The following is a 144,179-nucleotide window of genomic DNA, read 5'->3' on the forward strand; positions in this document are numbered from 1 at the left end:
ACATTAATGTGACTGTCAAATTTCAAACGCCTCCCTCCCATCATTCCTAAAATATAGTTTGCATAACATAGCATTAGGGTGTCCTAAAAACAAAAAGTTGCAAGTTTTCATAATTAAACTATTTTAGAAAAAATTTAGATTGCTTCTTATGTGTAATTTCAGCACTTGTTTTGCATCTGCTACCTACCACACACGTTTCAAAGGTGTGAACTTTTGTTTTAGCTTAGTAAACTTTTATAAGTTTGATTTAAAAATTCTACACCTACGTTTGCTCCAATTTCTGATATGATCTCGGCATCCAGTGTTGCTAAAGTATTTATATTTTTACGAATTAAAAAAAAAAAAAAGAAACGAGGTGACCGACTTGAATGTCAGTGGTGTAACGAAAGATATACAAATTTATTTAAAAACTTCTGCCCACCATATTTGTAAGTATGCAGAGTGACACATTTTCAGGAAAATCTTACAACAAGAACCATGCACCCTAGGCCTAAGCCTAAAACTTTTTCAGCTTATGAATAAATAGAAATAAATGCATACTTTTTTGACGTGTAAGTGGTGTAACTGATCTTTTATGTGCTATTTTTCATATGTTGTTGAGAAACATCTTGTAGTTTCAAAACAGACATACATTCTTGTGGTGTTAAAAATAATAAATTCGAACTGCAAGTTTTTTGCTTTTTTAACAAATAAATATGCTTGAATTGTTAGTAATATAACGGTCATTTGTATAATGGTCGCATGCCGCCTCCCCCCCCCCCCCCCCCCCCCACACACACACACACAAAAATGTTTCGTATTCAAACATTTGACTGAAAAACCCGAGACGGGGACGAGAAGGGACGGACAAACACAGTCTCAAAAGAGACTGTGTTTGTCCGTCCCAGTTTCGGAGTTTTCAGTCAAATGTTTAACCCTCACCAGCTCGCTTGCACCCCTACGTTTTGTTCACAGCTTTGGTAGGCGGAAAATGTTTTTACTGTATAATGTTTGTGTAATAAATTTATTTTTCGGTGTGTGTAAAAATGATCTCCAGTTGATCAAAAAGTGCACATGTTCCTAAATAAAAAATATATGCTTTAAAATCTCTTTAATCACTTTTCGAACAAACCAGGGGGCACATTTCAAGAAGCCTTTGCAGAAGAAACAGCCCTCACAATAATATTTTCTAATCTAGAAATAATTTTAGCCTACTATGTTTTATGTATGTCATTGTAATATTGAAAAATGAAAACGAAATACATTCTGATAAGCACAAAATAACAATAAAGCTGCAGAATAACTATGGCTTTTTTTTTTTTTAGTACGTTTTGCAATTTTTGTTGTTATTGATATAAATAAACATCTGGGAGGCAGCTTGGCTGTTTTCTATGAAAATAACAAATGAATAACCTATTGATCAACATAAGATGGTAAACTAAAATCAATGCTGCCAAATTAACTTTGATGAACCTAAATGTTTAATCTTCGAAGACAAAAACAAAATCTGCTTTCGCCATATCCACAACCCATGAGGCACCAATGCATCGCGTATCAGACATAAAACATAATGCATTTATTCATTTTTCAGTGAAAAAATCAATACAATTTTTTAATAATTTTTATAATCATGCTTTATAGTAGCAAGTACTCCTAAATAATTTTACGTAAAAATAAAAAGGCATGCATTGTAGGGTTAAGAAAAAAAATAAGTCCCTGACAAGATAGGTGGGAAAAAGCATAATGTAAACTGGCAGGCAAGCCAACGAATACCTTATTTTTTTTAATATAGCGCACGCGTTCTTTGCCGGCACAACCCTTTAGAGTCAGATAGTGAAAACAGGCTGGCCTTCAATCTTCAGCCGAATTTCTTATACCATCGTGCCAACCGCGATGCTCGTATTGCTGTTCCACCTAACACGCCGGTGTAAAGCAGTGAAGCTTGACGCGCGTGCGCCCATGCGAAGCGGTGGAGCTTGACGCAAGAGCTGTGCGAAGCAGTGAAGCTTTTTGCGACGAATTTTACGGAGAGAGAGAGAGAGAGAATGAACTTTATTTGTACGTAGGAAACCCTGGTCAAGGTCTCTTAGGGGTGGGGGGATGGGGTCAGGACCTCGTATTCTGGAGCACTTGTGCCGAGACAGTCTTGGCATGAGCAGCGAGGGCTTGAAGAGCCTGCTCGGCGATGTCCAAGGGTGTCGGAGGGGGAAAAAAAAAAGGGGAAGAGGTTATGAGGGGAGTAAAGGGGGCACGCCCAATATGAGTGACGCGGCCAGGGGTAGGTGTCAGAACATTGACAATGGGGGTGGCTGGGTCGCTGGTAAATTTTTGTGTAGGACGGTGTGATGGCAGTGAATGCCTCTGCGCCCGCTGGATGGGTGCGGCATCTGGGCGGCTGAGATGGGAGGGAGGAGGGGGCAGGTGTTTGACGGTTCCCACAGTATTCTTGCAAAAGTGTGCGGCGGTTGTGTTTATCGAGGGCTCGCTGTGTTTTGGGAGAGTATGGGCTAGGCCCGCCAATGGAGGGTCCGGGAACTGGAACTTTGGTCAGCGCATTGGCTCTTGAATTGCCCTCCATTGAAGCATGGCCTGGTACCCGCACTAAACGAAATCGATGGTAGGGGTGTTGATGCAATATGAGGGCGAGGAATTTGCGAGTGCAAACATTGACTTTGTTTTGAAGGTAACTGCGAAGTGCATCTTGTGAGTCTGAAAATATGAAGGTTGGGTGGTGTGTGCGGGGTTCGGTTCAAGCACGCTCAATTGCCATGGCAGTGGCGTGTTCCTCTAAGGCATCGATGGTGGGTGGGTTAGTGTATTGTAAAGCATGTTCGTGGTGTTCGGAGTGGTAGGTAATCGTTCCGGTGTTGGTGTCGGTTTGAAGGCTCGCATATCTGTGAAGTAAACGCGAGCTCCTTCTTGTTTTACCGTGAGTACTCGCTGTCGTAAGAGCTCGTGCTCAGAGTTCTCGGCGCTTTTTGTTTCTGTCGGGGTCCATGTTTCGTGGGATAGGCTCTGCCTGAATGTTGGGGACGATGTTCCACGGGAGTGGTTCTGGGGGTATACGTCTGGGGGGTGGAGGTATCGTAGTTGATGAGGGACGGTATGTGTCTGCCCTGCTTGGACGTTTTCAGGCGTTGTAACTGGGAGGGCTGCGGTATGAGCTCGTCTTAGTTTGCGGAGAATTCTGAAGACATTCGAAATTTTCGAATATTCGGAAAAATTCACATAATTCCAACGGTACAAGTGCGCCGTGAATTGACTAGAATCGGAAACACTGTTTCAAGTTTCGGATAGTTGCGCACCTCTACACATTTCAGTCATTTCTATACACCGACTCGCCGTGACTTGGCAAATGGTGAAGGCTACGGTCCCAAAGGGACAATCAGTACGTTGTAGCGGAACACGCGACTACATATTCTATCTCACTGATAGTGACACGCAAGGCTGTCGAAGCCACGGGTGGCAGAGAGCGAGGAAGGCCGTTTTTGTTCGAATGTTTGAAAGGGCTAATCTTCCAGGGGGGGTGAGAAAAGCAAGGTCTGGGGGACACACGAAAGAAGGTCCGCGGGCTGTCGCATCTACCTCAAATGCATAGGTTACGCTCTCCGCTCTGTGCCCTTAGCTATCACGTGCTTCGCCATAGTATAACTTGGCCATAGCGTTCACTCCTTGCCAAGTTACGGTGGCGGGCACCTTTTCAAAGGGGCCCATCCAACCAGAGGGAATTTATCTGGGCATTTTAATCTGCCACCGTGTCATAAGACCTACGGGAAAAATACAACTCTCTCTCTCTCCCCCCCCCCCCCCCCCCCAATTCTGCGGCATTAAACACATGGCACTCCCTGCCTAACCATCTTCGATGTTCACATTAGTTTGCCCAAGCATTAAAACACTACCTTTCTGTTTTCTTAAATCACCTACACCCTCATAACCATTCTCCTGGTTTAGTGAAATTAGTACTACGATTACATAAGTCTTACTGTACAGTTTTTTTGTTTTGTATTATTTCTGTCTAGTTTCTTAATAACCTGTGTTGCTCGCCCGCCTCAGATGCCTTCATTTAATGGACCCAAACTACAGCCAACTGGCTGTGGGTTCATCTGCTTTTTCAGACAGATGTAGGTGCACCTTAGTGATGATAAAATGAATTTAATTGAAACGAAGTATAGTAAACAATTCCAGAAAAATGGAAGAGAAATCTAGTACATCGAACAAAGAGGCCAATAAGGGTTCCTGTATTTTACCGATAGGAACATATTCTGGATGTCTGGTGGCGGGTTGGCAGGCAGATTGTGGCGTTAAAATAAAACTCCGCCCACCACACATACAGGCAGATTTCACACAGTTTGAAGCTGCGTACGCTCAGTGTACATGCGTTTTCAACTCGTGCCTTAAACTTGGTTTAATACTTAGCGTCAAGCGCCGTCAGAGTTGCTGGCGTGAGCACGAGAAATTCACCTAGCGTCTCACTTGCGCCTATATCCCGTGCATAGGAATCGCAAGAGCGAGCCACACGCTCGCACGCCAGCATCTTTCGCAGCATTGTGCGTACACTAAGTATGAAACTGAGTATATGGAGGGCAACTAAAAGGAGAGAAGGAGATGAGAGCCCGGCGCTTCTTGCGCAGAGCGTGCGCATGATGTCAGAGCGCCCAGCTATAATTCGAAGGAATAGTGGGTAGACGGAAAGGCTAGCTGGCTTTGCCTATACCCTCTGTATCCCTCCAATCAAAGCGAATAAGACCGTCGTCTGCTGTTCGAGCAGAGGGAGCAGTGGCCTCAGGGACTGGCGTTCAAACGGCCAAAGTCGGCGTCGTCTGCTCGTCGCTGCCTTGCTTTTTCTGCTCCTTTAAAAAATCAAACTTTTTTGTTTTGCCAACGGTGCGGTTTACAAGTTGAAAAGAAATTTACTTCAAAGGGTATGTTGTTTTTCTTGACTGACAACTACTAGACCTGTTCCAACGGACGAGGAACCCACGGCCGAGATGTCTTCTGCTCTCCGGACCGAGGAGCGGCTGCGAGGGCGGAGCTTCGTCTCACGCGTGACCACTGCCCCTCACCGCGCCTCATCTCCCCTCCCGCAGTTGCGCTAGCCACCATAGTTGCGCTCCGTATAGATGGTTTTACCGCGGGCAGCGCCATCTTGGATGCCATAGCACCACATCTCTCGGGCGTTAGGCTCAACAGGCGCGCTGAACCGTGGCTTCCGAGATCCCGAAGCGCGCGCTTCGGGATCTCGGAGGCCCTGGATGAACTGGGTGAAGGCATTCCTTTGGGCGCCGCTGATGTATTCATTAGGTGCGGTAAAACTGTAGTTAAATATTTGCCGCAGGGTGGGGCTTGTATTGTTCTTGGATCGGTTCATGTTTCTGAACACTCTGACTGTTTCGTGCTCGGTAATATGGTTTTCGCCGGTGCGGCGACGCCTGCAACACCGGCAGCGAACGCGCCACTCAAGACTGCTGCATCAGTTAGCAGCGACTATATTTTCGGTTCCTTTGAGGTTTCTCATGGCTGTAGGTGCTGTACACGGAAAAAGATTTTGTCGTTCCGTGTTTACCTCAACAAGGAAACGAATACGCCCAAAATAAGAGCATCGCTGAAACGATCGTAGACAGCTTCGGCCTGCTAGGCACTGCTGTTTATATGAGTAATATATATAACTGAGGATCTCGTGTCGACGGGTGCGTCGACACGGGATATTCTTCAGTCAGTGTGAGAGTTCTTCTCCAGTGTTGCCAGATGGTTTCACCAAAAAACCGCCAAACGACTGGGAGGTATAGCCCAAATATAGCCAAAGCCGTAAAACAAATATAGCCCAAAATAGCCAAGACTAAAAAAATGAATTTTAAACTTTATATTGACGATTTCTCACGCTCATACAATACATGTTACAATCTCAATCTCTGTTTCAACCCTGAGATGCACCACCTTTTGTGTACAATGTGTTACTTGTGAAATTTTCAAGAAAAGCTTCGGAAGGATGAATATCCGTACAAACTGGCCCTTCCTTCGTAGGTTTTCAGCAAAACACACAGAGACAGCTTTATGGTGAAGCCCGGGAGATATAATCATACAATAAAAGAACAAAATACAGAAAGAGAACAGTCATGACACTGGGTGTTTCAAACCAGAACCCCAATATCCCAGGTTTTTACTATAATATCCCCCCGTCTCTTTTTCTTTGTGAAGAATAGTAGTGTCACCCATTCATGTTCACGCTATTTCTGATTGTGTTGTCCTTTCTTGGGGTGAGCAACGACTGGAACGTAGTCAATTGCTTAGCGGTTAAACTGCGGACTTCTCATTTTTACAAACCTGGGCGCCTAAAGACTCTCGCAATGGGCACCAAAGCAGCATTTGGAAAGTTCTGTCTACGTCCGGGCAGAGCCATATGCGTCCGGGTTGAAGGCGCGCTACCGGGCCTGTGGTAATTGTGCAACCTGTTTGGTTTGCTCCACTGCGCTGTAGGGAGACCGCTTAAACTCTGCAAGCATTGCTTCACTGCGTAATGCGAAAACCCCAAGGTTTGTAGAAGTTTAAAGCCTTTTTCCACTCTCTCCCTCCTCTCGACTAGCCAAAAGAGAACCTTTTATTTCAAAACTGATTAAAAGTTCGAAAATCAACTAGCCGAACCTCAAATTCGGCGTCGAACCTGAGGTTCGACAAAAGTTCGCCGCATTCTTAGAAATAGCCCAAAATAGCCACATAGCAAACCACGAAATTTTGACGCCAACGAGAAAAAAATGTAGCCCAATTTGGCTATATATAGCCCAATCTGGCAACATCTTCTCTCAATTTCCCATTCGCCGTCGTTTACTGGAGGGTGACGATGCCGCCCCCCCCCCCCCCCCCCCCCCCTTTTTCATGACGGCACCTTTTCGTGAAACGACAAACCTTCCTTGCCGGGAAAGGGGGGGGGGGGGGGGGGGCTCAACTCGCCCCTCAATGGGGGAGGGGGGCCGGGAGAGGGCTCTGGCGAGGAGGGCTTTTACCGTCCCTGGGGAATATTTTGCAGGTCGGGCTTTAAGATTGTATTTACATTTTTCGAACTTTGTGATTGTTTGTTTCCCGGTTGTTTGTTCCCTGGTTTGTTATTGTTTGGTTTCCTGGGGGTCGACCAGCAGACGCTCCCGCGTACGGGCGTTCGCCTTTCTGCTTCGCCTCGCACGTCCCCCAAAACACAGCCCAATCTTTGTGCAAATAGATTATTATTATTGTTGTTGTTGTCGTCTGTCGAAAAAAAAAAAAAAAAAACTGAATAGAGCAACGTCGAGATAGGTGCATTGCAAGCGTGGGTCTATAAGCGGTTCAGCTTTCCACGGCCTTTCGAAATTTATGTGTTTTTTTTTCACCTATACGTTGCGCATTCATCTGTAGAATACCAAGCTTAAAGTCCTGTTTTTTGTGTGTTTTTTTTTTATTTACAGAAAAAAAACCTGCAGCGCCGAAAAACTTCGGCATTATAGCAGGTACAGCCCATGGATGAATACGCTCAATAAAATAAAAACAGAACACTTGAATATAGAACGTGGGCTGTCATTAAAGAAAATACATAAACATTGAACATAAACATTAAAAATCAAGACCATTTTCTGAGATAAATGGTCCCACGTCGTCACGAATAAAAAAACACTTTGGTAACAAGTTCCACTGAGCGATTGTGCGCGGAAAAAATGAAAACTTCTTATAATCTGTTCTACAAGAAATTTACCTTATTTTTCTGGTATGATCCAGACGATTTGAAATGTAGTTAGGTAATTTTATGTACTTGCTTTTATCAATACCAGTCATATTATTAAAAATTGCAAGCAAGAACCTCAATCAAAAATCTTTGCGCCTTGACAATAAAGTTTCCCAACCAAGTACATTTTTAGTCTCTGTTACGCTATTGTTCCTGCTATAATTTCCTGTTACGAATCTCGCCGCACGGTTTTGAAGTTTTTCTAACTTATCTGCAAGGTACTTTTGATGCGGATACCACAAAACACATGCGTATTCCAGAGTAGGTCTCACCAAACAACAATAGGAAGTCTCTTTTAGTTTCTGTGGAGCACCGCGTAAATTTCGAATAAGAAAATTTAAAGTGCGGCTGGCTTTCTTAGCAGTTTCAGTGACATGAACATTAAAAGAAAGGGTGCTTGACAAGGAAATCCCCAAATATTTAACATCAGTGTTATTACTTAATCTATGATCATTAATAAAATAGCATGATGAAACAGGGTTACGTTTCCTCCCAAAAGTGATTTGCACACACTTTTCCAAATTTAAGCCCAACTCCCAAATTCTGCACCAATCCGATATTTTATCTCGGTCCGACTGCAAAAAAGCTGAATCACCAACACTGTCTACCCTACTGTACAAAACACAATCGTCCGCAAACAGTCTTATGGGCGAGGTAATAGTCGATGTTATATCATTAATAAATACAAGAAATAAAAAGGGGTCCCAGCAGTGAACCCTGTGGCACGCCAGAAGTCACATCGACAAAATCTGAGCTGGCACCATTTATGACGACACACTGCTTTCTCCCAGAAAGGTAATTTTCAATCCAACGGTATATGTTTTCATCAAGGCTAAGGGAGCTCAATTTGTGTAGCAGTAAAGGGTGAGACACTTTATCGAAAGCCTTGCGTAAATAAAAAAAAGATGGCGTGCATTTCTCTTCCCTCCTCAGTAGTTGAAACCAAGTCATGATAAAGTTCTACGAACTGTGTGGCGCATGAGAGGCCCTTTCTAAAACCATGTTGAGTAGAAGAGAAATATCTATTTGTATTGAAATGCCTCACAACATTACTATAAACAATATGCTCTAAAACGTTACAACATATGCAGCTCAGCGATACGGGGCGATAATTCTCTACATTGTGTTTTGATCCGTGCTTATGGATTGGCGTAACACACGTCATCTTCCATTGACCCGGGAGTACACTTTGTTCTAGCGATTTACAAAAAATAATCTCTGAATAGCGAGACTCGACAAATGAGCATAATTTTAAAACTCTCGGTGACAAACCATCAGGACCTACAGGCTTTTTAATATCGAGCTCATCTAAGCACTTCTTTATCCCTTCTACACTGACGACGACCGGAGGCATTTGATTCACAATTTGTTCATTGAGAGGAGGGTAAGAATGAGTTCTGACGCTGGAGGTAAAAATAGACTGGAAGTATGTATTGACACAGCTTGGTTTTTTTTTGTAACTTTCTTCAATTACTTCCCCAAGGTATAATATATTTGAAATTCCCATGTTCTCCTTACGCGTCTTTCTGAGGTATTTCCAAAATTCCTTGCTACTAAGTCGCATGCCATCGGAAAGTTTATCAAAATGCTCGCGATTTGCAGTGGTAATAGCTTCCTTATAGAATACATTCAGTTTCTCTAGCTCTGCGGCTGCCGATATGCATAAATGTAATTTATAATTTTTATACCCACGTCTCCGCTTTTTTATCACCTCTTTGACGGCAGCTGTCATCCAGGGCTTATCATTCGTTGCTTTTGCACGTATTATTTCAACAGGAACGTATTTTCCTATTAATTCCAACAAACGATTTTTGAAAAATTCCCATGCAGCGTCTACACGGTTTTCTAGAGCGAAAAGCTCGAAATCTTCTAAAGATTCAGTCAGCCCCTTCTCTATAGCTTCAAAATTACCTTAATTACCTTTATCATACATAAAGACTTTTCTGTCGTTATCCTGGGCACGGAAAAGCTGAGGGAACGTCAAGCTGGCAGTGACTATCTTGTGGTCGCTAATTCCTGGTAGGACGGCTACATCATGAACTATTTCACTATTACACAACAGTAGGTCCAGTATATGTTTGCCTCTAGTTGGGACCTGGACAAATTGCTCGAAACCATAAGTTGTCAAAATATCATCAAATTCAGCATAAACAGCCCCACTTGGCACAGTGGTGTCATCACCATGCCATTTTAGCTCTGGGAGATAAAAATCTCCCAGAGCTAAAATGTTCTATTTAAAATATTCTATTTTAAATAGTAGAAATCATTTTGCAGCAAGCTCGGGCCGGATAGAGTAGTCGGTTGACCCCAAGAGCTCTCTGCGACCTGGCCGTAGGGTAATCATGTTCATATTTTTCACAGAAACAGAGCTACGCTTCGAATATAATGCAATAGAGCACACCATTAAAATACACCTTTGGTGATAATTTCAGCTAGCTACGTGTTCCAAATTAATTTACAGGCTACCACTCATGCCATCATATACATGTTCGGGAGGTCTTTGGGTCGTCATGTCACCAGCGTGAGTTTTCCACCTTCGATAACACAATAACACCCCATGACTTCACGCTCTTGTTATCTTTAGCATGCGTTCCAAAAGCTGGGCATCCGAATGACCCTGACCTGAAAGCAACGATGAGGGTGCATGCTAGCTCGTGAATATTGAGCAGACTCGCCAATCCGAGACGGGTGAAGGGCCAGGAAGGAAACCAGCTCAAACAGGCAAGTCTTAACAGACTTCTCGACAAGATCTGTTGGTTTGTGTTTTCGTTCGTAGTATGACGAAAACCACAGTAGGGTGCCTTAGTGTGTTTGCGTCTGCTTTAGTGTGGTGACATCAAACCATTTTGTTCACCTTAATTATCGAGTTGAGGCTCACTGGACAATTCTGTGGCAATGAAATGTAAGCCATGGTCATGATCAGTTTGCCAGCCTTGCACTACCACTTAGGCCATTATGATGTTAAACTTGATTATAAAATTGTGCAGGGAAATGCCACACACACAAATAAATTCAATTTTATTATAAACCTTTTGGACAGATTTTTTTTTAGTTTTCTGCAATCTTTCTAGAGTACATTTTGAACATTTGTTTCAAACACGCCAGTCACAAGCATTAGAGCGGTCTTTGTTTGTATAAAAATAAAAATGTTTGAACAAGAAAATCAACATTGAACTATTCTAAGTTTGGTATCTTTGTGTATCTTTGACCAGTCTCTGTGTGATGTGGTGATGTGTCACATTTCGTCACATTAGGCCAACATCGCTGCAAAACATTGCCCGTATGTCAGGATGGAAATGTTACCAAGAGGTTATTTCTAAACGTTGCTCCAATGTTGCTTCTCTAACATTCCTGGAACGTTTGCCTATGTGCTGTAACGTTACATGACGTTCAGTGACAGTCAAACAATGTTGCAGGAGAACGTTCCTGTTACGTTAGTTTTAAAACGTTGCTATAACATACCCAAATGAGCCCCAACGTTACATTACATTTGTGACATTCCAGTAACGTTATGGCAACATATGGTGCTACTAGGGAAGGGTCGCGACACCGGTTCCAGGGGGACGGTAGAAGACCCCAATAGCCATATCTCCTTTATTAGGGGTTCGTATCCGGCACCAGATCGTTTCAAGCTGTTCTGTTCCCACATCAATCATCACGCTGTTTAGAGACTTGCTAACTTGTGACAGTTAACATAATGTAACGGTTTTCTCCTCTTGCGCAGGAGATAAGGAAACTGGTAAGGAAACCTACGCTCGGTAACGGGAATGAGCCCTCAGCTATTATCGCAAATTATGCTCATGGTTGGCGGCGGACCGTAGTTTGTTCATTGCAAACGTCACCGCGGTAGTGCGACCTGCAAACAATACCAAAAGAAACTTCACAAACTTAAACAACGAATCTCGAAGGAAGTTGCACCTACCTGGCGATCGTAACCCCTCGTTGAACGACGGTACAACATCAAACTCGGAGTGCGCTCCTGTCACGAAATGTTGCGAGCACACTCGAGAATTTGGAAGAGGGGTAAAGTCTTTTTTTTTTGTTGTTGTTTATTGAAGCCACCCACTGCCGTCGGAGGTCCTGGTCATCTAGGAAGCGGTGAAACTTGAAAGCATTGCAGCGGCACTCGCCTTGCCGGACTCCGTAGGTGGTAAAAAGGTCCCCTGACATTAGGGAGTTTTCGTAGATCGTTTTCGCCGTCCCGCAACGATCTCCGCAACCCGCTTTGATACTCGGAACTCTACAGTGAAGGCCATCGGCGCGCAGGCGCAGCAGTGGCTTCTTCGTTGCGGAGGGCTTAGCGGAGGGGGAAACGCGGTCTACGACAACTCCCTATTAGGGACTTTTAGCTAACCGTTACCGTACTGCCGCCTGCGTGCCGATCGCCTTGGCTGTAGAGTTCCGGGTAGCGGAAACACGGTCTACTAAAACTCCCTATTAAGGACTTTTAGCAAACCGTTACCGTACTGCCGTTACCGTGAGCCGGACAGCGCACGCGCGACTGGTATCGTCACGCGCCTGAAACGCGATACGGTGGTCGTCTTCCCGTGATACCCCGGCTCTGTGTTCAACATGGCGGCGTCCATGGTACGCCACTGCAAGCGTTGACGACACACTTACTGTTTCAGAATGCCGGAGGATACTGTTTCTGCTGCTGATGTGATCGCGGCTTTCTCGGTGGCTCTGTTCTGTTTAAAGCATTTTACAGTCAGTGCCTTCATCACGCGCTGTCTTTCGCTGCGCTTTGGCTGCGTGAGAACTTCTTCTCTTCGCTTGTCACTGCGACAGTAGTGTTTGTTTTGTGCGCCATAAAAAGAGCAAGGCGCGTTATCATAATTTAATAAACGCCTATAAACGAAACAAAATTATAGCACAACACTTGCCATTATTTTGACGACAGGGAGCGAGATACTCGTGTTGGGTAGAGTTGTGTCTAACCGCTGTTCGTGGCCGCAAACGATGGTGAGCTTAACTGCGGTTAAGGCTGCCCGTGTAGCGGGCATTACACTCGTGCAGAAAGTCAAGCTGATTCCATTTTTAATTTCTTTTCAGTGGCGAGCAGGTTACCGGTGCTCCCAACTCGGGTGCAGCTTTTCATGGCGTATCAGAAGAAATAATGAAGGCACGCTCATAGATTGGATCGGTGCCCAGGGCGCACCCATTTGGGTGTTTCCTTATTCTCACACTCTTTCAGTGGAACAGTGTATACAGAGGTGTTGACATAGCTTGCACTGACGTCACGTGGTCTGACATAATAGAGGAAAGGGCACGTAAGGGCACTGAGGGGTAGGGGCAACAGGTGTTGGTAGGGGGTAGCTTCCGCTGCGTCAACGATGCGCTTCCGGCTACCAGAAAGAAGGGCGAACGGATGGCACGTGCAGGCCATCTAAAGGTTAAAAGGCACGAACTGAAACAGGACAAAAAAAAGACACACGTACGACACGGACAAGCGCCAACTTCCAACTGATTTAATGAAACACGAAACATCGTCAAACTGTCGACCCTCATCACCTATACACATCCCCAAGCAACAAGATAAAAGTTCCTATCACTCATTTAACGCCATCCATTAAGAAACACGACCTCTTTGTTCAGCAAATAAAGGGAAGGCATGCTTACGTATTCTTCCCTTTATCTGTATACAAAAAGAAGCTGACAGAAGCGTAAGCATACCTTCCCTTTATCTGCTGAACAAAGAAGTTGTTTCTTGACGGCTGCGCGTGATGAGTGATAGGAACCTTTATCTTCTTACTTGGGAGTTTGTATAGGTGATGAGGATCGACAGTTGACGATGTTTGGTGTTACATTAAATCAGTTGGAAGTTGGCGCTTGCCCGTGTCAGACGTGTGTCTTTTTTCGTCCTGTATCAGTGCGCGCCTTTTTAACCTTTTAATTGCTTTGTACAATCTACCTCCAACCAAAGTTTTATTCCACGCACAGGAATTGCAGAAAGCCGCAGCGATTCTGTCTTCCGCGCCTTACATTTTGTAGAGTTGCATAGAAGCAGAACAGTATCGGGAAATTTCTTCTATTACAAAAAGTAAAAACCCTGGAAGTTTTAACACAAATTAATTGAAATAAAACACTCAATACTATTGTACGAAAATTAATAAAAACAGTGAACGCGGCGTTGTTTCAACATATTTATTTCTAACAATGCCACGAACTTCAACAGATGCAGGACTTTCAACGTTGTTGTATATCGTACAATCCGAACAGGCGAGATCCAACAGCGTTCTCTGCTCGCAGCGAGCAAAACATAGACACTCCCCGAAAAAAGCTTTTCGGTGGCCTCAGCAGAGGCCTCGGACGTTTGGCACGGCAGCACATTTTTGTCTCCCCCATTGATGTTAGGCGAACGAAAGAACGAAACACAGAACACGGCTACAAAGTGTGAAGGGTACATTTTGTTTTTTCTTCGGAGGATACTCGGATTCCTATCAGAGGCTGTCTGCATAGCGCACAAAGTTGTCGCGTGCGAAGTAATGCAAACGAAAAAAAACAACAACAACAAAAAAACATAGTGAACAAATGCTCGGTTTTAATTTATGAGACAAAGACAGGCTCTTTGTTTTTCTATACAACCTTCACCATATTTTACCGCAAATTCTAAATAGGGATCAAACGTGAGCAGTCAACGTGCACGTCGGTGCATATGGCACTTTCGATTTTATTAGCGTTGAATTAACGAATTAATATATTTTCTTGCGAAACATACAAGAAAAAAATTGGTCTTGTAGGTAATAGATTTAGAAGAACATTTTTTTTTTCAGAGGTGGCAAATCCAAACGCAACAAACAGAGTAGAATAAACCCCATTTGTTTATATTTACTGTATAATCCGAGCCGTACAAAGAAGAAAAAAAAAAGAGAAAAAAATATGTTTTATAAGATCGGCAAAACGTTTTTATTTTTTTAACTGTCTTTAGAAATAATTGTTTAAGATTTTCTGTCGTAAATTGCGTAAGTGCTGAAAGGCTGGTTTTGGCGTCCGTGCTTTGCTCTACCAATTCTTTTGAATTCGAGCATGCACGGAATCTAAACTGCGGTGTGCAAACAGCCCCAACTACGAAGGGAAGGCTTTGAGTGACTGCAGGCGTGGATATACAAGGGGGAAAAAAGGCTAATCCTCTACGTCTAAACATGTACCGCGATGTTCCACCGTCAGAGAACAGCGTTCGAGACGAGAACACACGGGAGCATTTTGATCAGTGTTGGCTCGAGATGGGCGTTATGACACGCCATCTATGTCGTTGGCTATACAACAACCGCGATGGTTTCACCAGCTGCTGGTGAAACCACGTAAGACGCTGCAACTACCGGCCTATTGTAGCAAAATACGGCATTACGAGCGAAAGATGCGGCGGCGGCAGCAGCGGCTAGTTTAGAGCGAGCCTATAAAACTATAAACAGTCTGTGCGTGTGTAAATGTCTGTATGCAAAATGCTACGACAATACGGCGAGCACTGCGGCAGAAAGCGTGAACAGGGGGATGGCAAGACACATAGGCTCTGTGGCGTTCACTGGCAACCTGGTAAACATCAAGATGTCACCCATGCCTGTTTCGCTTTAAATTAATGGCGTTACTTGTTTTATCTAGATTGTCACGTATGTTTAGCTCTAGAGAACTTATGTCACAACACTAAATCTCGTCTGCTAAAGAGAGACCGGTGGTGTGAGCATTTAATGGACCTTTTTGACGTACGGACGATAGCAAGCGGCTAAAACTCGAACTAGGATTGGCTTCCGCAAGGGGAGTTGCGGCACCTCACCCTCCTTCTCCGCGACTCAACTAAGTCGCAGAGAAGGTAGCGAAGGTAACGCAACCCACCTTCCGGACGCCAACCGTAGTTCGAGCTTTCGCCGCTGAATGAGGAGGGCATGCACATGCGTACAACTGTTATTCTAAAAGGTCCATTAGAGTGGCTGAGAATACGGTAGAATAACTAGCTTTTCTTTTGAGCTTTTACTTCTCACTTAATTTTCTGTGTAAGTCTCAAACCTAGTTAAGTGTCAGGGGATAGTTTAAGACAAGCGGACTCCACTTCCCGTTAAGCCTTTTATCGAGGCTATAGAGAGCTTAGTGAACCTAAAATACTATTGGCACCTAGCCATCCCCCTGGCGGCGAAACACACAAGCGCGGCGCCTGAAAGCGGTGAAAAAGCTGAACATTCAAAGCACTTGGAAAAAAGCGTCTGCGAAGCGTTAACAGTCGATGCAACATGGCGGCGTGATTGACCTCTTCGTCCTTTCGTAATTTTTGTTAAGCTCCTCTCTTCGTGTGAGCCTGTTTTGAACAAGCTAAAGAGTTATATTAGATGATGGTGACGGTGGCGACGTTAAGAGCCGGCGTGTAGTGAGGCAGCGTGCGAACGCTGCAGGGAGTGGCATCACTTTGGCTGATTTGGCTGTAAGGTACCCAGTCTTACCACTTCCGAAAGACCGTGCAGTTCACTTGGCACTTTTTTGCTTTGAGCCTCGATTGACTTAGGGTTACAGGCTGTTGTAGTGCGTTATTTAGTCGTGAAAACAACAACAACAACAAAAAACGTATAAATAAGCCAATGAAATGAGTTTTAGCGAAACCCTTCCGCAAAGGTGTCTTTAAGTGGCGCATTTATCATGCTCAAATATAGCAAGTACAAATCCCCCCTTTTTTCAAAAAAAAAAAATTGTTGATTATATTCACAGGGAGAGGGAGAGAGAGAAAAAAGGGAAAGAAGTTTACAACTTCCTGTAACGCCCGTTTAGAGCGCAGCTTTTGAGAAGGAGAGGGGACGGTACTAAGGGGAGGGTATGCCCTTCCTCCTCATCCGTACTCTTTTCTCCTCCTCCCCTTCTCCTATTACGCGCGAAACGCGCGTCGTCACGCGACGTTTCGGCGCGGTGCATTATGGGACGCTTCCCATAGTGCACCGCGCGGTTGCGCCGACGGCGACGGCGACGCCGAAGTGGACGCCGCTCAAGCCGGAAACGGGCGTCTAAGAGCTGCGCTCTAAAAAAATATAGAAACAAACTTTGCGGTCGGCGCTGCTGCGCACAGATGGGACCATATGGAAGAAAAACGGAAGTGTATTCGAGATAAACGCCCAAACCAGATCGAGTTGGTCCGGGCGTGTGTGGTCTACCATTTTGGAGAAGCAGCGTGTACCAGACCTTTTTGTTTTCGTTTGTGTACCTGTACATAGAAATAACATTTTGGCTTCTATTGCATTCTTTCCCCAGATATTTCCAGTCACAAAATTTGAGCACGATAAACGCGCCACCTAGACATCTTTGGGAAAAGCTTCCTTGCACTCCGTTCATTGTCTTACGAACACGGGCTTTTTTTACGACCTAAAACCACTTGAGAGCAGTCTATAGGTAACAGGTATACATACTTCGTTAGTGAAACGACCACAGAATGTGACTGAAAGTTTAAACGACAGTGCAGTTAATGACACGGTAAAACGGGATTCGTCAGAACGCCAATTAATGGCATGGTTAACTAGACCGGTGCACTGCCAGTGGTGTTGACAGAATAGAATGAGATTTTGCTCTAAGACGGAAATCGTGGACACAATTAGCAGGGTGCACTTTCAGTGGTGGTGGAAAGACGGATCATTTTGGCATATGCACTTGAGAAGTTGCAAAGGAAACGGACGAGTGAAAAAACAACAACGAAAAAACAAAAACAACAGTAGAGCCGACAACACACGAAGAACATCTCACAAGTAGTATAGATTGGTGTAGCTGTTTCCATAGAAACAGTCATGACCGCGAGCGACGAATTTTGTTTTGAATTCTAGCACGCCATCACCGAACGGAACTTAACAAAAAAAGTACACATAAAAAAAAAAAGTAGCTCACACGTAAAGATTTTTTTTTTTCCGATGGAGACAATAATAAACTCGAAACTCCGAAAACGTAATCTAAGTTTATCGAGTGACAACACAAAACATGATTTTCAAATTGCCCAAGGATGACAATTGTAAAAATGAATAGCTGTGCATGCTTTGATTTCTCGGTAGCGAATTCATATAGCTTTGTAGAGTTGGGCCAGGTATGCAGGCCATATTTTAAACTGTAAAATGTAGTAACCTATTAGTCACGGCTGATGGACCAAATTACTAAGCTGTTTCGTGTGTGCCTGACAATATTTTATTTGTGCCTTTAATCATAAATTTATTTCGATTTTTTTTTCTAAAATTTTGTTCAGTCGTCATTAAACGTTGATTAGACTTTCGAACGCTCCAACCCAAACAAGGTAAAAAACGAAGAAATAAAAACTCGCACAAAACAATTATTGTTTTGTTTTTACAATATTTTCAAGAGCACGTCACACCGGTTGCTTATGTATAGCAGAGGCCTCAGCAAAGACTTTGTAACGCCACAAAAACACTTCTAGATGCGAGGATCACACATCGCATGCAGACAATGGCACGACTCGCGCATAAGCAGCAGCAAAACGTTTGGATCTCAGGTCGAAAAAGGCAAGCAAGCGTCTATTGCTAGAAACCCCGAGATCTCAGCAGCTAAGAAAGAACATGGCCGCAAAAGGCGCAACGTTTCACGGGTCGACGTTGTTTACTAAAAAAAAACGCAACCTTGTCTTGTTCCTACATACGGTTGCCACGAACCACGGGGATTGCTATTTGAGCTCCGCAAAAACCTGCTGGCAACCCGGACAAACGCGAAAAACGCGAAAAAAAAAAAAAAAAAATGCCGACACACTGTTTTTTTTTTTTTTTCAGACATTTCTACCTAATCCTAGTCATAATTAATGCTATGGATTCACTACGCCAGGTATACCGAAGCACCCAATATGGCCGCTATTTTGACCCCGTGTTAAAAATGACGTATTGGGAGGCGACAGTAAGCGAAATCCATTAAGAGGCAACTGCGAGGAAAAGAGAAGCCTTTCACAGAATTCTCTGGGAGTTCGGGACTTTCGATTTGACAGAGTTAGACTTTCCATTAGGATATTCGATCAATATTTTTACAATTTGAAGGCGACGGCACGAAACACGAAGTGAACTATTCTGACGTGGGATACAATAACTTTCATTCGAATTACGCAGTTTTTTTTTTCTTGCGATTTTAGAAATTGGTTGTTTTATTTATGTTGGGACAGGATGATGAACCCTATGAACCACTGTAACCAAGTAGTAAACCAAATTCCTTTCCGAATTTAGAAATATTTGCGTGAAGAGCCCGTTATATCTTTTCAAGCAAATTCGCTTCTGTGCTTTCAAACGCATGTTCTGAACCGCTCCCAATTTTATCTAGAAACCTTTATATTTCAAAGATAAATTTAGACTACATTCACAGGCAGTTGAATTAGCTCAAAGCCTGCGCGGCAAAAACCCATTCAATGAGCATTTTTAATCTATTATAATTTATTTCCTCACAAATCGAACTTAATCATGTTTAAATTTCGAGGGGATCTAGAACTGGACCTATGTAGCGAAATAAAGCCTAATCGTCGTCATATTTATTATATATGAATTTGAGAATTTCTCTTACACCTGTAAAACATCAAGAACATTAATGGAAGTCCGGCAACTATCTACTTTCTTTTTAAAGATTCACCTGCATTCTTTTAGAAATGTAATTAAATTATTAGGGGGGAATTGGATTTAAATTTTTTTATTGAGTTTTACTCTTTTTGATTTTGTTTTTGGATTCTATATATATATATATATATATATATATATATATATATATATATATATATATATATATATATATATATAGATAGATATATACACACACATCGTGAAGGACATACCGTAGCTATCATGCCGGATATGTTATAAATCGAACAACTTTCTTACTGCTTAGGATAACGTCATTTGTAAGATGCTTTGCAACTCATATTCGAAATAAGATATGAAGAATAGAAAAGATAGCGGGTATTTTAATAATTAAACAAGAAAACGACTTTACGCTGTTTTTGATCGTAGAAGATTCCGCGTATTTGGTTTCGCTTTTGTTCGCAGAGAAAATATGCAGCTAATAAACTGGCGCACACAGAATAAGTTACACAAAAGCTGTAGCTGCACTAAAGCTTTAGCAAGCGACACGGTTTAGAACATATTTCCGAGCCTGTTGACTCAGGAAGTTACTTTCGTTGCATTGTCATGATCAAAGGAGGGACCGAACGACCAGGACCACCCACGTGAAGAAAAATGAGGTCCATTAAATTTCTTATTATCGGCGAGAATAATTTGACATTAAACTCACTGTATTTGCTGTGAATACGTGCAAATATTTCAGACGCGAGCGATAAAGCACAATGTACAGCTACGAAATTTGCGAAGTACGTTCAAATGACGTCCATAAGAAATGCTCAATTTGGTCAAGCCAGGTTCCATACTCCTGGATTGCTTTTCATGAGAGTTTAATGAAGGGCGTTTGTAGTTTTATTAAGGAAATAGGGCAAGTAGAGAGCACGACACACGTAGCAATTAAATCGGAAGAAGAAAAAGAATATCGAAAATAATCTTTAAAAAAATTTCATGCCGCGGTATTTTGCTGAGACATAGTCAAGGAAGTAAATCTTTAAAAGAAAACACCCGTTATTTCCCAGAAGAATTTTTTAAGAGTTTAGTGAGCCTTGCAATACATATTTCGGTTTTCGGAAACTATAGTTTCCCAACCTAGTGTACGATTTTCGCAGATCCGGTACAGCTTCAAATTCGTGAACATAGATTTTGCTTTACCTCTATTTACTTCAATGTGCGGAAACTGAGTTTTGGAGACCGACAAACGGTTCCAATACAGTTCCTGTTACTGTAATATTTTTCCAGCGTTAACCTAGCTTAGCCAGTCTGAAGTTTCCCCTTCCTGTTACAAATCCAGTGTAGCCGATCTGAGAATCATATTTTAAGTTAAGTTTCAGATTTGTAAAATGGACTCCGAATTTTTAGTGAAGTTCCAGTTTGAAAAAAATCATACTAAATTTTTCGGTTGAGTGAACACTCGGCCACTGATAAATTTTGATTTTTCCGAACGATTAGAAACGCGCCGCTGGATGCATCTGCATTGTAGAACTATCGGACTGAAGTGTACGGCTTGATGTTCGTCGGTAATCCATACAACTAAATGAAAAAAAAAAAAAGAATCCCGACTGTCGCCTTCAGTCTAACGCCGTGTCGCGCAGTACATTTTATGTATTTCAAAATTGCGGACGAATTAATCGACATAAATACTAACGAACGTAACGCCCAAAAAGTGCTTCGTTGCATGCTCATCAAAACTGGGTGTTTAACGCCCATCTCATGGCTTTGTCCCTTGAAAAAAGAACAACACTAAGAGCGAATTAAAAAAAAGCACGCTCTAGTCAAATATACGCATAAATCCTGACGTCATTGCAACGTATCGCATTCAAAAGGCACGGCGCTCCGTCATTGTCATGTCACGACCAAGAAACACACACGACAGGTGAGCGCTCGAACACAATCGCCTCAAGCAAACCTGAAAACACAGAAGCCTGGCAGCAGCAACAGCAGCAGCAGCAGCGACGCGGCGCACAAGGGCAACACAATGATTAACTTTCCCGGTACAAACAACTGATGTGAGCAAAAGGGGGCGACACCACAAACAAAGACACTGAGCGCGCGGCGTACTGCACTACGGAATGCTCGGCAGTAAAAGAACAGCGACGACTTGGGACAGCGTGAGATCAACATACGAATGTACAAAAAGTGTTCCTAGATATCGCCGGGCATTTTGTCATTTACTTATTCGTACGCCTCTGCGCAGGCTCAACTATTGAACTGTTGGCGCCGGCACAGTCTTGCAGCAAAGACAGCAGGCAGAAGACGCGTCATGCCGTGCGGTGGCGCTGCTGCCTGCACGGCGCATGCGCAAAAGCGTCACCTCACACGACCCTGGTTTCGGCGCACGCGCAATGCCCGGGCCTTGGTGTGGACGAACGCGGACTTGTTTGCAAACATCAGGTTTGCCTATTTATGGTGAAGCAGGCTGCGGTGACCATCGTTCCAGTGGTTGTTTAAGCCCTGGTGTATGTTTGCGCCATTCTGAGGTAGGCCGGACAGCGTTAATGGTACAGCTGACGGAGCAACAAGCTGGACACCACGGTGTCGCATCGTCGGGAAAAGAGTGGGAGTGTGTTGACCTTTTCTATAGATGACCAAGACCTACAGTTTGCTTCGGCAAAGCGACGGCTGCTACAACCTGGTTAACGGGCGTCATTTAAAAGTGTACTCTCTAAGAGTTATAAAGCTACCTAATTACCACAGCTCGAAGATACTCGTATCTGCAATATAGAGTGGCATCTAAGACATGAGCACCGCGCCACGGATATGACTAGGTTTCAAACGGGATTACTGGTTTGAAGTATCTGTGTAGAGTCTGTAGACAATGGTGAAAGACAAATATAAACCCTACTGCTAAAGGTAGCCCAAGTCCCTCCACATTGTCCAGAAATCAACATCTTATGCATTGCTTGAAGTATAATCTTATACATAAAATTTATTTTTTTGAATGGAGGTCGACAATTAATTGGCGCCAGAGATATCATCATTCTTGGGATAACCTAATCTGAAGAACTGCTCCTTCAAGGTAATGTTTCTCTACAAACATATAAATATGAAAGATTCGGCTTACGTTGTTTAGCAGTAGGGATCCCTTACGGCTTTCATTTGCAGCCTTGTCAAGCTATCTGGTAAAGCAAATTTGGAGACATATGTAGATAAACTTGGTCGTGTTACCCTTGTAATGGCAACACCTAAGCAAACAATTATTTTTTGCTTCGTTGTTTTTATTTAAAACGAGGAACACTCCTTTATCCAAGAGGAAACGAATAAGTCCTTACACGATTAAAATCTATGTAATGGCTGCAATTCAAAGCCAGGCGGACCTAAATTATACAACGTCAATTTACAAACTGCAGTCACTAGACATGCGGGTTCGATCTTCTATTTAAATAAGCAAGGTATTACCATGAGCTTCACATTTTCTACCCACCGCTAGGTTCTCACTCTACGAGATATACAAAGAAATTTCACATCCCCGAAACGACGCTTTTTGACTGCGGTGTACCAAAATGACAAGGTGTTTTTTTGTTTTTTTTGCCGCCCCGTGGAGTGGTTCAGGGGGGGGGAGGTGGGAGATCACACACACCCAGCCAACACCAGCTAGGCATTAGGCCGTCCTGCTGAATGTATTTCGTCATTTACCGAGTGCCAGCGCGTGGCACCTGTTGGACACGTCAGCGATTAGTCAGAGAGAACAAGTCCCTGCAGCCGAATGTTTTCCGAGCGCTCGTGTCCGACCTGTGGCAAGCTGTGGCATTCCGTCAGACATTCGGCGCCCTACCTACGGCCTTGAGTTGTTGCCTCAGCTCGCGGAACCTGGTAGTGGCCGCGCCTCAGACGGTGATATCGTAGAGGTCCGAGTCTCCGCGTAGGAGGTAGCGGACGTGGCCCGCCGTACGCATGCGGAGGGCTGCTGGAGACGAGGCAGGTGGGGGCGGGGGCGGGGGCAGGTAGAAGCCCGCGGGGGGATCATGGGGGGACCTCCTCGCTTGCGGTGACTCGAGCAGCCCCAGCATGCCCCTCTCGGTGGTAAAGGGCTCCCGGCCGTTCACCTTCACCCGCCGACTCTGCAGCTGCATCGTCGAGCGCAGGGTCTTACGCTTCTGGAAGCGAGGCAAGAAGGCAAGGGACACGCACGCCCCGGCGTTGCATCGCTTGGCCGGGAGGGCATGAGTGCGAGACCGGAAGGACGGCCAACACTCTGCGGCGCCTGGAACGTATCTCGGACTGGTGTGTTTTAGCGTCCTATGGGCCTTCAATACTAAAGGTTTGTGATACAAGGCAACCGCCTCGATAGTACAAAATAATATCGAGAGATGGGCCTAGCTCGCATGAAACGAACGGCGGTGTGGCCTGGTTTCTTTACGGTACTTGGGGCGCTGTAAGGTGGTGGGCTTTTTACCACTCTAAAGGCCGGTTCAGACACTTGCGTTTGAGTGCGTTTGACTGCGTTGCGTCGGGAACCGAATGCGATTCACCGGCACATCGGTGCTTTGTATGAAGCGTGGAATCCAATTCAAGGAATCATCTTGGCACGCGATATAAGCAGCAGGGATGTCCTGGTTTCTCGCGCCCGCAACGCAGTCAAACGCAACTGTATGAACCAGGCTTAAGAGTGCAACGAGATGACGGTAGACGGCGCTGTCATACAAGGGGGGGGGGGGGGGGGGAGGTTGTTGGGGGTGGCTCTGCCTAGTGGACGGGTTCACCACGACTGATATTCCGCTGTAGAGAGCTACCAGCGCATGCTCAGAACACTTTTTACAGCCCGATAGACAAAGATGGCAGCGTGCAGGAGGCGACTCTTGCCGTTTGGTCTATACCGCGCGCCACTACATCAAAAGTGGTCCTGAAGTGGGAACAAATGACGTTACAGGAGCTGACGTTTCATGTTGTCGAATGTCGCGATCCTGGTGGCTGGTGGTACAGATTCCGGCGCAAAGTGCGAGCGAACGCGACTGTCGCTGTCGTCGCGGCACCCCAACTCGTAGCTGACTGCTGAAGCTTCGGTGGACGATCAAAACGCAGAGCGACCTGCAGCAGGACAGGCGTCTGCCGCATCCAGCTACGCCGATATGCCGCCGCCTTGATCGTTGCAGGCGACATAGTGATACTTCTGCAACGAGGTTTTTGTTACTGTTTTCAGGCTAGGTGGCGCAAGCTACCGCCAGTTACAAAAGGTACAGCCGTTATCCTCCATCTATCCATCCGTCATCAGGCGGAAATCCAGGGACCGCATTTGAGGACGCGTTAGACACACCAGTCGTAGACGCGTTTCAGGAACCATACCGGTTGTCAGTCGGATACTTTTGGGTGTTCAGTGGTATTGGAATCTCGAAGTCACAAGCTTTACCAATTCCAAGAATATACATAAAAAGAATAACACAAAATTCAAAATATGGAAGGAACGAAAGACGCAAATGGCACGCATGAAAGTGCTCAATCAAAATTAAAAAAAAAAAGGCGTCTCATCCCTTTTTTTTTTACCGTCGATGTAATGTATTGATTGCCTAGGTAAAAAGCCAGTGCGCTTCTGTTAAAGCATAGCCTACTTTATACTGAGAAAGCCTAGCAGATCGCCACGAGACGCGGCCGCCGAAAGTGTAAAGGTAGTGCAGCAGACAACGGCTGAGAGGAGAGGCATGTAACGGGCGCTCCGCTGCGGCGAGACGCCAAAAAACACTTGTCCCGAGCGGTGGAATGTCCGCTCGTGCTCCTCGCGTTCCTCGCGCACCGCTTCTTTTCTCGTCCGGTTCGAAAACCATGTTTTGGGTCCTCGCCGCTGCAGAAGCTGTAAGCTGAATATCAGAAATGCTCTCTGCTATGAGATCCTCGCGCTCCAAATCTGCGATTGGGCACTCTATTTCTCCATCGTCGAACTGCCAGGCTTTGTGGGTATAGAGGAGGCTATGGTTAAAGGTAGCTCGAACATCTAAATTGACTGTACAGAAAAGCTCTTAGTTTGCATCACTGTGAAAAGTCATAGAAATAAGTGTTTCTCGCGAGGCTAAGGTCAAAATAGCGATATAAAATGCCTTTTGCACCTTTCTTTGTGCGCAAATGCCTTCCAGATAAACTAAATCATATTGTGATGAAGGGGTGGCGTAAACAACGGGCGCGTAATTAGGGGCGAGGAGGTCGCTTTTTACTTGAAATAATGCACTTGCCCTCCATGGAGCTTAATCTTAAGCTATCGTAATTTTTGTGTAAAAACCACCGGAGCTTAATTTTAAGTACAATTATTAGGTAAAAGGGAAAGGGGAATATTTTGTTTTAGTTCTATTTGTTGTAAAAAAAAGGACCCGAAAAAGAACTTGATGTATTTGTGCACTGGCACCTCTAATTCTGACACGGACGGGAAAATAACTAAGAATAAATTTGGAGTTGAATAAAGGGAGGTTTGAATATTTCCAATTACCTCTCTGCGCGCTGTGAGATCTTCTCTAAACACTGATACTCAATAGCATAATATCTGCGTCATCCTGATCACAAGACTTTAATTTAGGCGCGTAATGAGGCCATTTAAAAAAAAATATCTAGAACGGTGCGTGGTACCAAATGCGTGCATCAAGATCAAAAGAGTACAACGTATTCAAATACTACGTACAAAAGCAAGCGGAGGGTGTGACGGGAAACCAGAGAAATGAGGAATCTGATGACATGCCCTATAAAAAGAGGCAAACCATGGGACGATATTGAATAAAAAAAAACAACGAGGAGTGCTAGCTAGTGGAACTAGAGGATTGTGCACACATCGGCGTTTGACTGTGATCTAGTGTGTCGTATCATCTTGTAACCGCCAAGCACTAGGGAGGATCAAGTGAGGGTGGATGCAACTGCTAGATCGAGGATCACGAAATATGGACACCATTTAATTGCTAAATTTTGCTGGGAGTCTATGGGACTAATGGTCGTTTTACTTCCTAACTCAGGTCCTCAGAGTCTATGAATGTGCTTATATAATTTACGCAAGGTATAAATGATTACTTTTCCCTAGCTACCAGTTTTGTTCCGATAGGTTAAGTATTTGTTTAACGCAAAAAAATAATAAATTCCGCCATCTTGGACGTTGTAGCTTGTCTGGCAACCCTGTTTTCTCCTCTCGACGTTTAGAATTCCCGGAGTGAAAAGGAAGCGAGAAAGGCTGCGCCAAGGCGTTCGTTGCTTGCAATGGGAGGCGAGAGTACGAAGTGCGCATGGAGGAACAAAGTTGCAACAGAGCAGGCGTCTGCTCTCGTGCAGCCAACATTGGCGCATATTCGTTCCCAAACTGTGCCCAAACCTCTCCCTCAGGCGCCGCCATTGAATTGCAAACGCTCTCCAGGTTTTGAGTTGCACCCATGGACCCACACTTGAGCCTCCCTACCAAGCACACTGGTCCACTGGCGCCATCTGTCGAGTTAAGCAACTTGCGAATAACTAGACTGCATGGAGATTTCTGTGCATTATCTAGGAGATATAGTCACTTCGAACCTTATCAGAATTATTTCAAGCTCGCGTTGAAAGAATGGCGAGTAATAGTGTAATATATATATATATATATATATGTTTATCCGAAGTGTTTCACGTCTATCGGATAGATGGCGCTCGCGTGCCAGTGTGTTAAGCGGTTACGAGAGATCAAAACGCAGTCGGTCAGAGTCAAACGCAAGTGTGTGCACCAGCCTTACGACTATGCGCCTATGGCCTACGGAGGTCAGGCACCAGGCCAAAGAAGCATACGGTCTTACCATTGCACGCGCAAGAAGCGGCGGCCAATGATTGGTCAATGCTCTATGCGGTCCGCCCGTCACACCCTCTGCCGTAAACGTTTGGCGGCTTGCGAAGTACCGAATCGCTGTCTCATCTAATGACGAAAGCGTGGAGGCACTGGTTAGGAGAAGTCAGGGGACGGCTTTGTCTGTCAGTACTCTGGAAAAATGCCTGCACTTGGCGATCTGGGCAGCGCCGAGGAACGCCGTGGACAACTCGATAGCCTCTCGTATGCTTGGACATAAAGCAGCATTGCTTGCTCCAAAGATGTTTATTTTTTTATTTTTTTCAGTAATAAATAATAAAAAAAAAATAAAAGCCTGGGCGATATGTCGTTGTGAAACCTTCTGGGTTTTTGCATCGACTGAAACCCGGAAACCTATAGACGTTTCGGTGCGGCATTCACCACGGAAACAATAGGTGAGTTTGAAGTTGTCCATTGGAAAGTGCTGATTGTAACTATTTCTGTGGCGTAAATTTGACTAGACGGCCATTGTTTGTAGTTTTGGTTGTAAGGCCGTCAAGTGTTTTAGCGTGATATATTTCACGTTCCCATCAATTTTGAGTGGCTTTCGACGAAGCGGGAAGGATAAAAAAGGAAAGACTATACTGTTTCATTAGAAGTCCGACCGTCGGCGACGCTACAAGACAATGCAGCCAATCAAGCAGCATCAAAAGTCCATTTATTTTGTGCGCCATTGATTTAGCCAGCGACAGCAAAGCCGGAAAGACAAATAGCGTTGGGAGGATGCACGTACTGCTTGATTGGCTATGCGAGTCGAAGCTTGAAGTGGAGCATAGACATGTTTCTTTCCACAAATCGTGGGAAGTTTCTAATCCGATAAGGAAAACCTAGCTCCGAGGGACAAAGAAAAACTTAATTTGAACGTTCATAAAATAAGTAAAATATCTTTGAAATACATCGCTTACTTTACACGCGTTCAAAGTTCGCTTCCCTCCGTCCCTTAGAAGCTATGTTTATAAGAAATTTCCCACGATTCGGCAACACGGCAAGTTTCTGGATCCCTGCACACGGGAACACGCCGTTTCAAGCGACTTCGGTTTCGCTCGATGTAGCTATTGTTCACACTTTAAGGTCAACGGACCTTGGATATACCAACTCCAGTGTTTATTTTGGATGTGACCATATTACTTTAAGAATATAACTATTATTTTCGCGATCAAAGAGCTCTAATATTAATTCCTCTCGTGTTTTTTTGTTTGTTTTCACTGCACTTGCCTCGAACATGTAGGTAATAGGCATAAACTTTATAATGTGTTCGCATGTAATAATTCAATGTTTAAGGCACTTCCAACACAAAAAAAAAACAAGAAAAAAAAAAAGACAGAAAGGCACGCCAGAACATTGCGCCAGCTCTAGACTTACCTCGAATACGCGTTGAATCACTAGAGAAGTTTTGACTCTGACCGGGACGGGGACATCTATACGTCAATGCAAAACAAACGAGAAAGGAAAATAAAACAAAAAGAACATACCAAACAAATAAACAAAACGGCACATTTAACCAAAGAACACAAACTGAATGTGCAATACCGAAATTCCATGTTTTTTATATATGCATAAAGAGGGGGGGGGGGGGGGGGGAAGAAACTAGATGAAACTAGTACCGGTTATTCTAGAAGTAGAGAGAATAAAATTTTAAAATTTGAATTTAAACCGCAAGAATGGACATACACATGTGTTCTACAGCTTCTTGGCAGACGTTTTCTTAAACTTACGCTGCTGCTTCTGAAAGTGTCTAGACACATTAAAATGTCGAGAAAGAAAAAAAAGACATCTCCAGAACCGAGTGCTGTTATAAGGCATAGTTGTCCTACACCTCTCTAGGGCTTTATTGAAGTGAGGCTCTTATCAAAATTGTTTTTGGGCAGCTAAGCCGGGCTCCATTTCTAGGTTGTTGCGCCAATCAGACACCTTTTGTTAGCAGACGGCTGCCGTAGTTAGTGAATTCACGCTAGTTATACGCTAATAAATGTTTTACACTTTCATTTTTATGCAATTTTGATACACAAGCTTCAGCCACCTCTGTACAAAATCTTGCCACGATACGTTCAAAAACCTATATATGCAGTCCCTTCTAAGGGCCAATGATGCATTGGACTCGCTCGGTACATATCTAGGTTTCATGTACATTGTACGACCTTTCAGTTACGGCATCTCACCTTGTGACTACTACTCTTCGAAGCACCAGAGGCTCTTTTCACGTTGTCCAGAGTGTGCGAAGGAACTTTCCCCTCACAAGAGTCACTCGAGTCTGTACCACAGCTTGGCGGACTGTCCTTATTAACGAACCGGCTCCGGCGGCGTCTCTTCTTCTTCTTTGCCTTTGGAATGTCCGAGACCGGAGGGTCCGTGTTGGTACCCACGCTCCTGGTGCGGAGGGGAGTGGGCCACGCGAGCTTCCGTCCCTTCTCAACCGTCGCGCCCCCTGCCGGAGCGGTTGCTATGTGCTCGCGGGACACGGAGCGGTCGGGCCGGGGGCTCAGGTCGTAGCAGAACTTCATAGAGCGCAAGGGAAAAAAGCAAAAGATAACGCATGCAAACAAAAAAGAACACAAAAGAGAACAAAGTCCAACAGAAAATGAAACGTCGAAAAAACAGAAGACAAGACAACGATAGTCTGCATGATCACTGGGTGGGTGTATAACTACCATACTGTCCGGGTGGTTTCTATTATGTGTGTGGACAGCTGCGGAACCTAACGATCCCGGGCTCACTCCCCATTCCCTACCCGTTTCGATCTGTATGAGCATTGAAGCGGCGTGCGGTCGTGTATTACTACTGAGGGACGCACGTCATAAACCCCAGGCTTGCAGTGGAACATTACTGGCTACATTTCTCATCTATAACAGACAGACCATCGCCCATTTGGGCTAACTGCCCGACGTCCAAGCAGGAGCAGAACACAATTACTTGTGTGGACACAAAAAAATGTCGTTGCTAAATGAAAGAGTGTAAGCGTCCGTGTACCTCTCTAATGTTTTCAATCTTTCGCTTCTAAGTATTCCTTATGACAGCGCGCTCGAATTAAGTAGTACTGCTGAACGCCTGGAATGTTGGAGTTTTGATGTGGTTGAAGGACTAACACCCTTTGTGTCACTTACACGCCCCAATTTCTCCTATTTTATAGCCCCTGCATCTTCAAGATGAACCGCTTTTGAGGTATCATTTTTGCTCTATATTACGTTGTACTCGAGGTTAGCATCCAGTGGAGAAGGAAGTTTCAGGGCAAAGCCTGTCTTGTTTCCCTCGAATCGCTCCTGGAGGATATTTGTACAGCCTACCCAAAAGCCTGTACTGCCCCCCATACACTTGTTCTTAAAAACTCCCAATAACATGTAACATGGTACGTTTGGTACCTTACACAAGTTGAGATCACAAAGGAGGGTTCAGGTGAATACAGCGCACAGAAAGACGAAGATGGAGAGCTCTCGTTCTGTGTTCTTCTCTCTGTCTTCGTCTTTCTGTGCGTTGTATTTACCGAAACTAGTCACATTTAATACGTCTCGAAGGCTCGTGGTTAAAAGAATAGACCTCTTGCAAAACGCGCGAAACCCTCCGGGGCGCCGAAAGGATTGCTGGGAACATCCTGTATAGAAGCGGCTGTAAGAGACGACGGAGGCGACGTAGGGTACGGAGGCAAGCGGGAAAGGGCAGGTGGCTAAATGCGCTACCCCCCTCTCTCCGTCACCTTCTTTAGGACGACCATACAGGGCTTTCCCATGATTCGTCGCTCGCTTCGCACGCGGCCTTTTAAGATTTTTGCGAAAGGTCTATTGTGGGCTGGAGAGACGTCTAGTGTTCTTAATTTCCCGTTTCAGGAATAAGAGCAAGCGTTTCTTGTGACGAGCAATATTGAGCGACGTACGGGGGTGCGAAACATGGACTCACCTCAACAGCCCCACGCCATTTGTCGGCGGCGTGCCTGGCGAGCTCGAGCCTCCGTTGCTTCCGTGTCTGGTGCTTCTTGTACACGATTTCTATCACAATGAGCCCTATACCACCCACGATGCCGGCTCCGACGAGGATGAACACGCCTGCGAAGATGAACAGGCCAAGCCATGCGCGGGGCAACACACTGAACAGTCCGCTTTTAAGCGACACGGACCGCTAAAATTCTCGCGGCGTCAATAAAAAGTATTCAAACTTTGTTTGTTTATGATGTGCTAGAAGATACCAAGGACACCGCTTCGTAACATCGCTCATTGCACTCACTGACTGAATAAAGCAAGGACGTTAGGATTGAAATTACTTATTACGGTTCCTGCAATGCATCTTCAATTGGTGTGTTTAGCTTCTTGCTAACATCGCTCATGCATCGAAAATGGTCTCGAAGTTGCACAAAATTACGTCAAGGGAGCCGGCGTATCATGTAGTCGGATATGTCGCGATTCTGGCGGTTCATCCCAAAAGTTCCCCCCCCCCCCCCCCTGCGGCCAAAAAAAGAGCGCGAGCGAACTTAAGTGTTGTGGTCACAGCGTCCCGAATCCTGGCTGCTAAACGTCCTTGGACTGTCAAGCTGGAGACTATCTATGTGGAGAGCAAGTCGTCTGCTTCTTGCGCAAGAGGTGCGCTGACGTCCGAAAGACGCTGAGCTGCGATTGGCTCTGATTGAGGGATAGTGGTATAGACCTCAAAGCAAGCTGCTTTGAGGTCTATCCACTATCTTTCATTCAGAACCAATCACAGCTCGGCGTTCTGAAGTCACCACAACCTCAGCAAAAGAAGCAGACGAACTTGCGGTCCGCATAAGGCTGATGCTGTGATACCGCTATGATCGCGGCAGGTGACACCTGTATTGCCTGATGACGCCACACGTGTGGCGTCATAGCGTCAGAAATGGAGAGATCAAGAAGGGAGACCGCGATAAAGAAACCAGTCAGAGACGCGCTCCAGGCAACACCATACACACGAAGACAACGCCTGGGGTATATAAAAGCATTTTCGATTACCGTTGTCATAATTTGCGGTTCTTGACGTTTCCAATTTCAGACACATTCGCTGTCTTTTTGAAAAGACAGCGACCCAGGGCAGATTTATAGAAGGGCGTTGATATGTACTCAACTCGAACGGTGGTGGGTAAGCCGACTTGTCGTCTGTGAATATCCACAGCTTCGACAGTGCGAAATGAACTTGGTGAAATTTATAGTTCTTTGACAGCTTAAGAAACGGGAGCGTGCGTGACGCCTCCCGAATGTCTTATTGTTTGAACGTTTTACGTCGTTCCGCGTTTTCATCGAACTCAGCTGGCCGATACGAACGCCACAGAACGATTCACGAAGCAGCATAAGTGTGAACGTATATGTGCAATGCAGCCGCAGGGCTTGTGCTTCATAAGAAATGAGGCCAGAAGCATCTCCGGTCACGCCACAAGCATGCTCGAAGCAAGTTTGCGTCTTACATGCTCCGTACATCTCTGAAGACAGTTCCTTATACGACCAACGTCATACAAGGAAGAAACGCGCCTTGGAGAGTGTCTGCATTCCGTCTTTTGTTCGATGCACAAAGGGTCCGACCGTGGCTTAAGAGAAACACGCACAACTATGGCGGCCAGTGAACACCTCCAATACCTCCCAACGAGTATGTTGTTTTCTCTCTCTTTGGCTCTTAATATGCTCGCCGTAAATGTACATTTGATAATTGCGCGCTTGCCCCAAAATACGAGTGAACAACGAATACTGGTTACTATTAAGAAAGAACGGCGTACGTACCCGCCATGTTGGTAAGCCCCAGTGTCGCTGGAGTGCGTTCGTTTTTTGTTTCACATTTTTCTCCACCCCGGATGATCCATTTGCTGTCCAGTTGTTCCATGTAACCACCTGCGCTCAAAAGTGCGACGTGAGGGACGAGGAAGCAAACTGGCTCTACAAGCACAAACAAGTGTGTAATAAAAATAAAATCAACTTGTCGCTGTCTACGTAGAAAATAGCTTGCTACAGCAAAACATGAATTCTTCCCATGCAGCACATGAAAGGGGCCCCGCGTGGGCCCCACGTGGGTAAAATGGGTTGGGGCAGCCCCTGGAAATACCTGCGTGGGTCCCACCTCGGCTATGCAAGAACAGAGTTAGCGTAATTGTCGGCAAAGCGAGGGCATGCCCAACTTGGGCTGCTCATGCAAATCACCCTGAATCCCACTGCGGCTATACGGGTGCAAGGTTGGAATAAATGAGAGCTCCAAGGGCGCAAAGCGTTGGCATGCCCAACTTGGACTACCTGTGCAACTCTCAATATGGCACTTTCCGCTGATATTGAGAATATATTTACTGCACGTTCCGGAAATTCGACATAGAAGATATACAAAACCTGATATCGTGGATACCATATCACCGATATGGTATCCAAAACTTTATTACTAACTTACTACTTTGCGCGTATGTTAAGAAGGTCGTTTTACGCGGGGTGGAATTTTTTTACGCAGAGTAATAAATTTGAGGGGCGAAACACGCTCGTCAGAGTTTCGTATCTTTTCTAAAATTTGGTTTCTGTAGAGGGCTTAAGCTGGTTATGTATCCCGATTACTTGCCCAATAAGATCTTATATGGAGATGTGCATAATTCTTTTTATCAATTTCGTAGAGTTGAAATGCCCAATTTTTCATGGTCTTGCTCAAGACGTTTGATTGATCTATCAAAATGGTAATATTTCCACTAGGCACACGGGGAAAGTGCGGCGCGCTCAATTTGGTATGCACTTCAATACCCCGTACCGTAGGAAAATTGTGAACTGATCCGAACGAAATTAGGTTCTCGGGCCACTGCTTGTGAGCTGCCCAAGTAGACCCACTGTGGGTCCCCCGAAGGTAGACCATGTAAGCTGCCAAGTCAGCACCTTGTGGGTCCCCCGAAGCTGCCGAGGTGGGCTGCCCAAGCGGGTTCCATTAGGGGCCCAAATCGCAAAACCAACGTGGGACTCAGTTAGGCTGCTCAAGTGGTACGCACGTTGGCTCCCTTTTCAGAGCCCGCTTTGTGCTACTTGGGTGAGTTTATTTTATATTTTTCTTCTCAAAATAGGTATTAGACAGTATTGCTTTGTCACAAGCAACTTTTACACTTACAAAGGAGCACCAAAGCGAGATCACTGTGAGAGTAAGGATGAAAAAGCAGTCAGGTTTGGTCATTCCCGACAAAATTCTTATACGTAGAATACTTTACAGGGTCGTTGATGTCGGCCTGATTGTGTTTATATCACGATTTGTCAACTAGTGATGCATCACGTGACGTGATCACGTGATGCGTCACGCGGCTCAAGACAAGATGTTACGTCTTTATACTCTGCTCGCATACATAGTAAAACTATCAATGTCGGTATCAATAAACAATACACGGGAGCTTTAGCTACGTCAAGTTCTGTGGTCACATGACACTGGGGACGTCACTTCTGTGCTGTTTTTTTGTGTCAATTTTTCGTGTACTCTCTTGTGTCTATCTTTTCCAACGTATCCTCCCCCTGACGCGATCTTACGATAATAAATGAAACAGAAAGTGGCGACTCACTTTCGTGCATCTCGAGTAGCGTGAGGGTGACCTTGTCGACCCAGAAGGAATTCCTTTGGAGGCCTATGCCGTACCCCGAACGTCCAAACTGTTCTCCGGCGGTGACCAGCTCGCAGTGCTGAGCAGCCTCAAATTCCAGCCGAGACGAGTCCCAGATGAAAGCATCCAGTTGGCTGCACAACAGTCAAGGCCCGTTCACACACTTGCGTTCGGAGCGACCACTATGCTTACGAACGAATGCAACCGCTGCGACTTCAACAACAACTGTGCGCGACGTGTACACACACATGCAACCATACGAAGCAACAGCCAACGAGAAACGAGCTTCAACTCTTGCTCCTACCCAATAGTATGCAACCCAGCTACGCTTACAAACATGGCGGACGGTTTCCTGCCCGACGCGAGGTCCTCAGACTCCTCACCGGAGCAGCCGGAGGTTTGCGCTACGGCGGACAGTCACGAAGATCTGCTGTGCGCTACAATAGCTGTGTAAAGGCTGGTTCTGACATCTGCAACGAACTCGTTATCCACGACTGCGTCTGTTGTGACCAGAGCGACGGGAACGACCGCTCTGCGCCGCGCGTACGCTCCTGCAACCACTGTCCCAAGCGCAGCGGGTCGGCAGCACGGCGACCGCCTCTCCGCCGCCGTCAGCTGTTTCAGCGGTGCCTCTAAAAAGAAGGGGACGCTCTGCCACTCTCTTGCGTAACAGAAAATAGACAGACCGTCTTTTATGACCTAAACTTTATTTATTTATTTTTTCAGGATACGCTCGCAGGGTAGCGCATTAAAAAAAAAAATAAAAAGAAACGATGCAGTACGCCGTCTTGCACGATCATGACTTTAATACACGACTTTGTCAACAGTACAAATCTCGCCACTCGCCTTTTCAACGATCACAAAAGACGATGTAATTTTAGCAGCGATATAGCAACGCAGAAATATAATTTCGTGATCAGATAGGCGTTGCGAGCGTTCAGAATTGTTAACACTAATCACCTTTCTCGGGTGATGAAAACGAGTGAAAACTTCGCATCCTTTATACGGTACGCACCAGTAATACCTTGAACTTGAGCACACGCATGAAATGCGCCAAAAAAGAAATCCGGGTGATGTTCGAGGACACAAATGCTAAGAAAGCACCACTGTAGTCGAAGTAAACAAACACGACGGCACGAACGTTTCTGCTGTCTTGAGAGTGCCGCCACGAGATCGCAGCACGAGTAGGTGGATCTTCCCTTCTAGTACGTGCTGGGTTATCATAACGACACACGACTAAAATTCACAGTCAAGGATAGCGCTTTTACTGGGAGCGATGAACGTTCACCGCGCCGTCCATGTTGACGATCACCACCGACGCCATGTTTGCAAATAGAAGGAGCCTGGCACGACCGGCATGCAACGCGCGCGACCGAGCTCTCCTTGACCTGTGATTGGTCTGTCGCTCCCGTCGTTCCCGAACGTAACGAAAAAGTTCAGCCCGGCTCAACTCCTTGCGTTGCGAACGAACACGAACGAAACGACCGTTTGGCGCTTCGTTGCTATGGTAACTCGTCGTTCCAACCGGTTGCATTCGTTCGTAAGCGTAGTGGTTGCTCCGAACGCAACTGTGTGAACGGGCCTTCAGTCTTGTTACACTGAAGAACAACGTCTACGCTTGGCTTATTTTGAAATCGAAAGCTTACAGAAACTACAAGAGAGGAAGAGAGAGGACGAGAAAGAGAGACAGAGAGAGGAGAAAGAGAAAAATAAAGAGAAAGAGAAAAAAGGAGAAAGAGAGGAAGAGAGGGAGCTCTGGGCTTTCAGCGTCCCTGCCAAGTACACGCGCACTCGTGAAGTGCAAGCGTCATTCAGGGCAACAGCTTTGGCTTTTATCGCAGGTAAAGTGAAACAAGCTATGGAACCAGTTCAACTTTTCTCTCTTACTTATAACCTGCTATCCCGTACCTATATAAAAAAAAAACGTACCTATATATATATATAAAAAAAGTTAATGTCCACTGCAGCTTGTTTTTTTTTTAAATTCGCGATTAATCATACTGAATCATATAATTTGCTCATTTCTTATTTACAAAAAGAGCGTTGACCACGATGCACTGACCTGAAATGGCTCTATCAATAGTCAATCGTGATCAGTATGAAATATAAAAGATTGGAGCATAAGGCATTGCAAAATTTACATTACAGCATTACTAAATCACTTTGACTTATATACGTATGCAGAGGTTGCAAACTTGTAGACAAATTAACCAACAAAAATGCAGCGGTCGTGCTGGCGAGCTGGTGAATTATGAGATACTTCGTAAAAGAAGACGAAAAAAAGAACGCCTCAATATCTATCCTGTGTCCTCTCTTTTTTTGTGTCTTCTTTCTTCTAGTAAGTTTTTTTTTCTCAATTTTTACCATAGTCTCAGGTAATTTTCAACACAATCAAAGTAACCAAATTAAGTATAGTAAGCGATAAAGTTACCATATTCTTCAGTGACATTCCATGTACACCATACAACGAGTTGGATGTAAAAGCAGTGGTGTAAAGGGAAGCCATGTAAACATTTCTGCTATTGTCGAAACCGGTTATAACGAAGTCGGTTATAACGAAATTACGGCTACAGCGAAGCGATCACGATTTCCCATTCCCTTTCGCACTTTGTTAACCGAAGTCGGTTATAACGAAATAGCGGATATAGTACACACAAACTGTCCTACTATCTACGAAACAAAAGGCTGTAAATGGGCACCCACTTGTTCTTCAGGGCCTCTATGCCTTCTTCCACCGAATCGTAGTTCTTCCCTTCCATGATCCGGTACATGTTCGAGAGTTCCACTTGTCTCCGAAAGTACATGTCAACCGCACTTCCTTTCACCGTGGCGTAGGTAAAATTTTCAGACGGGTTCCGCAACTGTTGGGGAACACAAGATGAAGTCAAAAGCCCGTGCCAAATGATCAGAAATTGCATAGAGAAGAGCGGCGGACGCGCTGTGCAATGTTAACACCTCGGACACCTTAAACGAGGTTGGAAAGTAGTATCGTGGCTGAAAGAGTAAAGTCGATAGATACATCTAGAAAAAAAATAAGGGATTATATTTTCTAGCATAAATAATATATTACATAAAAATGTGTAGACAACCTTGTGTTTTTTTGTGTGCTTGCCTTGCATCTGTTGTGCCGCTCTGAAACTTCTATGGGGAACGGGACCTTGGTCAAGTGCTATGAACTACCTTATGCCCTGCAACCCCACTTCAAAATGACTAATAAGTGAAATGAAATGAAATGAAAACACAGCTATGTGCATTTTGCATGCTTACTAACCTGAATACCTTCTTTTGCCATACTTTGAAGACTACTTATTTTGCTCGATAACACTCGATGGAAGCGCCTCTTTTCTCGTATGAAGTTTTGCCCTTGCCCATATTGATTTATATAGAAAAATGAATTTTTACGCAAATCCCATCTACGCTAGTACATTGTGTATTAATAACAAGAGTGACAGACAGACTATATTTTACAATACGTCACAAAGAAACAGTGATCATGCACTACAGCATGCCAGGTATACGTATTCAGTACCAGGCTCCTAACTTTAGGCTGTTATTTTTGGAGCAATTAAGGAGGCAGACGAAACCATTTTTGTTCGAACCGCACCTTTATGGCATGGGCAAATGCTTTGAGAATACTGAACATATACAAAAGCTCTAGACGTAACATGCTTTTTTGTTTTGACACCACGTTGAGAGATAGCTCAAGTTTTAGGACGCGGCGGTAACCTGGATTCAATGAAGGCTTTGCAGACAGGAAAAGTGTTGATTATTCAACGTGTTTTATGTCTGCTGACGCCAATTACGACAGATCATTGACAATATTGGGCGCACCACCCGAACTGAAACTTTCTGTATGCGGCAGGATCCTTGTCGCGGAAGCTAGCGCCATCTCTCGCTGTGGCCTCCCTCTAGTAGTTTCGTCTCCAGCACACGAGACGAGTGTCCAGTATTCCCCTTATTAAACTATTTGGTACAAGCGTGAGCAAAAAACACGCCACCGACCCTAGGATCGTTGATGCCTGAGAGAGACGACTCCGGTTTTTCCAACACGAGGAATGCCGCCAGGTTGGCAGTGTAAGATGCGACCACAATCATGGCGAATCCTGCCCACACCATGCCTAGAACGCGGCCACTAAAGCTCCGAGGAGTTCCTGAAAAACAAAAGACACAATCAAACACGAGGTCCCGAGTCACAAACAGCGCAAGAGAAAAACGAATTCGTGGGCTGGGCCGTCAAACACGTGACGGCTATTGCACGTGTTCATATTTTTTGTCAGTATTGGCGACGTGCGCGACCGAAAGCGTCGCTGTGGTCGGCCTTCCACGGTTGGCCGAACGCTTACTATGACGTCAGAAAAGGATTTATCATCGACGGAAATAAGAGGAATGAAAGAACTTTAATTTTGACGGTGTTGGCAGTGTTACTTTGAGAGCGCAATGATTTCAAGCTTCCACCATGCTATTTACAAACACCATCGTACCTGTTGCTTGCAAGGTAATGACGTCACAAAGGGGAACCGTAGGAGGTCGCCACTAAAACATCTCGCCACTAATATCTCGGCAGCGGGCGGACGCTTCAAACCCCAGAGGGCCGATGAGAGCGGTGGCGCAAAGAACGTGACAGTTATCCAAAGGAAGATATCAGGTATGCGAGTTTTACGTGCAAAAGCAACGAAGGGCAGCTGGCACGCACCAGTGGAAAACTGAGGACTAATTTCGGTCTCTTTTGACATTGGGCAACCGAAATCTCGGTTACAGGGCACCTTCTTCGATATAGGCCTCCGTTAGGCTGCGGGTACCTCGGCCGGGATTAGAACCTGCCACTTGGAAACCCCTAGGCCGAAACTTCGACTCGGAGCCACTATGGAGCGCGGCTCCACATGAAGAGTGCATGCCGATACTCTCCATTGTTCCCTGCGCTGTTCTGACGATCTGATTAGCTCCCTTGGACCTTTGCTTGTGGAGTTTGCAGGAATGGGGTATAGCACAGTAAAATTAAGTCATTTCTAAAAAGAAAGAGGTACACAGAACGGTAATACTTCAATAAAACTCCCGAAGGCTAGACACCGGAATGTATAGTAAGAAGACCGATTGATTCTCATTCAAAAACAAGTGAAACGGCAAAAGGAAAGTCTGGGAAAGCGGCTACGTGGCGGCCATTTTTTTTTTTTTTTCTACTTGGACCCTTTTAGTCGAGTTGAGAGTAGTGATGTGTCGCCGTTCTCGAGTGTCAAGCTGTAATAGATACACGAATACCGGACACAAGCTCACCAGACAAACGCTCACCGGCCAAAGCCTCACCGGACAAAAACTCCACGAACATTCTTCTGGCCCGGAGAAAGGCTTGCCCATTTTTACTCGTTATCCTATTTTTGCCTAGAGCGAAGAAATAGGATCCTTTTTCCCATGGGGGAATGATGTGAGCGGCTTCAAGCGCCATAACGAACAGCGTGTAAACATGTTTTTTATAGACATACCCTTCACAACGGCCATTGGTGCGCTTCACTGAAGCTCCCAAAACAGGCGAAGATTGCACAATCTAAACTCAATTCAATTCAATTCAATTCAATGTTGACATACAACTCACCCAAGAGCACCCGGCAAAGCCTAAAAGTAAGTCCTTTTAGCCCAATAAAATTGCCACTAAAGTACGCTTTACCATGCCAGGTAAGAGCCTTCCAAGACTTTGGCCTTCTGTCTACAGCATTTGCTATGCTCCATGTTTTGGAAGGGGGATATGGCTTCGCTTTCCCCTTCAACTCGCCTGACGGTCAGATATCGGAAGCCAATATCTACGGGACTTATTTATTTTAAGTAAATTATCACTGGAGTTATGCCATTTTATCTGAACCATGTATTCACTCGCGTTTGGATGCTTCGAGAGAGCATAATCGAAGCTGTCATTCTGAACCAATTGTGTTTTCTTTTTAATCGTATCTCAACTGATTGATGCCGTGCGATAACCTCCTGTGGAAACCGCGGCGTTTTGAAGACAAGAGGCTTACAGCCCGAGTGTCAGTGAAGGAGGGTACTGACCTTCAGCAATGCCGCTGTTGAGCAGTACGCCCCACGCAAACCAGATGGCGCTCGAAAGGTTTAGGGCGTCTTCTTCGGTGGCGTCACTGTTGGGCAGTTTGTAACGGCCGAAAGGGCTGAACCTGTCCAGCAAGTAAAGAGCCAGGGCCACCACGTGCACTGACACCATCACCAGAATCCACAGGGTCTTCTGGAACGGCTGGAGGAAAGACGCCAGGGTGGAACTCTTGTCTTGCTGCAGCGGGGAACATGCGGAGAGAGAGAGAGAGAAACAGAGAAAGAAAACGCTCGTTACATCACCATAGGGTAACAAAAATCATTTTTTGTTTCAATAAATCTAGTTTATTTGATTTAAATCAGATTTATGTGATTTAAATTAATTTGATTTAAATCACTGTAGCTAGGAAAGAGTGATTTTTTAGAGCGCAGCTTTCAGGCGCCCGTTTCCAGATTGAGCGGCGTCGCCGTCGGCGTAACCACGCGTTGCATTATAGGACGTATCCCATAATAACGTCACTCGCAACCGCTCGTTGCGTTATGGGACGTTTCCCATAGAAAGTCACGAAGGTCACGAGTGAAGGTCACGAAGGTCACGAGTGAAAGTCACGAAGGTCATGAGTGAAGGTCACGAAGGTCACGAGTGAAGGTCACGACGAAAATCACGACCTTCACGTAACCATCACTTGTGAAGGTCCCGACCTTAACGAGTGACGTCATGAGGGTCACTAGTGACGTCACGAGAAGTTTGCGTGGCGCCCCCTTACGGCGAACCAGGGTGACGTCACGGCGAGGACATAATTTTTTTCCTGACTCGCCCCACTCGCCCTGTGCAGGCTGTTACGAAATTAGCTGTCGGCGCGCTCGTTTCTATTTAATTTTGTTTGTTCGCGTCTTTTGTATCAAGTGTGTATTTTCATATATGGCTTTATTGAGGTATTGAGACAGGCGGCGCATGACTAGCAGCACGTATATGAAAACGAATAAATATGACAACAACTGCAGGAGCATCGTTATAGGTTTACATCTCATGCAATCAATGCTGCTTATGGTCTGAATGAATCGGCAATTATGTATACTGTATTTCGTGTTTTTATTTTGTATCTCTGTTTTGAAACAAAAACGCCGAAGCAGAAAAGCTGCATGCTGCTCGAGCAACATGTTAAATATAGTCTGGGCCATGGAAAGAGAATCACAAGTGAGACAGCCCAAGTACAGGGACAACGTAAAGAAAGAAAGAACACTTGCATATACCGGTTATTTGATTATATCCAGGGGCGGATTTAGAAGGGGTCCGGATGTCCTGACCCCCCTCTTGATTTCTGCATGTGAAAAATTTAGGGCGTGCAACGAGGGAGAGGGGGTTTCTAAACATATGGTACAATAACCAACACCTGACCACCTTCCCCCTCCCCCTCAGGAAATTCCTGCATCCGCCCCTGATTATATCGGTTTATACTACTCCATTTGGTCTTTGCTAGATTCGGATTGCATTTTGATGAACTCCAGTGGTAGTATTTGTTTAATTGTTTATAATATCAATCACATAATGTACAAAAAAAAACTTAAGTGAAGGTGTCTAGTTCGTTATTAGTCCATTCTCGACAATTTACGTTTTACAGGCTCTAAAAGTGAGATGTTAGCTAAATCAAATTGTCCTCAAGCTAAAACACCTTAAGATTTTTTCACGCATACAGTAGCACTTTACAGGTTCCACATTTTTCTGCAACCGGTGCAGCATCTTCCACGGGACTACCGTTTGAATGCTTGCTGTTCCTCCTTTTTTCCTCTGTTGTCAGAAAGTCCAGCTGTAAGGAGTTTAAAGGCCGAGAAGCTTTTGGGGACCTGCAGCAGTGTGTCTTTTACCTTGAACTGACAATTCAAACTAAACGGTGTATTTTCCGAACACACAGGGTTGGAATAAAAGAAGAAATAGGAAAACGTATAAACATTCCAGATTACGGTACTATTGCTGTGCATATTTTGGGTAGTTCAATACCTCATACAGGAAACTGGGGGCAATTCGGCCGTTTTTCCTGCTACCTTACAAACTAATTTCCAGTAATTGTTCGTATTCTAAATATAAAGCGTGCCTCCATACGTGTACAAACTATATCATTAATTCCCGAAGAAGCTACATTGATGTAAAACAACCCTGTTCCACGAGCATTTCAAATGCCTTCATACCCATGTCCTTTGCAACATCTGCAAACCAGCACATGCGGAATGGGGCGCGCAGAGTCCGGGTCGCGAGCTAATTTGTCGACCACCCAAAGTCCTTTCATATAAATGTCATTCGAAAGGCCTGCAAAGCACGATGAAATATTCTCCTAGCTCAAGAACGTGCAAGGAACAGAATTCCAGCGTCTGAAACACTTACGCCGCCGTTTCACCGACCCCTCGCACGATCGCCCTGTGTAGTGTGGACGGACGGAGAAATTCATCGGCGGAACTGCTTCCGCCGATAACTTTTGGTACTTGTAACCTAATTATAAAGGTAAAAGTGACTAACACGCTTAGAAAAGGTACGAAAGCACGTCGGTATCGGCCTAGCCCAGGCTCTTGTACACCCGGAAAACGAGGTCCCGCTCCTCGAAGTGTTTGCGGCATACAACGGCCGACGTTGGCGGTGCCTTTCCTATTCTTAATTTGATTGTTCATGCTCTCTTTAACCCCTCTATGTTCGGGTGGGGAAAGCAGATACCGGCTTCTTTCCGGGATTTGCATTGCGCCACTAAACAGTAGGTCAGCATGATGGCAAACCAGGAAACGGGGGCAGGGAAGCGTACCGGATGCGGGGGTCGCAAAGCGGAGTCCATCCCCTGACGTCACGGCACACCTCAACCAATCAGGGCGCGGCGACCGCAGCGACGCTTGTGTTCGCTTTCGGGGCCAATACGTCACGAGTGACGTCACGAGGGGGAGAGAGGGAGAGGGGAGGAGGAAGGGAGGCAGAGGGGGTGTTATGTATCCCGGGCGAAGCTCAAGCCACGACACCGAGGAGCGTCCAGATGTGCTTTTAATGGCGCCTGGAATTGCAATGCCCGAGCGCCCGTCCCGTGCCCAGGTCCGTGCTCTTGAAAAGCGCGGGATAAGCGCGTGTGCCCGGTGACGCCATCTCTTGGCCGCCAGCGGATACATGACAGGGGGATGGATGAGGAGGAAGGAGGAAGATGGGGAGACGGAGAGTGTACGGATAAGGAGGGCCCTTCCCTCCTCTCCGTGCCCTCCGCTCCTCCTTCTCAAGAGCTGCGTTCTAATTCGGCATTACGGGGTGTTGTAAACGTGTTTCATTTTTTTTTATCGCTGTATGTATTTTTAACCATGACATACTGATTGATTGATCAATTCCTTTGATAACTGAAAATATAAGGGAAGACATGACTGCTGTACATGTAAACGTTTTAGGTACCGTTTCATTCACAACTTTTGATTGATGTAAACCCGTCATACGAGAATCAAAGCAGCTTATTTTTAGTTAGTGAAAACGCTGTGTTTGCTTTTTCTTTTACGTTGTGATTGGCTTGCAAGAAGAAATTGCTTTTCTTGTTTTGGGTTTCTTTATTTCGGGCTTTGATTTGCTCGCAGTAGCTACATTACGTAGCTGATATACAATCTGAAACGTACAAAGAAGACCTTTATGATTTCCTCACAAGAGTTGTTCCCGTTCAACCTGTTTTAAATCTTTCTTGCCTGATGATTCTTTGATTGAAATACAAAACAAAGCGTTCAACCTGTTTTAAATATTTCTTGCCTGATGATTCTTTGATTGAAATACAAAACAATTGTTTTGTATTTCAATCAAAGAATCATCAGGCAAGAAAGATTTAAAACAGGTTGAACACGAACAACTCTTGTTGTTTTGTATTTCAATCAAAGAATCATCAGGCAAGAAATATTTAAAACAGGTTGAACGCGAACAACTCTTGTGAGGAAATCATAAAGGTCTTCTTTGTACGTTTCAGATTGTATATCAGCTACGTAATGTAGCTACTGCGAGCAAATCAAAGCCCGAAATAAAGAAACCCAAAACAAGAAAAGCAATTTCTTCTTGCAAGCCAATCACAACGTAAGTGAAAAAGCAAACACAGCGTTTTCACTAACTAAAAATAAGCTGCTTTTATTCTCGTATGACGGGTTTACATCAATCAAAAGTTAAGTGCGCAAAGAAAGCATCAAGTGATAGACAAGCAGTAAATAAAAAGTGTTATGGCGATTATTTTTCTCGGGAAAGGTTTGATTTAAATCTTGATAGTAAAACCGGGGTGACATAAATCAAGATTAAATTCATCTTAAGTTTTATTCTCCACCCTGCTTCATCGTAATCATCAGCAACACGTGACTCAGGGAAAAAGATAAGACACACTGCGGTGGCGATTTTCATCCTTTCTTGCGCCATTTGACCGTTTTGTTTTGTATATGCAGGTGGCAAAAATACCCTATTCTTTTGGGGCCATATTGAAAACCAGAAGCTGGTAACAGATAAAAAAAAAACGGACAAACACACACACCGTCTCAAAGCAAACACACAGTCTCAAAACATCATGAAGTTAGTTTACCAGCTGGCCTGCGTTTTTTTCACTTTCATTATGTGAACCACTCTTTTCAGCGATACCCTTTAAATATATTATATTGTGCTTACTTAATGCACGTATCCAGAGTGTTTTGGCTTCAGAACTAGTAATTTTAATATTTTAGCACAGAAAGAAGAACGGTATTTTTAATGAGAAACGCAGCCGACCCCTCGCCGTATATTTTTACTTCCTGTTTCTTGCGGAGGATTGCGTGAGGCGATGCATCATTACCCGATAATAAAATTTGTAGTAAAACAAGAACCCCGAAAGTGGCGGCTAGTGCCGGCCAAGCAAGAACAGGCGTAAATAAACTATTAAAGTGATTTTAAAAAACAGTGCTGCATCACAGTGCATACATTAAAAAATAGGACACGTACTAAACATGAATTTAAAAAAAAATCATGGTATTGTTAATTTAAGTAAATCATATTTATTCGATTTAAACCAGAATATAATTTAAATCAATTCAGCTAAATAATGACTCTCTATATTATACTTTGATTTCAGTACACTATTTGTTTAAATATTTTTTGCGCGAATGGTGTGATTCACATAATCATAGCAAAAAGTGATTTTATTGAAATCATCTTGACTTTTTATTTTCCACCCTGTCCTGAACCGGTAACGCACGATCTGCGTCACGAGTTCGAGGTCGTTTGGTTCGCGAAGCCTGGAAATCCACAGACTTGCCTTTTTCGCCAGGATGGTGATTCCTTGGTACTTGAAGGGTTTGGTGAACTCGATCTCCATGGACCTCTCCGGGGTGATGGTAAGGGGTGCGATGATCATGTCTGCGACTCCGCGCACGAGGTCTCCCACCATGCCAGACCAGCGCTTGTGCGTTGAGCCGTTTACCTTGGGAAAAGATAACCTACGCATTCACAGCAGTTCAAAGAACCAACGCGCAAAACTGCCACTTATGCGAGTGGAAAAGCATAATGATTATGGCGATAATGATGATGATGAATGGAATGGATGAAAATGCCTTATAGTGATGATGATGATGATGAATGAACTAATAAAAAGACATGCTAATGATGATGGTGATTAATGGACAAATAAAAAAGCAGGATGATAATAATTTTGAATGAACAAATGAAATTTATGATGATGAGTGTAAGGAAGAAAAGGTCAATGCTAATATTCTGTTAGATCGATTGCGCTTTTCTATTTCTTTTCCGAAAATATTATTATGTGAAACGACCGTTAGTGCGTTAGGCGTGATGGTTCCTATAAATAAACACAAAAAAAAGCACACCGGGATAAGTTCTAACAGAAAAAGATACTTTCTTTGACAGATGTTTGGAGAATTCTCTTCACGAAGCGTTTGGCAAATGAAGCATATGTTGGTATTTGTATTTCTTTTAAGGTTCATAACTTTCTTTTTGAAGATTGATAAGTACATTGAGTCTGAGCAATAAGTCAGACTGGTAATGCTTGTCATAGACAGATGATGTTATGATGCTTAGATGAAAAGCTTTGTTAAAAAGAGCGGGAAGTTCTCAAACTGATGCTGCCTTTTTGGCTGGTGGGTTTGAACAGGGAACAAGGAATAGCAGATGTAACTCCTTCATCGAATTTTTGTTTCCTGACTGTCAGGTCATTCCTCACATATATCTTTTCTTTCAATAAAAGAAATACAGTTAACACGAACATTTTGAGGTTTTCAGATAGTAAAAAACTACTTACGAAATCGAAGGTTCCGTATTGTCCATCTTGAACTTGATATAACGTATAAGTGAAGTTGAGCTTCTGAGAGAGACTTTGCAGGAGATCCATGCAGTAGCCCTCGCAGCAGAACGGGTAGGCGATTCCTGGCGAAAGGTGCGGGCGGCACAAGAGTTTGTGCGTGTCCTTGACAGTAGGGAGTTTTAGTAGATCGTTCCAATGACTCCGATAACAATGCCCGGTACTCCTACACCGCATTTGCACACGTATCGAATCGTTATTGGGTATTGTTATCGGCGGTATCGGATGTATCGGAAAGATCTACTAAAACTATCTAGCATTAAATGCCCGTCTGAAGTTCCGACTATGACATTTTATTAAAACTGTGGCTCGGCACCAAATGTGGATATACTTTGTTTCACCTAATGATAGGCCACAATTAACGTTACCAGCCATTCGAGCCAATCCAGCGCTGTGAACATTATACGTGACAACGCGCAACGCGCGTAGGTTCTCCCCAATCGAAGATCACGTGACACTAACGCTGGCATGGGATTGGCTTCGATGACTCGTAGCTTTGCCTGCGGTTCGCCGTAAGGTGAAACGTAGTAGCATAGGCATCGAGAAAACCAATACCGTATTGGGGTGCCAACATGCAAGGAACCCCAACTGGCCCTATTTTGTCTAGGTCCTTGGAGGCGTTATTGAATACGATTGTTTTACCATTATTGCGTTATATATTGGATATAATTTAATTAACCCGTACTTCGGTTAAATGTTTAATTAGAGATGACTGACTAGCTATTACCGTCGTTTTTAATCGTTATTTTAAAATTTTTACTTGAAGAAAACTTTTATTGTGCACTCCGATGTGAAGAGTTATGTACCATGAGACCAAGAACAGAAGGTGTTCAAGTGTTTACAGTCTTGTAGCTTCAAGGAAATAGAACGGTCTATTTATATATATAAAAAGAGTTTAGTTTTAAAAGTACTTCATAAAAAATAACGACCACATGAACCAGCCGCTAGGTATTACAGTACGCAATACAAATAACGTCATATAGTCGTCCTATGCTAGCATACCACAACTATAAAGTGAGAACGTAAAGTAAAAGGCAACTATATCCTTTGTTTGCCGGAATAATATTGAGATATTGAGTGAGGGTCTAACCGTATGATACTCTCTCCCCCACCCCCCATTTGTTCCCAAGATTCACTTTACCGCATTGATTACAAGGAGATTCCGCAGGCAGGTCGAACACCGAGTTCATGTGCGTGCGTATGGAGATTCGCAGCGCCAATCTGCCATACGGGGGGCGTATCGGTGACCGGAACTTCTATACCGCAGGATAACGGGGTTGTTGGCAGCTCCAAAGAAGGTGACGCCCTCCGGCGACAATGGCGTGACTCTTTGAAACGGGCAGCCTGCGCCTGCCAAAATGTGCAGCGAAAACTTGCGCGGCCTAGCGGCAAAAATGTGAAACAGCGGAGTGGTGATTAATTTTCCAACCTTAAAGTGGTGCAACTCCAGTGCCCTCAGATTCGAGTGTTTCCAAGTGCTCGATTAAGGTTACGTGATTTATGGGCAGCGGTTTTACAATATAAGGTGCGAGGAGGGAGGAGGTATCGAAGATATCGGAATGATTTACTAAAACTATCTGGTATCGCTTGCGAGCGTCTCTAGGCTTTTGCTCAGCCTCTCTGCCCCGTTATCCTCCTAGCCGCCCACGGAAGCACGCGCGTGAGCAACAACTCTGTGCAAGAGGTGTGCACACGTCATTAAATTGCAAACGCTGGCCAGGGTTTGAGCTGCGCTGCCTTACTTAAACATCGGTTCTCTACGCAACTCCAGAGGCTACGACGCAATACAGCGACAGAAACGTGATATAGTTTTGTAACGAGAAAGTCGCACCTTGTGAAATGAGCAGAAAAATTTCTTGGCCTGGCGGCGAAGATGTCAAACAAAAGAACGGCAAAAAAGATGCAAATAGGTGAGGCAATGCCCCCCAGACGCCAAGACGCGATTTTCAGAAACGGGGATCGAGCTCGCGTCCGTGTAAATGTGCAGTGAAAACGTCCGCTGCCCCGCGACGAAAATGTGAAACAGCAGAACGGCCATTATATGCACACAGTTTAAGCCAGAACTTCAGAGAAGCCGACACCACCCATCGACAACGACGGGATTGTTACAAACGAAGAGCTGGCGCCTGCCGCAATGTGCAGCGAAAACATCCGCGGCCTGGCGGGGAAAATGTGAACTAGCGAAACGGGGAACAGATCCACACAGTTGGGAGTTGCGATTGGCACTGACCGTCCGAGCTGTTGGTCCAGGGACAGAATATCTCGGAGGGCAGGCAGTCGGACTCGTCCGCGACGGGCCTGACCCAGACGAAGGGGCGTTCGGCGATCGTGGCCACCTTGAGGTGCTTCGGGATAACGTAACCCAGAGGCGTCTCCGTCCGGTTGCCAGGCCACACCACTCGGTCCAGCTCCAGGTCCAACTCCATGCTCATGGACCACTGTGGATATGTAGACATGCCCGAGACTTGATCTCTATGGTAAAGCTAAGGAGCGTAGAATGGGAGGTGAAGATGTTTTGTGCTTGGTACGGTTTTCATTATTATTTAAGTTCAAGTATTCTTCCGAATTACGCGACTAGAAGAATATATAGCCAACACCTCCTAGATAAGAAAGCCATTGCACTGGGCAGGACTACAGCATCAGCATTCGGCCAACACCTACTAGAAACTGAAGCCTGCGCGTTCGCTCCCTGACGTCGCTGTATGTAGACCAGCGAGCGGAAAAGCGACAGTCGGCTGGGCGCTGGGCTTCGTTCGGCCGACGCGCTGACGGGGCGGCCTGTACCTTTGATTGGAAATATTGTATAAATGTCACATACCTGTGCGCAAGGTTTAGAAGATTCTCTAACAATCTCAACTTCTCCGGTTCGAATATTAAGTTACGACGACTGAAAACACTAATGATAAATAATATCACTACACCCTTTTCATTATTTGTTCACTTAATGTCCTTCGTAAAACCAAAGCGCTGCTCTGCAATCGCATCTATTGTAATTTGAAACATATTTTGACGGTCAGGCTTACCACACAACTGGAAAATATGTTAAATGGTATTTTACGCCTAGCGCCTTTCAAGTAGTTTCCTGAAAGATGAAAGGAACAGTACGTTCTCGACCTCCCAACATAGGTTGTATAGAACATTTGTATTTAAAATGTACAAAAAATAAGTGACAGCTCGCTAAATAAGAAGTCAATTGTTTTATTAAAAAAAGTAGTTTTAATAGAGTGAAACCAGCAAATGCAACACGAAATGTCACTGACTGACTGCGTGTCAGAAGGCCATCATATAATAAATGAACGTGCCACAATGTAGAGTTTATCTCATGACACAGCTTCTTTTTTTTTTGCCTCCGTTTCGGGTTTTAGTGTGTTGGTCTAGAGAGATAGAGTGGTTCCTGGACACCTTATTATTAAAACAACGGTAACTTTTTGGGAGAACACACAGTTGCTTTTTGACTAGAGCAGACCTTGCATCCTGCCTAAGGCATCATTTTTCAATTTGCAGACATTATTGAGAAGAATGTTTGTCAACTGCCTTGCACAAGTGTCCAATTCTTCGAACTCTGACAGCATAGCCGCTGTCAGGTCCCTGACCAATTTTCGTTGAACACGTAACCTCAAGAATTGAGCGATGTGCTGGGACGACATAAGCTTATTCACAACAACTTCAACACGCATCACCACACTGACGACATATCGTGTTAAAATGTGCCGTCCACATCAATTTTGAAGCATCTGTCAAATGATGAACCACTACATACATCGTAAGAAAGTGTCCTCTTCCAAAACCGTATGTAATCTGCGGTATTTGCAATTGAAAGTTTTCACAGTCACAGAGGCTAAGTATCCATCTACGTAGGTCAGAATCAAGGTCTTGGACGACAGCGCTGCTAAATCATAGTCAATGATGTCAAATGAAAAAGCTAGAACACAACGCAAAATACTCTGCGTATGCGACTCGCATGCTAAAACCAACAAAATATTTCAAAACAGCTGGGAGGGTTTAACCTTTCTTATTACTCGACTTAACATTGCTACAGTTCAGATGATACAAGTACGACTACAACTGCAATTTATGATTACCATTTTGATTTGTTATTATTGCTCCAATCGATCTATAATGAACTCAGTTGACAGTAATATTCCTCTGTTGATTACCTCGGGTTACTTTTGACCAATTAGCCGTAAATTCCAATTAAATGTCATTGTGATGACTCTTCATTACTTTTAGCTAATCTTGAACGAATTGAATTTTTATATGATGATTAATGACATTATGATTACTCTTTTGATTACTTTGAGTTACTCTCAATTCAATTGACTTTAATTCGGCCTAAGTGACATTTGGCAACTCGTGTTTACTTTGCGTAATTATAGTGCTAATTTATCGGTTGTGAGCTCAATCATACATTATTATTAGTCTTCAATACCTCGGGTTACTTTCGATCCAAAGGACCTTAATTCAACCTCAATGATATTGCAATCACTGTTTTAATTTTTGGGGGCTAATATTTAACAAACGTGTTTATTATTAGCTCAATTGACGTCACAATTACTTGTTTGATTTTTTTAGTTACTATTGATCAAATAGACTTTAATTCGACCTAATTGACATTTTGGCTAATCATTTGATTACTTCGTGTTATTATACCTCCAATTAATGTATAATGAGCTCAGTTGACATTAATCTTACTCTGATTACTTCGAGTCACCTTTAACCCAGTGGACTTGAATTGGACCGAAATGACATTGGGATGACTCTTTTGATTACTTTGAGCTTATCTTCATACAAACTTATTTAATATAAGCCTAATGTATATTATGATTACTCTTCTGATTACTTTGAGTTACCTTGACCCAATGGATTTGTCCTATTTCACAGTTTGGTAACTCTTCTGATTACTTTGAGGTCACATTCAACCAATTGGTCTTTTAAGAGCTCGATTCACATTTTTATTACTCTTTTGTCCCAATTAATCCTAGTTCGGCTTAACCGACATTGTAATGAGACTTGATTATTTTCCGCTAATTTTCAACCAATTGATTTATTGTGCGCCTAATTGACATGATAATTAATATTTTTTATTTACTATGAACTCAATGGGCTTTAAATCCGCCTATTTAACATATTGGTGACAAGTTTAAGTACTTGGAGTTATCGCGCCACCAATTTCTCTATCATGAGCTCAATTTTCATTGCAACTACTCTTGATTATTTCGAGTTACTATTGACCCAACGAACATTATTTCGGCTTAATTGACAGGTGGATGATTCTTGATTACTTTGAGCTAATATTGAACTAATTGCGTTCTTATGAGCTAAATTTACCTTATGATTACCCTTTAAAATGGTTAGAGCTGCTATTGACCTAGTATTTTGATTACTTTAAGTCATTATATAGCTAATTTAATATTTATTAACTATTATGATGATTTGATTACTTTTTCAATTACTTATAGTTACTTTAGAGTTACTTTATACTTCACTTCAATTACCCCCGGACACCAGAGGGCAGCGTCGGACCAGAAGTCCTTCTAGTGAGCCCTTCTCCTCGTCCGACGGCTCCCTTTGGTGCCCGCGGTACTTCCGAGGTAAACGATTTTTAATTCCGATATTAATGGAAAAAATGTAGAGCCCTTTCACTTCACGTGAAAATCACCAGCGAAGCTATTTTAACGTCTAGGACGATGCCTAGAGGACGACGTCTAGGACGACCTCAATGACGACTTCTAGGACGACCTCGAACACCGCCTAAAGGACAACGTTTAGGATGATCTGAGGGACGGCGTCTAGGACGACCTCAAGGACGACTTCTTGAACAACCTCAAGGACGACGCCTAAAAGGTGACGTCTAGGACGACCTCAAGGACGACGTCCAGGACGACCCTCAGAACGACGCCTATGACGATCTCAAGGGCGCTGTCTAGGACGACCTCAAGGACAACCTCAAGCAGGACGCCTAGGACGATTTCAAAAACGACATCGAGGAGGACCTTAAGGACGACCTTGAGGACGACGTTTAGAACAACCTCATGGACGACGTCTAGGATGACCTCAAGAACAACCTCGAGTACGACGCCTAGGACGACGTCTAGGACAATTTTAAGGACGAACTCAAGGACGACCTTTAGGACAACTTTAGGGAAGCCGTCTAGGACGACCTCAAGGACAGAGTGTAGGACAACTTCAAGAACGACCACAAGGACGACGCCTATGACGATCTAAAGGGCGATGTCTAGGACGACCTCAAGAACAACCTCAAGCAGGACGCCTAGGACGATTTCAAAAACAACATCGAGGAGGACCTTAAGGACGACCTTGAGGACGACGTTTAGAACAACCTCATGGACGACGTCTAGGATGACCTCAAGAACAACCTCGAGTACGACGCCTAGGACGACGTCTAGGACAATTTTAAGGACGAACTCAAGGACGACCTTTAGGACAACTTTAGGGAAGCCGTCTAGGACGACCTCAAGGACAGAGTGTAGGACAACTTCAAGAACGACCACAAGGACGACGCCTATGACGATCTAAAGGGCGATGTCTAGGACGACCTCAAGGACAACCTCAAGCAGGACGCCTAGGACGATTTCAAAAACGACATCGAGGAGGACCTTAAGGACGACCTTGAGGACGACGTTTAGAACAACCTCATGGACGACGTCTAGGATGACCTCAAGAACAACCTCGAGTACGACGCCTAGGACGACGTCTAGGACAATTCTAAGGACGAACTCAAGGACGACCTTTAGGACAACTTTCGGGAAGCCGTCTAGGACGACCTCAAGGACAGAGTGTAGGACAACTTCAAGAACGACCACAAGGACGACGCCTATGACGATCTAAAGGGCGATGTCTAGGACGACCTCAAGAACAACCTCAAGCAGGACGCCTAGGACGATTTCAAAAACAACATCGAGGAGGACCTTAAGGACGACCTTGAGGACGACGTTTAGAACAACCTCATGGACGACGTCTAGGATGACCTCAAGAACAACCTCGAGTACGACGCCTAGGACGACGTCTAGGACAATTTTAAGGACGAACTCAAGGACGACCTTTAGGACAACTTTAGGGAAGCCGTCTAGGACGACCTCAAGGACAGAGTGTAGGACAACTTCAAGAACGACCACAAGGACGACGCCTATGACGATCTAAAGGGCGATGTCTAGGACGACCTCAAGGACAACCTCAAGCAGGACGCCTAGGACGATTTCAAAAACGACATCGAGGAGGACCTTAAGGACGACCTTGAGGACGACGTTTAGAACAACCTCATGGACGACGTCTAGGATGACCTCAAGAACAACCTCGAGTACGACGCCTAGGACGACGTCTAGGACAATTTTAAGGACGAACTCAAGGACGACCTTTAGGACAACTTTAGGGAAGCCGTCTAGGACGACCTCAAGGACAGAGTGTAGGACAACTTCAAGAACGACCACAAGGACGACGCCTATGACGACGTATAGGACAACCTGTAGGACGACCTCACGAAGAACGTCTAGTACAACCTCAAGGGCGACCTCGAGGACAACGCTAAGACGACCTCAGGGATGACATCTAGGACGACATCAAGAACGACGTCTAGGGCGACTTTTAAAACAGCCTTAAGAACAACACCTAGAAGACGTCGTTCTCTAGGCGTCGTCCTCGAGGTTGTTTTAGAAGTTGACCTTGAGATCGTCCTAGACGTCGTCGCTGAGGTCGTCGTAGACGTCGTTCTTGAGGTCGTCCGAGTGGTTGTCCTCGAGGTCGTCCCAAACGCATCCTTGAGATCGTCGTACACGTCGTCCTCAAGGTCGTCCTCCAGTCGTCCTAGAAATCGTCCTTCAGGTCGTCCCAGCCATTGTTCACAAGGTCGTCGTAGACCCCGTCATTGAGGTCGTCCTAAACGTCGTCTTCGAGGTCGTCCTAAAAGCCGTCCTTGAGGTCGTCCTTGACGTCGTCCTAAACGTCGTCTACGAGGTCGTCCTAAAAGCCGTCCTTGAGGTCGTCCTTGACGTCGTCCTCCGGGATTCATCCTTGAGGCCGTTCCAGAAGACAATAAGTGCATATACATATTGTGGATTAAACTGACTGACCCCGGGATTAAAGTGGGTAGCGCAAGGATTAAATTATGTGGCGCTTGGATTAAATTGGGTGGCACTCGGATTAAACTTTCCGTCGCTTGGATTAAAATGAGCGGCAAAACCTGTAGTTAAAACGGAGGTTTGGGCGAGATGGTCGCTCATAATGTAGTACAAGGGTAACAGCGCACCCGTAAAACAGTTAGTCATTCGAGTTCACATGCACAAAAGAAAGACACTAACGCAGCGCTGACTAACAACTCTTTGATATATTTACACGTTTGCCTTCGTCTTCTTTTTGGTATTATGGACATAGAGATTTTTTTTTTGTTCAAGGGGAAGCTAAACATAAACCCAAAACTAAAATTGAAATTAATGTGAGGCTATGCAGTCTAGTTTTTTTTTTTTTTTGGTAAGGCTTAAGTCGGAAGTCTAAACTAACACATCTATCGACATGCTTTGCGACATTCTCTGCCTCGATTTCTCTTGTTAGCTGGCTGTGATGCTTACCGAGCACGGGTGCGCCGTTCCCTCCGTACATCATCTGCCAAACCAACATACCTTCGAAGAGCTCGCAACTTGAACTACTTTCTCCAGAATTGCCTAGTCTATTGAAAACGACGTTGCTCGTCAATTGAGAAGGAGAATATGTAAACCTTCGATCCATGGGCATAATTTTTCCACCACGGCACACAACACATATAAAGCATTGATCGTCCCATTCGCACACACGAAAACACCAAAGATTCTGGTCGCCGACGGACGGAGTGAATGACGCAGGCGTCGTGTCTCCGCATTTCCAACGGCCTTCGACGTTGCCCGATTACTAATATCTGGCTTTTGTTCGCTGGCGAGCCGCCCGCCGACTGTAAGATTGCGTCGTCACGTCGCGTTATCTTCTTTTTTTGTCCTTCTTTTTGAATAGAGATTTAGTTGGCTCAGGTACAACCTATAAATTCCATCTTTGAGGCTTAGGCCGAACGCAACGGAGATAGCAGCTCGCTCATTAAAAAAGGAAAACAAAGTGTTTCCCTGGGTCATTCGGAGTGCTTCGTCAACATCGACGCAGATGCTCGGCGGTGAAAACCCTTTGCTGGCGCCCCTCGCTTGGCCCACGAACAGTGACGTAGGCCTCAGTTTTTAGAAGGTGTTGGTTCGGTTGGCAATCGTGTTCTCAGTGATTGAAAACGAGTTTCAGCTGAACGCAGAGGCAGCTCTCGTGTCGAATCTGTGTCATGCGGCTGCATTCTTTAGTGATGTAGAAAATTCAGCAGTATACTTTGGTCCTTTCGTCATGTTTCTGTGCGTGTTCTAATGAACCAATCATAAATAGAAAAGGCCCAGTGACTTGCTGGTCTTTAGATGCTGCTCGATTTGTCACATTAGCTCGTAGCGTCAGCTGAGTTTTTTTATTTACGTTGAAACGAAGTGTAAGGCTTCCCTATCTAGCAGGTGTTGGCATAGTTCAGTACTTTTGCTGTCTGGCAACAATGCAGAGAGAGGAGGAGGTGTCCGCGAGACCTGATGATGCAAGAGCCGACACTCGCCTTGGAGAAGACGTACTGTCCGACCGGGGCATGGTTGCCACGGACAACGTTGAGGATGTCGTAGTCGCTGTCGAGTCGGTCCCCCCTGTCGTCGAACCGAACGCGGCCTGTCTCTCCACGCAGCAGCTTCTGTTTCTTCAGTAATCTACGGAAAGAGAAAGATGCCCCTTAGGGCGAGGAAACTGCTTTCTCAACCAGCGGCTTCCCGACGACTGTACGCAACATCTTCTGCGCGTAATTATTTTAGGAGCGAAGCTCCTTAGGGTCTAGCCTTGTCCGGCGTCCGTGCTCACATCGATTGCACTGCCTCCGGGATCGGTCCGCTTAAAAAAAAGAAAACCGTACGCACGCACGGGAGTTCGAACTCAGGAACGCTTGCTTACGAGGCAGACTTCTTAACCGCCGCTCAACGTCTATACAGGAGAGGGCGCTGCGGTCAAATGCGTATATAATCGCGTTAAACTTTGCATGCATTGGCTCAACGTTTATAGACGAGAGGGCGCTGCGGTCAAATGCTCAACTGCGTATATAACCACCATCTATACCACACATTCTCTTTCTGACATGGACCGTTGACTTAAGCGGTGGAGATGCGTTCCCACGGCGTCTAGCGGATCCAAGCTGATCCGCTAGAAGAACCACTGGCTCTGCATTTCACCGACCATAAAGCAGTAATAATGAAGTCGAAACGCAACCCGGAACTCAGCACTACCTATGAGCAATAAAAAAAAATCAGCACCATCAGCACTACCTATGAACAATAAAATCAGTATCATCAGCACCACCAGAGCTTCGCCCCAATCAACATCATTGACCACGTGGAGATGTGTCCATTTTTTCTTTAACACGAGTCCCGTAGAATCTCCCAGCAACATACTCTATTGTAGTAAGCGCATCGTCACGGCGCATTCATTATCTGTGATTGTTTTAAGCTGTAATAGCAGAGGCACGAATAGGATGAGCGCCGGGACGTTGCGATTTTGGTCCGGCTTGATTGGTTCGGATTGATGGATGGTTGCTAACGGCTCTACTTTTTATAACGGGCGGTAGCTTGCGCCACCTAGCCTAGAAACAAAAAGCGTCGACAGCGCTCGGCCTTAGTTTGAAACGAAGTATAGCTGGCATGACTGGATAAACCTCAAGCAACATAACAAGTAATTTTTTTTCATTCTACTCCCATTCCGCGGTGTTATAACGTTACCTGATCAACTGTCTGTTAGAGAATTAATACCTGACATGTTTGACCTGTCCATGCATCACTCGCTACCTGACCGCCACTGACAGACATTTTATCGAGTCAGCCGCGGCAAGGTAAATAGTAAATTAGTAGACTACAGAACAGAACAAAGCGTGTTCTACTTTATCAGTCCAAGCTTATCTTTGCCTTTAGCCCTCCTGCACACTAACACAAGGAGGATCATTGGAAAATGCAATCAGCAAACGAACGGAATAGCAATCACGTAAATATCGAAGAAGGTATCAGGGTAGGCTTCAATGACACTAAGCCAGTACAGGCGTCATTCAAAATGGCATTGAAAAAGCGTTGACAGTTGCATTCAGAACTAGGATGCAAGCATGTAGAGTGACCGGGTGGTCCAGATTTGATACAGGCCATCAGTGGCGTAGTAAGGAGTTTTTCTTTTGGGGTGGGGGACTGAGGGGGCTGGGCTGTTCATGACTTGAGGTGCGGGGGGGGGGGGGGGGTACAAAATAGATGTGAGTTTGGGGTGAATTTGGGAGTGGGGGTGGGGGGGATGGTGAAGCCCCTTAAGCCCCTCCCCTGGCTACACCACTGCTGACCATGTGAAGATCTTGAAAACATGCTGCTTCAGTGAACCTCGAATATAGCGTTTCACTCATCACGTTTTGAGCTATCCGGCTCCGGTAGTACTGTCCACGTACCCGACCAGCTTGATGCCCGACTCCCAGGAGTTGCCCAGCATGCTGCAACTGATGTTGGGCTGGGTCATGTTGGGGTCCTTTTGGAGCTCCTTGAGGGCCAGGGCAATCACTTCCACGCTGTCACGAATGTGCGCTCTCTCGTCGGAAGCGTTCACAAGCTCCAGTCCCAGCACCCCTTTAGGAAAACAAACAAGCAATGAAGGTCCGATAGTTCTCGATTGGGTTTCGAACGAGCAGCAATTTGAGTCGAAATTGAGCCGGGTTTCTAGTTCACCGCTAAACTTAGCAAGAAAATTGTGACTTGAATTGTGAAATAAGTGGACACCATGTGATGTTAGGTGGTCGCATGAAGCCCTGACGTCTCGTAACGCGACCACGTCATGTGACTGCACGTCACCGGACGTCAATTTCCCGTCCACTTGTAGGAAACTTGGCGACTAGTGACGTCATTGGTTTCACATGACACCGCGACTTGAGGGTGTGAAGTCGGTTTTCCCGCTAAATTTAGTGGGAGATCGAAGTCTCGGGGCACCATTACGTCAGGAGACATTGTGCCATTATGCGGTCAGACTACTGCAAGAAATAAGGGGCCGAAAAAGGTTCCATTATAGACCTTTTTCGTGTACTCTCGTCCCCAGTCTCCTAATAGGCGTATCCGGTATGGGCGACGAAAAAAACGTAAAACAATGTTTTCCCCCATACTGAAAGTGACGAAAATTTAAGATGGTAGCGCCCTTGTGAAAAAGGTCTATAAAGCTGCCGCTTTGAAGAGTACGAGGAACGTTAATGCATGAATCAGCTCTGACGACTGGTTAACAGAAGCAATACGCAGTTAAAAAGGAAATGGTGGTTACCATCTGGGACATTTGGTGCTCTCAGGGCTTGCTCCGACACAATCCAGACATAGCCTGGACTGGTCATGTTCAGAAAGGCCACTTCGGAATATATCCCTGTCGCATCGTCAGCGCTGAAAGTAAGTCAATGGTTAAGTCTCTTGGTCTGATGAAAATATATTAAGCGGAACATTGCGCTGCTTTCATAGAAACGCTCTCCTAATGTTGTCTTTTTGGCCGACTTGAAAGGGTATTAATTTTTCTGCACTAGTCTCAGGTGTTATATTATAGTTAGAACTTCGTCTTTTTTAATTTGGAGGTGTTTTGTTTTCTACAGATACGGTGTTCTTTCTGTAAATTGGTTAAGTTATAACCAATTTATACCAAAATTAACAATCTATGAGGAAAAAATAAACCCGGAACAAAACACACACACACACACAACCGGATTTGGAAAAAAAAAGAAACACCGAAAATACATAATTCTAATTGTGATTAATGATCACCAACTCGCCTGCACAGTCACTGTTATTTCGTTTTGTTTTTATTGTTAGTCTTCGAAACGGCAGACGGATCTCCACAATAAACAGCCATTGGCCGACTTTTGTTTGTTTAACCTTGCTTAATAAGTAAGCTCTCGTTGTTTTCGTAAAGCAAATTATCGTTCCTAGCGCAACGTTGGATACTAGTCAAGTCTGCCAGCAAGTTCTTGGAGTGTGGCGTTTGGCTTCTGCCGTCCGCCTCGGTGCATCAATCAGGCCAGCCAGGAGTTCAAATGAAGGGTTTTATTACCATTCCGTGCCACAGTCTCTCATCGCCAGAATCACAACTGCTTTCCGACGGGGCGACGGGTCCCGTTTTGTCCACCCCGAAAAATCAAGAACCGCGCGTGGACGAGAGGGAGAGCGAGACTCCTGCCGCCTGCGTCACGCGCGCCCACACCTTCTGGGAGGCGGGGGTGGAAGACGACGGGGTGGAGGGGACGTGACAGGCGGTCAGCCGAAGAGACATGAGCTGGCGCGCGACAGAGCGTGCTGCGCGAGGCTGGGGCCGGGCAGGAACGATGGAGCCGTTCTAGCTGGTCTGGCCCATGGCGATCCCCGGAGCGGTCCACCAGCGAGGTTCTGACCACGACCGGAGGGAACGGTGAGCACAAACCGGCCTGGGCCATGACGGTCCCGGGGTGGTTCCGCAGCGAGATTTGGGCTATGATAGGCTGGGACTGCTAGCTTGCGCAGCACTGGCGTGGGAAGGCCGATCCGCAGGCCTGGACACGGACTCCGACTGCGAGATCAGAACGACGGGCGACAACCAGGGTCAGTGAGCCGGGAGTGCCAGCTCTCTACGACGGGCGACCGGGAAGTACAGTAAACCAATTCGCTGTTGTCTCGTTGTGCTGTGTCACTCCCTGGGAGACGAGCGAAGCGCACACCGATCGGGTGGCGATTATTGTAGAGCGATCCCACAACCTTCCACCTCTCAATGTCCATGTCGAAGAGGGCCTCCTTCTGATCAGGGTTTCGGAGTAGCTGGACTGCCTCCGCGACGGCGAGAGGGCCAGGGGTGATCGGGGCCGCCTGGGCGGCTCGGGTGGCCAGGGAGGCGTGGGTGGATTGATCCGCCCGTGGGTCGCAATACGCAGCGAGGTAGATCTGGTGTTGGCCGGTGCAGCTTAGGCACCCCGCAGATGTGGCAGAGGAAGCGCCGCTCACCTTTGTTGTGGATGGCCGGCGGTTCCACAGCCTGCCGGTCTTCCAACTTGATGCCCCGGAAAGACTCCGGGATGGCCCCAACTGATCCTACCAACGGTGGTGGGAGGCCCACCCGACTGGTCGCCCGCTTTGCACGAGCTCCCTGACCATGTTCACGGACTGGTCCTTTGACACAACACCAAAGAGCTTCAGAACATGCCGGCAGCTGAGGCAGTGAAAAGTGAACCATGGAGCTTGCACACTATCGCATCATTTCCCATTTTCCACCAACGTCGCTAATGAATGAATGATTGTTGGCATCTAAATGCCTTCATCACAGCTGCCTCCTGCAGGAACTCGATGCGCTCACACATGGACATACTCTCGTTCACCGCCTTGAAGGCATATTTGGTCACTAGATTGTCCGGCTTGAAGTTGTAGGCGAGTGCCCAGTAGACCCCGCCAAAGGAGTCCTGGCCCAGTGCCTTGACCAGATGCATGAACCCCCGGGGGGAACCTCCCACTCGTCAGGCTTATATACCGAGCAGACCCATCCTAGGTTTAAAGAGGCGTAAAAGTTAGCACGCAAAATAAGAGCCCGAGAAAAAAAATTACCAAAGAAGGAAAAAAGGAAAAAGCAAAGCAGCGACGTTTCGGACGCGTGCCCTTCGTCAGATGATCCCAGACACTTTGGGATCCCTCTTCTTCTTCTGGTAAAAGACGCAAGTGATGGCAAGGAAGGCAAGAACCATCACTATCACCACCACGCGGATGGCAACCGCAAAACTGGAACGGCGTCCTTCTCCGCCATGGAAGCTGGCGATTCCGATGCTGCCGTTGGCGATTGCTTCACGAATCTAAGCGCAGCTCACGTTCGGCTTCCACCGTCCTCATCGGTGCATCAACCAGGCCAGCCAGGAGTTTAAACGGGTTCTGTGCCAGAGTCCTTCCTCACCAGAATAACTACTGCTCTCTGAAGGGGTCATTTTTGTCCATACAAAAGCTCGGGGAACCACCCCCCTTCATTGATAGACGTGCTGCGCTGCGAAGTTCTACAGAAAAAACGCGTGACCAAAAATTTAAAGGAAAAGCTCATGTCACAACAGTCTCGCCCTACCGCGCACTCACGCGCCGCCCCCCTTCAGCGCGGCGCGTGAGTGCGCAGTAGGGCGAGACTGTTGCGACATGAGCGCACCCACAAGTCACTGACAACTTCAGAAACGTACGACGTCGTGCGTACCAAGCACATCCTTATCGCTTCTTAGTCATTGAAATTGCAGCATTTTCCAATAAAGACGCCAAAGAACGAGGAAAAAAAACAAGAAACATTAACGTAATAATCTTTACTTTGCGTTTCTTGAACCGTCGGCTACTCTAGACAAACTCAATCCTTTGACGTCACGCCACAGCGGTGGCGCTGCTGTCGGCACTGCGCATGCGCAGATACTCCGCGTCAGGCGAATCTGGCTTCTGCGCGCCCGAAAGTGCACGCACCCGGTGTGGGCATAGGCGGGCTTGTTTGTAATGGGGTATCCACACGAAGGAGAACTCCGCGGACGGATGTCGTGACGTCAACAACCCGGGAAACTCCGTCCCCGGCTCCGCCGCGTGCACCTGCGGAGCTTTCGTGCTGTCAGCACAAAGCCTCCGCGCCTCCGCCACGGAGGAGAACGCGCCGCGAGGCGTCAAAAAGGGATGACATGTGTCTCACGTGATGCGCGATCCGCGGAGGAAAGTGGCGGATTTCTCCTTCGTGTGAATACCCCTTAAACGGTGTTTTGGCATATGGAAACTTTGATTGCCCTCGTGCTGTGTGACAGGAAGGAGTTATTTTGCTACAGTGTGCCTGACAAACAGGTGTTAAATACGAATTCATTTTAAATATAATATTCGAGCAAGCTTGATGCAAACAGTTGCTATAGTCATTCATTAGAATTTGCTTTTAACTAGCGAAATGGCTAGGAGTCAACACTCACGTGGCGTACAGTACAAACACTCGGCAATGGAGCTCTTTCGATTCTTCCAGTTCCTGAGTGATGTCCGTGATCCCCGGTTCGTATTCGATGACTCGTTCGAGCTGCAAGCATTCGACGCGCATCTCATTATAAGTCCTGCTGTAGTGCATCTCTCGTGGTTTGAAAGAAAGAAAAAAAAAAAACTATACACAAAGTGCCAAAATAAGCCATAGAAAAAACAGCGGACACAAGTAAGAAGGCACACACACACAGGCGTTTTGCGCGTGTGTCTTCTTCCTTCTGTCCGTTGGTTTTTTGCGCCCCTCACCATGCTTCATAGCGTTCACCAACTAGCTCAACTACAAGTTCTTCCACCTGTTCCAAGAAGATTGAAGAGGGTCTAGTTGCGCAAACGCTCCCGCGATTGAGGCAGATTTTGAGGTTATACGTGCCCGTGCATGTCTCGAAAATGTGATGGGTATGGAAGATAAACAGTAAATGTATGGAGTGACAACTGGGGACATAAAAGCTCTTTTTATCAAACGCTTTCGAATAGGCAAATAAGAAAGTGTATACATTTCAGCCCTTGACGTTAAAAACAAAAAAAGCATGGCAATGGTAACGTAAAACCGGTGGGGCATGTTACGCAACATAACGCGAGGCGACATTGGAGCTCTTTCAAGCACAAATCGGTACGAATAAAATTGATTTTATGCGACACGGACAAGCAAGATAGACATGACAGCTTTGCTCGGACGAGGCATTGGCAAACACTAATTAGCAGGTTCTACCTCAGCAACAAGCACTTGTGAACTTATGATAGCCTTGTTGTTGGAAGGAAAATCGAAATGAAGAAACCGGCGGTTGCTTAATTGTTTGCGTAAACAGTATCACGTTCTCCACACGATATCGAGCGCAAACCGACGATGACAACGAAGAAACCAATAACTTAAGTGTAGAAGCAGTCTCGTTTTGTACGCCACTCGCCTTGATGCCCTGAGGCTCTGCTTTGTTCTGGAATCGGCCGAGTGTGGCTCTGCCGTCGTTGTCGGAGCTGTGGATGAAGACGACGCAGCGGTACTTGAGGAACTGGAGCAGTTCCACCCAGACGTCGGCCTGCTGGGAGTACGGGGGTACGGTCCGAAGGAACGTGCGGTGCAGGTTCTGCGGGAACAGGACACAGGCATGCAATCGGAGCTTGTATACGCCAACGAAGCGAATTACTCCCTCTCTCTGGCTACTGCAAATGTGATGCGATACTATTTGACAGGTTGTCCATTAGGCCGGTGAGCTTCATATTTCCGTATTTCTTCGGCAACCCAGCTTTTTCTGAATAAGTTGCGCCACCTATAGGTTCGTGACTGGATTCGAGATTTAGTGGCTAGAAACAAAGACGTCGTAAGCGATCCGTTCGACCACAATGCTGGGCACATATTTTGAAACCTAGATTCCCCCAAAATGGCTTTTGTCTCAAATCTCGACTATCTCCGACCCCGAAATTGATACAAAGGAGCAATATTCCTTCTCTGCTCGGGCCGGCAGAAACAGAAGGAGGGTGCTAAATCTATTTACTCTTCAACGAATATTACTGAACAAGGTAAATTTTCGCGTTCTATTGGGACGTTTTTGCGCCGTCTTTGCGTCAATCCACCTTTTTCCGGATTCTTGTTTTGGGGGTATTTCCGTATGAGGATAAGTGAGCGCGGCAGGAGCGAGCGCGAATACTCTTTGAGTAAGGACGTTTGAGACAGGTGGATGGATGGATGGATGCTAAGGGCTCTACCCTTTACAATGGGCGGTAGCTTGCACCATCTAGCCCGCAAAAAAGAAAGAAGTATGATTTTTGTTTTTTTTTCCTTTTCCAAGCAAGTTTCCTTCACCTATGCATTTTTGCTGCTTTCAAAAGGTGGTGCTGGGTATTGCCAGGAGAGGTCATCCTAGCCTAAGATAACCTTTGGGAGTCCGGGCATAAAAAATTAAAACGATGCCCCCGCGCCTCCTTCCAACGGCGAGGGAGTCACCAATCTTTCTCTGGCCAAACCTTGCCGGCGTCACTCCAACGCCGAGCCCACTGGGAGTCAGGGTTGAGACTTTGGGCCACAACCACGCGAGAGGGAGTCCCAATTTTGTTAAGTCTCGCCTGTTCACTGCTTTGCTAATTTATGTCTTTCAATTATCTCTACATAATTTCCACCAGTCTCCTAATTTCTCTTTGTTATTGTAATGCCCTTATCACCCATTCCACCCTTCTCGTCTGCAAACCCTAGCGCCCCGGCCAAATCCATCGCCCCCTCGGAGGGTGGAAGCAAGCCTCGTGCACTTCAATACAACATGCTCTATTGTTTCGCCTTCCCCTTGGCACGCGGCACACCGTATATATATTTCCTCATGCTTAACCTTACGTGTATATCCTACCCCTCAATACCCCTGATTTAGCCTCAAATAACAACGAGCCCCCCGTGAATTATCGTAGCATTGTTATTCACTTATTTACTGTTTTCGTCCCCTATTTATAGTGAAAGCCAATTTTTCCTGCATCCTTTCCTTCAACATTTTACTTTTGGCTTAACTCCTTTTTTTCCCCAAGTTCGTCTGCTCTGTCCCAGCACTCGACTGTCGGTATTTAAAGTTCAGCTTTTGGGTTCGGTTTGTCCATGTAGTAAATAGACTTTTCATATAGAAATGCTTATACACCTTTCTCGCCCACCGTGCATCCTCCATTGTGTCTAGTATTTGTTCAAATTTCAATTTACTGGTAGCCTTTCTCTGTTTGAAGAGGCCCAGCCCATGTCACACTGCACTCCTTTATTTGGTGTATTCCCATGTGCCCCGAGTGCTCGCTTGCCCGCGCTTCTCTGTCGGGTCTCTGAAATCGACTGGACCACAGACTTCGTACCGCGTTGCAAAACAACAAACCCGGCACCATGACTCCTTTTCATATTCCCGGAACTATTTCATATCTACTGTAATTCTACAGAGCAATTATGCTTCATAATCGGTGAATACCTTCAAGCTTTCTTCAGAATATTTTTTTCCTGGTAATTTTTTACTCGCAGCAACTTATGCTTATCCACATGTTCTATTAAAGTGTTTTGTATTTACAGTATGCCCCCCTTTTCATCGCTAAAGACCATTATTCTTGACTTTTCGCTACTGAATATCAGGCCCAGAATCTTGTTCCTTTCGACATATCTTGATAAGCTCCTGTAACCTATTACGGCTATCTGCTAGCACTACAATGTCGTCTGCGTAAACAAGCCTGATTTGACTTGGTTTATGTTCCCCTTCTCTTTACATACGACACATAGGAACTTAAATTGCACTCTTCCAATTTATTTTCCATCGTACTCGCGGGTATATCATAAAAAGTAGTGGCGACATCAGGCAACCCAGCCTCACTCCTCTTTGTATTGGAGCTAATGCCGTTATTTCTGCTTCCCATGTAATAACCACCATGGCATTTGTGTATACCTGCCAAAAAGGCTAATCAAATTTCAATACAGATCATACTCTTTCAGGTGTACCCAGAGTTGCTTCTGACTCACAATGTCGAACGCACCTTTAACGTCTAGAAGTGCTGTCCATAACGGTCTTTTACTTACCCGTGTCAGCTGTACACGAATCCCGGAGAAAAGCTCACCGGAGAAAAACTCACCGCAAAACCGGCGGATGCGGAGAAAAGCTCACCGGCCATTGAGCGTATGCGGAGAAAGGCTCCCCGATCTTTTTTCCTTTGTTATATATGGAGGCTGTTGGAACATGCGCAACATATATAAATTTATTATCATTAAAATTTGTCAGCTTTGAAAAAATAAAATGTCGTTTTTTGTATATCGCTCCCAAATTAATAATTGCGGGCGAGTGTTTTCTGTGGCTTACTATCTAGGCAACGAAAGCCTAACTGAAAACTTTATGAACTTGAAGAACAGGAAAAAGTTCAAAAACTAGTAATGTCTGCCAAAAATCTAAAAATCAAAACCGTAAATGCCGAAAATCTGAAAGCGCATGCGCAAGACGCGGTGCCTGAAATTCTATTTGAAACTTTGGTTAACCTTTGAAAACGGAATAAAACAGTCAGTAGGATATCGAGGCTTCTTTCTTCCACGGATATGCACGTTTTCTAGCCGTTCGTGCTGGTGTTTCCACACGTTGCCTTTGTGTGATAGTACCCTTCTACGGCCAGCCACCATGACATTCAGAGCTGCACACTGGCACCGTTGTTACTCGTGACCTATATAAGTAGTAGTCTTCTGTAAGGTAGCGATTAGGGCGAGTTGAATAACGTTATACATGATGAAAACCGCTCAAATGACGATGACGGAGTGAATACAACAAACACGACAGGACGAAGCTGTTCTTGCAACTAAAGGTTTGTTAGAGAAATTAACAGAAAGAAAACAGCGTAGCCGACACTGATTACATCAACAAATACTTACTCATTTATTAGGCACTACACAATATTTGGAGCTGAAACGGTTCACACACCGCTATTCATATTAGCTCGCAAAGAACAAACCTCTTTATCTGACAGAGCCACCGACAGCGCACAGTCAGCTGTCAATAAATTGTTGCCTTTTTTACCGGTGTACGATGCTCTGATTTTATACGTGCGGCGTCATTAATATACAGAATCGGTGATTACTAATTTCTGAGAAATTATTAAATATGCCCAATGAACTTCAAGAATATTACAAAAAAAAAAGACATATTTTTAATGAAGTGACGAATCCGAATTCTGTTAAATTGCCATGTTTGACGCAGAATCTGCTAAGTTAAAAAGATCGGTGAGCTTTTCTCCGCATCTGCCGGTTTTGCGGTGAGCCTTTCTCCGGCGAGCTCGTCTCCGGTGAGCTTTTCTCCGGTGAGCTCATCTCCGGTGAGCTTTTCTCCGCCGCCCCAACGTTCCAACCGGTACCTTATACTTTCCGCTCCGTCTCATTCCCCCGCGATCGTCTCAGTTGTCTGATCAGTGCTCTCGTTTTGTGTCGTGCTGTTGTTTGCGTTTTGTCAATCTCATTCGTTTAAAGTCCTGATAATGCTAGTTCGATTGTTCGTTTAATAAATGATCCTTGGTTGTAACCCTCTACCCTCATACCTTCCTGTGTGGTCAATGAACGATGGAACACTTCTGTTTTTCTGCTCTGTGTATTGATTTGCTCCCAGAAATTCTTTACCGCGTTCCAATCATTTCTTTTTTTTTAATTTCCCTTCATCCTCCACGGCATTCCTGCTCTCCCAATCTCGGCCGGAATTCGAGCAGATGCCTCCTTTATTATTTCCTGGAATTTATTACATTTTGGTGCTACTTCAGCAGCTGTGGCCGCCCTTTTCTTCGCCCATCTATGCTCCGCCGAGGCCTCTTTTCTTTCTGCTATGGCTGTTTTAACTTTTGTCCCACCTGCTTTTCCCAGTGTGTGCTACATTCCCACTTCTACTTTTCGCATGACTTTAAAAATCCCAGACTTTTTAAATAAAATGTTGACGAAATCGTCATATGTTCATTCTTTCTCCGGTTACACCAATACTATAGTCTCAACTCGTTCGGACACGTCCTGTAGTTGGGCGTCGTTGAAGGTCAATATAATTTATCGTTCAAGAATTTGGGATTCTAGTTCTGCTGTTCCAAATTTTATTTTAAGTCGCTTATGATCACTCCCCAAACTTTTGGTGCTTTCCTAATTTATATCCATCTATTGTCCTAGCCTATTGTTGAATTTGGTAGACAATCTGTAATCAATGTTTGATTACAGATTGATTCCCTCCCATGTTATTGTCCACTCCCATTTTAACTGGACGTTGACCAGCACTAAAACAAGAGAATCGCCAAATGTTTGTAACATTGACTTGACAAATTAGAGCGTGCTGGTAAAATTATGGGGATAAAAAAAAAAAAAAAAACATGAATGGCGGAGGGGACGAGGACAGGAAAAAACATGTTTTCAAGACAGCTTGTACATTTTTTGACATTCCTCAACGACGCGGATCGCTTCAGCGGCGGCCTGACTAAAGAGGATAAGGAAATGAGACGAAGAAAGGGATAAATGGGAAGGGTCTTTGTCCTCTAATTAGCGTCCACAATCCTCCCCATCTAAGTTCACTGTCGCACCGATTGCATCCTCCTTGTTGAATGTGTGTATCCTTCCGAGTCTTCTAAGTGTGCATTCGTGTCTCCTAAAATAATTGCTTCCTGGTTAGTGCCAATTTCTCAGACATGTTTTGTAATACACGTCAAGTGCTGTGCAATTATCTCCTTTGAATCACTTGCCGTTTTGAGATAAAACCTACAAGCGTGTTTATACAGAGTGAAGGCTTGCAAAAGAGCAAATGCTAACGTGAATGTCATTAGCCGAATGACAGCGCGTGCATACATTTGATACTGGCTTTTAAGCAGCTGCGCTCTTTGCAGCATCCCTTCACCCTTTCCCAACCCTGTTCTCACACTAGCGCCCCCCATGCTGCCCTTTTCCGTTCCCGATAAAACTCTTTGCATCCCATCAAAAGAAAACAAAAGAAAACAAAAAAAACAAAAAAACCTGACTGATTTGTTTATATCTTTAAGATATGTCTCAGCCAGTTCATACGCTATGGAATCTTCATGATTTAATTGTTCCGCAATTTCTTTCTACTTCATTTTATTTCTCCCCCCCCCCCCCCCTTGCATGCTTATGAATCCTATATTAATCTAAACTCTGAGACAAGGAGATTTTAAGCTTGTCTGAGGGTTTAGATTATGATGTTTCCTAACCAGCTCGCGTGCACAGTTTCGCTCGTTATCTTAAGCTGCTTCTGTTTTTCTTTTTCTTTTTCTGCGAGGCTTTCCTTCGTCCCTCCCTGACTCCTCACAACCATTTTGCATTTGAACCCTCATGCACGCCTAAGTTAGTACAAATAAGCTTTTCTCCCTCTCCTTCCCACACGCGCCTTTTCTTTCCTCCAGTTTTCTTCTAAGATAATCCCCGACCCAGTTTCTAAAAAAGGGGGGCACCACTTCTGCTGAAAGAGGTGGATTGTTCCACGAGATCAGCGGTCTCTTTCTCGGAGGCATCGTGAAGACTGCACCACTATGGTGCACTAAAATATCGGGGTAGCGTTGGGACCGGCGCGGCTCGGCAATGGGAGCTGGTGAGGCTGCCTGAGTGGACAACAACAGCGGCACTGCAATCGTCACGACGATAGTGCAAAGTGGCTGCGGCCCGCCAAGTTTGGCGTGCATTGCGTCAGGCGTTCGCAACCGCTCGCAAGTTGCAACCCGCCTATCGCGGCGCACCTGCACGATCCTACCACCCTACCAGCGACGCGTCGGTGTCGACACTTGTCCCGATCTACGCCACGCATCTCCCTTGGGCCGCTCGGGTCCCAACACTACCCCCGTATTCTAGCACACTGCAGCGCCACCCGCGCGCTTCTCCTAAAGCTCGTTCACACACTTGCAACCGAGTAGGGCCGTTTGAGACGCGACCGATTTTTAAGCCTCGCGCGACGGCTTAGGACCTTCTCCGCAGCAGCGCATCTGGTCCTACGCCGTCGCAAGAGGATTAGAAACCGGTCTTATCTCACTCGATCGTACTAGGTTGCAAGTGTGTAAACGAGCCTTTACGCAAACTCTACATCGCGCCAGTGGGCGCTCCTTTTACGCGCAGCTGTGATGTGTCGACGTCACTTCCTTCAGATCACGCCCCAGCGCCTGCTCTCCATGCGCGCAGCGGGTTCGTGCTGACGTCACCTGAACTGGTGGACCATGGGCTCGTTCGATTTACCCGGACCTCCTGCACCGGCGCAGAAAAGTGTAGGGCGGTGTACTTCCGGTCATATCTTAATACACGTACCGGAAGTACATTGTCCTACAGTGTTCTGCACTGGTGCAATAAGTGCAGGTAAATCGAACGAGCCTCGTGTTTCCTCAATCATAAAGCCCGTTCCCACGCCATATTTGTGCTCCTCCTCTACCGTATTTCTACCAATAAGCGGGCGTGCTATCGAGCAGCTTACAGACTGACGCACACGATCTCACGGTTTGGTGTCGGTTGCAATGTTTTGGAATGGAAAACAAAGTTATAGGAAAGTGACGTTAAGCAGAAGAACAAATCCGACTTCACAACTAGAACCAACGTACAGCACTACAATGAGAGGCTGTAGTTATCTTTGGGACTTGGGAGACGGAGAACATCGGCAGAGCTCCATATTATTTTAGTTGGTTTAGAGTCAGTTTAGACAGTTCGTTATTACTGTCACTGATTGCGTTACCACTCTGCGTCCCACTACGAGTCGTTCACATTCAAACGCAGATATCTAAAGTTGCAAGACCGTGAATGGCACGTCAAAGACGGGGCAGAACAGTAAACGTACAACGCCAGTGTAGGAACGGCCAAAAAGACCTTGTCTCCGTGTTCCATGAACATAAAGATCGTATAGTTGCAAAACAGCAAATTTTGATAATTTTCGTGTCAGTTTCAACAATTAATTTAAAGATTCAAATTCTTCCAGATGTTAATGTGGACGGGTATATGATTGCATGCACGTGAAGAAATGTCAGCAAGGAACCCGGAGACTGCCGTAAAACTTAAAAAGACGAAAATGAATTAAGAAAGGACGAGGTATAACTTTACTCTCCTCGTCTTTGTGCTTTCCACCTTCTCCTTTGCCTCTCTTTTTGGTAATTCAAAGAAGCACACTCCGTAAATCTGAGCAAGTTCTCAAGACGCTCATCTTGCGTACCAATATTAAAACTGAAATCCACTGAACGAAGGTACTTTAGTACGGTTCTACGTTTAAGGTATAAACTAAACAGATCCATAAAAGTATGTCGGAATAATTTTCAAAAGTCGGTTTTAATCGAAGGTCAGGATCCTTAAAAAGTATGGCCTATCTTTTTATCTTTTTACTTCAGAATAGTAATTTGTGTTTAGAAGATTGGTGAAAATTATCTTTAGGTAAATTGAATGAAGTAAAAATAACTGGCACAGCTGGGGGGCATATGGAACACAGAAAAATTGGGTTTAGTCCCAAAGTCTCAACCTTGCCTCCCAGTGGGACTGGTGTTGGGTAGCGGCGACTAGGTTTGACCAGAGGAAACCTGGCGACTTTCTCACCTAGAGGGTAGAAGGCTTTTAGTTTTGTTTTTTTTCGACCCTCCAAAGGTCACGCTGGAAATATCCCACACTGCCTGATGATAGTTACAAAGATGGAGAGCGGAAGGGCGAGTGGAAGAATCCTACCTTTTAGTATTTTTGGTTTTTAGGCTAGGTGGCCCAAACTACCTCCCGTTAAAAAAGCATCCATCCATCCATCTATTCATCCATCATTGAACTCGCGACCACTTGTCAAGTTACCAGTTTGTTTTCGGGATAATCCGTTGTTAAGTTGCAAAATGATTCAAAACTCAACAACGACTTTTCTAGGGAAGGGTGAAAGCTATTGAATTCTTGTCATAGTTTTGTGTGTTAAGTGACTTGGTCTTCAAAGAAACAAATTGATTTTGAGCTATTCTTATATGAAAGTGAACAGTAAGAACCCAACTCTTCCTTTTTACTTAGTGCTTACAAGCTTGAAGCTCTCCTCTGCTTTCGTAGTATGCAAACTCAACTAATTAAGACTCATAACTAAAAAAAAAAAAAAAAGAAACGTGCCGAGGATTGTTTTGCGATATTCGCGATTTTGAAGCGTATGCTTACGACGGCAATTACAGCGAGGATGATCGTTCTCTTGTTTCTAAGGACTGCAGCACGAGGGTTAAGACCAGGGTAGGGCCACTGTGCACCTTGGAGAGCATGTAAAGTCCGCAAGTCACGCCAAGCTGAAAGTTACGTATTAGGGTGGCGATGTGGGGTAGTTGGTTCATACTAACAAAAGAAAAAACAGCGCGCAAAAAAAAAAAAAGTGAAAAAGTAGAAGTGAACACAAGACAAGCGCTGACTCTCAACTGAACTTTAATGAAAAACGATATCAGTGCAAATTTTGACTGGGAATTTTCAAAACTGAGGGCTATTAATCGCAAAAAACGGGTGCGCATTAATGGCGAAAACTTGGGAAAATACATGTCTAGTATAATCAAATTAAGTAGTCGTGGTGCTGATTTGAAGCCAAATTGTTTGCTGAGTGGAGACTTAATTTATGTTTTGGTCGTTTGTGAGTGTTTGTGCATTTCTCTTCGTTATTTTAGTAGTGGAAAAGTTTCACAAAGAAACGTGCCTTTTTTTAATTTATTTCCATCCTTAATTTAGGCCCAATCAATTAGCGATCACACAGCGCTCACAGGAATAAAATCAAGACAAAGACCATATGCTCTTGACTTTTGTTAGAAATGCTTACATATTCACTGGAAAAAAAAGGTAGAATGTTATTTCTATGCCCAGATTCACGAAAAACAACCGAACATGTCCCTAAAAAAACGAAAAAAGTATGCCGAATTAAGAAATAAAAACGAAAACTCATATCCCTATTTATAAGGCCAACGAAAGGATCCTTGAAAGTGCGGTAAATCAGGTCATTGGCATCTGTTGCTCGAAGCGACGTCGGCGGTTGGGAATTAAGTATGCCATCAAGGATGAGGCCGCGACGCGGCGTTTTTTGTGAAAACCAACAATCCGTAACAATGACCGGATCATCACTTTTACGGGGAGTGACACGATGCATTCAGGCTTGCATAATAGGCAATTAGAGTACCTGAGCAGCATCGATCGACCGGAGAACTTCGCACAAAGGTAATTAGCGGCGCGCTTGCTCCGCTCGATATCCCCTCTGCGTGGACTAAACGTGGGCCGCGCTCTCGGCAGCGCATTACCCGCCGTTCTGTGAATGCGCAATACGGTCATAATTGAAAGGCTTGAGTGGAAATATTATCACGGTGCAGGAGCCGACGACCAAAGAGACCGATCTCACGAAGCGTTCGGCGCATGCGTGAAGGCGGTAATGTTTGTTTATAGAGGACAGGCAACGCCGCGGCAGTGTCCGAGACGTATCGTGCTCAGCAGGCGCAGAACTCCGGTGAGAGGTTCTCGCACGTGTAGAAAGACCAAGGTTCCCTCGATGCATGGCGGCAGCTTTGACGTAACGAACCAGGCTGTTGAGATTAGAGTTTTGGTTTTGCTTTTACGAAGCGTGCCCATACACGTAAGTGACTTGAACCGTTTGGACCACCTACAGTTTCTGAAGGTGAAAGAAACTTTTGCTACCCCCCCCCCCCCCCTAATCCCCCCTCTCCTCTCCCCCCCCCCCCCCACACACACACACAAAAAAAGACATACACGACGTGTTCCTCTTGTGGTATACATAGTTTGTGATTCATTGGAATAAATGAATCTAGCGCTACGTGTGTTTTTATGACGCTCATGCAGGTCTGGGCTTCCTTGCCACAAGGCACGTAATGTTTCAAGGCAGAATACGCAAACCGCGAACTATGTGTGGGATTAATTGCGTGCAAAGCTCATCCGCAATTCAGACGAAGGAGTATGAGTATATTACAGCCACTTCGAACTTCCTTTGACTTACAGTGAACATTATGGTTGGCGGTATTAACTTAGCAATATAGCTCTCTGCTTCGTGAGCTGTGCCTATTAAGTAGAAGCAAATTCTTCCGCTTCAAGTGTCCCCAAGACATATAACATTTCTTACCAAAACTTGTATCTTGAGTTTTCGTTGTTGTGATTCGATTACACAATACAGCGCATTTACTGTAATGCAAAGTCCTACAAACGTGCGCAGGGTCCAATGCCCGTTTTGAAATCACGCAGAAAGCAAACTGCAGTGCATCGCTCTCAAAGTGTTTTGTAATACGTTTGGGTTATTTACGTGGTTTATTGTGGTATCGGTGTCGACTGGACAGTAGGCATTTGACTTATTTAACGAGTCCTTTCTTTCATCCTTCCAACAAATAAATTTTTTATCCTTGTAACCTTATTGAATTTGAACAGAACCTTGTCACTGGGGCAGATTGTAATTGGAATTGAATTTCTTGCATGTGTAAGTGAGGGTAGAAGATTCTAGCTCGCCTACTGAATGCGAGCCAGTCAAAAACATGTGAAGACACAGAAGGCAAAACTATGGCCGGGTCGGCGTACCTTGTCTGACAGTGAACTGTGCCTGGAGCTGATGCCGATGACCGGCACGTTGTAGAAGCCGCAGGTGTAAGACACGGCGGCGGGAGACAGTTCGCCTGACACTGGGTGACTGATCACGACCGCGAACACCTGCGGAAGAATAGACGAGGAAACGTCGTACAGTAAACCGTGCCCCTCCATACCGCTTCAATACCCTCGATACAAAGCCTTTGCTGTTACTGCCCTCTTCTATGCACACAAAGACACCATCATAGTGTTTAAACTACGCTACACTATCGGAAGTCCTTGGGTGTTTCCTGTGCCACGATGCACTCAAACCACCAAGCATTTGTGTTCTTCCAATCAGTTCAACCCATGAGAAGGTGATCGGTATTAGGCTTCAACGGCGATTTTGTTTCAGTGGCATAAGAAATGAGAATGGAATTTGGCCGTAAGGAGACACCATGACCTTTTTGTTGGTTAAACTGATTTAAGGAAGATCAGTAATTGGTGCTCCAAGTGTCATGGGAGAAGTATACGTGCTGGAACTACTGGGAGCATAATCGATACCATCAAGACAATTAGGCGTGCGAAACACTTCCGAGCGGCTGTGCTCGAGCCGTTTCTTGATTGACGCCATCAGCTCGTAGCCTCCATTGTGCACTGAAGGCGTACACACTACCCTTCCCTCCAGTCACTCTTCCTCCTCCTCCTCCTCCGCTGCGCACACACGTTTAAATCTATTGTTTACTCTTCGACACTCACCCACCATCATGATAGTCCCAAGATGGCAAGCGCTCTTCAAAAGATGTTGGTACCAGAGCCCTAGAGTCGGTACTCCGGGTTCAAAAGCTAGTCTGTCCACCGTGGATGGATAAGGCTTTCTTTGGGCACCAGTCTGACAACGTAGGCACGTCTTTGAAGGGCTTGACCTTTTATCTTTATTGTAGTAGTCTGGATCGCGGATCGATGCTTGCCTTCCTTGGGACGAGTGGCATCACCGGCGGCCATTACTTGACACCAGCTATTGCATCGGAATCTCTGGGAAGAACGAGAAAAAGTGCCGTTTTCCCTGTTTCTAAGCTGTTGTCGGCCCTGAAACCTTTTGGCTGCTTTTCGAGGTGCTTGTCAAAGAGCTTGTGCACAAACATGAATACTGAATGCACTCGCACTTCTTAGAAATAAGTGTTTTGCGGTAAAAGTGACTCGGCTGGGCGAAAAATGTAGTGCAGCTGAATGAGATAAGAGTTACATAGAGTTACCGCGGAGCCGGTGGCAGTTTCGGCAAATTGGGTTTAGCGGACGGCAAACTTGAAGGTCTTGCTACGCGAAATTCGCTGACTCCCAAAAAGCCGCTGTCAAAATGTAACTTTTTCGACATTCACCAACTTCTGGCCTTCCCCGAGGACGGCCTTATTGACGGCAAGTTCTTTTGTTTACTCCTCGACGAGAGTAAACTTGCCAGCTACAAGTTTGCTTGGCAAATACCGATTCATATCCAAACACTCGATGTAATGATCGCAGCATACCATAAAATGCTCGCCTTCGAGCTCTGCGTAGAAGCTTCGAAGTTCCTACTTTTGCGTGTTTTTGCAATAGACGTGCGTGTATTGCCTGGTGTCAATAAATGGCCGCTGGTGGCGCCACCGACAAGCTCCCGATCCGCGATGCAGCCTATTACAATAGAGGTCGGTGGGCTTGACTACCAGACGACCTATACATGGCAGCACCAAGTTGGCGGCTCACAGAAGCCACACCTCAGAAGCTAGTCCGGCCAGCGTGAAAGGAAAAAAAATATTTATTTGGGCTCTAGCCAGGGGCAACCATGGGCACGCCTTAGCAAAATGCCGACTAGAGCCAGTAAATATAGTGGGAACTCTTTTCCCCGATTTTCTTGTGGGAGCCGCCATTTTGGGGCATAGGGCACAGCGGGCGCAATTGGCGGTAGCTAGGATTAAGAAATGCGACCATCCTGAACTTAAGATGCATTGTGGAGAAGCTGAGGCGACATTGTTTTGCCTTTTCGCGTACTTTTGTAGCATTTTTGAGGAAAGCAAAATAATTCGCAACCATATGACTTCAGACACCAAGAGGCTGAGATGTCGTTCCTTTAAGGTGTAGCTTAACCTGTTCTAGGCTTGACCATATATCAGACGATCTAGACACAGTAGCAGCAAAATGGAGGCTTCAGAGGCCGTACTTGCAAAAGTCTATAGAGGGGCTTTAGCAGCACACAGCGCCTCCATCCGGCGTGGAAGTTACCTGGGAGGAGATGAGGTTTTCGCAGACGCTCTGCGCGATGCGGATGGGGTTGGAGTTCATGTGCACGGTCTGCGCGTACAGCGTTATGCCGTGCTCTGCGACCGCGTCCTCGATGGCCTGCGCGAAGTAGCTCGTGCTGTCCGGTGGGTTCACCACGGCGCCGATGTGGAAGATGGCCTGCGGGTGGGCCGGCAGGTGACGCTGCCGCCGCAGGGGGGCGCCGCGGGCGCCCAGCGGCACACTGTTTGTCGTCGAACTGCAAGCCCGGGAAAAGGTTCCAAGTTTATCGCCGATCCCCAACGCGAATTAAAGCTACTACAGACAACTACTACACACTGCTCATACATAATACAAAAGAAACTGTTTGCTGCAGACATGATAACAGAAAAAAATGGTCAAAGTGTGGGCGAGCTGGTGTAAGTTGAACATGATGGTAAACCTAAGATTGGGCTAGGAAAACGAAACACGCGAATGAAGACAGAAAAAGAACAGGCAACATATCACACTCGGCTACAAAGTTTATTTTGTACACGTCTTATATACGGCGTCTCGGACGACCTCACTGCAATCACCCGAAGCAACAATACCCCACGACAAAAAAGCACAACTGACCACAGAAAGAATAAAACAAACTCGGGACGGTGGACCAGGACGACGAACATCTCCTTGTGAAAGACATGTTCGTCGTTGATCGTTCCGGGTTTGTTTTGTTCTGCTTGTGGTCAGTCAATTTTGCCAAAACACTCCTCAGTTGATTAAACAAAAACGAAAAAAATCCAAATACAGTTACGAAAAAAAAATCAAAACTTTTAACGAAAACGGGCGGTAAACCTACTCTCACCTCCCCCAAACTCGACTACGAAACAATTACACAAAGGGTGACAGCTCAGCGTAACCACGGTCTTGCCCTTCGCGAACATAAAGCGTTGTAGGCGTGGTATAGTACAAGGCGTGTACAAAAGTTTGAGACGTAGCCTGTTCTGTTTATGCCTTCCTTCACGTTTTCCGTCTTAAACCACGCGAAAAGCCTAGACAACGGCACCTAGTTTCCCCGATCCCAAAAGAGCGGAGTAAAGCTGATAGATTTCGGCTTCGGTCCCATTGGCTGGCGCGCGTCAGCAAGGCTCCCAATGGCCGCTGCGCGTCAGTTTCAACGACCGCCACCCCAAGGCGCTGCGTCTCCGCGAGGCAGCGGCTCCACCGCTGCACGCCAAGGCGCGTAAGCGCGCCAAGGACAGCGCGCGCGCCCGACCGTCGACGAAAGAAGGGAGCGGAAGAGCGGCATGAATGCTTTTGCATTCACAACTTATAAGATGTGCTTAGGTGTACCTTGAGCCTTTTAAAGCGTTACCTAGTCAAAAAAAAAAATCTAACGTTTTACAGGTAAAAAATGTAAGTAGAAGGCAGCAGAGGAATCGTATTTTCCACACAGCGAAACCCCGGGACCGAGAAACAAAAAAAGACACGAAAAGTACAGTGTAGTTTTGAGGAGCTACCGAGGCACCACCAAGGCGGCTAGCAAGTAGGTCCTCTCAATATCTAGGTGCCCTTGCCGGAAGTCGCTTGACAGACAAGAGACAGCTCGTGTCAGTACACACGAAAAACGTACAGCGTTGCTGCCAGGGCGCGGATGTTTCGAGGTGACCGTCTTTGTAGAGGACACCTATTTCACCAAAAAAAGTAAAAAAAGAAAAAAAAAAACACACTCGTGCTTGGTTGTTTAGAGGGACCGTGAAAATGATTTTAAAAGCTTTACCTCCTTAGCTTTTCTCCTCAACTCAAAAGCAAAGTGAGAAATCACGTGATCGAGATGTAGAGTATTTCACATGATACGGTGGCTCCAAACTTCTACTGTGCTTTTTAAGCTTAGCATGAAACTTGCTGTTCGAAAGTGGGGATAAGAACTGTTACGGCACTCATTGGCCATGAAACTCGAATCCTAATATTCGTCGACCGATGGATCGTTGACGAGCGCGTGCGTCCGAGCGACGCATTGCTCGTGTCCAATGCGTGAGCTGGGTTTGGCTGACGTGCTCGAGCACTGCGTATGCAGCACAGTGAAGAGGCGGAGAGGTTGCGAAGGAAAGCAGGCAAGATATCGCTTGCTATATTTTCAAATTTTCATGCCGAAAAGCAGGCTCTTGACTCCAGGAACTCGTGTGCTAATTTTTGTTTTGGTGTGTGAATTTTTTACTATTAAACGATACGCGATCAGGGAAATAATCCAAATCTAAAATCATTTATCCCAGCCCAAAATTAATTTCATAGTTCCTTTAAGATTGAGACTTGCGTGAGTTGGCGATCTATTATACGCGGTAGCAGCTCTCAGCCTTTCCATTCTGGTGAAGAAGGAAGACCAGCGAAGCTGTACTATGGTCGGAATGAAGTAACGGCCGGCCTCAAGTCGGCAAGCCCGAGTGGAAAGGCTGGACAGCTACCGCCATCTATGAGCGACAGCGACAACCAGACAACCGCGGCAAGCCGGCTTTCTGATTACCGCTCTCGCTCATAGATGGCGGTAGCTGTCCAGAGTTTCGTGTCATCATTTGTTTGCTGGCGGACACGATACTGGGGAAACTAGCCCTTAACAGCTCCGCTGTAAAAAACGAACAGGGCGACAGGGAAGGCGCAGGGAAAGACGAACAGGGGCTCGGCGCCCCTTCACCTCTGAGCGCGGATGAGGGCGGCGAGGTGCAGAGGCAGCAGGAGCCAGAGGAGCCAGGGACCCCTGGAGGTGCCCCTGCGACCGCCTCGGCTCGTCACCGGGGAGGGACGGCCGCCTCGGCGATGCATCTGGCCCGCCCACGACGCTGCAAGAGACCGAGGGCACACCGGTTACACCCTTACCTCCACTCCCAGAAAAAAAAAAATAACGAAAAAAACATGCTCGAGAAATGGCGAAAAGTAACAACGTCGTTAGATAAGAAGATTTGGTAACCAGCGAAGAAAGCTTCCCAAACCCTAGCTGCTAAAAGGTTTTGTTTGGTCTAGTCTTGTTGACGACTGGCTCGTGTTAAAGACCGGTGCCATCGCAGCACAGCATATGGGTTTCATGTTTTCGGTGTTGATTTTTTTAAAAATACGGGGGGTTATTTATCAATGTTTATGTTTTCCATTTGAGTCGGTGTTTTTCGGTGTCTAATTTTAATGCCGGAGATAAGTCCGTGTTTATCGGGCTTATGTTGTAAATCGACTGTATAATTAGTGGAGAAAATATTAAAATGTATAAATTGTAATATTTTCTCTGGTAATGATGGTAAACATGAGAGAAGGGAACGGTGCAAGGAATGTGGTTTCGATAGAGAGGAACAACCCAAAGGACAGTTCTTCGCAGCTGAGTTTCGGGCCAACGAGAGAAGAAAAAATTGGCTGGAAGATTTCTTCCCGTAAAACTGGCATTGCTTTTTTATTTTTTTATTTCGCTGAATGACAGTTTAAAGTTGTGTTTTTTCGGTTTTTATCAAAGCGGAGACACCGACCCGGATGTTAATTTTCGATGTCTATCGGTACATACCGAACACACGGAACCCGAAGTGTAATCTATCAAAAATAATGTTGAGATTTTAAGGGGAAACACTGCTTGTAGAGCTTTTTTCTTTTATATAACTTGTGATTCAATTGTAATGAAGTTTACACAGTTTATTTTTCATTACAATCTGGCTACAAATATGTACTTGGTTTTGATGTAACCTAATTAGTTTTGTTAATATTGAAAATTTTATTCGCAAAGATTATGGGAAGGATTAAGAGAGATTAGAATACTGAAATAAGAAAATAAACAAACCTCAGTGAACTAAAAGGTATGTGGAATTTAATAAGGCACCAATGAAAGCTCTAGGATCCTTTATAAGCCTTTTAGGGTACGTTTGATCTTTCCAGTTTCAAAATGATTTATTGGAGTATGCCTAAAAGACACCTAAAAAAAAGCCCGATACCATTTAATATACTTGTACCCCTTATTGCATATGTCATACACACACACCTACCAGAGAAGGAAAACATTATGATGTGCAAGTGGAGATATATGACTTCCATAATAAAGGCTGTAAATAGTTCACTCAGATATAATAAAAAGAAACATCCACAGATCCATTTTACTTTGTCTCTAACACAATATTTCAAGATAAGAGAGACTTATTTCACGAATATCCTTCAAAACAAGATGATAAGTGCCTGCCATTCTTCAAAAAATGCCATTTAAATATTGTGTTTTCTTAGTATATTTGTGCCTCAAAGAGAAGTGCCTCCCCATAAGCGTGTTATTTACTTCCTTCTTCGCACTCTGCTTATTCGACTTTCGCCTATTTGTTTATGTACAGGGAGTGAGCGAGATAAACCCCCAGTTTCTAGTCAGAGCTGTGTACTGTTTCGTCTTTGCGCCGTCCCTGCCCCGCTGCAAAGTGACGCAACGCACATGTAAAAATATGAGCCCCTGCCACCGGCGGTCTAAAGAAAATTTTAGGCCTTATTACGTCAACTTCCCCGCGTACTCTGCCATTGCTATTTGCTGTACCGAAGGTGTCTCCCGCATATGGGTTAATTAAAAAAAGTATATTTGTCATTCAATCGAGCCGTCAGTTTTTTTTTTTAACTTTGATCATGTGGTCTAGTTTGGTTCTACATAGTAAAATTATGAAGTGGAAAGGACAGGCGAGTGCATGAAGTAGACTAAACTTCATATTCCTGTCTGTCCCTTTGCGCTTTATAATTTCAGTTTGGTCGTGTGTCCACACGGCTTTTGGATAGTTTTTTGTTCATAGAGAAGGGGCTGCAGCGATGATAGCTTAGAGTCATTGACACGTCAGAAAACGCAGCGTTTGATGAGTCCCGCCGTTCATCTAATTATCGTCCCGCAACCAATGACATTGCTGCATTAGCTGAAAAGAACGCCGATGCGCAAATCAGGATGCAACGAAAGCGTAAACGTAATGAGACCCACCCTGACTTTTCTAAAGCTCTTAGTGACTATGTACAAAAGAATGGCAACAATAACAATCCGACCATGCTTTTACGTGGAAGAGAAGAGTCGGGAACCGCGATGGAAAGAAATGAGCGGCTGACGCGATGATTGTCAAAACGTCAATCCAACAGTCTAGGCCAAACCTTTCTTAATGTCAAATTAAATATCGTTAAAAAAAAGAAAGAAAGAAAAGGTAACGTATAGTAAGTGGCTTTTCTGCCGCATCGGCAGAAAAATCACTTACCATACGCGTTTGCAAGTACGGCCTCCTGGCGTCGCCATCTTGCTCGCTTGGGGTGCGCTTGGGAGCGGCCATAATCCTATTACGACGCACCCCAAGCAAGCAAGATGGCGGCGCCGCAGCCATTGTGCTGGCGTTGTTGCTGATGCGTATACCTTTTACAGCACACCTTAAGCGCCACCGAATTTAATTTTGTTTTTCCCAAGAAAAAGTAGGGATGGTTATGAAGATGGTGCGAAAGCGTAAAGTGCCATCCACGCGGAGTTGCTGTAAGGACAAGAACGACGAGAAAGTTTTTTTTTTTTTTTTTTCAGTTGTCCCATTTTCAGCGTTTGCTTCGGATACCTTCGATAATGCTTCATCGTGTTGTGAGCTTCGAGCATGCTTACGAGGCCAAAGCATGATGGAAGGCGACGAGCGTGATGCTGGATTGCGGGAACCCGAAAGAGACGCCCTGCTGTTCTCATCATATACCGCCAGTGACTGCAGAAAAGTTTGTATAGTAGCATCGAACCTCACGGCGTTCGAATTGGATAGTTGTATAATTAAAGCAATTTAGCGAAGTCCTTTCGGGATTCCGCCCCTTTCACAGAGAGTCGCCTTTCTAATTCGCCGCAAAATTCAGAGACAGGTCACCACAAAGCCTTTATAATGGCACACGGAGTCCTGTACGTTCATACACGGTTTCTACAGAGCCCCCGAAATGTCCCTGTCAAAACCGCACGCAGTCTCTTTGTTGGGGATTCAGCGAGCAAAACGCAAATAAAGAAGATTTTAATTTCGTGGTTTTTACTTACATTTACAACGACGAGTGTTTCATTTACTGAAAGCGCGCTGCTAACGGTTTTCATCTTTCTTGCACCTTGCAAGCACCACCTTTGCTCTTTTCCAGGTTTTGCAATATGTTTCAGACATTTTTTATGTATATTTCTAGAAGACTTAATAAAAATATTATTTTGACTCTTTCTCTACTTGTTCACCTCATTATTATTAATTTTATAATTTCTGCGTATCACTTCTAAGAAAGTATACGTTCAAAGTCGCATCCAGTCCTGGACGTGAAATAAGTTCTGTTCCGCGTTTCCAAACTCCGCAATTGAGAACACACTACGTACAAAAAAGTATGCATACATTCTACGCGCCAAAAATATTGATTGACATCCTAAATTCACTGCTGTTCCTCGATCAAAAAAAAAAAAAAAGAAGAAATTTTAGAGAATAATGTTTTCTGATGTACTGAGACAGCTACCTCTACCGTTTATTTGATCGTAATTCTTATCTCTGTGTTCTTACATTTCGCGTTTCCTCAACACCCCCGCGCTCCATTTTCCCGTTTTTAAGATGTGGCACCTGACAATGTCCTTCTATATTTATTTTTTAACGGTCAGCATACGAAGAGACATACTATAGAAAATATTCTTCACAGATCGATGCGTCTTATATTTATTTTGGTGTGCGTCCTCACTTCTTTTTTTATTACATTTTTTTTTTATTTTCAAGTGACCATATATAAAGTGATTTTGACAGAAGCAGAGCTCATCGTAGTCTCCGAACTGACTGCCTGTTTTCATTTTTATTCTTTTAAATACCTATACTTGTGTGTGTGTGTGTGTGTGTGTGCGCGCGTTCGTGCGTGCATGTGCGTATGTGTGTCGTTGTTTTGTTATTTCTCATCGTGAAGCTGAAATCACTCAACTGTGCGCAACATTTTCGCCGGCGATGCTGTACCATTATCGCGCCATGTAGAAGGAGAGAATTCAATTTCATTTTTCCAAAATAAAACCAAGCACCAGATAAAACCAAGCGTCGACCATTTCGTCTGAAATTGAGGATACATACACACAAACACGTAGCCAGGGTTTTGATTCGGGGGGCCCGGGGGGGGGGGGGGGGGGGGCGCCCGTGATAAAATGCTGTATGAGGGGAGGGGGGAAGAGGAGGCTTCAGCAAAATGGAAGATTTTGGGAGAGGGAGAGGGGGGTGGGGCGGGCCCCATGATCTAAAGCGCGCGCTCAGCCAGCGCGCACTTTAGCTGCTGCTAAAGGGGTATTCATACGAGGGAGAAATCCTGGGGATTTCTCCCCGGCACGCGCATCCTACGACGAAAACGTCAGGCTTTGCGATGTGCAAAAGCCTCGCGTTTTCATCTCGTGATGCGCGCGTGCCGGGGAGAAATCCCCGGGATTTCTCCCTCGTGTGAATACCCCTTAAGCAGCTAAAGGGGTATTCACACGAGGGAGAAATCCCGGGGATTTCTCCCCGGCACGCGCGCATCACGAGATGAAAACGCGAGGCTCTTGCACATCGCAAAGCCTGACGTTTTCGTCGTGGGATGCGCGTGCCGGGGAGAAATCCCCGGGATTTCTCCCTCGTGTGAATACCCCTTAAAGTGCGCGCTGGCTGCGCGTGCCGCGCGGGGAAGCTAAAGCTTCCCCGCGCGGCACGCGCAGAGCGAACAAAGGTAACGGTGATAGCTTTCACCGCACTAGAGCACTAGAGGCCCAATGCCGAAGGACTCCTTGAGTCTCCACCTGAGACTCAAGGAGTCCAAATAAAGATTATCATTATTATAAGTTTGGGGAGCGCCGAGCGAAGGGCGTAAACACATCGGAGTAGGCTACACACCCTCGCCCCTAGGCTCACTTCCAGGCGGCGCAGCCTTTACCGCGAGCCACGCGCTCCTCTGTTGGCATTTCATTTTTTCCCGATAGTACACCGCAACATAGGGAATCATAAACCACTGTCTCGTATGGCGAACACATACAATGAATGGTCATGCAAGTGACCTGGATATCTTTGGTGGATATAAAGAAAGCTTTTTAAAATCTATTCGTGCGCTATAGCGTCCTAAATAAGTATGTTGTGTCCTTTGTTTCGTTTTCGATGTTCCTTCCCAATGTGCTGAATATGACGGTGTGTTTTCAGCTCTCCGCTTACCAGGGTGACTGTTCAAATTACGTCTTGTTATTGTGCAGGTGATGTCTTTGTAAAGATGGGTTTCAGTCCTGGCTGAGCTTCAGTTTTTGTGTGAGCATTTTAAATGTTGCCTGTAGCGTGTTCTTCTTTATTTCTCTTTGGGTGTGCCAGTATTAAGACCGAAATGGTCGGTCCTGGAAAGCCAATAAAACTTCTTCTTGATTCTTCTTCTTCTTATTATTATTATTATTGTTAAGAGCAACTTATAGTCGGTTGCTTTGCTGTTGCTTTTTTACTGCTTGTCACATCCAAAACGTGTTATTTTTGTCTTGTTTAGCCTTCCCATATTACATGCAATCAAAAAACATTATTTTTCCGACGCTTACATATTGCCAGTGTTTTGTTTTTTTTTCCCACGAAGTATAAATAAGATCAAGAACGGTCGCAAATTCCTTCTTTTTGCGATTGCGTCCAGAAACAGTCGAACCCGCTGCAATTCCCAACTGAATCCACAAACGAATCGAACAAAGAAAGAAAAACAAGGTAAAACAAACAAGACAAAGCAACAGCGGACCGAAAATAGTTTTAAGCTGGAATCAGAGCACTCTTTGAGCGATCAAAGCAAGCCGGTTGAATCGAGCGGGCTTTCATCTGAAACCAGATCCCTGTTTTTTTCTTTTTCCTGCTGTTTTTGTTTTTACTTACAATTGGCCGACCGAGTTCTCGGCAATTACGTGAAGGCTCTCAAGCACCGATGACGGCCGACCGACGTCCTTCAAACCAAAGCGGGAATAAAGAAAGGGAGCGGAACACGGAGAGCGAGATGGGAAAGGCTAAAGGAGGAAAAAAACAAACACGAAGCAGAGGAGAGAAAGGCGTGACATAAGAACGTAGAAGAGAAACGAGGGAAGGTGAAGGAGAAGGTGAAGGAGACAGTGGGGAATGGGAGAAGGTCACTCGGTATGAGCCAGTGTCACACGAAGAGCGATAGCAGAAGGAAATGAAGGCATCGGAGAAGAGGGAGGGCTGGTACAGTCAAGGGGCTCGATCCATCCTAGAATGGACCAGAGCTTAGGCTACGAACCATATCGAAGCCAATCCAGTGCCACGTGAAATGTCACGTGACCACCGGGGAAGGGTGCAGCAACGCTGGGTTGGCTGGGGATGTGTCGTAGCGTCTGCTAAGTTCCATCGTAAGGTAAGACTGAGTAGAGCGAAAATACGGAAGGAAGAACAGAGGGTGGAAGGAAAGCTTGCAATGAGAAGATTCGATGGGAAATAGTGGAAGACGGCAACAAGCCTGTGCGTGGGTCGCCAAGGAGCGAATGGGGAGATTGGGGAAGGAGACAATGAAATGAAAAGGCAACGAGGGGGACAGGATGAACGGGAGAAGGCGTAGGAGAGGATGGGAAATTGAGTCGAAACAATTCGGGAAGAAAGAGCGAAGGATATGCAGTAGACGGAGAGGAAAGAAAGCGTGAGCAAAAGAACGAGAAATAGAGGTGCAGGGAGAGAAAGAGAGAGAGAGGGTAGAAGAAAGTTGATCGAGAGAAAGTCAAATGGGAAAAGGTGAAAGACGGCAAACGAGAGTATGGGACGAAAAGGAAGGGATGGGGAGTTTGGGGAAATACACGTGCAAATGAAAAGGAAACGAGGGGAATAGAACGAATTCGAGAAGGCATACGACGATGTTGTACTTAATTGCAGAACCTCGGAAAAAAAAAAGAGAAGGATATAGTAGGCAGAGAGGAAAGAACTAAGAGAAAGAAGGAGATAGAGAGAGAAACTTAGTCCGGTTTTTGGATTTGGCTGTCTCGTTAATGAACGCTCGCGTTGGCGAACATTAATTCTCGGGCCTCCGTGGGGGATGCAGTGTCGCCGTTAGCCGGGTTCCAACGTGGACTCTTGTCGACCGTTAATCGATCGATCGATGACATTTTTCGACCCGCTGCGTCGGTCCGCAAATGGAACGCGGTTCGACTATTTTTCGACCCGCTGCGTCGGTCCGCAAATGGAACGCGGTTCGACTCTGCGCGGCGGCCGATACACGTATCGGATGACCGAGCGCTAGCTTTCATGGAGAGTGCGTTCTCAAAACACGGGTAACGGGATCGCCTTGTCGATGGCGGTCGAGAATGCGATACACTTCTTTTTTTTTTTTTGTTTTCTAATCTGTATCGCAGTGCGCGATTTTTTAAAATTATTATCTTTTGTTGATATTTTGCAGTTCGCCTATGTTTGAAAGTGCATACAGTTTTTATTTCAGGGAATGGTGCGTGCTGCATCAACTAGGGTTTCCACTCATCTTTTTTTTTTTCTTTTTTTTTTTGTGAAGGCGAAATTTGAACATTTGCGACGTTGCTTGTCGCAAACTCATTAGGTGTCATCGCTGCTCTTCATACTTATGCTTCCGTCATACTTAATTTCATCGCGCAAGTCTCTAAACCCAAAAACTCAGGACTCGATCGCCATTACAGTTACTCTTTGCTAAAAACGTACTCAATTAGATTACTTGATTACTTGACAGAAGAAGATTACTTGACAAGAAAGTAATCGTCACTTTTCCCTACTATTTCGATTCTTTTTAAACGACAAACACATTACTGAATTAGAATCACCGGATTACAAACTACTCACATCTTTTCAATACACCAATTTGAGTAGACCATCTTTCTTGTCGAAGACTTGGTCCGAGTAAAGCTAGGCGTTTTTTTTACAAGTACCGCCAACCATTGTTGTGGAAACGCGCGAGACACGGGCCACGAGCGGGTGCTCCGCCGCCATTCGCTTCCAAGGGCCACTCATTTCAGCGCTGAGACGCCATTTGCTTCTAAGGGCCGCTCGAGACACGGGCCTCAAGCACGGCCACTCGATTAGGACTCCCCTTGGGAGCGGCCTGCCGTATGCCTCACTCCGCCGGTGAGAGCGATAGTTCTACTTTACCCCGCAGCGCCAGCCGTGGCGCTTGTTATCGGTGAGAGATAGAGTTCCTTTCGGGGGAGCATATCGAGGAACTCTATACTTCGTTTCACTTTAGTATGTGCTTGTTAGCCGCGCGTGCTAAAAGCGCGAGATATTTGCTTCGAAGGAAGCCTCGGCGGCTGCATGAGCGCTCGTGCAGCGAGTGCTCCAGTCAAGGCAGTAAAGGCTACCCTCTCGCGCTAGCACAGCGTTCGCGGTTAGTCCATGCCACGGTGTGGTCCATGCTAAGGTAAGACGAAATATAGTAAGAGAGGACCAGTACGCCCGGCCCGGCCCGGTGTGGCTATTTAGATTTTTTTTTTTTTCGTGAAGCCGCAAGTCTCAATTGAAACGAGTGCCAGATTGCATGAATGATGTGACAAATCTGTGTAGAATAAAAGCACATGATTCTTTCTGCGAAAAGCTCACTCAGCTGCAGGCTGCGCGTTAAAGCGGAATTCTGCTGGCAGTATGAACGAATTGTCGTTTTCTTGTTCCCGTAACTGTTTCCCCGTTTCTATTACCATTGTAATATACGAGTTATAGTTGGATATAGCTAGGCCGTATGATTTCCGGTTTTAACCGACGCTCAAAGACGCGCGAGCTGTGCCATTTATTAATCTGTGAAGGACAATATAATATCAAATTCCGCGTGCATAACTTCAGCAATATAAACTTCATTGTTCACAAAAAATAGAACAAGGGAGTCAAATAGTTCACAAGCGGAGTACCTTTCGGGAAAAAGGCTTCCACGAAAGCCTCAATATATTCTCTAGTGGGCTGTTTAGGTAACCAGCCCAGTTTGCAAAAAAAGTTCTGCGGAGTTTTCTGAGAAAGAGCTCGCAGGGAGCTCTTCGCTGTGGTAAGGGCCTCGGCATTTAATACACCACATCAGCGGGCAGTCCACAAGGTGTGGAAGCACAGCGCTCGAGAGGACCTTGCAAATCCTTCCACAACCACGAATCTCTGCCGACTGTAGAGCCCTCTCGACAAAGGTGCAGACGAGCTTGCACAGCCAGACAGCTTCAGGTCGTGGATAGCTGAGTCCTCCTTGGTCAAGGCTAAACATGGACTGATATGCTCCGTCATGTGATGCATTTCCCTTAAGTTGCGCTTGGATTCAGGACACATCACCTGCAGAGTTTAGCGGGTTCTACACATTAGCCTTCCTTGCTTTCACTGAGAAATTCTTATTGCTTTGCTAGGTTGAATATTTCAGCTAATTACTTTGAAATTACGACAATTTCTACAAATAAAAATGGTCGCCTTTTGTTCGCAAACGAAGGCCAAGTAGCCAGCCATGTAAGTCAGCGGTGCGAACTCAAGTTCGGAAGAGACTTCATTGTACTTCATCAACTGCAGGATTTTCTGTCTCACGAGTGGAGTTGGCACATTTCATCGCCGTCTGGCACTCAGAACTAGAACGCGCATTTACATTTCCGGCAGCTTCCAAAATGCCAACACAAACCACACACGCGAGCGAAGAGTGACACTACGATATTTTCGCCGAGCACAGCGGTGCATAGGTGGGGGGAAAGCGAGTTTTGCTGCCTTCTACAACCGCGGCAGCGCCTCGGTATCGGCGAAGCCCATGACAGGCAGATATTTTATATGGGTAGCGGAGCAAGAGCGCGTTGGGCGCCTTCTCTATACACGTTTGCAAGAAAGGCTCCTGTGCGCTGCCATTTTGAGCGATGCTGGCGCCCCGTACCGTTTCCGCCATGCTGGGGTGCGCCAGGGGCACGTCATTGGGGTGCGCGATGACAGGATGGTGCCGTTTGCTGCATCGCCGATGGCTAACGTTAGCGGCACACTTACTGTCTTGGAACGCAGGAGGAGGTATCCACACAGAATCGTAGCGTCACATATTGTAGGACGGGGCATCTTTAAGGGTTGGAGCTGACTTTATAACGATCGCAGCCTCTATTCCTGCATGTTGTGGAAGCTAGTGCCACTAAATAAGCTACGCTTCAGAGTAACGACACTTGGCCATATTGTGGCTTAAAATCATGGTTGCCAGTTATCTGAAGCTTTATCTGAAATCACAAGAAATGCTTTTCCGCCCTCCACAAATGTTTAAACCGTTCGCGACAGAGCAATGCAATATTACGTGACCTTCCTAACACCGAATCTAAGGCTGAGGAAGTCGCACTTTTGAATCATGACGATCGGCCGTTGCGTCTGTTCTGCATACGAGCCAAAATGGCGGCGCCCACAACAATGTCGGGGAACGGAGTGCCTAGTGCCACTGGAGTGCCGATACTCTAAGCGCAGCTTATTTAGTGGCTCTAGTGGAAGCCAGAGCTGCCGCGAGCGCAGCCATCGTTGATGCAAAAGCCATGCGACTTTTGGCGCATTGTGAAGAGAGCGCCTTGAGACTTTAGATCTTTTTGAAAATTTTCGATTTGTTACCGCTTTAGGCATTTTATATAATTCTCCTTGCTATTTCGCTGTCGAAGACGACACGTGTACGTTTTATACTTATTCTTTAAAATTTCTTTCTGCGCTCAGTGGTGTACGCTTCGGCGAGAGACGCTTGGCAACATTGTACGACAACCAGCGAACGTCCTGGCTGGAGAGTAGGTCCGCCTCACCTTGGCGCGCGGTTTGAGGTTAAGCCGGGATCCCACTTGCAAAGGTGTATACTCCGTTTCACCTTATGTTGTACCGCAGCGGAGGCTGGAAGCGCGAGCTCATAGCGTTGACAACTGCCCTTACTTCACGAGAGCTTGTGCCGCCGAGATCTGCCCCAGAGCAAGGATCTCGCGCTTCCAGCCTTTCCTGCGGTACAACATAAGGTGAAAGAGTATAGCTTTCAGCTCACAAGACCCCTCACCGATGTGCAGCGCCCCCACGGAAAATGGGAGAAGTTCTCCTCTCACGCGTGCTCTTTTGTTTTCGGAAAAACATCGGCAGGCCGCACCAACAGGGAGGATCGAGTGGCCGTGCCTCAAGCACTGGCGCATTTTACGCTACTTGCAAGACAGACACAAACACATCGAGGGGCTTTAAGGCCGGTTCACAAACGCAGCGAAGCGCTGATGTAGCGCTGCTCACGTGCCGTCAGCTACTTATCGTCTGCCATGAGCACCAGTTTTGACGGTGCGATACAAAGCTGGTGAACGCTCCCGTAAGCACGCGCTTAGTGCGAGGTCAGGGCTATGCTTGTAGCGCTCCGCTGCATGTGTGAACAGCCCTTTATACTCTGTTTCATACTTAGTGTGCAACACTGTCAAAGCTATTGGCGTGAGCATGGGGGTTGATCTCGCTGATCATTTGCATGCGTTCTCGCGCAAACAAAACCACAGACGAAGCCACGCGCTCGCGCCAGTAGCTTTGACAGCGTCGAACGTTAAGTATGGAACAGATTATAGGTTCAAAAAATCCTTAATAATAAAAAAACTTCTTGAAAAAAAAGAAGAAAGAAAAGAAACAAACAAGGTCGGCTTCTAAGAAGGGGGGGGGGGGGAGATACTAACTCTTGCAAATAATTTGAGTATATTTCGAAAAAGTTTATTGGATGTCTATTGTGACCTACTTTCCAATAAAAAAAGTAATCAAATTATGACAAAATTACTACAATAAGTAATCTATCTAAAGTAACTATACTCGTCGTGGTTACGCACAAGTCTGGTCGTGTCCAATCCAGCCTTATTATCTAAAAAGCGTTGGCTCACTACGTCTTTTGTTCTTCTTCTTCACGTCGTCTTTCATATTATTTCCTTTTCTTCATCCATCTCAAAAACCCCGTACCTCTCTTCTTTGTCGTATTTTTCGCCTCCAGCCAATTCCCTGTTCCTATTGGGTCGCGCAGCAGTTACCTATACTTTGTTTCAGCTGAAGTCTAGACACAGCCGATGCTACAAGCGCGAGCGCCGAGCTTATAGCGACCCTGCCAAGCACGCGCGCTCGTGCAGTGGAAGCAGTGTTCAAGGCCAAATTCTCGCGCTTGTAGCACCAACTGCGTCTCGACTTAAGCTGAAACAATGTATAGCTGTGTTTGGAGATTTGTGCTTGTCCTTTAATTGTCCACCTTGCCCTTCTCCAGGAATTATTTTCGTAATTCTTAGTCAGCTCGCTCGCACCTTTGCATTATTTGTATTATCATCATGACCTTAAAATGCAGGCTGTTCACGCTTGCTGGAGTTGTACTGGTGGCAGCGGATAAGACCCGTTTGCTCTACTGACGTCTAATTCCTGGTTCGCTTAGTTCGTAGAGCGCTCCACTGGAAATGGAAAGTTGACTGGTTCGAATACCAGGACGAGGCCAGAGGACCAGAGGTTCAACTGAGCATTTTCAACACGAAGTATACGGAACGTCAGCGCTCATTCTGGTGACACTGTCAACAGGAAACCAACAGAAAAAAAAAATCAACGTAAAGTTAATGGAAAGTCAACAGCTTTTCTTTTGACTCAGGCCTAAGGAAATCATCAGAAAAGTTTCAACACAAAATCAACGAACTTTCTTTTGGCCATGTCAACAGGAAGTCAGTCAAAAGAAAGTAATAAGAGTCGACAAGAAGTCAACACGTTTTCAATAAGAAATAAAAAAATCGTAATTATAGGGGCGAGCCCAGGAGGTTCTGCAGCGCAAGCTTTCGCTCCAAGCTCTGAGCTGAGACGCGTTAGCCCACTTGGCCACCGATCCCCCCCCCCCCCCCCCCCCCCCCCCCCCCCCCCCCCCCCCCCCCCAAGCTACGGAAAGCGACCGTCGCTTTTTCAGGAAATCCGGAGGCGCAGATGGGACGTGCGGAGCAGAGAAGACACACCGCGCGTGAGCCGTCGTCTCGTCGTTTGTCTACTGTTTTTTTCTATGGCGTCGGTAGAATTTAGTAGCCGACCATAACTTATCTTTTAAAGCTGTAGCTGCGCGTTGTTGTCTGGCACTAAGTGCCCAGATATGCCCGTTGCGTTTCACTTCGCGAGCGCCGGAGACGCGAGCAACGCGATCGTCCTCCGTGTCGTCTGCTTCCCAGACTTCGAAAAAGCTGTTTTAAAACATCGCTCACGTGTTTATACTGTTTTTTTTTTATATTTGGTACGTGCGTGAACCAAGGCGGCCGTTGATGATGATCCCCTGACAACCGTGAATGGTGTCATTCAACTCAGCTCTTTGATTCTAAAGTGTCGCGTAGCTCATAAGGCAAGCATAAAGCCACTAAATGAGCTGCGCTTATAAAGTATCGGCACTCCGTTCCTCGACATTGTTGTGGGCGCCGCCATTTTGGCGCTTGTGCAAAGCAGACGCAACTGCCGATCGTCATGATTTAAAAGTGCGACTTCCTCAGCATTAGATTCAGTGTTAGGGAGCTCATGTAATACTGCTTTGCTTTGTCGGGAACTGTTTACACATTTGTGGAGGACGGAAAAGCGTTTCCTGTGATTTCAGATAAAGCTTCAGATACAGATGTCGCGAACTGCTTTATTTGTCGTTCTGAACTGAACGATACACATTGCTGTGTTTGTGTTTTACGCACGCGCACTTTCTGGCTAGCCGCAATTGCGAGCGAGCGCTGGCTGGACCATGAGTTAGCACTTGTGGACTGTGATTTTTGTAAATAGCTGAAACGTCTATCTCTGCGTGGGCGCCGCCATATACTGACCTTCAGTTTCGGTCTCCTCTTATTGCGCTTGCTTCACTTCAGCATTGCCACAGCAGGACAGGTTATTGCCGGTGCTACTGTGTCCTTCTCCCTATAGCATAGGGCTTTTTGTAGGCTCGTCAACGCTCGCTTCAATGGCTCGGCATCTCGGCGAGACAAGAGAAGGTCGGCAATGGCGGCTCAATCTGGCGCGTGCTTAAAGTGTCTATTAGGGTTCGCTGTGTTCGATCGAAAGGCGAGGCAGGGTATTATTGCCCAGTCACTAGAGAACGAAGCAGCGGTTAAAATGTAGCTGTCGCAGTATTGCGGAGAGACAAAATTGCTCCACGGAAAAGGCGCAGTTCATGCTGACTGACACCCGTCGGCGTATTTCAAGGCCGTCGAACCTTACGCTTTCCAGACATCCCCAGACCTCACTTCGATTTGGGCCCCACGTACAGACAAACTGTCAATTATCGTAATGTTTATGAGGTAGCGAATGTCCTAAAGATGGAAAGAAAAAAGACGGTGAACCGATTAACAGTTTACCGGAGATCAGTGATCTAAACTATACTTTTAACACCTGATATAAAGTATTCGTTTGAATCTTTTGTATTGACTTTTTATTTACGTTTAATGTAAACGATTCGTTACCCTCGTTAATGTAAGACTCCAAAACTCTTACTAAACATGTGTCGGTTGTGTGTGACCTTAGTGTTAGGCTGGACGAGAAATTAAATTTGAACAGTCGTATGTCACTACAATTCTATTATCTTCCCTAAAAATGCCACTGCCACTAGCCTAAGATCTGGATTTCACTACCCGCTTTTATTTTTTTCCCCTTAAGTTGTCGTTCTGCCCAAAATAATTTTCGCGTCAGTTCTCTGGAACAGCCTCAGTGCCACTGCTGCAGCGACCTAAATGCAAAAAAAATTCGCAAGAAAGTTCCACGTAAAAGGACACTTGTCCCAGCTTTACTCTTATCAGTAGGAGTTCACTCAGTAATGTTTGGAGGTGGGCTATAGTCGGTGGTGCATTGTAAACATATAACTAAAACAGCGCAAAACAAACACAAGGACAAGTAGAAGAAGGGACACAGACCACAGCGCTGACTCACGACTCTCTTTTTTCATTTTCTTAAAACACATCAACATAAAAAGGCAAAGAAATAAAAAGAAGAAGAAGAAGAATTTAGCATGTAGGACATTTTCACTGTCATGGTGCTATCCGAATAATTTTTTAACAGAAAGTATACCATTACCGAGAAACAAATGAAAAAGGAAAAGTAAATAGTAGAGAAATATGTAACCATACATCATTCCACCACAGGTCGGAGCAAAGCCAGAACTACAGCGCGAACCCTAATGCTCTGTGCGTAACTGTCTCGCACGCGGCCTCTTGGTGTGTGGGCACCCTTTTCTGGCAGCATGTATAGGTACGCGCCTGTATAGATCGCTCTCATGGAGGTAGAACGAAAGTATTAAACAAACGTGCGCAAACTCCGAAGAAACTCGAACTCTTCACTGGATAACGTCACTGACTCTGAACTTACGCATAGATCGGGACTGTGTTACCAAATGTAAAACGCTTCATGAATTTCCCTCGCCATTTTTGTGAATGTCTAGCCAAAATTTCAATGTCGCCTAACCGAGGTGTAAAGCCACACCTATCACAATGAATGGTTAGGTGACCCGAAGGTGAAGACCTCAAAAACAGAGAATGCTCCCGAGCTCTAACATTAATACATCTGCCCGTCTGCCCAATATACACTGTACCACATGAAAAGGGCATTTTATAAACGACCAAGACAGCATATTTGATACGATGGTTTATCCCACACCCCTGCACGTTGAAGTCCTGCTCTCTCAATGGAAGCGCACAAACGAGATAATTTAGAAAGTGCTGAAAAGACTATAGGAACTCCGTATTTAACAGCCACTTTTTTAATCCTGTTGGGAAATCTTCTTCTTTTTATTTCTTTGTATTATGTTGATGTGTTTTAAGAAGATGAGAAAGATAGTAAGTCGTGAGTCAGCGCTGTGTCTGTGTCCCTTCTTCTATTTGTCCTCGTGTTCGTTTGCGCTGTTTTTTTTATATGTGCTCACTCAGTCTGGGGAGTTTGGTCGATCTACTAACTAGACGAGGTCGGAATGTCCTTGTATTTTTATGCAAGTGTTTTCACAGGTACTACGCGACATTACAAGTCTAATATCTCACATCAATATAAACGTTCCTGTTTGGCATTTTCGCAGTATGTAATCTCACATTCGCCTTAAACCCCATACATTATTTTTTCTCAGCATGTTCGCATTCACATTTTTTTAACAACCTCGACTAGTCTCCTGTTGACGTTTTTACCGATAACCTGATAATTTCTTTTAAAAGCAGTTTCTTTTTTTGTTCGTGTCGTTGGTCGGTTGCGTTCGGACATTAGTTTTGTCAACTTACTTTGTGTACCACCGTTCTAGGCTCTTGGCTATTTATGGGCATTATAAATAAATAAACACATAAAGAGAAAAGACGGCGTTTATGTAGGTATTTAATTTTTTTGTGTGAATATTTTATATAACGAGGTGCCTTATACGCCTTATATGAATTATTTGTTTGGAACTTTCATATAAGACGTCAGATGTAAGTCGGCGCTTCATATGCGTCACTTGAATGACTGGTTTGAATTAATTATATGAGCCTTATAAGAATGATTCCTTTGAATTGTTTGAACCGAAAGCCACCTGATCACTCTGCGCTGAAACGGCTGAATCCTAACACCAGCATTGACATTTGGCACGAAACAAATTACAATACAACGGAACCTAAAAGAAGAGGCAGGAGTACTCAGACATTCCGAAGCTGATGAGCTGTGTCTGTGTTCCAGCGGCTTTTTCGCCTCTTTTGCTCGAGTTTTATTCGGCGGAACACCAACCGGTGTTTCCTTGTTTTTTCTTACCAAAATAACAATATTGGACTTTGCTTTTATGCTAATGTAGAGCGAAGTCCGTATGTTCTCTCATGAGAGGCAGTTTTTTTTTTTTCTTTCAGTATCATACATTTTACTTGCAAATCGAGTGTTTTCCTCACGGATGTGGCAAAAGTATTTTCTTTGGCTTTAAGAGCGCTTTACTTGTTTTACAAAACTTTTTTGTGTGTATTTTTATGTGTACTTCCATCCGGTATTTTTGGAAAAAGTCTGACATAGTAGCTCGAAAATGATTTTTTAAATAGGTCTACAGGGAAAAGATACATCACGTACGCATACAGAAACTTCGCAATATATATATATATATATATATATATATATATATATATATATATATATATATATTTGTAAGAAAACACAAAACTAACATGGAGGCCTTCAATACCTTCACGTAGAACGCAGTTTTGTTGAGTACATCCTTATTTTCATTCATTACTGGGTGGAAAAGTCTAGCAATTAGTTAGATTTAGTATTGCGTAGACGAGCAAACGCAAGCACTATGCGTTTGCGTAAGCGTTGCGCGTTCCACCCTGAGCGTGCACGGAGCCCTAAACCACGTATTGGATTGACGCAGGGCGACGACGCGCATGCGCAGCGACGAGTACGTATTGCTAACGCAAACCAACAGCGCTTGCGTATGATCCTATCCGCAATGATAAAACTCCATATTATATTGAAATTAAAACCAATTTGAAGAAGTCTGTTCTGATAGAACTAGAGACACTTTATGCTTAAATGGCCACGTTTCTTTTTTTCCTACTCATTTCACAGGATTAAATGCCAAATTTTACACGGTTAAATGTCACAGAGGAGTCTGCTCACATTAAAAGTTTTGGAACATCAACGTCTCGGTGTATGGACTAAAATGCGAATTTCAACTGAACAGCAACAATGCTCTCCTGGAATATTTTAGATGACAGTCATAACATATCAATACGCAGTAATTAAGCTTTTGCACGCGTATAGTTTTTGTTTTACGTGGTTCTACCATTTTTTTAAATTAAATTCTTCAAACCACATTTACAAAAAAAAAAAAAGATAAGTTTATGCTTTAAAAAAAATATCGTAATATTCTCGAGGATTGTATTTGCCCGGGTATCATAAAACGCAAATCAATTAGAATTTTGATATCTCCTTGCAAACATTTTATTCCACGGAATGTTTTAGAAAGTTGGCTATAAGAGCCACATGCGCTAGGGCCAACACGTCCGCCTTTCAATCACCAGCTCTCAATAATAACGTCCAATCACTCCACGGCCAAGCCGATTCGGCCTCTTTATATTTGCCTATACCTAGCCCCTTCGGGGCCAAACAAACACACCAACGTACGGAAACGTCAATACGACGAGTAAGCGAGCGAACCTCGACGATTATCTTCGATCTCTAGTACCAGCTAGGGCCAGAGGTTTCTCCCCATTCCATGAGTCGAAAACGCATATCTGTTTCGAACAAGCGGGCTTTATCCAAGAAACGTTTCCTCGACACGCACTGGCATTATGATCCTGGACCAAACTACGTTACGGTTTAGGCTCTAGTACTGCCTTTCGATGCAACCACAACCCCCGGTCCACCGCCGAAACGGGGGGATAATTATGTTCTGGCGGTATTAGCGAAAGCGGCACTCATAACAGGCTCGGTGTTGCAGGCAACCTGAACTTTCTATTCCGGGAGCGCGTTCCCGAAAGCCCCGAATTCTCCATTATCTGTTATTATCCGCTCACCCTCTCGGCGGACATCGATTTGCACAAGGCGGTTTCAATGAGCCACAGAGGCTGAACCGCCGGGCAACCAAACAGAACCAAACTTGAGAATGCATACAGTGGTGCGAGTATCAATAAATAGTTTTAATTACCTAGCGTCGTTTTATTCGGTGGCAGGAAGGCGAAACAAATTATACTGTGTTTCACCTTATGATGGAATGCATGCAGTAGACGCTACGTATCGTAAGGTTAAAAGGAGCACAGCGAATTCGATTGGGGCACAGAATGGTTAAGCATTTCCATTGTAAACTCGGGAAAGAAACGAACCGCTCATTGTTTAATTAATGATTATTAGGAAGTGAAGCAAAGATATTCAAATGCAGGAAACAAAAACGCGAACATAATAAGTGTTCTGCCCTTTTTACGCATGCAAATTAGGATTGCCCGCTCTGAAGTCGGAAAGAAGGACAAAGAGTAGTTCGCTGTAGAAGGAAGCACGGGAGAACAATTGTGTGGGATTCATTCTGCGAAATACGAAATGGGTTTCGGCATTCGCGAGGCAACCCAAAATCAAAATAAGTGCGTCCTTGCAGCCGCTTCTGAGAAAGGATCGGCGGTATTAATATTAACATATTTTCTTTTTTTTCTTTTTTATCTTTTTAATGAGTAAATCGTTTGTTCGCGGTAGCGAGTTTCGCAGTGGTGGTAAACTCTTTTTGTATTCGGTTTTCCGCAATATACGCAATGTGTGTGGACGGTTTAGAATATTGGCAACGAAGCACGCGTGCAGTTTCAAATATCCGAGGTGCAACAAAGGATGGCGCTCTCGGTAAATTCCTTCCAGTGTCGGATTGAGCCTCGCCGCCTTTGTGTGCGTGCGTCCGCCTGTGTGTGTGTACGCACCTATGTGTGTGCGTGCGTTTACGTATGTGTGGGCGCGTGCGTGTATGCGTGTATATGTGCACGCGCGCCCATGCTTAAGTATGTATGTGTGCATATACGTGCGTATGTGCATGCGTATGTGTATGTATGGGCGTGTGTATACGTACGTACATGTATATCTATGTGCGCGTGTGTGTGTATGTGTGCGCGCGCACTCGTGCGTGGGCTTGCGCGCGCGTGCACGCGTGAGCATGCGTGTGTGTGTGTGTGCGCCTGTATGTGCATTTGTGTGTAAGCGTATCTACGCTCCGGTTGTAAATTAAATATAATTTTGCAACCCTTTATAGGATAATTCGATCAACTGTTAATTTGCGCTGCGGCGCTTTTCTCATGCAAATCAGTAGACCCTAACCAAAACAAAGCCTATTAGCGGCGAGATGTTTGGGTGGCGCCCTCCTATGGTTACCTCTCGTGACGTCATTACCCTTTGGACAAGAGGTTTGATGATGTTTGTAATTAGCATGGTGGAAGCTGGAAATCATTGCGCTTTTAAACCAATACTGCCAACGTCGTCAAAATCGAAGTTCTTAACATTACTCTTATTTCCGTCGATGATGAATCCTTAGCTGACGTCAAAGTCAGCATTCGGCCAATCGTGGAGGGCCGACCAGCGCGACGCTTTCGAACGGTCACGTCGCCAATGAATTTAACCATGAAATGAGGCAATATAAAGAAACATATAGATCATTTCGAAGATACGAAAATATGATAAAAATACGGTGAAAAGACTCAACAACAGCTACGTCATCGACAACTTAAAGATGCACTGAAGTGAAACAAAAAAACAAAAAAAATTTAATGGGTTTAACGATTTTTTGTAAATTTTTGCACAACATTTTTTTAAAAGTAATATTTACTCCGGTAGACGCAACTTAAGGCGGGGGCGGGGGGGGGGGGGGGGGGGATAGCTTTGCTGTAGGCAACGCTCGGTGCCTACAAAACTAAGCACCTTTTCTGGGCTATCACTGGTTGGAGAGGCGATTGACGTGTGATACGTTGGTTGTAAAATTGTCTCTCTCCGTGCCGTAATAAGATTTTAATCGAAAATACCGCTATGTTTGAGAAACAAATAATCTTGATAGTGTCATTGGTTCAAAAACTATCCCGAGATAGCCTTTCTGCTTTGGTTTCAAACGATAACGAACATGGCTGCCGGCGTCTGCGGAGTGATCAACGAGAGCAGCTCGTCGAGCTCGTCTATAAGCGAGAGTCGCTCCGTGTTCACGGAGGTGTTTCGGCGAAGATCTCCTCAAACCGATCTAGTTTGCAGCAAACAACTGTCGAAAACAAAGGCCTCCGGAAGTGCTGCTGGCGCTGAGCTTGGGTTCGTAGCGGGACTGGCCTAAACCTTGCGTACCACTTTAACTATACACTCTCAAGAAAAAAGGGTGTCAAAAGGTGTATTCTTACACCCTTTGTCCCATATAATAAACCCCCAAACTTCAATTCGACGTACAGCGCCCTACAGTCGAACAGACGGCGCCAAATTTCACAAGGGGCTTGATAGCCGTGTGGTACAACTTATTAAAATAGATAATGTACGTTTTACTGACAACAAGAAAAATAACCGGGGTTTTCTTGGCCCTACTGTAAAAACTCACTGTTTTCTTTATGTGGTCTTTGATACCTACTTTAGCTATTTAAAATGTTGTACACACGGCTATCAAGCCCCTCGTAAAATTTGGGGCCGTCTGTTCAACTATAGGGCTCTGCACGTCGAATTGAAATTGTGGGGTGTAGTTTATGGGACAAAGGGTGTAAGAATACACCTTTTGACACCCTTTTTTCTTGAGCGTGTATGTTGATTTGATGTGGCTTGATTTGCCCCTCTGAGCGTGTTGATGCTGAATAAAGATATTGGTTCTCGTAAGAGCGACCCCGCTGCTCTGTGAATTGTGCGGCCGTTGTGATTAGAAGCATGGCTTCCATATCGAGAAGATACCTACACAGGTAAGAGTTAGCGAACGATTTGGCTGGAGGCAATCGGGCGTCCGCCTCGCATGAAGCTTGTCCAGGTTTGTTTCCGCCATTTTGCTTAGAAAGGAAAGTGGCTTATACGTCTTGCGGCCCACCAGGCCTGCCAATGGGAATATTTCAAGGTCGCGTTTTAGTTGTATGCCATGACACTCACCTACCTTGCTCGCAAATGCCACGGGGAAAAAAAAAATAAGGGTTGGAAAAACTGCATGTTTATTTTTATTATTTTTTAGTCCTCTCGGTCGCTTTTACCGCACTTCAACAGACGCTGACAGACGCTTGTATTAGACCGTGGCTCGTAAATGATGGAACGCTAAAACACCGCTTTCATAATCACGCCTTGCGAGCGTCGCCGACGTTTTTAGACGGGGGTGGAATAGCAGACGGACGGATGCGAGAGCGGACGCCGACGCGTAGCTTTCCTGTCCGCGTCTGTGCATGGCAGACGAAGATAGACGGTGGTGTGGAATAGCAGATGATGCCGGAGGCTGCCGCGCGTCTGCTGGCACGACTAGCAGGCAGTGTCAGACTTCCAGACTAGACGCATCGGATGTCAGGAAAATGGGGCCACTAGACTTCCGAGCATGTTCAGTCGAGGAGCCAAGCCAATCCAGTGGTAAGGGGAAAGGCCACTGATCTGCGGGCGGTACTTAGAACGGGTCGTGATCTCCAGCTAAATTGCGTCTGACGGCGTAAATATTGCACCAATTGTTTTTTTCTGTCAAAAATTATGAGAAAAACAAGGCGTGTCCTAATTATGCTTTTTAAATTTTTTTTTTAAGAAATGTGGTGCGTGGCGAGTCCCAAGCATAATTATCATTGCTTCGCGCAGCCAATGAGATTGCGACACTTGCCAAGATGAACGGCACTATGGCTAATAAGAACGACAGAAAAGCACGGCCCGCGTTTTTTAAGCTGTAGGCTACCATAGACAGTTTCGTGTGTCGTATATTCTGTATTTTACGTAACGCGCGACATTCGGTTTGCATTTTATTCGACATACAGCTTTGTTGGTCGAAACACGTTTTTGACGTGACACCGTTTTAGGATAATTGAGAATAAAACTGTGCGGAGATCAGGTCGTCTGCCTCTTGCACAGCGGTTGCAATGATTCAGAACACCGAACTTTTATTGGCTGATTGAAGAAAAAAAATAGTGGGTAGGCCTCAAGGCATCTAGCATTGAGGTCTACCCACTATCCTTTCAATCAAAGCTAATCAGAGCTTGACGTTTTTCTGACGTCACCGTTAACTCCTGCTCCGCATAGAGTCAATAACAACTTAAGAAACGCTGGGCCTGGCAAATCCTGTGCGTATCATAATCGCTTCGCGCAGCCAACGGCCTTACCCCAAAAAAGAGCGGGAAAGAACCAATCAGGAGGCAAGAACCGCGAGTCCCGGAACGAGGAGTGAAGTCAACGGTGACACCAACGGTGACGTTTTCCGGGTCCCGCATTCCGCGGCTAAAAGTTGAATAGATAGGGTGTTTCAAATAACCAGGCTTGATCTAAGATGGGTTGTAAAAATAGACGCCTGGACGTACACTCTAAGAAAAAAAATGGTCTCAAAGGACTAACGGCAGCATTTGGTCCTCGTTTCCCAGTAATTATTCTTACGCTTCCACCGCGTCACTCCTGAGTACTGACTAGACGAAGGTTTGTACCGTCGAAAAATCGCTTCGCTGTCATATGCAACAGCGATTTTACGCAGCAGTGCAAGAAATGTATGGTGGTCCGCGTGCTGAACGACTGAAACGACCTCCTTTTTGCGCCATTTTACCTGACCAGCGCGCCCCCTACAGTTCGCTGGGGTCGCGAATACGTGCGACAAACGCACCCCGCCACTCGACTCCGTCGTCCGTGTCGCTGTCCGCCGCAGAGGTAAGTTCTTTGGCCCTATTTTTTTTTACAGAAAGAAAGCTACGCTTTGTAAATTTACAATTAAAAAGAAACCTATTTGTTAAATACATGTTTGATGAAAACATTTAGATGGCTACGTGCAGGCGCCGATTTCCACGGCCCATCTTGGATGGACCGTGGTTCTCTCAGTCATCCGCGCACACGGACGAGGCCGAACAGCCCCTCGACCAATCAGGGATAGGCAGTCCACACCCCTCGCAAACTGTGTGCACGGTGACTTTGAGTACGAGGTCAGGTGCACCGCAACAAGCGACCGCCACCCCCTCCCACTCCCTCTTCCTATTGGCGGTTGGTCGTGACACAACACACACATTTCGATTGGCCACCTGGAAAACCGCCGTGACGTTACATCACAACGATGTTAGCCCGGAAGCGTAGAGGAGTACGCTTCCAGGCTAAAATGGCAACCGTAAATTATATGAAACAAAAACAACAACGGGGTTGGACCGCCCTCTACGAGTGCCAGCGCCCAGCCGGGACAAAATTCGTAGGGGTCATTGACCTCGAATATATATTTTTGCTAATTTACGAGTTAAAACAGCCGGAGCGGAAAAATACTGAATCATCGGACTGTGGACAAATGCTCAACGTTTGATATTCGGCAGAAGAGTTTTTCTGCGCATGCCCAGAACGCATTCCACAGCCTAGTGCAGAAAGACGGCAGCTCGCAGTGGGCGATTATTGGAATGGTCTACAGACCGTTTTCGTGTGACGGTTGCCATGTTGAAATACGACGTAGTTGGGTTGGGCGACAGAAACTAAATTAAATAGTACAGCCGAGGAAAAAGTAGAACGATGGGCAGAAATCCCTCAAACACTAGCGTCTTCCGATCATCAAACAAAGGAATATTTTTCACCAACTTATCTACGTCTAAATTTAACAAAACGGTCGCGAAAAAAAAAAAGAAAAAAACTCGGTCCATTTTTTGTTTACATTTTTAATGTCATATATCAAGGAACAGAATTTGGTCTACCGTTCGATGCGCGTTGATCTAAGCGAGAGCGGGATTAATCTAATTTACATTAATTCAAGCACAAAAAAAAATGAGGGTGACAAAACAAAAAGTGTTTTTCATCGTATTGAGTTGGTTTCGCTGGAGCACAAAAGTGTGCACAAATTTCGGTCACGTCGTCTAAATAGAAGTATAATATACCAAACACTTCGCTTGAAAGTCACGTATCGAATTGGAGATAGAGTTTTTCGTTTCCTGTTTCCCAGCATAAAATCGCTTTCTTCTTTTTTTTTTTTTTTTTGTGAGTCGCTTGAATTTTTTTTATTTTTTTTTTTTATTTTTAAGGACTGTGAGTCGCATTTTTTTTTGTATTTCTTAAAGCTTATCTTCAGAGCCGTCTTTTGAAAATAGTAAGTTAGCAGACGAAAAGTGACTGTCGGTAAAGCACGTATTAGCTTTTGATGATGCTTTTATGCGCAAAACTTTCGAAACGTAATTTTTTTTCTGACAGTATTATTAAATTTTGAACTGAAAACACCTCTTACCTGATGCGTCTGCATCTACACTTTAGTCATTTTTTTTCCCTCATGGGCGCATTATTTTGTAATATAGCTTGTGCGCCTGCACGAAAAACATATGAAAAAAAAAATACGCAAAGCGAAATACTCATCCACATAAAACCAAACCCTGAAAAAAAAAGAAAAAAAAAGGGAGGGGGGAATTCTAAATCGTTGTGAAGCAAAGAAAAAAGAAACCTTCAGTAGCGGTGGCATAGCCGCCGTAAAGTCGCTTCACCACGTTGCTGGGCTGCGCGGCGTAAAGCCGACTTTCGGGAGACCGAAAGCTTCCTAACGGCAGCGTCACGCATACACAAGCAAGACGCGTGCGCTGAATATTTTATAAGGTCTAGCAAAAAAAGCGAAGCAGGAAAGGGTCGATAGATGTCAGGACCATGCCGGAATTTCTAGACGAGGATCCGCCTGAACATGGAGAGCTCTCGCCGGGGGAGGGGGCTCTATATTTATTATATTTTCCCCGACATGTTTCCATTTACTTCGCAGCTGCATCTGGCTGCATCTTCGTCCGTTTTCTTTCGTTGAGTTTGTGATCGGTTTGTTTTTTCTGGGTTCGTTGCGTTACTTTATAGTCTTTTTTTTCCCCCACATAGTTCTTGATGTTTGAGATTAACGGCGGTGCTCGTCATCGAGGAAATCTCCATATTAGAAATCCCCGGGGAGCGGTAAAGGACCCTCTCGGGTTTCCTTAAGGGTCTCCCGCACCTCGGCTGAGCATGACTCATCTCTGCTCGGAACGAATTAACGACCAGAGTTTGGTCTGGTGGCCGTTCGCTTCAACGTCGACGGCCCAAAATGTGTTGCCCCCCCCTAACCTGGACGAAAAAGAATAGCTTTCCGAAGGGAAATGAGCTGTCTCGTGTAAACATTTATTTTTAGTGCTTGCATAAAAAAGTTTCTAGTACTTCTGCGAACGATATTTGATTTGAAATTATGGTTTAGCATTGAAATGATACAAGCCAAGCGAGGAATAAAAAAGAAATCGCAATCTTGTTTATGTTTTTTTTTTAATTTTTAATTGACAAACGATTGGGTGATGCGATATATCAGTGCGTATTGAAAGTGTCTAAATCTGACGAAGCTCTATTCGCCTCGAGATTCGATCGACACGGCTCATGTGGTGAAAAGCAGAACTACGCTTTGTTTTAAACTTACTTGGAGCAAGGGCAATGCAACGCACGCAAGGCCAAAGCCATGGGAATCGCCAATGCAGCGCTTGCGCACTGGAATCAACTGCTAACAGCTCGTGCTCTGTACCGTTGCCCGTGCTCTGTGTCGCTAGTGTGAATGCTTTGACTCCTCCACCCGCATTGCGGACAGATATTTTCACCACGTGCTTCATAAAGAACTATGGATAAACAAAAACACGCCAATAGCGACCCTACGTACGAGCAGAGTGTCAAAATCGCTCCCGAGAGAAAACACGCACACACACACACAAAAAAGAAGGAAGGAAGGAAACAGGATGGCACGGAGGAGGTGCGCGTGAGTGGGGGTGGCGTGCCGAAGAATTCGGGAAAGGCAGCCGCGAAGCCCTGGGCCCCAGCTGTGAGCTCCGTGCCGAGGCCCCGAGAGGCTCAGCGTTGCGTTGCCTCCTAAGCGCTTGTGCTGTGCCTCTTACTTTATGTCCTTGTGTTGTGCCGCTTTTGTCGAAAGTAACGATGTACCGACTAACCCATCTCTCGCTATTGATGCGGTCGAGGAACCGACCTGGCCAAGGAGGCCGACTTGGTCGCAAGGGAGGCGATCGGCGACCATTATCGTCGGAGTTGAGGTTCAGCCGCCTGAACATCGACCAGTTCACCGACTGAACCATGCTGTCCGATCTACACTTCTAGGACACTACACCGTCAACTGCTCCATCTGCCGACGCATCTCGAAAGCCAACTAGAAGCACGTCTACCAAAGGAGACCAAAAGCCACACTAACCAGCGTGCTTGATGAACTCAAAAAGACGTGATCACTATACTACGAAAACACACATTTTCTCAATTTACCGATCTATGCAGCTTTCAAGAGTATATTTGGTATGTTTCTTTGGTCCTTCTTCATTGTGCAGTAAATATTTCCCTACCGCATCCGGCAGTCTCGCATGATTCACACTATCGTTAATCACGAACAATATCACACGAGTAAGCTCGTGTAGGTGTTTATATTTGCGTGCATGAAACAGTTGTAATGAAATATAAATTGAACGATTGAAAAATAATATTATAGTTTTTTTGTTGCAAACTTTTGGATTGTAATAAGCTTCATTTCGACTTGAAGAAGCTCCGGACTCGGAGCGAAAATAAAAGATTTTTTTTCTCTCTTTCTCGACTTGAAATGTCCTTTTTGGAGTTTCTTGGCTTTGAACGATGGCGTTTAGATTTGTGCATAGCTTGTATTATACGGATTGAGTGACCGGCTGTTATCGGTAAGATAATATTCTTCGGCGCCCCTTTGAAACAAAGTTCTCAAAGATAAACCTCGACCTTCACAGTACAATCAACATACGCGTTGTTCCCGAATTCGAGCGAAACGATGGCTCAAATAGAAATGAGTTTGAGCTAATTTGAATCAACCAACTGTGAGGCGTACCAACTTTGTTTATGAATGAATGCGAAAACGTTTTAACCGCCAGATAATGTTCACTAAAATTTGCAAAAAACAAAAACCTTAAAAATATTGCTGCATCATATAGGTATGCTTGAAGTTCGTTAACCTTGGTATTGTATATTGCGAATGTAAGGACAAGCGTTTTTACAGTTTTCTATCTGTTCAACAGCTTTTGCATTTACCTACAAAGGTCTGGGATTGCGATGACCTTGGCCTATTTTTAGGGTTTCGTCTTTTCGGGGTTTATTTTTCTTCAAACTCGATGGCGTTTTTTCAGGGTTTCTTTTTTTCTCCAGATTCATTGCTTTTCTTTCTTAATTTTTGACGTTGCACACAAAAAGATAGGCGTTTATCGGGTGTTTTGTTGAAGAAAGCAAGACACGGACAGGAAATTCCCCAACCGCCAAGCAAAATACGTGCGGGAAAAAGTTTCGCTGCCGAAACCGGGAAAACATATGAGCCGGGAAAGCAGGAAAAACCGGGAAAACGTATGTGCCGGGAAGACACGGCAAACATATGTGTCGAGAAAACGCAAGGAAAACGTTTGTCCAAATACCGGGAAAAGGTTTCTATACTGTTATGAGAAGGAAATAGGACAATTGATGGGCGTGCTTCCGGAAGAAAGCAGCAGTCTCGCGGACGGTTCAGGGTGGGCGGAGGTCTGAGTGAACACAGTATACTAGGTTGTTGCAGATAAAGACTGCTTTGCGTTGAAGCTAATACTTCATATTTAAGTATAGCTGTCATCCGGTGTGTCTTCTTTTTCTCTTCGAGCTAGATGAAAAAGGTTCGGGGTTAATTTTCGCGCTTAATCGGTATTTGCTGAAAACACGCAACCCTACGTATACAACCCATGATACCTCTTAGATACAAATGAATTAATAAGAATAACTCCCAAAGAGGTTCGTACGTCAATCATTGCACATTAAGGATCCAGCGTTTCCTCGGTGTAGGAGCCCGCAACAATGGCCGCAGCACGGAGCTCGGGTCACGAGCTCCGTGACGCGGGTCACGCGCAAATTAAAAACGTGCGGGCAGTCGGAGCCCGAGCACCAATCGATTCGGTCGTGTTCTTTTCCCCATAAATGGTGACCCGGAATCTGAAGGCTCCCCGTCGCCTTCTCTAGCAGCCTCAACCAACATGGATCAAGGCAACGCTCACACTGGCGACGGCGCGCCGCTTCAGTCCTCTGACGCCAACCTCGCAACTGTCAACTTGCGCCTTCCCCCTTTTTGGCCGAAGAACCCGCGAGTTTGGTTCACCCAAGTCGAGGCGCAGTTTCATCTTCGGCGCATCACTACCCAGCTCTCACGATTCTACCACGTCGTTGCCTCTCTGCCGCCAAACGTGGCCGACGAAATCGACGACGTGCTGACGGAGCCACCGCGTGAGGACGCATATGATCACTTGAAAAGTATTCTGCTCGAACGAACAACGGCATCGGAGCGGTCACGAATCCAGCAACTTCTGACAGCCCAGGAGCTGGGAGATCGCCGCCCATCACAACTTCTCCACCAAATGCGACAGTTGCTCAGTCCCCAAGCCACCGATTCCCAAGACCGTATACTGCGGGAGCTATTTCTTCAAAAACTTCCGCAAGGAATGCGCATGGTTCTTGCAGCTGCTGACGACATGCCGCTAGATCGCCTTGCCATGCTGGCGGATCGGACTGCTGAATATTCAGCCCCTTCTATTGCTGCTGTGGCATCTCACGAGCCTCACGAGCCCCAGCCCTGGCAAGCAACAGTCGCCGAGATCAAGGCAAGCATAGCAGAGCTTTCCTGCGCTGTTGCCGCCATGAAAGCGTCAGACGAAAGACCTCGACAATCCAGGCGCGGCTCCCCTCACGCCCGTTCATCCTCGCGACGAGCCTCGCGGTCAAGCAGCAGAGCCCTGTGCTGGTACCACCGGCGTTACGCGGAACGGGCCACACACTGCCATCAACCATGCTCCTGGTCGGAAAACACCGAGGCCCGGCACTAGCAGCGGCGAGTGACGATGGCCAACACACGAGCCGCCTTTTCTACGTTGTTGACCAAATCTCTGGTCACCGCTTCTTAGTGGACACCGGGGCCGAGGTGAGCGTCTTGCCTGCGTCACGACTTGACCGTCAGCAAGTGCAACATACCGCGCCCCTACGAGCCGTCAACAGCTCGGCAATTGCCACTTTTGGCCAGAGATCCCTAACCATCGACATAGGACTAAGGCGACTTTTCCGGTGGGTCTTCGTTGTCGCGGATCTCCGTCAAGCCATACTGGGAGCGGACTTCCTGGCAAACTTTGGCCTTGCCGTCAACATCCGTGGCAGAAGCCTCACCGATGCCACCACATCCTTGACCATCCAGGGTATCCTGTCGTCATTCAACGCCTCCCCGATGCGTCCCCTGGCGACGACGTCGAGATATGAAGCCCTCCTCACAGAATACCCTGCCATAACCCGGCCCTGCAATGCGGAGGTACCAACCAAGCACGGTGTGACACATCACATCATCACCAGTGGCCCGCCCATCTCCGCACGTCCTCGCCGCCTATTTGGCGAGCGACTAAACATCGCGCGTCGAGAGTTCGAACATATGCTGGAGCTCGGATTCGTCCGCCCGTCTTCCAGCAACTGGGTGTTGCCACTACATATGGTCCCGAAAAACGACCCGAATGACTGGAGACCATGCGGAGATTATCGAGCTTTGAATGCACGCACGGTACCTGATCGGTACCCTTTGCCGAACATTCACGATTTCTCCACTGGGCTTGCTGGTACCAACATCTACAGCAAGGTAGACCTGATAAAGGCCTACCACCAGATTCCCGTAGAGCCAGCGGACGTGGCCAAGACTGCCATCACTACTCCGTTCGGACTTTTCGAATACGTAAGAACGCCCTTTGGCCTGCGAAACTCCGCTCAGACGTTCCAACGCCTTATCAACGAAGTGACCAGAGGACTTCACTTCATTTTCGCGTACGTTGACGATATCCTCGTGGCCAGCACCTCTCCGGAAGAACACGAGCAACACCTGCGACTGTTGTTCGACCGGCTGCAGGAGTACGGTCTCGTCATCAACGCGAAGAAGTGCGTTTTCGGCGTTGATGCGCTGGACTTTCTGGGCCACCGCGTTACGTCGAGGGGCATCTTACCACTCGCAGACAAAGTCCGGGCAATCCGCGAGTTTCCCCAACCCACGTCACTTCGCAAGCTTCGCGAGTTTCTGGGCTTGATCAATTTCCATCGAAGATTCATTCCGCACTGTGCTGAAATGATTCAGCCCATGACGGATCTTCTTAGAACCAAGAAAGGGCCATCATCAGCAGTTCCATGGAACGCAGAAGCTGCGTCTGCTCTTTCCAACGTTAAAGAAGCCTTGGCCAATGCAGCCCTGCTTTTCTATCCGTAACCTGGAGCCCCCACCCGTCTCATGACTGACGCCTCCAGCACTGCTGCCGGTGCTGTCCTGCAACAGATGCTTGACGGCGAGTGGCGAACACTTGTATTTTTTTCTCAGAAACTGAAGCCCGCCGAAACACGTTACAGCACGTTCGGACGTGAACTTCTTGCGGTGTACCTGGCTGTCAAACATTTCAGGTTAATCCTTGAGGGTCACGAGTTTCACATCCTGACGGACCATAAGCCTCTACAGTATGCTTTCCATGGCAACCACACCGCCTCCTGCTCCCGAGAGATACGACAACTTGCTTTCATTTCCGAGTTCACGGTTGATCTCCGCCACGTAAAAGGCAAAGACAACTCAGCGGCGGACGCGCTCTCCCGTGTTGATGCTGTCTCGGCAAGTCGTGGAGCTGTCGATTTTGAGAGCATTGCTGCCGCACAACGAGATGATCCGGAGTTGCTTGCCCATCCTGACATGCTGAAGTCCTTGGTACTCAGGGAAGTTCCTCTCCCTCATTCTAACGATACCATCCTCTGCGACATGTCTACCAGCAGTCCTCGACCTCTTGTTCCGCTAGCTTTTCGTCGGAAAGTTTTCGACCACCTCCACAACATCAGTCACCCAGGCATCCGAGCCACACAGCGCCTGATAAGAGCTCGCTACATCTGGCCTACCATCAACGCGGATGTACGTGGCTGGGCACGAACATGTCTGCAATGTCAGCGCTCTAAGGTGAGCCGGCGCACGGTGACTCCATTGGTACCGTTCCGCTCTCCTTCTGCACGGTTCGACCATGTGCATCTTGACATTGTGGGTCCACTGCCCCCACGCCGGGGATTTACTTACATTTTGACTTGCGTTGACCGCTATACCAGGTGGCCCGAAGCTATACCCCTACCCGACATCACTGCCGAGACAGTCGCCAGGACGTTTGTTGAAGTTAGGATCGCCCGCTTTGGCTGTCCATCCACCGTCACTACGGACCGGGGACGGCAGTTCCAGTGCTCGCTTTTTGCCGCTCTAGCCCAGCTCCTAGGAGTTCACCATGTGCATGCTACCGCCTACCACCCCTCGGCTAACGGCATGGTAGAAAGACTGCACCGACAACTCAAGGCAGCAATTACGGCACGAGACGGGCGACTCAACTGGGTCGATCACCTACCATTCGTCCTCCTCGGCGTTGGATCCGCGCTCAAACTAGACCTCGGATGCACTGCAGCGGAACTCGTCTATGGCTCGACACTTAGACTTCCAGGTGAATTTTTCAACAGCAACAAAAATTCCCAAACTGTCCCATCCCAAACGTACTTGGACAACCTGCGAGAGCTCATCCGAGAGCTTCAACCGACACTACCTCGATATCCTGATTCTCAGAAAGTTTTCGTCAGCCAGGAGATCCAAACATGCACACATGTTTTCATCCGCAAAGAAGGCAGCAAGAAAAGTCTGACTCCGCCCTATGATGGACCTTTCAAGGTGCTGAAACGCACCGAGAAAACCATGACTCTAGACGTCAACGGACATACAGAAACCATAGCGATGGACAGACTCAAGCCTGCATTTCAAGAATTTAAGGACCAGTCTCCATCCACAGAACACCTACTGTCTCTGCGACCCAACAAGACCCCTCCCACAAGAAAGCGCGTCTCATGGGCCACATAGCTCCATATAGCTTTTCTTGTACTTGAATGTCAGAACCGAATCTACTCATTATTTTTCTTCCTTTTTTTGTTTTTGCCAGCATTGGATCTATTAGTTTTTCTTCTCCTACGATCCATGCTACCAGGGGGGGAGCCCTGTAGGAGCCCGCAACAATGGCCGCAGCACGGAGCTCGGGTCACGAGCTCCGTGACGCGGGTCACGCGCAAATTAAAAACGTGCGGGCAGTCGGAGCCCGAGCACCAATCGATTCGGTCGTGTTCTTTTCCCCATACTCGGGTATAGAAACACTTGTCCCTGAACAAAATTGTAAAAGCTATAAAACACGCACGCACGCACGCGCACACACACACACACACACACACACACACACAAACACACACACACACACACACACACACGCACGCACGCACGCACGCACGCACGCACGCACGCACGCGCACATACACACACACACACACACACAAGGTCTGTAAGTTTACTTTCCAGCAGAACACAAGACAATGAATCGCGGCGAACAATGAAAGATCCCTGCTTATGGACGAAGCCAGTTTGTTCTATCGTTGTAAAGGCCCTATCACACCGACCGAGGCAACAGTTGGACAACCCTATCCGGCAACACGTGGAAATCACGCTGCCGGCAACCCTGTCACATCGCGGAAACAACAGTCGGGCAACATGTTGCTGCCGCCCGGCCACCGAGTTGTCCGATTTGTTGTCTGCAGTCACACCGCGCTGACGGCGGGGACAACACGGGGAACACTCCGCCATCTTGATTGTTTACTTCCGTCCGTGTACGGGGCGGGGTCGCTGGAAATGTGACTACAAAGTGCTAGTGCGTTCGAAGAGCAGGAAATTACCACGAGACGACATGAGCCAGCGATTGCGAATAGAAAACTTGACACGGGGAGTATTTTCCAACCTTTATTTTATCAAAATGCACTTCATTCGCTGACAAAGCAGATAACCCTAACCAAGGAAAACCCTATGAAGTGTTTCTGTCCGGTTCTTTCCATTATGCAATTCCTATTTCTACTGGAGTTAGCACCGGCAGTACCCCAAAGCGTCTCTTGTAGCGTGGTGTTGAACTGAACCGACAGTTCTTAAAAACTGCGACACCGACACTATCGGTCTTCCTAACAATCGGTAGAATAAATATTTTTCAGCGCAGTATATTTGCCTACCGCCTGCTATGGGATCTCATCATTCCCCAAAACATCCTGGGGATTTTTGAAACAAATCAGGTGTCTGGTGGCGGCTGTTTCCAAGTTCCAAGCATCAACAATCATGATCAGAGTGGTCTTTTTAATGCTTCGATTTTTTTAATCTTTGCTTTCCCGGATTATTTTGTTACTTTATCAAGTAAGTCGGCATGCCATCTTATTTCACTCGCAGTAACGCGGGTCGGGCACTCGGCAGTTAAAATTTCAACACCAATCTTAATGTTCACGACCGTAGCTATGACCATTTCGACAATAAATTTCCGTAATTACGCAGTAAAAGCATTGATCAAATAATTTTAGCTAAGCGCCAGCCTTAATTATTGTTAAATAACGTTTTTAAAGCCTTTATTTGAGTAAGAGGTTATTGATAGGGAACTAGCTCTGCCATCGAAGCTATCTGTGCTGTCTTTGTTGCCGGCTCGGAATTCGCTCATCAGGGCAGCACACGTTGTCCAACACAAGTTGCTGCTGTTTTTGTTGTCAAAAACAGCTGTTTTTGACAACAAAAACAGCAGCTGTCCTACCGAGGCAACATTTTAGTTGTCGTTCATGTTGTCCTGTTGTTGCCTCGATGTGACAAGTATGTCGGAAAACAAGGGGAGCGAGCAACAAGTTGCCCAACTGTTGGACAACATGTTTTGTTGCTGTTGCCGTCGTGTTGCCTTGGTGTGACAGGGCCTTAAGCGGTCACAGCGCACTCAGCACCCACTCAGAAGCAAACACATGAACTAGCCTTTACAATGTACCCACTGGGGCATCGTTGATTTATTCCATACATTCGGGAATAGAAGACAAAGGACTATACACCAACCCAACTCCCTGGCGCCACGGTGGCGCTGCTGTCGGTACCACGCATGCGCAAGCGCTTCACCTCGCGCCAATCTGGTTTTGCGCACGCGCACTGCCCACACAAAGTGTGGGCAAACGAGCGCTTGTTTTGTAAACAGCCCACTTCGCCCGTAGGCGGGATGCGAATGCATTTGCAGCCCTAAATATTCGCTCGAAAAACCGTGTCTTCCCGCTTCCATTTTGTCTCCCATTTCCCGGCTTTGACAGCTTCTCTCTCTCTCTCTCTCTCTCTCTCCCTATCCAGTTCCTTCTTTCTCGCTCTCTTATCCGCCTCCTCTCTCTCCTCTCGTCCCTCCGAGTTCGGGCCACACGCTTTCTCAATTACCGGCAAAGTACCGCTCTGTGTCGCTAAGTCCTGGAGAGGAAAACATTTCCGGTAATTTCGCGTATGCTAATGGTCTGCGTGAATGCCGCGCGTGCTTTGCCGCCAGGCTTTGTCGCTGGAGCCAAGCCAAGAGTGCGAACGCCCGAATGACTGTGGAGTGCTGGCGCGCGAGGGCCACACACACGATCGCGACCGGTGGTGGTGCAATGTCAAAGCTTTTTTTTTTTTCATATATTTTTATATCTGATTACATTTTACCTCAAGGCCTCTAGAAGATGCACTGAATAAGGGGGAATTCGAAACAGATAATACATTCGTCGAGTGAGTGAGTGAAAGCGATGTTTATTATATCTTTTTTTTGGAAAAATCGACTGTTGCTTGTGCACTTAGTGTGCACATGTCACTGTCGATAGGAAAGGGGATTGGGTGAAAAAGAAAGGATAGAAAGAGAGAGGATTAGGTTTGGGGAAGGGGGGGGAGCCAGGTGCAAGGGGATGTCCTGGCCGTCGCAGGCATGTCGAGTCATAGGACGACCCAAGCCTCAGAACGCAAAGCCTGTCGAAGTTTGATGTGGAGCCGTCTTAGGGCGAATAGCTAAATATCTTAAAGCTGCGTTGGCTGGTAACTGTGCTTCAAGGCTAATATCGGCACGAACGTTCGGTTGAAGGAATGATGTTTCTTGTCTTGGCTGAACAAGCTGTGTCTGAAATGCAGATTTCGTAATCATGAGCTGGAGCGGTAGATTGGGTAGTCGTGCCTTGTTCTGGTGTGTTGAACTGTAGGTGGTCTCCTAAAGAATTTCTAGGAGTTCCGTGTCCTTCATGTAAGTTATTAGTTTTTTTAGTGCCATGTCTGTCACAGCTCGCGTTGCCCGCGGATGTAGAAGGTCCTCCAGGCTATCTCTGGAGAGTCCGAGGCGGGAATAGGCGTTATGGAGGGCAGTACGCTCGTCATTGTAGTCGGTGCAGTGTAGGAGGAGGTGCTCGGCGTCAGCAGTTTCCTGGCAGGTTTGGCAATTGGGGTTGAGATCAGGCCTGAAGCGACCTATCCACGCTGGTGTGAAAGCGCTTCCGGTCCGCAGACGGTGGAGCACCGCAGCAGTGTGACGATCCAACCCTCGTGGGAGACGGGCTGAGAACGTGCCGTCCGCCACTCTCGGGTCCGGGTTCTGTCGTGTGATGGTTCGTCTCACCAGAAGCTTGGCGTCTGAGAAACGGGGAACTGTGGAGAGCGGACATCCGGGGTCTTTGTGAGCCTGCGCTGCTAGGGAATCGGCGACTTCGTTTCCCCTGATACCACAATGACTGGGGATCCACTGAAAGATAATCTCGTGGCCTTTCTCCCGGAGCTCGGCTGCATCTTGTGCGACTGACCGCGCCAGAGGCGTAGCCCTTTCTAGCTCCGATAGTAGCACGAGAGCCGATCTTGAGTCGCTCAGGACTACCCAGCTGAGCCCCCGTGCGCAGCCTGTCCGAATTCCCCAGAGGGCAAGTCGTATGGCCGCCAGCTCTGCGGTAGTAGAGGATGCTTGATGGGACAGGCGCTCGTGTATACGTACGGCTGCAGCCTCAAAGAAGGCCGCTGCTGTTGCTGTGCCTCCAGATGGGTCTACCGACCCGTCGGTAAAAACGCGTGTCCGCCCATCGTACTCCGCATCCAAGTGACTTTCCGTCAGCTGCCGAGCGGTTACCACTGCTACGCTCTTCTTGGTCCGCAGCCCTGGTATGCTGATATTAACCCTCAAAGGGTGAGGATCTGTGTGTAGTGCTGGAAGGGGCGCTAGCGGTCCTGGTGTACCCGCGATGTCGCCTAAAGTGCAGAGCTGCGCTCCCAGTTCCGAATCCGTACGTTCGGCGATGCTTATCAAGAGCGTGATGGTAGAGTCGCAGTTGCTCATTCGGATGAGATGTCCGAGCGCTCGTCCTTGCAGAAGGTTTTCAACGGTATTCATACCTGCTTCGGTAAGAGTGTGTCGTGACGATGCCGAACGGGGAACTCCGATGCAAATTCGTAGAGCTACGCGTTGCGCTCTCTCTAGGTTCTCTATCTGATTGCCGCTCAGTTGAATGAGCGGTAAGGCGTAGAGTGGGCGAGCCAGAATGAGACCCTTGTATAGCTGTAGTAGCATTTGTTGCGATGTGCCCCAGGTAGTACCACCAAGCGCGCGGAGGATATTTGTGTGCGTTCGCATCCTCTGGAGCACCACCTGCGTTGCTGGGCCCCAGGATAGCCTCCAGTCCAAGGTGAGTCCTAGGTACGTGACTGTCTTCTCCACTCTCACCGGGACATCTCCGATGAACAGGGTCGGTTGGAACTTTGAGGGTCTCCTTGGTGCGTAGCATAGAGCAACAGTCTTTTCTGCCGATGTTGTCAGACCCAGTTGATGCAAGTGGTACACAGTGTTTGTAAGTGCTCTCTGGAGGGCACGTGCCATCCGTTGCCTACGGTAGCCTGGGGCCGTGGACCAGAGCGCCACGTCGTCCGCATAGACAGCCATGCTTATCGGGAGTGCTGGTTCCTCGCCTACTCTTGCTGCGGCTGGGAGTGATGCAATCGCCAGTGCAAACAGGAGCGGACTGACTACGCTCCCTTGGGGAACGCCATGGTCGACTCGTCGGGGCTTGCTCAGTGCTCCGCCGACCTTTACGCACATGGTGCGTTCAGTGAGGAATGCGCAAATGTAGTTAAGAGGTCGTCCACACACCCCGAAACGACGCAGGGCTGAGATGATGATTCGGTGCGGGAGGGCGTCGAAGGCTTTGCGGACGTCTAGGAATACGGCCATTGCCGACCAACCTTGTGCTTTGGCCTCCTCCAGCGAGCTGGTGATGTCACCAATTGCGTCCGCGGTGCTCCTGTGGTGGCGGAACCCCGAGAAGCAGTCTGGCAGAGCCCCGGCCGCCTCAAGGTGGTAGACTAGGCGACGTAGCACCACTCGTTCCATCACTTTGCCAAGGCATGATGTCAATGAGATGGGCCTATAGGAGCTTAGTTGGTCTTGGGGTTTCCCGGGTTTCAGTAGTGGTACCGTGGTTGCTTCTCTCCACGCTTCTGGTATTTTAGAGGTCCTCCACACATGATTGATTAGAGTCAGCATTGCTGGGACAGCCGACTCGTTAACGTTTCTCAATGCTTGGTTGGTGATTCCGTCTGGGCCTGGGGCCGCACGGTGTCTCGGGAGAGCATCGAGAACGTGCTGCAGTTCGTGCAGGGTGAAGTCTTCGTCTGGCTGCTGCATGGGGGTCGCTGTTGGGTGACGGAACTTGCTCCAACCCTGGGGGGGCGGGCTGGCAGCCGGCAGTGGTGGAACCTCAGTAAATGCATCCGCGAGTAGTTCGGCCATCTCTGTTGGTTGAAGGTTCATTGCCACGGCCATTCCAAGGACAGGGTTTTGGGGGATTGGGCGACCTGCTAGTGTTCTCGCCATCCGCCAGGCCCGGCTTCCTCCGGCTGGTTTGTCTAAGGTGGTGCATTTGAGGCGCCATTGTCGGCGTGCTAGTTTCTTACCGTGCCTCCTGAACTTGGCATCCAGTCGCCGGTATGCCAGTACATCTGCCGGATCTCCAGTGGCCCATGACCGTCGCTGAGCGCAACGTCGTTTTGCCCGCAGTTCTAGCCATTTGAGGTCGGGGTTGGGGCGTGTTGCTGGCACTCTGACTTCGTGGGTGACCTTTTGGAGGACGCGGGAGAGCGTTTCCGGGGTGAAGGATCGTCCTTCTTCCAGCGCTTCTTCAAGCAGGGTACGGAAGCGATCCCAGTCGACGACGCGGCAAGTCTTCAGAGGAGCTTTTGGCGGCCTTCCGATGACAATGGGTAGATGATCACTTCCCCAGCTGTCTGCCTGAGGAGTTGCATTGAGACGTAGGGCCCAAGTCGTGAAAGTCAGATCAATTACGCTTCCCGTCACTCCAGGCCGTACAAATGTCGGGTTCCCACTTGTAATATTCCTGAGGTCGAGCGTATCTAGCATTGCCTGTAGCTCTCGACCTCGCCGAGAGTCCTTTCTGTCCCCCCAGGACTGTGAATGGGCATTGAAGTCGCCGGCAATTATAACCTCTCCTTTGGCCCGTGCGCGAATGTCCGCGAGTACATGGACGTCCCAAGGTACATTAGGGGCCACGTATGCCGAGACGATGGTAAGGTAACGGTCTCCAAATTCCAATTTTACTGCCACAAAATCTGCTCCTTCACTGCATAGATCGCTGAGGTCTATCTCTATCTGTCGTAGGTTTCGTCGAACTAGGAGGGCTGTTCGCGGTGTCACGCCCGCCTCCAGAGGCCTGCTGCAGTAAACTACGTGACCCGCAATGCGTATGCTGCCGGCTGGCATTCTGGGTTCCTGGAGGGCCACAGCATCGTAGGCGTAGTGTAAAAGGTGGTCGCGTAGCTCTGGGAGTCTCGTTCTCAAGCCGTTACAGTTCCACTGGAGGACGGAACAGGTGAGAGGCTGGGGGCGGGCTGTAGGTCTTCTACGAGTGTCCCCAATCGTGGATGTCTGTGGATTGGTAGTTAAAGCTTTCTTTTAGAATGATTGATACCCGAGATTGGTCTTTGGGTCGGGCTTCATTGTTGTAGTAGAAAAAATAAGAAAATATCTGTACCTCTAGAGGAAAAATGTTAGATTTTTGTATCACTGCAGTCCGTCTCGCCTGTAAGAGCTCAGGGAAACGAGTTCGAAGGTTATTTATATTCCTCTCAGGTATGAATGAATGTTTTTCGTGACGAACGCGCGTAAGTTGCTTGCTGCACTGGTTCCCTCCCGGTTTCACAGTGATCTCACAAGGGGAAGTATCATTTGAAGAAATGTAAGTATGCAACGTGACCATTCCGAATTCACTGTTGCTAGCAGCGTGCAAGCCATGTTAATTGCTGCCTTAAGAAGAGGAATCCAACCCTGGCTTGGTGGTGTTGTTCTTGGTGGTGGTGGACGGGACCTCTCCGAAAAACGTTGGTGGTTGGCACCTTTAGACACTGTGGCCTCAGAAGTGGTTTCTTGTGGTCTTTCGTCTGAATTCTGCCCATTGTTGGTAATGCCTGCCCTTGGCTTGCCTTTTCCCTGTCCCTTTGAAATAGAAGCGTATGTGTCTTGGTTCTGTCCCTGCTTCCCGGTTTCCCCGGCCGCAGACATCTGGGGAAGTGGAGGAAACTCATCGCTGCCCTTTGTTGGGTTCGGAGCGTTCGGCTCTTGTAAGGCGACTTTGGCGGTGCGAAAGTCGACCGCGTGATGTCTAGCATAGTTGCGAGTTTTCCTTTCTTTCCTCCATTTTGGGAAAGATGGAGATTTGGCAGAATGGGCTTCACCACAGTTTACACACTTCTCTTGTGCGGTGCAGGATTCTGTATCTGGATGAGTGCCACTGCAACGGTTGCAGACAGGAGCGTTTTTGCAGGATGCCTCGCGATGCCCGTGGCGACAGCATTTGCGGCACTGTATAGGGCGCTCTTTGAACAGGGTCACGGGATGACGCACAAGGCCAAGGTAGACAAAATTTGGTAGTGCTGTACCGCAGAAGGAGATCTTCATTGCTGAGCTCTGCCCAAGTCGACGAAGTCTTGCTACCTTATTTTCCGGCGATCTTAAATGCTCCCAGACATCTGCTTCGGACAGCGCGGTGTCCACTTCTGTGATTACGCCTACAGCGTAATGCCGAGGAAGTGGTTCGTAAGCTCTTACTGGAATCCCACATAGCTTCTTGCAGTCTAGAAGAGCACGCGTCGTCTGTCCATTCCTTGTATCGACTGCTATGAGGTTCAGCCGTCTGTTGTACCTTATTTCTATGATGCACTCTGGGCAAAGTAAGTTTAGGGCATCGGATACTTTTAGACTGCTCAATGACGTAATAAGAGTGTCTTCGGCAGCTGGTACAAAGATAACTGTAAGACCTTCTGTCATTAGGGTGCTTGTGCGGATTGTGCCCGTGCTGTTGCTTGAATTCGAGCTAGGTTTTTTCCGCTTTTTTGATGTCTTAGCTGGGGTCCAGCCTTCGTCATCGATGTCGGACATTTCCATGTCATTAGGGGGAATTATCACCCGCCGCTGGGATGTGGTAGCAGCCTGATCCTCTAGAGTGGGACCCACAGCAGGATTTCCAGTCAGGCTGTTGTTATCAGCTTCTGATGCGGATATTGAGTCACCGCATATGGAGGAAGGCAGACTGTGCCTTTCGGTGGTGGCCTTGTGATACGAATGCAGTGAAGATGACTTGAGGGACATGGCGAGGTCGATTCACTTGCACTGGGAAAGACCCAGTGCGGGGATACCCGCCAGTTGATGACCGGATAAGCGTTCTTCAATGTTGATTCGATTCTGGTTATTAAGGCAGCTGATAACAATAAATATTCGGTTTCAACCGAACGAGGCTAGAAAAGTGCAACCTTCTTAAAGACACTTCGTCTTCCTCTTCATTCGTCGACTTATTCGGCAGCCTTGTACACGTTATTAAAAAAAAAAGTAGTAAATTACGATTACAACTACTATTGGATTAGAAGTATTCAATCAGTTTACTCGATTACTTGAGAAGGAAAGTAATTGGACGTTCGTTGAATAAGTAACCAATTACTCTTTCGAGTACTTCAGATTTTCAAAACGATAGGTTTTTTCTGCCGGTATGAAAACGAGTTTTCCGGAGGCCCATCATTAGGTTAGAAATCACAGAATCACGTACTACCTATCTTCCTAATCCACCAATTTTTATAGACAGTCCTCCCGTCGGAGATTTCGTTCGAGGATTCCTTGGAAGGACCGTAGGAAACATGTGCGAAGCAAGGGCGTCATTAGGAAGGGGAGAGAAAATGTAGTAACGGTTACAATTCATTTTAGTAAGTTCAAGATTACTCTTGAACTTACTTCGTAATAAATGTATTGAAATGATCACAAAATTACCCGCAAAAAGTAATCAATTACGAGGAATTTTATCAATTCTAACGAACACCGCGAAAAAACAAAATAAAACGTGCACGAACACAAACACGACTTACATACACTTTCTCAATGTTAACAATAACGATTGGTAGTTTTTGTACACAATTTTCCCCCTCTGCTACACCCTCCGCAACGAAAACGCGTCGCTAACCCTTTTCGCGTAGTGTTCTGGATCTTGTAGCGCGTTGGAAAGAGAGTGGCGGGACGGAGAAACGGATGTAGCCAAACTCCCTAATACCCCTTTATCCCCTGCGGGTTCTGGTGTACCGGAAGTCTCGGTACCTGGTCCTGAATTGTTTCTAATACCCCCGCTTTACGGGCACGTTAAAGGCCTAATGAGTCACCGCGTTCTGTGTGTGTATGTTTAGACAGCCGGAAGTTAGTCGGCCCCGGAGGGGGCGTTTGCGGTGTCACATGCAGATGAGATTTTCAGCCAGTGCTGTATCGCCGCTAGCCTGGGGTCTTTAGGGTGCATTAGGCAGTAGTGACAGAAGACCGAACGCCGGTACAATAGGCTCGTCCAGATTGAAAAGGGCAGGCAATTGAACCCTGCATCCCTGGCACTGAAGCGCTGGCTTTCGCTAAACGTGCTCCTTTAGAATAATATGGGATCTCAGCCACCAAGGTCTTATTACTAAGCAATCAAAACCAAAACAGCTCGCTTCATCCTGACTAATTATCACGACCAGAGTTACATGAAAGCTACCTTAGTATTATCTGATTCGCCTTCTCGCCGTAATAAAGTGAACGAAGTTAAAGGAAATGTTTGTCGGTGTTCATTTCACGTGATTTGCATGCTTAAACAACCTTACCTCTCATCATGCCTCGATCACATTGATGAGGTTTTCACACCAAGCATTAACTCTATTAATTTCAACATCTGTGGTTTGCTGTAAATGACATTAGACAAATCACCGGAACCACCTTCTCGCTGGAATTAAAAAAAATGATTAATGCTGTTATAAAACTAAATAAATATGTATATATATATATATATATATATATATATATATATATATATATATATATATATATATATATATATATATATATATATGTATATGCGCCTGCTGCATGGCACGTTGGAAGCGCACTACTGCGCATCCCACGTGCTCAAAGTATTTCTAAAAGTGATTGATTTAGTAGTTTGGGATGTCGCTCAGCAAGTCTGTAATTGAAACCATATGCCTAATTTCACTAATTAAACAGTAAATTACCACATGTTACTTAATTAGCCGACTGATCGTTCTGATCAGCAACACATTCAATGTCACCCAGGCCGTGTAACTCACCTACCCAAACCGCATAAATGTAGCTTCAGCGGCTTTTTTTTTTAATGCGAAAGCATTAACTGTTCCATGGAGCGATACCGGCGTTATAAGTTTTTGAAGGCGCGCCACACTGCACGAAAACTAACCCTGTCCCAATGAAGCGAAGCCTGTAGCAGCGATTTGACAGATAGACTCCCATTGGCGGGCGCGTGTCATAGTTCCAAGGAACGAGGCTCCCATTGGCGGGCGCGCGTCATAGTTCCAAGGAACGAGGCTCCCATTGGCGGGCGCGCGTCATAGTTCCAAGGAACGAGGCTCCCATTGGCGGGCGCGCGTCATAGTTCCAAGGAACGAGGCTCCCATTGGCGGGCGCGCGTCATAGTTCCAAGGAACGAGGCTCCCATTGGCGGGCGCGCGTCATAGTTCCAAGGAACGAGGCTCCCATTGGCGGGCGCGCGTCATAGTTCCAAGGATCGAGGCTCCCATTGGCGGGCGCGCGTCATAGTTCCAAGGAACGAGGCTCCCATTGGCCAGCGCGCGTCATAGTTCCAAGGAACCAGGCTCCCATTGGCGGGCGCGCGTCATAGTTCCAAGGAACGAGGCTCCCATTGGCCAGCGCGCGTCATAGTTCCAAGGAACGAGGCTCCCATTGGCGGGCGCGCGTCATAGTTCCAAGGAACGAGGCTCCCATTGGCCAGCGCGCGTCATAGTTCGAAGGAACGAGGCTCCCATTGGCCAGCGCGCGTCATAGTTCCAAGGAACGAGGCTCCCATTGTCGGGCGCGCGTCATAGTTCCAAGGAACGAGGCTCCCATTGGCGGGCGCGCGTCATAGTTCCAAGGAACGAGGCTCCCATTGGCGGGCGCGCGTCATAGTTCCAAGGAACGAGGCTCCCATTGGCCAGCGCGCGTCATAGTTCCAAGGAACCAGGCTCCCATTGGCGGGCGCGCGTCATAGTTCCAAGGAACGAGGCTCCCATTGGCCAGCGCGCGTCATAGTTCCAAGGAACGAGGCTCCCATTGGCGGGCGCGCGTCATAGTTCCAAGGAACGAGGCTCCCATTGGCGGGCGCGCGTCATAGTTCCAAGGAACGAGGCTCCCATTGGCCAGCGCGCGTCATAGTTCCAAGGAACGAGGCTCCCATTGGCGGGCGCGCGTCATAGTTCCAAGGAACGAGGCTCCCATTGGCCAGCGCGCGTCACAGTTCCAAGGAACCAGGCTCCCATTGGCGGGAGCGCGTCATAGTTCCAAGGAACAAGGCTCTCATTGGCCAGCGCGCGTCATAGTTCCAAGGAACGAGGCTCCCATTGGCGGGCGCGCGTCATAGTTCCAAGGAACGAGGCTCCCATTGGCGGGCGCGCGTCATAGTTCCAAGGAACGAGGCTCCCATTGGCCAGCGCGCGTCATAGTTCCAAGGAACGAGGCTTCCATTGGCGGGCGCGCGTCATAGTTCCAAGAAACGAGGCTCCCATTGGCGGGCGCACGTCACAGTTCCAAGGAACGAGGCTCCCATTGGCCAGCGCGCGTAAGTCTCAAGAGGCCACCCCGCGCCGGCAAAACGGACACGCTGGCGCGCGCTCGGCGGCTTCAGTTCTTCTCGTTGCCGAAGAGCATGGCACCGCCTCCAGCATCCACATTGTCAACGCCCGCCACCACGGCCGTGACGCAACCTGCTCGTCCACGCAAGTACAACGCAGACGAACTAAGAGAGCGGAGCAACGATATGCATGCTTTCGCAGTCACAACTTATAAGAAGTGCTTAGGTGTACCTCGAGCCTTCTTTTTGTTTTATGTATGAGTGTCGGTTCTTTATTGCGATTTTTGTGCGATCGATTCATCAGTCCTGTATGTTTTCTAAAGTGGGACCGCACGGCTACCTTTCGTTTTTCGGCTCGTGTCTTCGAGAAACGCGAAAATGCGATAACTAAACGATATCACCTAAATCGTAACAACGAAATTTCTTCGAAACACGTATACGGCGTGACATCTATCCTCAGCGATGACGACACTGGGCAACCCCTTCTAGAAATCAAACCCTGCGCGCGTGCTCCGTGTCGTCACTGTAGTTAGACAAGCGAGCGGAAAAGCGACAGTCGGCTGGGCGCTGTGTTTAAACTGGGCCGACGCGCTGACTGGGCGGACTGTACCTCTGATTGGAAATACTGTACAAATGCCACATACCCGTGCGTTCCGACGACAAAATTTATTGAATCAGTCTTTCAAGATTTAGAAGATCATATAACAACTTTACCATGAAACGACCGTTTTGCTTTTGCCAAATAACTTTTTCGTTAAACCTTCAATGTTCACTGAAAGCCGAAGAGGCATCCGTTTTCGTATCGGTTTATTAACTTCTACGCGAAAAATTATTAAAATATCGAGCTTTTCTACCTCTCCAACTCACCGCAAAACAATTTTGACGGTCGTGACGTGCTCTGTCATCGGAACCGGAAGTTCTCTCAGCAGTATACGAGAATGGGAGCGTTAGCGGCGAGCTGGCGGTGTGCCGGTAGCTTTTACCACAAAGTTTTACTGCGTTAATAGAGAGTTTTAGTAATACGTATAGCAGCAAACGTAAGCCTCTTACGTTAGCGTTAACGGTTCGTCCTCCATACTGCGCATGAGCCATACGTACGTACTGCGGCGAGCTATGCGTACGTACGCTCGCTATCGCTTTTTGCGAGCGTACGTAGCGGTCCCCTGCGTACCATTATCGTTGCTCTCGTCGCGCACGGGAAAGCGCGAGACTGCTCCAGTTTGGAAAATGGCGTTGGTGAGGCAAACCAGTGGAAGTGCTACGCGCGTTGTACGGGTTCGCTTCACAATTGAAGATGACCTCAACCTTGCGTAAGAAAGAGAAATAATAAGAGAAAAAGGGCGAGGCTCGTGGCGGGCGAGGACACGCGGAGTTCGGAGCTGGAGACAGACGAAAAAGCCGGTGCCGAGCAAGGCCTCCAACTGAAGACCCGGACCACTAGACAGCCTTGGCCCTCCTCTTCATCGGACTGTACAGATCAAACCTTTTCCCAATGGTAGCGCTTCCCCGTGTGACTTCCTCGGAGCGAGTGGAACTCGGCCTGTCGGGCGGTATTGACAGGCGACCCACAACCTCCTCAAAGAAATCAACGCGACGAACCCTTTCGAGCGCCCACAAAGATGAGTGTCAGTAGCCAAGAACATTGGCGACGCCGTCGAACCCGAAAAGATGTTTTTTCTGCGGTCGGTACGCGAGCGGTGCGACGTATTGCTTGCATACTTCCATGGAAATGACGAGGCCAACATAAGATAGTAGGGATCCCGCAACACACTGGAGCGAACTATAGATCGAACTGCTGGTCGCACAGCCCTAAAAAAAGGCAAAACACGTTCACAACAGGCAACTGGAAAGAGATCCACGCAATTCGTAGCAAAGCGAATAGATTCGCAGTGTTAAATTGGTTTTACCGAACACTCGCCTTGAATTGTTTGAGGCAGTTCGTAGGAGCACATCTAGATGGCGCTGCAAGTCTTTACGTATTGTTACGTATGCGTTTGTCTCCCGCTATACTAAAAGTGCGCGTTCAACGCGCTCCGTAACGTTAAGTCGACAGCTTGCGCGCGCGTTGTCCGCAGTGCTGACGCAAGGGTCTTTACGCTATTCTAAAACTCTCTAATGTCGCCGATGGCACCGACATATTTTCTGAATCGGCGCGTCTCATCTCAGCGATAGCCATGGATACACCGCAGCTGAGCGAAATTCAGTTAGATATGTTGCGCTACAGCGACGGCATGGGACTGGTCCCATAGCGCAGCATGCAGGTCGTCAGCACGACAGTCGCTTCTCCGCCTCCGTCAGCCGTTTCCGCGGTATCACTTAAAAGAAGGGGACGCGCTGTCACTCACTGGCGTAGCAGAAACTGCACAGAGTTCTCTATGGGCTCAAGGTTTAATGACTTTTGTTTTGTAAGGATAGGCTGGCAGGGCAGAGTGGATGAAAAAAGAAAAAAAATATGCAATATGCCGTCTTGGACGATCACGACTTTAAAACACAACTTTACTGATAGTAAAAATGTCGCCATAGTCTTTTTTTAAAGATTGCAAAACACGATGTAATCTTAGCAGCAATGTAGCAACGTAGAAATATGATTTCGTGATCACATAGAAGTTGCAATCCTCCAAGGAGTGCTAACAATAGTCACTTTTCTCAGGTGATAAAAACGTGTCAAAATTCCCGTCCTTCGTACACGCCTTTAAGTACAGTACGCACCAGTCATATCTTGAACTTGAGCACACGCATGGAATGCACAAAATAAGAAATCCGGGCGATATTCGAGGAGACAAATGCTAAGAAAGTACCACTAGTCGAAGTAAACAAGGACGAAGGCACGAGCGTCTGTGCTGTCATGACGGTGCCGCCAAAACATCGCCGCACGAGTAGATGGATCTTTCCTTCTAGGACAGGCTGGGTTATCACCACGAAACGCGACGACAATTCGCTCAATGATAGCGGTCTATGTGGAACGATGAGCTTCCACCACGCCGACCACGTCAACGATCAACACCGACGCCATGTTTTTCAGCAGAGACCAGGAACGGCGAAACCGCACAGGAGCAGCCTTATCTTTCCCTTCCTTCGTTTACCACAGGATAGGTGGTGCATAGCTCCGAGCATTCGGCGATTTCCGTCACATCGCTAATTATTCAACAAAATGTGGATCAGAATATTCTTTAACAAAACTTTTAGGAAACATTCGCCGCATGGTTATTGGTTATGATCGCGGTGCTGGTGAAGTAGGCTGTTCTCCATTAGGCGACGTGGATATGGCTGCAAATAAATCGAAGTCAAAAGGCACAGAGCTTTCGAAGCAAAGAATGTATGAAACAGTCCGCTTTTCTTTTAAAAGTTCTGTAGCGAAAAAAAAAATTTGTTTTAGCTCTCTGTTTTTGTGTTTTGGTTTTCGTTTCACACCTTTTACAACGTGGGGAGGATGAAATTCGACTTCAAAGTCGTTTCATGGTCTCTTTACGTTACGGCGACAGGGAACACTCATGATAAATATTAGCGACTACATCCTTTAAATATATTGTTTTAAAGGATGTAGTCGTTAATATATATATATATATATATATATAAATGCATATATATATATATATATATATATATATATATATATATATATATATATATATATATATATATAAACCAAAGCGCTGCTTTGCAATCCCAAACAGTTTAATTTGAAACTTCTGACGCGCATTTTTACCACAAACCTAGAAAATATGTGAAATAGTAATTTACTTCTAGCGCCTTCCAGGTGCTTTCCTGAAAGATACAATAAAAGTAACAGCATGTACTCGACCTCCCACCGCAGGTTGGTCTACCACCTTTGTATTTAAAACGTAAGATTATAAGTGACGGCTCGCTAATTAAGGAGTCAATTGTTTTATTAGAAAAAAGGTAGCTTTAAGAGAGTGGAACAAGCAAATGCGACAGAAAATATGACTTATTTACTACTTGTCAGAGGGCCATCATGCAATGAATGAACGTGACAAAATAACAGTATACATCTCATGAGACAACTTTTTTTTTTTTGCCTCCGTTTAAAGTTTTAGTATCTCGGTCAACAGAGGTGTCCTGGTTCCTCCACACATTATTTTTAAAACAATGCTAACTTTTTGGAAAAACAGAGAGCTGCTTTTTGGCTGGAGCAGACCTTGCATCCTGCCTAAGGAACCATTTTTCTATTTGTAGACATTGTTGAGAAGAATGTTTGTCGACTCCCTTGCACAAGTGTCCGACTCTTCGAAGTCTGACAGCGGAGCTAGTGTCGGGTCCCTGACAACTTTTCGTTGGTCACGTAACCTCAAGAATTGAGCGATGTGCTGGGAAGACCTAAGCTTGTTCACAACAACTGCAGCATGCATTACCACACTGACGCCCAGAGGTGCTGAAAGGTGCAGTCCACCTCAATGTGAAGCATCTCTCAGATGATGAACTAAAGCATGCATCGTGAGGAAGTTTCCTGTCCAAAACCAAACGTTCTCTGCGGTATTCGCACTTGATTCTTTTCACATTCACGCGTGGGTGAAGTATTCAGCCACGTAGGTCAGAATAGAGGTCTAGGACGACAGCGCGCTGCTAAATCATAGTCGGTGATGTCAAATGCAAAAGCTAGAACACAAGGCAAAATTCAATGCGCAGGTGACTCGCACGGTATCTCTAACCAACAAAATCTTTAAGAACACTTCGTAAGTGCTACTCGTTTTAAAATAGCTACTTAACTCATACCTCGTCTGTTCTGTCTATTCGTACGCGGTCTATCATCATGTTTAATGCATATCAACTGGCCCAGCTTACTACCTTACTACTATAACTCCTTTGAAATACAAAAAAAAAAAAAAAGATGTACAAGAATGCAATGATAAAACTAAACGCTGCCATACCAACATACCTACGAAGAGCTCGAAACTACTTTGTGCGGAATTGCCTTAACCCATTGAATACGCCTTTGCTCGTCATTTGAAAAGGAGAATATGTGAGCCTTCGATTCTCGGGTATAATTTTCCCGACATCACAGCACACAACACATACAATGCATTGACCCTCACATTCGCACACACGAAAACACTAGAATTTTTTATCAGCCCCGGATGCAGTGAAGAACCACTGTTGTACGGAACGGCGTTCCAAGGAACAGCGTTCCTGAAACGCGCTCCTTTTAGGAGGAACGAAGGAACGCCGCCGTTCCATTTTGCATCGCTGGAACTGGAACGGCAACGCGTTACATTTTTACTGGAACGGAAAGAGTAACGGCGTTCCTTTTTTCGTCCAGTGGGGTGATTTTTATTTTATTTCTAACAGGGAAAGTAAAAAGGTACAAAAACAACATCTTATGGATTATTTTGTGTGGTCCTCGCTTGCTAATATTTTCGGGTGCAGGAGAGCTGGTGGGCATTGATAGTTTTTTGAGTGCCCGAAACTGCGGTACAAAAAGTAAAACTTTTGGTTGTAGGAAAACACAAAGAAAGAAGGTTGTTTCAAACTCAGCTACTTTCTTTGGTTCCACAAATCCTGATACACCCAGAAATCTCATTCCGACTACAGCCATTTTTGAACTTCAATAACGAGACCTCCAATTACAACAAGATCGCAGATGGCCAGATATCGGACTCGCCTTTGTATCCCGAACACTATTCACTTAAAAAATACACAAAAAATAACCTTTATTTCTTCTCTTGTCCCCCACCTTCAAACTGAACAACAAATCGAACCTTCACAACGAAGTATATGTAGCTTTCAAGACTGGCTTTCCAAAAGCCCTACCCTCTTCTTCACTTGCTCGTCTTACGGACAGCAACATCGAGAAGCCACTGTTGTTAAGTTTTAACACGGGACTCTGTTGAATTGAAACGTGTGAGGGTGTTGTAAAACCCTCGTGCAATCTTGGGTAAAAGTGCCCTTGGCTCGTCTGAACTATCCACTACAAACATGGACATGGTTAATAGCTGAGATTTTTAACATGAATATATCAACAAATGAAGCCCTGCTTCCGCGTGTTTTCTTCTCCTGGTGCCCTTCCATCACGACATACAAACTCGTATGCTGACTATTAATGGGATAAATAAAAAGATAAAAAACTCTACTTGATTTAACTAAATATGGTACTTAGCAAAAATACAAATGTAACGTATATGTAACGTGACGTTCCATATTTTAAACTGGAACGGGAACGAGTTCCTTTGTCACATCTGGAACTTGTAACGGGAACGCGTTACAAAAATCAGAAGGAACGAGAAACGAGCTTTCGTTCCTTTTTTTTTTTTTTTTTTTTTTTAGGAACGTGTACAACACTGTGAAGAACGCAGGCGTCTTGTCACCGCATTTCCAACGGCGGTCTACGTTGCCGGATTGCGCACTTAATTCTTACTTTTCGTCGCTTGCAAGCCGCCTGCCGTCTATAAACTTGCGTCGTCACGTCGTGTTATCTTATTTTTTATTATACTTTTATTCAATTTTTGATGGTATAAGTCGACGAGGTAGAGAGCTTTGGAGCGGTCAACTTGCAGCTTAAAGTGGCCCCCGAAATTGGCCGCCGCCATGTTGCAGATCTTTGACCACTAGACAAGTGACCTTATAATTTTACGTCCAGATTTTAACGAAGCATCGCGCACAAATAATTGCTTATTGATCTTTAATAACAGTACCGACGAGATAATTTATGTTTCGTTTGTTTTAAGTCCAAAATGTGCGTTTACAACAAAAACGCGGGCAGCTTCGCAATACCTCCGCTACAGGCCATCAGCCGCGGTGCTGTATTTTGGGTTTTTATCGGAGCTAGACACTGGACCCTCGGGATAAGAGTAAAGAAAAAATAGTTTATCGTGTTTTTTTTTTTTACAGCGATCGCCATACAAATCTTGGCTCAGTTTTTCGTAAAATCCTCAGGATTTGGTACGGTCACGCGTCTAGTGGTCAAAATTGTACAACACGGCGGTAGCCAAGTGGGGGTCACTTTTGCCTGGTGAACGGGATGCCAGTTTATTGCTCTAAGCCCCTCTACCTCGGTGGTACAAGCACAACCTATAACACAATTCTATTTTTAACATTTAGACCGAACGCAACGGAAATAACAGAGCATTAAAAAATTAAAAAAAAAAAAGAATAAAAGAAGTTTTCCCCCGGGGCATTCGGAGTGCTTCATCAGCATCGGCGCAGATGCTCGGCGGTAAAAACCCTATGCTGGCTCTCCTCGCTTGGCCTACAACCAGTGACGTAGCTGACGTAACAAAATGAAGCCCACAGGCTTTAGTTTCTAGCAGGTGCTGCACCCGGCGGTCATATTGCCGCGTGCATGACCGAAAAGGAACGCTCATCCGTTAATCTAGATCTAGAAGATTTGTGTTTATTCTTATCCTGAGTCGGTGTTGTACGCAACGGCGTTCCTGGAACGCGTTCCTTTTAGAAGGAACGAAGGAACGCCACCGTTCCATTTTACATCGGTGTAACTGGAACGGGAACTCGTTACTTTTTAACTGGAACGGAAAAGGGAACGGCGTTCCGTGCTTTGTTTTTTGTATAGTGGGGTAATTTTTAATTTATTTCTAAAAGATATCCTAAAAGTATAAAAACAATATCTTTACGAAGAGCAGGATCTCGTTAACTTTTTGGTTACTTGTCTTAGGGTCTATTTTGTGTAGTCCTCGCTTGGTAGCAGTCGGATGCAGGAGCTATTGATATAGATTATATTTTCAGTACCCGAGACCGCGGTACAAAAAGCAAAACTTTTAGTCCAAAGAAAAGACACAGAAAGAGGGAAGTTTCAAACTCAGATGCTTTCTTTGCTTTCACGAATCCTCATAAACCCAGATATCTAAGGCCCACTACAGCCATCACTGAACTTCCACAAAGAGACTCACAGTTACAACAATAAAACAGGTTACCAGACATCGAGCTCACCGTTGTATCCCGAACATCGGTCACGTAAAAGATGCACAAAAATTAACCTTTATTCCTTCTCCCCTCGTCCCCCACCTTCAAACTGAAAAACGAATGCAACATTCACGAAGAAGGACTTGTAATTTGTATGATTGATCTTCCAAAAGCCCCACTGTCTTCAGCACTTGCTCGTCTTGCGGACAACATCATCGCGAAGTAACTGTTGTTAAGTTCGAACAAGGAATCTTTTTTTTAGATTGAAAAGTGCAAGGTTGTTGTAAAATGCTCGTGCAATGTGTAACAGTCAATTTGGCCGGTCTGAATCGCCCACCAATAAACATGAATATAGTTAGAATCTGAGATGTTTAAAGTTGATACAGTATCAACAAATGAAACCTTGCTTCGGTTGGATTTCTTTTCCCGGTAGCCCTTCCCTCATGGCATTCAAATTCGTATGTTCCCATTTGATAAAATAAAATAAAAAATAAAAAAATCTTTTCGATCGATCTAACTAAATATGGTAATCAGCAAAATGCAAATGTAACGTAATGAAACGACACGTTTCATTTTTTAACTGTACCTGGAACGAGTTCCTTTTTCACATATGTAACTTGTAACGGGAACGCGTTCCAAAAATCTGAAGGAACGAGGAACGATCTTTCGTTCCTTTTTATGAGGAATGTGCACAACACTGTCCCGAGTCCACGTCACTAAATGCAGTCAGTTGGGAAACTCAATCTTCTAACACGGACTGCTCGCGTCCACCGTTGCAAAACTGAATACAATAACAGTGCCGCCTTTTAGCGATGAGCCAAAACATGAAAGCTGGTTTTTATAGCTACTGCGGAATGGCACTGCGACATGGCGCCGCCAGCCTTTGCGCGACTCAACCTGGACCAATACGTGCAGTCGTGCAGTTCCCGGAGTGGCCGCTGCGAAAGAAATGGCGGCGTTGCGATCGCCTTTAGTTCGGTTCTCGAGTACGGTTCGGAGCCGTTTCCCAACAGAGTGATTCTAGCAACGTTGTCCCGACCGTAAAACCTAAGGAGGCCAAAGTGGCCTCGTCTAGTCAGTCTCGTCCTAGCGCACTCTAGGACATTCTAGGCCGAATCTTCGAGAGGTCGAGTGTAGTAGATCAGAAGCCGAGACTCTCTCCCGACGTAGGGAACTTTCACGTTCGCGCTACCCAGCCGTCACGCCGACGCGGCGTCGCTCGCTGCTACATTTCTCGACCTTTGTTCTTTCTAATGTTTCTGGCACAAGTTCGCCGATTAAACCTTTATTTTCAGCTCATTACTCATCGTCTCGCCCCCTTCATCTGTGGCAATATTTCGCATTTTAATCGGAAAACCTTATATGCCCCATTACGCGAAAATCCGGCGTCTTCGGCGTCGTGACCGAGAGATTGTACCAAAAATGGCCGACGGCGCAGAGTAAAAACACGGGAGAAATGCTCGGATTGACGTCAGATTTCCGAGGGAGGTTTTTTGTAAACAAAGTACATAATGGCTTTGAAAAGAAAATTTGGTCCATTTCGGTCTGGCAAGCTTCTTCGACGCTACGGCGGCTCCACGTTCATGGCTGACTAGATGTGTGCCTAGTGGGGACATCATTGCACACGTCACGTCGCAGTCATTGCTTTCGCATTTCCACGAGCAAGCAGTCTTAAGTGTACCTTTTCTCTTTCTGCTGTTGCGCGTGGCGCTATCGATACGATCTTTAAACAAACCTTTGTTGGAAAGAAAAAAAAAAAGCGTGTTCGTACTGGGTTATTTTGAGTATGACCAGTGATATCTCAGCTACGCATTTAAACAGCCAACGAAAAATAAAAAATTTACTTTGGTGCTCCTTTGGAGAGGCGTGTCCATGTTTTGAGTTTTAGGCCCACAACTGTTGATCCCACATCTGTACGTTGATGTCAAAATGAGCATACTGGATTTTGTTAATTTACTCATTTTTATGATATTGCTGAAACACACCCGCAAACTCATCCAAATGCATATTTCCATAACGTACAAATAAATATATGAAATTGGTGATAACCATCTAGAAAACAAAACAAAACAAAATGTGGTTTACGAAGAACCACTATCAAACATTGATAAGTTAAATTATATTTAAAAAAAAAATATATTATCATTTTTACGAAAAATAGACTTCTACTCTAGCACAAATTAAGTTCGAAAATACGACACAAACCAGACACGCACAGATGCAGAACTTCCTGTTTTCAAGCTCTCGGCTGCAAAAAAAAAAAAAAAAAAAACGAGCAAACCAGGCTAACTAGAAGGGAATGATATTGTTCGAGCCAACCAAGTTTTACGACGACGACCCGTGTCGGCTCTTCGGGGAAGCTCGCACCGCGTGCCCCCACCAAAATCGGACGCGAGTGCCGGCACTGCCGGCACTGCCGGCAGGCAATGGCCCATAAAAACCGGCCCATTAGTACACCCTCTCAGCAGCGGACTCCCAACTCCCAGACTGACCGATGGAAGAAGAGAAGAACCGGGAACAGGGGGAGAGACCTCCTCGAGATTGATGAGAATGATCCGACCGAACGCACACACACGCTCCGACTACTGCCCGTCCATTCGTTGTCACCGCAATGCGTCTCACTTTCGCCGTGCTCGGACAAACACTTCAATAATTCAAATCGCTGGCGCTCCAAGTCCCCGAACGAAGATGCATCAATAAACCGAGCGGCGAAGAAGAACTGAAGTTGATCCACGACTGGAAGAGAAAGGTTCCCGGCGCGAAAATCCGAGAAAGCGAACGAGAAACCAAAGATCGCCGCTTTCTTGCTCCTATTCTCTGTGCACGGTTCATTCTTTCTCTCAAAGCAGCGCGCCCGCTCGCCTCCTGCCGCCGACGGGTCGGCGACGCGCCTACACACACACACAGCTCGCACTCCGGCCGTCCTTTTTCAAATATCCGCGTTTTTCTTCGGCCGGCGGTACGCGTTAATGCGACCGAAATCCGCGTTTAAAGTGTGCCGGGGTCCTTAGGTGTCGCCTTGTTTGCAAGGAGACGTCGAAAACGCGGCGAAATTCGGCCGATTTCGCGGTTAGAAAAACGACTCACGTTTCAGCCGTCGCTCAAGACATCTTCCGCATCCTCCGGGTGTTACTTTTGCTATTTTGGATCCGGAGAAGGGAGGACGTCGTCGCGCAGCATCCGAGGAGACGACCGCGCGACGCTGGCGACATCGGGTGTCGCGGAAGCGAAGCTGAATGGCTCCTCGTTTGCCTCGTAAAATAAAGGTGGCGCCATCAGTTTGAAGATTTTAAAGTTTGTAAAACTAAGCTCGTGAAGGAGCTCGCGGAGCTACCAGAACGTCTTCAGCATTTTGGTGTTAATGCTGTTAGATCTAATAGTCATGGTATATATCCACCCGAGCTTACAAAGACTAATTTAATCATTCAAAAAGAGGCGACCACCACTGCTGTCTCTTTTCTTTCATTGCCTCTACGCTTGGTGCGTGAAATAACTGATTACACTTTCCGCATCCATGCCTTGTGAACCACAAAATGTTGGCCCCTTCCACATATTAAAGTCCTTTCAGAGCAGTGCACGCGTGGCGCGTGCATGCGTTTCTACACGGAGTTGACGTATTTAAACTGCTTCTTTCTACTTTAAAACTATTACTAAGCTCACTTTTTTCGGTTAAAAGTACGATGGCTTCACAGTAATATACTGCTTCTGATTCTTACCAACTGCCCTAGCCCCATAACTTTGCACACTCTCACCTAAGCATCTGTCTTTGCCATATTGTGTGTGGTGCACTGTAAGTGCCTCGCCTTACTGGACCGCAAAATATCAAATTTTCTCTAATGCAATTTTCACCATGCGGAACTTCGGACAGACCTTGCCAAACAATCCTAAACTTTCTGCGAGCAAGACCCCAAATCAAGCGTACAGCCCCCTGACGCCTGCGTGTTCAAATCTTCTACCATAGGAGTAACTCGAATCAAAGCTAAACCTCTACCCATCTCTTTTAACAATCCCAGGATTCTCGGTACCCTAGACGGGTAATGATACTTGCTAGTTGTGGAGGGCCGTGTTTCTTCTGGCCCTTTATCTTTTCCTGTAATACCCAACAAACGAGCACACGCTACAACTACGCGGTAATATTGTGTAACGACGGCTGACCTATTTGACTGAAGGGCATGTTTTATCTCAAAAATATAGTTCTGTCTTGATTAACACTTTTTTTTTCGGAATGATTGTTTGTCAGGAGCGTTATTTTAGCGAGAAGCGTTTGCGAGGCGTGTTAAATATTCGAAGAGAATGGTTCGCTCATCGGCGAAATAGTTGTGACCACTGTCACTATGTTTTGTATTAATGACCCGATGAGTTTAAAAGATACGAACTATGGACACATGCAGTTGAAGAAATAAGGGCCTCAACTGTTATAATCACGTTTTTTGCTTTATGATTTGTTATTCGATGCTCTTGTCGGATGATACAGCAATCTTAATTACTGCGGAGTGGTAATAAGTTGCTCAGGACCCACCATGCTCTGTGTCTCTTAAGTTGTGGACGGCTATAAGCAAGGAAGTTTTTATTATTATTTTATATTACAATGCTTACTGATGCTTGCAAGCACATGGACAAACAAACTGATCTACCCATCTAAGCGAAGCGAGCGCTCGATTTTCTGACTGCATTTCGCCGCAATAAATATTTTCCGCATCCGAACCGAAAGGAATGACAATTCATGGGTCGACTTTCAACAGCTAACGATCCGTGACTCCTCTTGCTTTTTTGCAAAGCGAATGTAGCGACAAGTGAACAGAAAAAAAGAAAAAAAAATGCCTCCCCCCCCCCCCCCCCCCCCCCCCCACGGGGAAATTTTACATTTATTCCGAAAGATTTCCTTTTTTTTTTTTCTTTTTGCATTAGGAAGTTGCGTATTTTATGTGGTTTAACTTTCGGAAGATTTCACAGAAGTCAGGAAAAAGTACTGAAATTGGTGCGGCAAGGTAGTGGCAAAATAAAAAAAAAAAAAAATAAAATAAAAACGCTGATAAAAAAATTTAGAAAACAAGAATGGGTAGTTACTCTGCTTTCGATATTATGATAAATTTTGTTCGGTTGGATCGGTTGCCTTGGTGCGTTCCTGAAGTGGTGCCGTGGAACCGGTCTTCCTCGACTCCTTTTACGAAAGGTTTCTCAGTCCAAGCTAGAGCATCAATCATTTCCTTGATTAGCAAAAGAAGTCGTTTGCAAAGTTTGGATGTTATGCACCCTTTCGCGAAAGTTAGCTATTAGTTAAAATAAAAAGTAAAAAAAAAAAAAAAACTGCCGTTTATATATTATAATTTAGTTAAGATGAAAAAGTGGCATCATGAAAATACGTGTAAAAAAAAAAAGCCGAAGAAGTAATCACGTCGTACGTAGACTTTTTAAAACGTCGCAGTTACTGACGTACGACTTATATATTTTACTTCTGAGATAAATTTCGGATACTTATGACTTCATCAACTGTCCATGTTGGAGGGTGAAAGAAATCCGAAATGCTATATGTATTTTACAACTAAAAAACAAAACAATTCTACAGTTCTAGAGTTCTAGGTTTCGAGCGCTCCACCAACATCACAAAATACAGCAAGTGTCGACAGCTTGTACAGAAATTACGAAGAGTTCAGCACAACAGAGTGTAACTCTTACATTTTGTATTCTTATTGTTTCAACACTGAATAAATTTGCACATTTTGCGATGAATTTCTTTCACCGCCGCACTTCATTTCTAGATTAAATGTGAAGAAATTTTTGAAGCTACACTATGTCACTTTCTCTCCCTATATCTTCTTTACGACTAGTGTAAAAAATAATAATTTAATTAAATTGAAAAAAAATATTTTAATTAAATTGAAAAAAAATATTTTAGTTAAATTAAAAAAATAATTACATAAAAAAAACTATGGGTCCGTGTACAATTAGGCCGTTTTATAAACAATTAATCAACAGGGAACTCTCGAATTTGCCGTGCGTGCTACCCAGTTCATTCGAAATGCATATATTCGGAAATTGTATTGTCTCCATCTTTACTTGGAAAACAACGGCAGTGATTTCTCACAACACGCTTTAAACATGCCCGATTATCCCTGCCTTTTTTTTAGGGCTGAATTATTTGGGTAGGGAATGATTTAATATATGTGAGTAAACAGATAACACAAAACTCCTAACAGCATTAAAAACAAAGCTTCAAACGTGTTTTTTTTTATTTACAATAATGGTTAGGTTGTATTTCATTGAAATGCTCTCAGTGCACTAGAAGTGGCGTTAGCCGTGTGCATCAAAGTGGAGTATTTATGGTGGCCATTTGTTGAAATAGGTGAGGAAGCTTTTTATTTCCGTAAGTTTTATAAAAGAATTGAGGAGCCTTGAATACTTTGAGAGTTTTCATGGCTACGCAACGACTTCACAAAAATGGAGACGAGGGGCATCATCATCCCCTTTTTCCTCGAGAAAGTCGCACCGGCCACGAAACCACCCGGCTGCAAGTAACCTGGACTGCACCATTAACCGCAGATGTCGCTACCAGGAGCCACCAAACGTTTTTTTTTTTTTTGTTTACTTACATTTTCCTCATGGAGTTCCCGCAGGGCCTGGTTAATTGTCTTTGCATTGTTCTGCCAGGTGTGAAAGTCCACGTTCGCGTTCCTTATTTGCCGAAGTTACTGGCGACAGGGAAGAAAGATCCGCTGTTTCCGCGAGTGACTCTATTTGAATCTATTTTGAAAAACAGCGCGAATAACACACGGACAAGAAGGAGAGGACACACAGGACGAGGCGCTGACTATCAACAATCTATTCAGAAGACATACAGAGAAATTCACGCGAGGACGGCTTCTTCTGTTTCCTCTACCACCAGTCATTCGCCATTAAGCACGCAACATTGTAAATCATATACACTTAAGACACACCAGTACATTAAAGCATACGAGCACAGGTATAAGTCATCGCGTCTTCTTCTTCCTTTCTTCTTTCTTCGATCTTCGATCTCGATCTTCGATTCTCTGGTCAACCCATGTCCAAAAAATCTATCTCACTGTCCACAAGGTTAATGGATGGTTGGCTCACGCACCCGGGTTTTCGTTCTGCTATATGGTAAGCTTCTATTACCTCCCTCGATAGCTGGTCTTTGTGTTTAAACACCACGTTTGTGTTGTCACTAAATCTTGGCTCACATCCAGAATCATGGCAGTGGACAGCTAAATAGGAGCACACGTTACCTTTTAATGAACTGTGATGTTCGCGTAGACGAATGTTGAGGCAACGTCTCGTCTGACCTATATATGAGTGACCGCATGAGAAAGATATTTCATAAATGGTCCCCTGTGCACAGGAGACGAACTTCATGCAATGCTTGACGCGACATCCAAAAAGTTCTGGCTTACTTTTCCTGCTAGCACGGTTATTAACCACGTTTATAACCCTGCTCAGTTTGTTACGCGCGGAAAAAATTACGTTGACCCCGTACCTCGAACCTATTCGCTTTAACCCGTGTGAAAGAGGATGGATATAAAGAATAACGGCGACGTTATTTTTGTCTATCTTTGCTTTTTCTTTGTCAAGTTTTCTGGAATCAATCTTGATGTACCGAGTCACCTTATCGCAGGCTGAAGTAATAACTGAGTAAGGAAAATTAGAGTCTCTGAGTCTAGCGACCTCTGCTGAGAAGCTTTCTTTCATCTTACGAAAACAGGTTTTTGTCAACGCTGACTGTAATCAAGAATACGCAATACCATTTTTATACGAGCTTTGAGTGTGCCGAACGACAGTTTAGTAATTTCTTTGTGGATCTGGGGTGGTGCATCCAGCATACATGACCTTCTTACACGTCAACTAGGATATCTAAAAACTGGATTTTGCACTCCTTGGGAATCTCGGAGGTGAAGCGAAGTCCTAACCCTTCCTCCGCGAACGCGAATTTTTCTGTATTCCTCGCGTTAATTTTTCTGTATGTCTTCTGAATAGATAGTTAATAGTCAGCGCCTCGTCCTCTGTGTTCTCTCCTTCTTGTACGTGTGTTATTCACGCTGTTTTTCAAAATCGATTCATACGAACCCTAGACCAAATTTCCATTCTACTTGAACAACCGCCGTGAAGACTATGATATCAAAACAACGGCTTCGCTGGTGGCATTTATGAGTAACTTTGTTACCTTAAGTACGGTAGGGGTGGGCGTCACTTTCTTTATCTCTGCTCAGAATGGGCGTCCCAGTCAAACCGCATTTCGAACTTCGTCAATTGCTGAATGCGTTTCGTGGGAAGCAGTGTTTTGCCAAACCGCGTTCTGTGTGGAAAAAACCACGTCGAAGACACGTAAAGGCTGCTTACGTATAGGAATGCGAAAGAAGTATTGTCGCGCGGGAGAAATGTTTTGATCCGGCGGCGAAATTACGCTCCCCCACTGCGCATTCGCAGCGCCCCCGCTGGCTTCACAACTACCGTGACGAAGCATCTGCGTTGCTGTGCTTTTCTTTATGTTTCATTTCTGAGGCGCGCCCGCTTTGACCTTGAGCGGCGCGTGCTTGATCACTTATTTTTATGGCCACCTTTCGGGCACAACGCCGACGCCGCCATTTTGCGTAATGGGACATATAAGGATTTCGCCTTAAAAATAGACGCGTAGAAAATTATTTTTGAATAGTAGGTAAAAGTGCTCACGCGGTAGGACACTTCTATAGACTAACGCGCTGTCTACAAACAAGTCGGCGTCTGCCTATACCCGGATTGGTCTCTGCGCGTGAGCAGAAACCGGATAGAGCCTTTCGGAAATCATGAAATGATGCATAGATTATGCGCAGCCGCCATTAGTTGGTCTCATCGCTTTCGGCGTGAAGCCCATGATTGATTCCGAGTTCGCGCCGAGCACTGACGCAGCACTCCATGTGGAATGCATTTCGATCCGAGTACAGTCCGAATGCATGACGAAGCGCTCGTGTCCATTGCGTGCTCGCAGTGCATGACCAACTTAATGGCGGCCGTACATAATCTATGCATCATACCTAAATTTCGGAGAAGGGTCGATTGCGTGAAGGTAAGTGCATGCGCCGCGCCGATCGCAGCGCCACCGCAGCGTTGTGACGTCAAAATCCCCAAAATAACGGCCGAATTTTTTTAAATTTTCTTTTGTAATCGTCGTTTTCGCAGCACGCGTTCCTTGCCTTCTGTTGTACCTTAAAGGCACCTGCAAGCTGCAGATGCTCTCGTGACGCTGAAAAGCGCTACCGAAGGTATAGGAAGCTTGAGCTCCGGAGGTGGAATTCAGCTGAAGGATTTCTCTGCCGGGCTCAATCTGTTAGTGACTAATAGGTAACCGTGCCTCTAACCCCGGCCCCAACTGGTGTGTTATAGGGTCCTATTCCGTCCGTGCATCAAAACTGCTGCCAAAGTGCCAACAAATGACGTAAAAAAGAAAAGTCGGAGTGTTACGCTGTCGGATGTTGCGATTCTGGCGGTTGGCCTGGGTAACGTTGGCGAAAAGCACGAGCAAACGCGAGATGTCGCTGTCGTCGCGGCGTCCCAACTCCTAACTGCCCAAGCTTCTGTGGTCTGTTCAGCTGGAGAGCGACCCGGTGCAGAACAGGCGTCTTCCACATCCAGCACTGCTGCTGGGACGCCATCGCGACTGGCGGCGGCGTGACACTTTAATGACGTCATGAGGCAGAAGTCGAAAGCTCACCGCAAATCCGCCGGTTTTGCGGTGAGCTTTTCTCCGGTGAGCTTATCTCCGGTGAGCTTTTCTCCGGGATTCGGGGTGCGTTGTACCGCGATCACGACACTTCACTTATATAGAATAACAAGGGGAGGCTGCCTCGCAAGCCTATCCAACACCACATCGTGTTCCCTATAAAAATAAAACACAAAGTTCAGGTGAGACGTCGAGAGAATGGGTCGCGTGGACAGTTGCAGCTGATTTATAGCCTAGACGAGGAGAATGGAAAGGGTAGGGGGGAAGACGGCAACAATCGATAGAAGTCAGCCAGGAAGAGATCTCATTAACGAGTAAGGGAGCTCCATCGAGAGGCTTTCAAGAGCGCACGCCTCATTAAAAGCCCCCGTCCGAGAAGAAGGGACGAGTTTTAGCTGGCCTCCGTTCCACCCTTTAAGCCGACAGTGCGGTGAGAGCAACGTGATCACGGGGCCAACCGATTCCCGTCCCTATCGCGCACCTGACCCTGCACTCTCCGCGTGGCTTCACTTGAAATTCCGAAGCGTCTACTTTCCTTCAAGGCACCCGCGAGAGACGATCACCACAATCCATGGATATGGAGCTCAGCCAGTGATGAGGCTGAAAATGCGTTTGGACTATATAGACGTGCGCTTCGAAAGAAAATACGGCATCGTTTAATACCGCTATGTTCATGGTTTATGTCCATACTTGTTGCTTCGGCTAACACTGAAATCTCATTGAGCGCGCAGGGATAATCAGATGCTCGGCATAACATCTCATTATGGCGTACAGGTATTGACAATCACCGTGACGTTGCGCTTTTTGACGCTATCTTGATTGGTCCTATCGGCTCGAGGCGTGGTCGGCTGCGCTAGATCTAAACGAAAATTTCTGCATCGTCCTTCGATAGATAGTAGCTATTGTCTCTCCCAAGTTCTTTCTGAGAAAGTGAGCGCTCCATCAGGTTTCTTATAGACAGCGTACACCCACGCGGAGAGAGCTGGGTCGGTCGACGAAAGGCAGGCGCGGTCGATTGGTCCGGTGGCCGCGTTAGAACCCCCACCGCGCTGTCAGCTGCAGGGGTTGAAGTCGAGTACATAGAGGCTCGCTTGCTCTCAACGGGTTTCGGGCTCTCCGCATTCGTGCCGGATAAGGTATAAGTCGGCCGAAAAACCTGGGTCTTCTCATCCACTTATTTGCGGCGACTTTACGGACGAACACAACGCCCAAGGAGCATCGTTTCCGTTTCAATGCGACTCTGATTCCGTGGCGTTTATAAAGCGTTTTAACGAATCGACACGCTGCATTGCGAATGGACGCGGTTTCGGACCATTATCATTGCGAGAAGACGTTGACGTCGAAGACGACGTTGAATCAAGTTTGCGATAGCTACCCGAGATTGGGGAAACTTTAACTAGAAGGATAAGTTACGCCGGGATATGACCGCCCTCTGCGATTGGCCAGCGGTGAGCAGCTGACCAATCGTAGCAGGTGGTGAAATCACAGTCTCTTGTTCCCGTTTGGTCCCGCCGCGTAGGTTAGGGACATCGGTGTGATGTCTAAGGAGTAAATGAGATTAGACTTGACTGTGCAAAGCTGGCCGAGACTTTCAGCAGGTATTAACACTGTTTATAAATGTTATGTATTATCGATTGAAGCGGTACTCCTAGAGCTCGTGCATATGACCCTTTGTCTCACTCAGGCAACATTCACTGGATTGTTAAGGGGGAAAAGTGTCAAGATTGAGACTTAAGATTTTGTGGGCTTTCTGGAAATCATCGTTAGAGACGTTGGCGGAAGTTGGTGGTCGCAACTTTATTACTGAAGAATAACTCGCGTGAAACGCGAGGCCGAAGATCGATTTCAAATGCTCGAATTTTACTTTTCTGACGCGAGTAATTTCATGTTCGCCATTTAT

The 144,179-nt window shown here is 46.0% G+C and overlaps 1 protein-coding gene across 1 annotated transcript; it reads right to left on the bottom strand.

Annotated features, from left to right (window-relative positions):
* Positions 1–23,298: 23,298 nt before the first annotated feature.
* LOC115320944 (glutamate [NMDA] receptor subunit 1) lies at positions 23,299–77,368 on the bottom strand. The gene is made up of 19 exons (XM_042293414.1): positions 77,231–77,368; positions 74,990–75,118; positions 63,937–64,097; positions 62,955–63,089; positions 59,309–59,421; positions 58,455–58,629; positions 56,553–56,697; positions 49,164–49,371; positions 46,874–46,998; positions 45,871–46,039; positions 40,614–40,844; positions 38,580–38,728; positions 37,281–37,438; positions 34,539–34,711; positions 32,755–32,862; positions 30,935–31,080; positions 29,206–29,541; positions 28,409–28,464; positions 23,299–23,369 (listed from the first exon to the last, which is right to left on the bottom strand). Exons 1-18 carry the CDS (start codon positions 77,288–77,290, stop codon positions 28,429–28,431), a joined length of 2,757 nt encoding a protein of 918 aa, XP_042149348.1. The 5' UTR covers positions 77,291–77,368; the 3' UTR covers positions 23,299–23,369; positions 28,409–28,428.
* Between the last annotated feature and the right edge of the window lie 66,811 nt (positions 77,369–144,179).

The sequence above is a fragment of the Ixodes scapularis genome, unplaced genomic scaffold (assembly GCF_016920785.2).
Source record: "Ixodes scapularis isolate PalLabHiFi unplaced genomic scaffold, ASM1692078v2 PGA_scaffold4__175_contigs__length_147842914, whole genome shotgun sequence".
Classification (NCBI taxonomy): domain Eukaryota; kingdom Metazoa; phylum Arthropoda; class Arachnida; order Ixodida; family Ixodidae; genus Ixodes; species Ixodes scapularis.

Coding starts and splice junctions, on each gene's coding strand:
- LOC115320944 (XM_042293414.1), bottom strand. CDS start 77,290: ATGAACTCCAACCCCATCCGCATCGCGCAGAGCGTCTGCGAAAACCTC. Junction 63,090..63,936: donor CGATTCCAGAACAAAGCAGA/GCCTCAGGGCAT, acceptor GCACTACAGCAG/GACTTATAATGAGATGCGCG. Junction 28,465..29,205: donor CGAAGAGTAGTAGTCACAAG/GTGAGATGCCGT, acceptor ATTGACGTATAG/ATGTCCCCGTCCCGGTCAGA.